At 44.2% G+C, this 143,967-nt stretch overlaps 3 protein-coding genes across 3 annotated transcripts; 1 reads left to right on the top strand and 2 right to left on the bottom strand.

The window, feature by feature from the left end:
- Window positions 1–13,126: 13,126 nt before the first annotated feature.
- Window positions 13,127–22,196, bottom strand: LOC309360204 (ciliary microtubule inner protein 2B-like). The gene is made up of 5 exons (XM_081894851.1): window positions 21,497–22,196; window positions 18,932–19,131; window positions 16,510–16,682; window positions 15,693–15,888; window positions 13,127–13,427 (listed from the first exon to the last, which is right to left on the bottom strand). Exons 1-5 carry the CDS (start codon window positions 21,526–21,528, stop codon window positions 13,330–13,332), a joined length of 699 nt encoding a protein of 232 aa, XP_081750977.1. The 5' UTR covers window positions 21,529–22,196; the 3' UTR covers window positions 13,127–13,329.
- Window positions 22,197–26,908: 4,712 nt separating this feature from the next.
- Window positions 26,909–98,104, top strand: DGKQ (diacylglycerol kinase theta). The gene is made up of 23 exons (XM_081893926.1): window positions 26,909–27,296; window positions 40,351–40,430; window positions 46,614–46,713; window positions 48,733–48,818; window positions 49,081–49,206; window positions 51,944–52,097; window positions 59,215–59,283; window positions 66,517–66,617; window positions 68,650–68,873; window positions 69,386–69,476; window positions 72,473–72,527; window positions 72,816–72,877; window positions 74,689–74,839; window positions 77,034–77,072; window positions 79,321–79,436; window positions 83,185–83,336; window positions 85,367–85,515; window positions 85,807–85,988; window positions 86,218–86,318; window positions 87,840–87,986; window positions 90,186–90,297; window positions 91,356–91,508; window positions 93,077–98,104. Exons 1-23 carry the CDS (start codon window positions 26,969–26,971, stop codon window positions 93,173–93,175), a joined length of 2,877 nt encoding a protein of 958 aa, XP_081750052.1. The 5' UTR covers window positions 26,909–26,968; the 3' UTR covers window positions 93,176–98,104.
- Window positions 98,105–103,063: 4,959 nt separating this feature from the next.
- SLC49A3 (solute carrier family 49 member 3) lies at window positions 103,064–127,139 on the bottom strand. Its single transcript, XM_081894434.1, has 10 exons — window positions 126,717–127,139; window positions 114,663–114,821; window positions 113,135–113,354; window positions 111,953–112,029; window positions 111,713–111,850; window positions 110,693–110,809; window positions 108,746–108,898; window positions 108,462–108,619; window positions 105,653–105,765; window positions 103,064–103,742 (listed from the first exon to the last, which is right to left on the bottom strand). Exons 1-10 carry the CDS (start codon window positions 126,882–126,884, stop codon window positions 103,588–103,590), a joined length of 1,458 nt encoding a protein of 485 aa, XP_081750560.1. The 5' UTR covers window positions 126,885–127,139; the 3' UTR covers window positions 103,064–103,587.
- Window positions 127,140–143,967: the final 16,828 nt, after the last annotated feature.

Below are 143,967 nucleotides of genomic sequence, written 5' to 3'. Positions count from 1 at the left end.
GACTTAGCTGCTTCTGGCGAACCAGAGCAGCACACGTTTACCTTCCCGCCGGAGCGGTACCTATTTATCTACTTGCACTTAGACGTGCTTTCTAACTGCTAGGTTGGCAGGAGCAGGGACCGAGAAACGGGAGCTCACCCCGTCATGGGGATTCGAACCGCCGATCTTCTGATCGGCAAGTCCTAGGCTCTGTGGTTTAACCCACAGTGCCACCCATGTCCCATCTGAAATAGTACAGGAGAACAATCCTGAAGCCATTTTGACTCTTCCAGTAACCTCAAATATTATCTGCAGTGAGAAAGGAAATGGGGAAGCCTGCCCATTGTCTCTTTGCTCCCAAATCCTGCCTTCAGGGCGTATTTGTGTATGAACAGGGTGAGCCTGTGAACTGGATTCAGGAACTAAGTATTTAGCATCTCAAAAGGAATGGCCAGGCAGTCCAGGTAAAGCAATCGGTGACCATTACCAGTATCCTGCCAAACAGGATTTCTGTTTAGACTGCCCCCTTCAGTGATGTATGTGCGATGTTTTGGAGGGTGGTCTTGAGCTACTTTTGCATTTCAAAAGTCTATACAGTGGTACCTCGGGATGCAAACGGGATTCGTTCTGGAGCCCCATTCGCATCCTGAATGGAACGTAAGGCGCGTCTGCGCGGGTCACGTTTTGCCGCTTTCGTGCAAGCGTGTGACATCATTTTGAGCGTCTGCATTGTGTGAGCGGCGAAACCCGGAAGTAACGCGCTCTGTTACTTCCGGGTTGCTGCGGAGTCCAACCCGGAAGTGCTCAACCTGAAGCACAATCAACCTGAGGTATGACTGTATAAGGGCTTGCACACCATTGTTCGGTGTTCCCCTCCTGACTCCAGCATGTGGTTGTGAGCATCCTGTTGCAACAGTATAATAAAGATAATGCTTACTAGCTGCTTTTCTTCTCAGTATTCTCTGGTTGGCTTCTGTTATTTTCTCCTTCCAATAGGAACCTACTTAAGGACTCTATACAGGCTCTTGGATACCCCATCTGGGAAAAGGAGCAGTTTTTTCCTTATAACAGTATCCACGGCACATCTATCTCACAAGCGGCTGACATATGGTTGATTCTGTTTGAGGTCCTACATGCAGGCGCTTAAACTGCTGCGCTCCATTTGCGCTAGTGTTGAAATCTAACCCACGTGATCCCTGTCTCCCTGGGTGGTAGGAAGAGACAATACCACACTGGGTGCCTCAGTCATACCAAACCAGAAAGAATCTTCATGGAAACTGCCAGATGTTCTGATCCAAAGATACCAGATAACTCTTGCTGGTTCCTATGTGTACAGTACTTCCGTGGTTTTGGAAATAAGCAGCGAACTCTTGGATACACAGACTTAAGATGGCCTTGATACCTAGGTTGGGAGATTAGGGCATGACCCTACCCCTGGATTTTTAAGTATTTTAAAAATAGGAATGTGAATCTGAAGCTATTAGAAGCCTGTAATTGTCAGATTCAAGGTGTCTTGGGAAACCTGAAAATATTTTCATCTAAGTTCATACTAGAATTGAAAGCTCAGCGTGAAGCCTTCATAAGCTTCATTTTTCTGAGGTTAAATAGAAACTGTAATTTTACTCCCCTTGCATTGCACTGACTGTCTTTCGGGAACAACACTTGTTCCTATGTTAACGCAGCTGCTTGTTTTAGTTAGGTAAGAGGCTTCAACCAACAAAGACAGAATTCTTCATAGTATAGTCTCATATCCAGCAGGGAAAAACCTTTCTTTTGCATCTATCAATATTTTATATTTTTTTCTCGGTTTTTTCCCTTGCCAAATATATTTAGAAATATCTTTTTGCCATATGTTGAAACAATCTGTCTTGCCAATCACTGTCAATCACCATTCAGAGAGCCTTCTGTTGAAAAGACCGGATCCCTGACTACAATTCATGCAAGGGATCTAGAACAGCAATGCTACACACACTTCCTAAGGCATAAACCCCAGTAAATACAGTCAGACTTAACTTCCAAGCAAACACTCCTAGGATTATGCTGCAAAATGAACTTGCATTTAGAAACAAGACTTTTGTATCTTGATTATTGTCAGGGAACTGCCATCTAAAGCGCCGGGGGCGCAAAGGCTCACTGAGGTTGAGAGAGGAGTAGCAGCGGAAGAGGGAACCAGTAGAGGGCGAGCAAGAACTCCAAGGGAAAGTGAGTCGGAGGGATGGCTCAGAGACGCTTCCAGCGAAAACAGTGGGGAGGTCTCAGGACCTCCTATAGGGACACCCACACCTCGCCGGAAACTGTCACGCCGAGAGGCCAGACGACGTGTTTCCGTTAAAGAGCTTTTATGTTGGAAACGATTCCGAAAGCAGCCACTTTCGGATTCTACTAGTGATTGACGCAGCCATGCTGGAGGGGCTCCGTCACAGGCAGAGGTTTGAAAACCTGATCAAACTCTGAGGGACTTGCATTTTACGCACAAGCAGCTCATCGTCCCATCACAGCAATCCGAAAGTCACCGAAAGCCAGCTTGTGCAGGGAGAAGCATCATGAGCAACCCAGCCGGAACCGGAGGAGCAGGAGCAGCTGGAGGGGGTCCAAGCCTGGAAGAAAGGTACAGGGCGTTGGAGATCCAGTTGGCGCTGCAAACGGCGAGGCTTGAGGAGAGGAGGGCTCAGGATGCAGAAAAGGGAAAGGAGAAAACCACCCCGCTCGCCAGAAAGGTGCCAGGATTGGTGCAGAAATTCGGGGGGGATCCCAGGAACTATCATGCCTTTAGAACAGAGATGCAATACGCTCTAAACTTGCAGTTTGATGACTTCCCCGACGAGGAATCGCGAGTGGCTTTTGTGATTGGCCATCTCGAATCCGGGGCGAAGGATTGGGTTAGACCCCTGATGGCAGCGAATAATGAGATCCTAAAGGACACGAGGAAGTTTTTTCGTGCCATGGACCTGATGTTTTCCAGCGATATTGAGCAGGGGGTGGTGCGAAGGCAGTTAATGGCTTGCCAGCAAGGAAGCAGATCTGTCCGTGAGTACTGGACTGAGTTTACTATGCTGATTCATAAATTGGGGTGGGACCTATCGGCGGAGCCCATCCAAATGCTTTTCGAAGAGGGGCTTTCTTCAACCGTCAAAGATGAGCTTTCCCGGGGGCCCAGGGCGGAGTCTATGGATCAGTTAACCAAATCTGCGCTGTGCATAGGAGCGCGCCAGGAGGCGAGGGCTTTGGAAAAGCGGGAAGGGAAAGGAGACCGTTGGAGGGAGTTCCGCATTCCAGACATTCCAGAGCCACCTTTCCCGCCGGCAGAGCCGATGGAAGTTGGAACAGCGCGGGCGCGCGCAGTTTCAAATCCCAGTGAAGGGCGGAAGAAGGAGGGAAAGAGCGCCAAGAGATGTTATCTCTGCCAACAGCCAGGGCACTTTGCCAGAGTCTGCCCACAAAGAAAGGAATGGCAAGGGATGGCAGGAGCTGTTGGGGGAAAGGAAGAGGAAGGCAAGGAGCAAGTAAAAGCCAACGCCTGGCTGCCACCGTCGGGGCACAGCAGCCAGGCCAAAGAGCAGTGAAAGTGCCCATGCCGGAACCTCCCAGACCCGCTTTAGTGATAGAGGTGTTACTAGAACTGCCAAACGGACACCCACTAAAGATCAAGGCGCTTTTGGATTCAGGCAGCTCCTGTAATTTCATGAGTAAGGAGTTTGCAGCTGAGCACCAGATACAGACCATCCCTTTAAGTAACCCCTTGCAGGTGACTACGATTGACGGCAGAGAGCTGTTGGGGGGAGAAGTTAGCCAACAGACTGTCCCGATGATAATGAGGGTGGCAAGGCACACCGAACAGATAGCGTTTAATGTGGCCATCCTGGGAGGAGCGCCCATCATTTTGGGGATGAGCTGGCTGGCGCTACACGATCCGCTAGTGGGCTGGCATCAGAGGGTGGTCTCCTTTGGGTCAGCGCATTGCCTAGAACACTGCAAGGAGGGGAAGGTTTCGGGAGGAGACAGAGTCACCCTAGCCGGGATGAAAGTAATGGACAAAGGGAAGGTGCCCCCGCAATACGCAGATCTGAGCAACGTATTCAGCGAAAGGGAAGCAGACAAACTGCCACCGCATAGACCCTTTGACTGTCAAATCAACCTACTCCCTGGGGCCCAACTCCCAGTAGGCAAGCTGTACGCCATGTCAGACAGGGAGATGCAGGAGCTGAGGGAGTTCATTGACAAAAACCTGAAGCGAGGTTTCATCAGAGAGTCCCGAGCGGTGGGGGGCAGCCCAGTGTTTTTTGTGGACAAAAAGAACACAGACAAACCGAGACTGGTGTGTGACTTTAGGGCCCTCAATGCAGTGTCGGAGCCCCTGGCTTTCCCTATGCCCCGAATTGATGACATTTTGACCAGAGTAAGGAAGGGAAAGATTTTTACAAAGCTGGACCTGCGGGGGGCGTACAATCTGATACGCATAAGGAAGGGAGATGAATGGAAGACCACCATGTTTACCCCTTTGGGAGCCTTTGAATACCTCGTTATGCCCTTCGGTCTACAAGGGGGCTCCGCGTGTTTTCAAGCTTTTATAAACCACGTTCTGGGACCTTTGCTCTACAAGAATTGTGTGGCCTTTTTAGACGACGTGTTGGTGTATTCGGAAGATGAGGAACAGCATGTGAGGGACGTTCGAGAAGTGTTGGGCAGGCTGCAAGCCAACCAGCTGTGGGTGAAACTGGAGAAGTGCCAGTTTCATACCAAGGAGGTGGAATTCCTGGGGTACCGCTTGTCAGACAAGGGATTGGCCATGGATCCAGGCAAGGTCCAAGCGGTACTGGAATGGAAGACACCGAAGACCAAGAAGGACGTGCAAAGATTCTTGGGGTTTGGGAACTTTTATCGGAAGTTCATCAAGAACTTTGCCCACTTGACGGCGCCCATCACCGACTGCCTCAGCAGCAAGAAGAAATTTGTTTGGACGGTAGAGGCGGATCGAGCCTTTGAAGAACTGAAAAGGGCTTTCGCCTCGGAAGAACAACTTCTGCATGTGGATTTACGAAAACCCATGAGAGTGGAAACCGATGCATCCGACCGGGCGGTAGGGGCGGTCCTTCTTCAACCGGGGAGGAGTGCGTCGGAGTGGAGACCGTGTGCCTTCTTCTCGCGGAAGCTGAATAAATCCGAGAGGAATTACACGGTGTATGACAGGGAACTACTTGCCATTCACGAAGCATTCCGGAGGTGGAGACATTTATTAATTGGGGCACAACACAAGGTGCAAGTGTGCACCGACCACAAGAATTTAGAGTATTGGAGAACAGCTCGAGTGCTCAACCAACGACAAGTGAGATGGGCACAGGAATTCTCCAAATTCAACTTTGAAATTTGTTATGTGCCAGGCCCAGAAAACGTCAGGGCGGACGCGCTCTCACGCAAACCAGAGTATTGGGAAGGGGAGGGGGTGATCGAAGAGAGACATGTCATCCCTGAGGACCGCTGGGTGTGTGGGGCGGCGCTGGTGGGGCAACGAGAACTGGTAGAGGAAACGGAAAATGATGAATATGCCCAGGATAAGCTCAGAGGTCTCAGGGGGGAGGGCGAGAGCCCCGGAGGTTTTGAGGAAAGAAATGGGGCATTGTATTACAAAGGGGCACTGTATATACCCGAAGGTGAATTGAGGGGGAGAGTACTCAAGCAGTTGCATGATAGCCCCACGGCGGGACATTTTGGACAACACAAGACCATGTGGTTGGTTACCAGGGAATTTTGGTGGCCTAAGGTGAGGGAAGATGTAAAGGAGTATGTAAGAGGGTGTGACCAATGTCAGCGAGCCAAAGGGGAAAGAAGGGCGCCGGCAGGGTTATTAGAACCATTACCCACACCAGAACGGCCTTGGGAAGCGATATCAATAGATTTTATGACGGATCTGCCAAAGTCCAAGGGGAAAACAGCCATCATGGTAGTAGTAGACCTGTTAACTAAGATGTGCCACTTTGTAGCATGCTCACATGCAGTCACAGCGGAAGAAACAGCGAAGTTGTTTGTAGAACACATCTTTAGGTTGCACGGGGCTCCCTTGAGGGTGATCTCAGATCGCGGCAAACAATTTACTTCCAGGTTCTGGAGGAAGCTCATGAGCTTGCTGCACATGGAAGTCAATTTTTCAACTGCCCGGCACCCTGAAACCAACGGGCAGGCGGAAAGAGCAAATGGCATTCTTCAACAATATCTGAGGTGTTATGTCAATGACAGAGAGAACGATTGGGTCGAAAAGTTGGCGTTGGCAGAATTTGCCTACAATAATGCGGAGAATGTGTCCACAGGGATGAGTCCCTTTTTGGCTAATTACGGGTGTCACCCCAGGGCATTTCCAGGGGAAGGAGGGGAGAGATGGAGCGTCCCAGCGGCTGAACATTTTGTAGAAGAGATGGAAGCGATCCATCAACAGCTCCAGCTCAACTTAGAAAGGGCTAAGGCACAATATAAGAAGCAGGCAGACAAGAACAGAAGGGAAGGTGAAACCATAAGGGTGGGGGATCAAGTGTGGTTGTCAACCCAAGGGTTGCCGTTCAAAGGGGGTTGTAAGAAATTGAGGCCCAGAAGATTGGGACCCTTTGAGGTCATTCAGCAGGTCAACCCGGTAGCTTTCAAACTCCGATTACCCAACCACATGAAATTGCACCCAGTGTTCCACAGGTCGTTACTGTCACCATACAGGGGGGGACGTGAAGGGGAGTACGTCAGGGGACCAGCCTTGGAAGAGAGGGAACGCCGCAACCATGTAGCGGAAATCCTCGATTCCAGGTGGAAGGGAAATCAGGTGGAGTATTTGGTGGCGTGGGAAGGGGAACCGGAGTCAGAAAACACCTAAGTGCAGAGGAAGTCAATGACGAGGTTTTAACAGAAACGTTCCACCAAAGGTTCCCGAGGAAACCTCAGCTGATAGCAAGGTTTAGGAGGGAGTATTTCGGCACCACCGATGAGGAAGAGGAAATGGAAGGGTTCGCGGAGTTGGAAGAGGGAGTGGACTCCGATGACGAAGATTACCGAGAGAGTAGGAACAGCAACAAGTGGAGGGAAGTGTTCGCGACGTCGGAAGACGAAGGAGGTTCTTTCAGGGGTTTTACCTCCTCACCGCCAGTAGGGGAGGAGACGGGAGGGGGTGAAGGGGGCCCTGGAGGGGAGGTGGATGTCAGGGAACTGCCATCTAAAGCGCCGGGGGCGCAAAGGCTCACTGAGGTTGAGAGAGGAGTAGCAGCGGAAGAGGGAACCAGTAGAGGGAGAGCAAGAACTCCAAGGGAAAGTGAGTCGGAGGGATGGCTCAGAGACGCTTCCAGCGAAAACAGTGGGGAGGTCTCAGGACCTCCTATAGGGACACCCACACCTCGCCGGAAACTGTCACGCCGAGAGGCCAGACGACGTGTTTCCGTTAAAGAGCTTTTATGTTGGAAACGATTCCGAAAGCAGCCACTTTCGGATTCTACTAGTGATTGACGCAGCCATGCTGGAGGGGCTCCGTCACAGGCAGAGGTTTGAAAACCTGATCAAACTCTGAGGGACTTGCATTTTACGCACAAGCAGCTCATCGTCCCATCACAATTATGTACCGTGATTATGGCAATGAGTTGACATGAATAGGGCTACTCTGTGCTGGTAGCTTTTTGTGCTTGGTTGTTTTTAAGATTGAAATTATTTTTAAAACAGCTGCCTTGTAGACTTCTTAAATGTGGTTGGGATTGTAAATGGTGTTTTTTTATTTAAATTAAGCATTATAAATGGAATAACATTTTGGAAAGCAAGATTTTATTAACTCTGCAGTTACTTAAATAAAAAGCTACGCTAGCAAAATTGTATCCCTGTGTTCATTTCACTTAATACAATGAGGAATATGAGAGAAGACAACCCCTTTGGCTACTCTTCACAATGTGTGGGGATCATTATAGTTCAACAGCTGTACTACTGATTGCTCAACCAGAAGATTGGGCTAACAGGCTTAAATACTGTATGCAGTGACACTTGGTAAGTCCATTTTATTGTACTTGATATTCTGTTTTGTTAGCGGTTTGCACTTGTCTTTGCCAGGGCAGATGAAATACATTTTTATCAAGCGTGTTGATAGAATAGAAAATAATGTGGCCAACAGTGCAATCCTACTCTTATTAAATGGGCTTACTTCCAGATGACCGGGCATCAATTAAAGCCTAAACTAATAAATAGGGTTACAACACTAACAGTGCAATTAGAAATCAGTTCCAATGTGTCTAGGGGGCTTTCTGTGAACAGCACAATTTGTTTGTAAGCTCCACTGGACCCAGTAAAAATCTAAGTACCGTAAATATGCATAGGCTTCTGTGGTCAATCAAATGGAACAACAATATTTATTACGGCCATAGGCCCATACAAGTAAAAACAACACATAAATAACATAAATATATTTCACTACAAAGGGGTGTGGGGTCCTGCTAAATCAGGAAGCACTTTCAAACATTTTTTTCAAGGTTTGGACTGCCAGAGAAACTGCAGGCGGCAGGAGTGACCCATCTGCGCATCGCATTAAAATAATAATGTATTTTTACCCCATCCATCTGGCTGGGTCTCCCCAGCCACTGTGGGCGGCTCCCAACAAAATATTAAAAACACAATAAAACATCAAACATAAAAAACTTCCCTAAGCAGGGCTACCTTCAGATATCTTCTAAAAGTCATATAGTTGTTTATTTCTTTGACATCTGGTGGGAGGGCATTCCACAGGGTGGGCAGCAGGACTGTTCATGTACACAACGATGGCTGCAAGAATGCTTCTAGCCCAGAGGTGGAAAGAAGGAGAAATACCGACCAGAGAAGAATGGCAGACTAAGTTAATGGAGGATGCGGAGATGGCAAAACTGACGGGAAAGATCAAAAACCAGGAAGATCAAGTATTTTTTAAAGACTGGACTAAATTTTTAACATATTTAAAAGACCACTGTAAACAGTTAAAATCACTGGAAACTTGTAATGTGAAAAGATCTTTGGGTAGTATGAAAATATAACAGATAAGATGCTGAAAAAGATAAAATAATTTATTTTCATTGAAAATGGAACCCAGGGAGGGAGGGAAGGTCCAAAGGTTCGAAAGAACCTTTTTATTTTAATGTTTTGAAATGGTTAAAGTTAAAAATGTATAAAATTATGTAAAATCTCTCTCGCTATACGTATATACCGTATTTTTCACCCTATAGGACACACTTTTTCCCCTCCAAAAATGAAGGGGAAATATGTGTGCGTCCTATGGGGCGAATGCAGGCTTTCGCTGAAGCCTGGAGAGCGAGAGGGGTCGGTGCGCACCGACCCCTCTTGCTCTCCAGGCTTCAGGAAGCTATCCCCCCAGCCCGGCAAGCTCCCAGAGTGATGCCGAAGGTGCGCGCACCTTCGCCAGCGCTCTCGGACCCCTTCTGGGTGCTGGGGTCGGGGAAAGCTCGGGCTTCCCCTGCCCCAGCCCCGCGCCTGGGGGGGGGAATAAATCCCCCCCCTTTATTTCCCCCCCCCCCAAAAAAATCTAGGTGCGTCCTATGGGCCGGTGCATCCTATAGGGCGAAAAATACGGTATATAAAATCCATTACTTACTTGCACAACACTTTTTTTGGGGGGGGGGGAGAATAGACTTTGCAGCAGCAAGGTGAGCACCTTGGCCTAGCAGAGACCAGCTACAGCAGTGGTTGGCTTTAGAGAAATCCTGAATTATTTTTTTTTTTAAAGAAATGGATATGGAATAGTCTCCCCACCCCATCCCCAAATATTTCACCCAATAGTTACCTTTACCTTTAAAAAGTTAGGCAGATGGGTGAGAAGGTGAGGATCCACTACAGCAGGTTTTACATTGGCGCACAGATATGGGTGAAATCTAATCTACATAATTAAAAGCTGCAAGTGGATTTTTAAAACTAGGATTCTATGGAAGCAAATACAAGAGTGCTCTGCCAATAGAGATCTGCAGGCTCCTTTGGTATCAACTTTTAAGCATATGCCAAAATCTTTTCTATTCCTCCAGACAATTAATGCATCCTTTGACTATGGTTCATTGACATCGGTTTAAACTTTTTAATGGATTTTATGGTACAGTTTTATGTTTTATTGCTGTAAATAATTTTAATGCATTTTTACTGATACAGCGGGATATAAATATATTTATAAATAAATGAGTGTTTCCACAAACAGGGAGAGGGATCGTAGTCCTTGAAGCACGCAAGGTAGAAAACACAGTAAGTACCCATAGTTAGAGTGCATGAGTTCACTTCAAGTTTAATAGTCCACAGACAATGCACCCAGAAAAAACCAAGCATTTGGTTCCACTCAATGGGTGTGCATGCGCTAAAAAATACAGAATGGCTCACTGACAATGCAGGTTTTCATTTAAATAGATTTTTATTAAATTTTCTTTTACAAACTAATCAACACAATCCTGTTCTCAAATTTCCAGTTTTTGTACTTCCCCCAGCCCCTCCACCAATCATCCATATTTTCTATTCATTATGCATTTTCTAAGTCTTATATTGCCAGTTAGAACTATCCTTTCGTCTCCGTTTCTTTTTACAATACATCTTTAACAATCACAAAGGCTCTTTAAAACTGACTAACGTTGTCTGTGCATCACATATATTTTTCAGATAATCCGTAAACTTTCCCCAGTCCTCGATGAACTTGTGATCCTTTTGATATCTAATTTTCCCAGTCATTTGTCCAATTCTGCGTAATCCGTAAGTTTCATTCTCCACTCTTCAAGTGTCGGTAATTCCTCTTGTTTCCATTTTTGGGCCATTAATATTCTTGCCACTGTTACTGCATATTGAAAGAGTTTATAGTCTCTTCTATTGATCTCTCTTCCTGTTATTCCTAACAAAAAGGCTTCTGGTTTCTTTGCAAATAAATATTTAAACATCTTTTTCAACTCATTGTATATCATTTCCCAGAAACCCTTAACCTTCTTACATTCCCACCACATATGAAAGAATGATCCTTCTTTTTCTTTACATTTCCAGCACTTATTACATGTTTTGTACATTTTTGCTAACTTAGCTCATGTAATGTACCATCTATATACCATTTTCATGATAGACAATGCAGGTTTTCATTGTTAAAATGTTTAAACAGCATTTGAATAACCAGTACCCTGTAGTAATTCTGTAAAAAGTTACTTAATGGGGTTGTGAAGGTTGTGTAATAGAAGCTTTGCAAGACTCCGTTACATAAGGTTTTGTATCCATGACTGTGGAAGTCAGAAACCACTAAAGAATTTCCTGTGAAGGGGACAATGATCAGAGGACAAACTGATCATTTAATCTCTATGATAAAGTTACAAGATTTGTATAGTATGTCTTCTAATTCTTCACTAGCATATGCAATTTGCGTAAGCTGCTTTCTGAAATAGCGGAGCGCGGCACATTGAAGCAAATGAATGTAAATGCTTTCTTATAGTTTGGGTCAAATTATGTTCTCAAGTAATTAGCACAGCTTCCTGAATTCTGTAAGATGATCCTAAATATGCAGTTGTCTTTATTTTCCCCCCTTTCACCAGAACAAGGAAGTGTTTGGAGAAATGCAGTCAATAAAATGACTGTTGATAAATGTGAATGGGCTATTAAGAAACAGTATCTGACGAAATGTGTATTACACATGAAAGCTCATACCTTGAAAGCTTATATTTAGTTGCTCTTTAAAGTGCCACTGGAATTATTAAAAAATATTTTTTCATCTTTCATCTTGTTATTTATTATGATAATAAACATGGAGAGAGTATCTGTTATTCTCTGAATTTTCTTTTTTCCATAATCTTGCAGCAAGAAATTCAGTGTAAAAATATGATTAGGAGAATTATATACGTTGCTAGGTACTTCGGGATCAAAAAGTGTTGGAAAATACGTTTTAAAACTGGGATTAAGACATGGATTTGAGTGTCCCAAATGTTAACTATGTAACAGGGGGAAATATACATTTGTGCCAAATCACCCCAATAAGGCTCCCCTATATCACATACTCAGCCCAACAAGAATCCACCAACAGCATACAAATCAATATGGCTAACCTGATACAAAAACACCCACTCACCCCACTCACACATGAAAACAAAGTTCACCACAGCCAACCACAAACAAACAACCACACCCGAGGCCAACCCCAACCTCTCTCACCACCAAAGGAACATAAGCGAATAGCAAAGAGAACCTGCACAAGTGACGTTGACACAAAACCCCACACATACCTTAAGTAAAATAGAAGCATTGCCACCCGACCACCTCTTTCCCCCTTTTCTTCCTAAAGTAACACCAATGTCTCAACAAATGAAACTGATCCGTAGAAAGTGAAACTTGAAAAAAGAGACATTGCACACAGTGGCGTAGCGTGGGGGGTGCAGGGGGGGCCGGCCGCACTGGGCGCAACATCTGGGGGTTAGGGTTAGGGGGCGCAAATCCACGGGTTAGGGGGCACAAATTACTTGCCTTGCCCCGGGTGCTGACAACCCACGCTACGCCACTGATTGCACATACTTCTGTAAACCAATAAATCTTTAATAAAAAATGTGTTGAAGAAGCAGCAGCATCCTTTTCTGTCGTAAAGTAATGGTGATTTGTCATTTTCTTCCAATGGGGCACTGCAATTAGTTTTAATTATAGTTTCTTCAAACAAGCTGAGATCATATCCACGGTTTGAAACCGACTTTGGGGCAAACCATATTCATGATGAACCACAGTGTGTCCCGGTTTAGGCATAAACTGCAGTTAGTTGTAAATGGACACAAATGCTTCTGCTGTCCTGTCTGTGCATGTACGGGAAGTAGTAGTACAGTGGTACCTCGGGTTAAGAACTTAATTTGTTCTGGAAGTCCATTCTTAACCTGAAACTGTACTTAACCTGAAGCTCCACTTTAGCTAATGGGGCCTCCTGCTGCTGCCGCACCGCCGGAGCACGATTTGTGTTCTCATCCTGAAGCAAAGTTCTTAATCTGAAGCACTATTTCTGGGTTAGTGGAGTCTGTAACATGAAGCGTCTGTATCCTGAAGCGTATGTAACCCGAGGTACCACTGTATATGCAGAAGTATGCAGCTTGTTTGCAGAAAGCGAAACCATAGTTCACCAATGTGTCTTAATGCAGTCTGCATGAGAGAGCAAGATAGAAAGCTCCTCTTGCAAGGAGTACAAAAATTATAAAAAGGAGGGTTTGTTTTCTGTGGGTGAGGGAAGATTGTGAAAATAGTTTCAGCTTAGCCTTTGTAGAAACTATCTTATGCGTATACTTACAAAGGAAAGGGAGACTTTAATATCTTTCAGATGACAACGCATATATTTGAACTGATGGCAATTTATGGCATGCAATTTGATTAGGCATGCCCTGCTTACATATGAGAAGTCCATACAAAAGGCCGCCTCTTTCCTGCTTCCAGAGAGTGTCTGGTGCTCATTCCCCAGGTCTTTCCAAATGAGAACTTGTGACCTGTTTTGGAAGAAGCAGAAGGATTCACTGTTTATTTTCCTATTTTGTATAACTTGTGACTAATATTCAGGCATGCAAGGGAACATTAATGAGCTTTTAGTTACTAACTAGCCAATTACTTTAATACACTGCCTTTTGGCTAAAGCAGTTGAGGCACTTGCATTTTGTAATAACGGTTTACAATCTAAGAGACATGATACAAAAGGAAAAAGAAATATGGAGGGAAGAGGAAGAGTCTGTCTAATTGTTCTAAAGTCCTGCACACTTGAGTTGTGATCAGCCTATGGCAGTGAAACCTCAACAATGTGTGTTTACTTTTGCTGGCTCTACGCTGTACCTGGCAAACTTTCTTCTGTGTTCCAAAGAACCTCCTACTAGATGAGTTGCTAGAAATAGATCTGAAGAGGTAAGAGGTTTAGGCAATTTTACATGGTTGTACCGCCTCTACTTCTTTGATCTTAAGAAAGGTACCATACTTCCTGCTCAAGATATGTGTTTAGAGTGCTAGGAAAAGAGAAAAAGGCTTCAAAGGTATGCTTCTCTTTTTCTAAAGGCTGAACCTATTGACCTTCATGTAGCATCATAGAATTGTAGAGTTGGATAAGGACCACAAGGGTCATCAAGTCCAGACCCCTGCAATGCAGGAATCTTTTGCCCAACGTGAGGTTCAAACCCAGGACCTTGAGATTAGGAGTCTCATGGTCAACCAAGTGAGCTGTCTCAGGAGCATCCCTCCCCTACTTCATGGCTGAATGGGGATTTGAACCTTGGCTGCCCAGCCCAGGTTCTAGTCCAGTACTCTAACCACTGCACCACACGACCTCTACCCACCTCTTCAAGCCACCCAAAGTGTTTACTCGTTGGTGGCAAAAGTGACTGTTTTAACTTGGGTTTATATCACTCGAAGCTCTTAAGATGCAGCTGGTTGAGAGAGACAGAGGCTGTCCTCTGCTTCACAGAACATCCTCTGTGGTTGAGAGAGAGGCCTCGTATTTCCTTTCCTCTAAAGTGTCGGCCATTGAGTCGCGTCTGCAATCCAGGTATGAGCTTTGATAAACAGGGAGCTAAATCTGTTTCCTAACTGCACAGCTAACGTTTTCATAAAGTAAGCCAGACTAAACCATGCCTTGTTGAAGCATTTTTCTCTACTCCAGAATGTCTTTCTTCATGTCTCCTCCGCCTCCCCTCCCCTGGTTGTGTATATTTCTCTCTCTTTTTTAAATATAAACCTACAGGAGGAACATGATGATTTCAATTAGTATTGTACTGTACTATGTCACTTTCAGTGCTTTTAAAATAAGGTAGGAAGATTGGTCTACACCAGATATTTGATATCAGCTGGGGAAAGTTAAAATTACCAGTTCAGAGTCTCAGATACTTCCCACTTAAGAGGGCACTTTAAGATTTTATCTTGACTATATTTTGCCCCAGAGACAATTAGATTCTTGCTATGGTTCTTCCATTTAAAAAAAGATCACTACCACCTTTTCCACATATGCCCACTTCAGGCATAACACCAAATCATGGTTTGGCATTACAGGAACAAGCCTGGAATGAGCCTCAGTTTTATAGCAGATTCACAATCCTGCTTTGCAGAACAAGTGCAAACTTGCTAGCTGCTTCAAACACAGCAGCAAACTGTGTTTTGCTGAAGACCCAGAAGGGAAAGAAATGGCACATATGATGAGAGGAGGAGGGGTCATGCAATCTTATGGCTAGTTCCAGTCACATGAAACTATGGTACTTATGTCAAAACCAAACTTATATTTTAAAAGTTATAGCTTCTCCAGCAGTAGAAGAGGAGCAGTAGCCAGGACAACTGTAAAACAGGTACAACTTTGGCCACCATCTCTGATCTTCTCTAGGTGCTTAAGCAAACGACTTTGGAAGCTGGTCATGAAAATCCTTCATTATTGAAGTTCTTTGCTTCTGTGGGTGACCCAGCACAGGGACAGGGTCAAGACAGCCTCCATACAGACTGTCTCGATTTTCATTTGTGAATTTGCCCTTTACCCTCTTTGCAAAATGCAATTCGCTAAGGATTGGATCTGCATATGCCCAGGCAATGTTTCCACTTTACCTAATAGCTTATAACTGGGAGATTAAAGGGGCAGATGAAATGACCTAGATATACTTTATTTCCGGTTTTGCTTTTAATCTTCTCTAGAGAAATAGATTAAGGGTGTTTTTCCTTTTCTTTTAATGTGGATGGATTAACGCAAATGGAACCACAAATTTAGGCTAGGGGCGGGTGGGGAAACATACCTGGGATGTAGCCAGTGTAGGATGGAGGGAGACCCCTATCAGCTCTGTATATTGGCTTTCCGATACTTTTTTGAATAGCATCTCTCTTCTTGGGAGTTTGTTCACCCTCTGCTTTTTGAACTCTGACTGACTCCGTAATGGTGGTACCCAATATTTTCTCGTCAGAGGGCCAACCAGGTGTTGCAGAAGAAGAAATCTGTCATGACAGAAATAATTCAGAGTAAAATTATGACACACTGGCCTTCTCTCCTCCAGCTCTAACATCTTCAGTTGTCCAAAAGTCTTAAGGTATTCTGCTCAATCTCTCTTGCCGCCCCTTTTGCCTGGACCCCCTCCAGAACATGTGACATCATCTCTCCCCCCCCCCCCGCCAGCCTTCAAATCCTTCCTCGCTTCCCTTATTTTTCATGAAGACTTTCCTGGGTTTTGACAAACCACAGTTTCATGTCACATCTGAACTGGCAAAACAATGGTTTGGTCTTACACTGTAAACTGAGAAGGGAAGCCAGAATCAAACACTGGTTCCTAATCCTGATTTGAAGGGCTCATGTAAACTTTAATTTGCCAGATCAGATGTAGCCCTGAACTATGGTTTGCCCAAGCCCAGGAAGTTATTAGTGCAGGAGAAGAGAGGGAGATGTCACAACTTGATAACTTGTTTGCATAATGCCAAAGAATGGTTTAGTGTGTATCTAGATTGAGGCATTGACTTAAATCAGAGGAGCCCTGAAATCCTAGATGCATATCATCAAAACCAAATAGCACTGATACTTTCTGGAGTATGTGAAAGTCATAGTAGTGCCTGAAACCTACATACCATAACTGTCTTGTCTCCTGGCTTTGTTAGGGTGGGTTGTCTTGTCTTGTTTGGTGATTTTAAGTCTGCCTTTGCTCTTTCAATTGTCTGAACAGCTGAAGCAGTTGAAGGATCACAGTCATACAGAAGTCTTCGTGTAAAGAGATGGTGATTGGTATTCATTGGTGGGTATTCTGGGACACGGAGGGAAGTTTGCAACAGTTACCGGGATAAAAGCTGAACATGCATTTGAAATCAGGAAGGGATTGCTTTAATCCTAGATAATAAGGCTTAATGTTGGAATTTTATTCTTGGTTGTCATCTTCAGACAGACAATTCAGCGGGTTGGCATCCTCTTACTTCCTATTTCATTTTCCTTATAACGATTCTCTGTCTCTCATGCACTTCCCTATTAATGTCAGGTGGCTTTGCACTATTGTTGGAAATGTGTGTTGCATACGGTTAGAACTGGGGATATTATGGTAATTTTCATGCTCTCTTTATTCAAAGGGAAAGTGGAATTGAACCACAGTATGATTTTCCCTTCATGAAATGGGGGGAAATAACCGTTTAAAACTTATTTATTGTAGATTTCCACAGGGTACATGGCATGGCTGCCCAAAGATATCCTTCAAATGAATTATGTGAATTCAAAGAATAAAAAATTACATATCTAGACCCAGTTCAGGTGTAATGCATGTGATCTGATAATCTTTCTGGAGTTTGTTAAACCAAGGCTTCCTATTATGTAAAAAAATGGGAAACTGTGCTTTAAGCTCTGACCGTAAACCAGGATTGCAGAACTTGGTTTGATCCTGGAGTGCAAACTACCATTGCAGTCAGAGCGTAAACCACAGTTTTGATGTAACAAGAAATGGTATATTAACAAACTCTGAAAATGTTGCATTAAGATGAATGAGGGAATATGGAAGAGGAAGCCTGCCCACATGACTCTTAAGTTTGGAAAAACCTTGGTTTATCAGGTGAAAGATAATGTCTTGGTTTTCATTCTCCCTCTCCCCCCCCCCCCACACTTTCTCCTTAGATTCTTCCTGATATCCCATCAGAAGCACTTTCAAGGTACAGTGGTACCGTGGGTTACATACGCTTCAGGTTACAGACGCTTCAGGTTACAGACTCCGCTAACCCAGAAATAGTACCTCAGGTTAAGAACTTTGCTTCAGGATAAGAACAGAAATCGCGCGGCGGTGGCAGCGGGAGGCCCCATTAGCTAAGGTGGTACCTCAGGTTAAGAACAGTTTCAGGTTAAGGATGGACCTCCAGAACAAATTAAGTTCTTAACCCGAGGTACCACTGTAAAATAACCTGTGCAGATGTCTAACTTGCTACCAAAATAGATAGCATATTTGGATACTGATTATGCAGAGAAGAAGAAGAAGGGTTTGGATTTGATATCCCGCTTTATCACTACCTGAAGGAGTCTCAATGTAGCTAATATCCTCCTTTCCCTTCCTCACCGACAACAAACACTCTGTGAGCTGAGTGACGCTGAGAGACTTCAGAGAAGTGTGACTGGCCCAAGGTCACCCAGCAGCTGCGTGTGGAGGAGCGGAGACATGAACCTGGTTCCCCAGATTATGAGTCTACCGCTCTTAACCACTACACCACACTGGCTCTCAGAGAGGTAAAACAGAAGAAAAGCGGCAATCGATTTCAACATTTGATGGTGCTTGATAGTTGATGTACTATGTAATTTCGTATTTGATTTCGTTTGACAGAAGAAAGGTTCCCTCCTCATGCAATAAATACATAGCATCAACAATCCTACATGTTGTGAGTGGCACAGGAGAGAACTCCACACAGTTCCACCCCCTCAGGGATGACACCAGGGGTGGTCCGCCTCCCTTCCTCCACCCCTTATTACATTTGCAGTAAAGGTAAAGGGTAAAGGGACCCCTGACCATTAGGTCCAGTCGTGGCCAATTCTGGGGTTGCGGCGCTCATCTTGCTTTATTGGCCGAGGGAGCCGGCGTACAGCTTCCGGGTCATGTGGCCAGCAGGACTAAGCCGCTTCTGGTGAACCAGAGCAGCGCACGAAAATGCTGTTTACCTTCCCGCCGGAGTGGTACCTATCTATCTACTTGCACTTTGACGTGCTTTCGAACTGCTAGGTGGGCAGGAGCTGGGACCAAGCAACAGGAGCTCACCCCGTCGCGGGGATTTGAACCGCCGACCTTCTGATCAGCAAGTCCTACCACCCTTAAAAAGCAGGATCCATGGAGGATAAGGCTATGTTTTACGTCTTTATGCTTCTGAATTCTAGTTGCAGGGAATCATAAGATGCTGGACCACGTGGACCATTGGTCTGACCCAACACTGTTCTTCTCATGTTCTTAGGAATTATTGATGCTGGGGCAGGGGGTATTCTTCATTATAATTTTCTGAAATGTATTGAATCATATCTTAAGGACAGTTGTCATACCATATGCAGTATTTCTGCCCTCTGCCCACTGAGTATGATGACGACCACATGGCTGTCTGAGAAGATTTCTGTGCTCAGGTGTGTCAGCAGCAGTGTGGCTTAACCGCAGCAACTTTGCCTGACGGGCAAGCAGCTTTCTGGTGGCATTGCCGTAAGTTTCCCCAATAATGCTTTCAAGATTTGGAATGAAACCTGTATATCTGGAAGAAGAAAAAGAAGACGATAAGGCTCAGTAGTGAACTTTTCATATGCTGTGTCGGAACGCTGTGCACCATTAAGTTTATCCTCAACAGAGAACTACAGGTAGCCGTGTTGGTCTGCCATATTCAAAACAAAAAAAATTCTTCCAGTAGCACCTTAAAGACCAACTAAGTTAGTTCTTGGTATGAGCTTTCGTGTGCATGCACACTTCTTCAGATACGCTCATACCAAGCTCATACCAAGAACTATCTTAGTTGGTCTTTAAGGTGCTACTGGAAGAATTTTTTTTGTTTTGACTATGGCAGACCAACACGGCTACCTATCTGTAAAGAGAACTACAGGAATAATCTTAAATTAGCAGAGGAAAATATCATTGTGAATTATATACCCAACACATGGAATCTAACAAAGGGGCAATATGAATGGACTCCCCGTGCCCTTACTACGGCAAAAAGACAGGTATTGGAGAAGTGGACAAATAAAAATGCAGCTCTCTTTAATGATGGAAGATATGCAAAACTCGCTGCACATGAACAAGTTGAGTACAAATGTAAGCTTGCCGTGGACAAATTTAACAATATTTGGAATTCATTTTTATAAATGCTGTATTAGATTGAGGTCTGGTTAACTACAATAACATTCTTTTCTTTTCTTTGGTAATGTATACATTATTTTGGTTGTGTTTTGTTTTCTGCACGGGTACTATTTGTTTTTTCTTCATCTTTTTGTGCACTTGCAATTATTGTACTTTTTATTTTTCAATAAAGGATGTGTGCATAATCTCTCTCTCTCTCTCTCTCATACACACACACACACACACACACACACACACACACACAGAGGCAACTACAGCTAACAAAGTCCCCCTGACCAGCAGGCCAGTACGATGCTCCTGTTTGTCTTTCATATTTTTTTCCTGTTCAGTGTATCTTTAGAGAAAAGGGGAATGGGAATCAGTTTCCCTCCCAGTCTCACTGTATTCCAACCTCTTTTGGCCCCAGTCAGTGACCAGGGATGATGGGCCTTGTAGGGTTAGGACTGAATAGGGTCCTTCAAGACTCGCTTGGATTCTCCCTAGGCCTCACCTCCATCCTAGACCCCACCCCGGCTCCCTCTGCCCCATCTGGATTACCAATGGAAACACGACCCTGGGAAACCACCTGGTACCCCTAGAGTCTTGCTAAAGCTTGGCAGAGATTGGGGGTGGCGTGCAAGCGTTGCAACAACATTAAACAAACAGCTGTGTTGAAAACATGGTAGCATGTCCCTACTGAGGTAGGTGTCATCTTCTGCCCACATGGAATAACTTGAGGGCCTCTTGTTTTGTTCATGGTATGGGAATTGCTAGGACGCGGGTAGTGCTGTGGGTTAAACCACAGAGTCTAGGACTTGCTGATCAGAAGGTCAGCAGTTTGAATCCCCGCGACGGGGTGAGCTCCTGTTGCTCAGTCCCTGCTCCTGCCAACCTAGCAATTCGAAAGCACGTCAAAGTGCAAGTAGATAAATCGGTACCGCTCTGGCGGGAAGGTAAATGGTGTTTCTGTGCGCTGCTCTGGTTCGCCAGAAGCGGCTTAGTCATGCTTAGTCAATCCCAGAGTCAGCCACGACTGGACCTAATGGTCAGGGGTCCCTTTACCTTTACCTATGGGAATTGCTGTAGTGTAGTTCCTTGCTGACTTTACTCAAGGGTCCTTGAGAATCCTTGGACCACACAGGATGCTCCTCCCTGCAGTCAGCGTCGCCTCTTGGGAAAACCGGCAGAGAAAGGAACCGGTGTGGGCTTTTCAAGTTATCCAAGCAGTCCAGGAAGGAGCTACAATGCAGTTTACCCCAATAAAGCGAGTGCGATGTGCAAAGAAACTGCAGGAGCCTCGTGTATCCTCTCACAAGTCCTCAAAGCAAAGGGTGATTCATGCAGAATACCATTAGCCATGACGTCCCTGTGCTCACCACGCTAGCCAGGTATAATATCCTAAGGAGCAAGGTGAAGAATTTTGCCAACTTCCTGCTCCTGATCAGAAATTTGGAGAGGGAAGCAGTAAACAACTTCTTACTACATGCCACAACGGTGAGTGATAATCAGCTTATCAGTACGCGAGGTGCACCCCATTTAATTAAACAATTTTCAGTAGTTCCCCCCCCAAAGTCTGGTTGAAGAGTAGTGACAGCTGAAAAAAAATAATTACTAATGTTCCCTGTTTTTGGATCTGTTTGCATGTTTCCCTCCAGCTCCGATTTATCTTCACTCAAGATTTAATCGGCTTTCAGTAGAAACTGACAGGCTATCAATAGCCCCATGGATTGGGAAGAAATATTTTCTTTGCAAATTGCTGGCGTTCTAAAAGTTCAGTTTTAAGCCCTTACCCTGGTATGTAGAAAGAATTGTACGAAAGCATTATTTCTGCTGATCCAAGGAAGGTTTTAAGTATCTGAGATTAGAAGACTGGCAGGCAGCAATTGTTCCTTCACTTCAAGCGCAGCCCAGAAATGAAAAATGTCAAGCATATCTTAGGCTCCCTTCGCTTGTGTAATAGCAACGCTTGGGCACCTAAGTTTTGTCACTATAGCTACTCAACTCAGCTGGGGCTAGAGTAAATAAAACGTGGAAAATGTAACACTGCCAGCCTGCACATTATGTTGGCAGCAAAGTACGTCGCTTGATTTTCCAAAACAAACGTGGGGTTTTAAACTAGCGCATGAATGTACCCATTCAAACCATGACTTAAAAACACATGGGGTGAAACCAATGTTAGTAATACTCAGAGTAGACCCATTGAAATCAATGGAGTTAAGGGGTCTACTGTTTATAACTTTGGACATCACCTATATAAATGTAGTCATTCCCAACAGTGCATCTAGTAAGTATAATACATGTATGAGTGGTTAAGTATTTGCTTCAATGACCCTAGGATCAGTTTGGGGTGGGGGCTGGGGCTGGGGCTGGAAAAAGGTAGCCTTCTGTGAAAAGATTCTTATGAGTTTGTGGGTGCACAACACCCTAAATTTGTGAGTCCAGTAGCTGTTAGAATTTCATCAAGCCCCCTGAAGCCCTGGATCCAGCAAGGGTTAACACCCCAGAGGACAGGATCACACTTCAAAACGACCTTGACAAATTAGAGAACTGGGCCAAAACAAACAAGATGAATTTTAACAGGGAGAAATGTAAAGTATTGCACTTGGGCAAAAAAAAATGAGAGGCACAAATACAAGATGGGTGACACCTGGCTTGAGAGCAGTACATGTGAAAAGGATCTAGGAGTCTTGGTTGACCACAAACTTGACATGAGCCAACAGTGTGACGCGGCAGCTAAAAAAGCCAATGCAATTCCGGGCTGCATCAATAGGAGTATAGCATCTAGATCAAGGGAAGTAATCGTGCCACTGTATTCTGCTCTGGTCAGACCTCACCTGGAGTACTGTGTCCAGTTCTGGGCACCACAGTTCAAGAAGGACACGGACAAACTGGAACGTGTCCAGAGGAGGGCAACCCAAATGGTCAAAGGCCTGGAAACGATGCCTTATGAGGAACGGCTAAGGGAGCTGGGCATGTTTAGCCTGGAGAAGAGGAGGTTAAGGGGTGATATGATAGCCATGTTCAAATATATAAAAGGATGTCACATAGAGGAGGGAGAAAGGTTGTTTTCTGCTGCTCCAAAGAAGCGGACACAGAGCAATGGTTCCAAACTACAAGAAAGAAGATTCCACCTAAACATTAGGAAGAACTTCCTGACAGTAAGAGCTATTCAACAGTGGAATTTGCTGCCAAGGAGTGTGGTGGAGTCTCCTTCTTTGGAGGTCTTTAAGCAGAGGCTTGACAACCATATGTCAGGAGTGCTCTGATGGTGTTTCCTGCTTGGCAGGGGGTTGGACTCAATGGCCCTTGTGGTCTCTTCCAACTCTATGATTCTATGATAATCCAGGCCAGTCTACTGATGAGGTAATTGCCTGGGAGATGAGCCATGAAGAAAACAAAAGGAAGATAATGGGCCATTAAGAAAACTATGGAGAGGGGCTGTGGGGCAGACAGCAAGTGGGTGGGGCCCCTCCTCCAGCCCTTGGTTAGCGAAAGGAGAAAGGTAGTCTTTAGAGTTGACCTAGGAAAAAAGGTTGCAATCTGTTAAAGGTGACAAGCTGGAGAGATGGTCAGAGCATGGTGTCTGATCCCAAACTGATCCCAAACCTCCCACCGCCTTGTGGGATATCTGATCCCAAACCTCCCACTGCTTTGTGGGAGACGCCAAACCTATTGCTTTCCTTTCCTTTGGACCCCATCAGTGAGGCTGAGAGCGGGGTCTTGTCTGGGCAGCCCAGGACCTCCATCCACACTGCCCAGGCTTGCACCCCAGGGAGGTCACTTCGGTGCTGCCAACACAGTGGTTTGACTTCACCCCCCAGAGGTGTCTCTCAAGGCAGACGGATGCCAACTAACTAATAGAATTATACATTTTTCGTATTGGATCAGATTATTCTAAGGTGTGTGTACTGCACCTTTTGTTGCTGCAAACCGCCTTGTGTATAGCAAAGTAGAAATGGCGGTATACAAATTAAAAGTGAAATTGAAGAAAATGAAAAGACCACGAGCGTCATCCAGCCTGAGGCAGGAATCTTTTTGCCCAGTGTGGGGCTCGGACCCAAGATCCTGAGATCGGGAGTCTCATACTTAACCAAGAGAGCTATTTATTTAATTGCTTTTAAAAAATTGTCATCTCCCCCCCCCCCCCAAAGGGAATGTTTTTAAGGTGTTCTCATTTTTACCCGTCAGCCGCCTTTAGTCCCTGTCAGGAGGGAAATGTGGGGTATAAATAATTACATAATAATAATAATAATCCCCCGAAGGCCTTGTATGCTGCTGCGGGTCTTTATACCTGAGGAAAGCCTCCATGAGGGGCAACCAAGGTTTCCTTTTGTGGTGGCGGAGTAGAGCGCTCTAACCAAGACCCCCCAAGCGCCCCTATTTTCCAGGGACAGTCCTAGATTTAGAGAATCCATGCTTTTTTCTGATTTGATCCCGCTTTTCCTTAGGATGAACCTATTTTCATCAGAGAAATGTTGGTGGCTTTGGCGTTATCCCACCCCCTGAAAGCCATCTGAAGGCAGCCATGCATAGGGAAGGTTTTTTTTTAACGATTAATGCTTTATTATGTTTTTATATATGTTGGAAGTCTCCCTGAGTAGCTAGGAACAACACAGTCAGATGGGTGGGTGGGGGTATAAATAGTAAAATTATTATTTTTATAGGACATCCGTGTTTTAATCGGGAAAGTGTTGGAGGGTATGCAGGGCCGGATTTAGGTTTGATGAGGCCCTAAGCTACTGAAAGTAAGGAGCCCTTTATATGTCCAGCTGTCAATAACAAATTATTGCTTTTTTGTGCTGAGTATATGCTATATGCATGTAGAATGTAGGCACCCTATATATAGAAATGAGCAAACCAGTGATATTTTAGGGAGCAGACTAGCAGGCGGGGCCCAGTGGCGTAGCGTGGGGGGTTCATGGGGGACCGGCCGCACCGGGCGCAACATCTGGGGGTTAGGGTTAGGGGGCGCAAATCCACGGGTTAGGGGGTGCAAATTACTTGCCTTGCCCCGGGTGCTGACAACCCACGCTACGCCACTGGCGGGGCCCATTACTTACATCATAGAAGCCTACACAACACAAAACACTGTTGCTGTATGTAGGTTTCATTTTATTTGTTTTTTATCTTATATTTTGGAAATGTACATCGAGGTTTTTTTCCTTTAATTTTTTTTCGGGCTCCCAAGAGTGCGGCCCTAAGCTATAGCTTTCTTAGCTTATACGGAAATACGGCACTGATGGAGCCAGGCTGCTTTGGCTGCCACTGACTGTGTTTTGCAGGGAGTTGGACTAGATGATCCTAAGGGTCTACAACTCCCACCCAAGAAGAGGGGCAGACAAAACTGATGAACGATGTCGAGATGGCAAAGCTTACAGGCAGAATTAGAAACCAAGAAGAGGACCTCTTTAATAAAGAATGGGGGAAGTTTATAATTTATTTGAAAAGCTATTGCAAAGAGTTACATAAAATTGGTAGGATTGACAGAAAACCTGTAGTAAAAATTTGAACTATGGATGGACAAATGATTTATAAAAATAGAGTTATGAAAGGGACGCAGAGGGGGAAATCACTACATTAAGATGCTGCGCTGGCTGGAGGGGATGCTAAGCAGCACGTTGGGGCTGCCGTCGTCTTGGAGCGAGGAGTTCCATCGGCCCTTCCTCGCCCGAGAGAGAAAGAGAGAGGCGATAGAAGAATGGCAGATGAAGACGATGGATTTTTCGGAGCTAGCCGACCTAACTGGAAGAGTCCGTGACCAGAAGGAGGAGGAGTATCAGGAAGAGTGGATTAAATTTAATGATTACTTAAATATGTTAAATTGACTGAAACCAGCTTGCAGATACTTAATTGGCTCAGGATTTTATTTATGTTAAGTGTCGAATTAATAAGTTTAATTTCATAATGTGAAGATCTAAGGGTGTTAATGTTCCCCCCCCCCAATTTTTTTATTAGTTTTCACAATATTATAAACAAACAGACAAACACACAAGACAAACAAACATAAACCATAGCCTTATTGAAAATCACACTTACTAACTTTGTTAAGTGACGTCCTTGCTTCCCCTTGGTTAAATTTCATTGCATGTCCTTTTAACGGTTTTCCAAGTCCCAATTGTTATGAAATTTGACTTAAACATTAACATCCTAAGGATGTTAGCAGACCTAAGGATGTTAACGTTTAGGTTAAATTTTATAAGAGCTGTGATTTGGAAAACCGTTAAAAGGACATGCAATGAAATTCAACCAAGGGGAAGCGAGGAAGTCACTTAACAATGTTAAGAAGTGTAATTTCCGACCAGGGAGAAGAGTCGGTGGAAGAAGATTGGAAGAAATTTAAAGACTATTTACAGAAACATTGCAAGATTAATGAATGTTAGAATGATGTTGGAATGATTTTATGTGATTCTAGCAGAAATGTTACAAAGATTTAGGAAAAATAGACTGTAAATTGGTGAAAGGAGAGAAAGTAAAGTCATACTAATTTTAAGATAAATTTACAGGACAAAAATTTGAAAGGAGGGAAAGGATTTGCTGAAATGGAAAATTGTCTCAGGATACAAAAAAGGGAGGTGTGAGGAGGTCAGGGAAATAAATTAATGAAAGATCAGTGATGGGGAAGATTTGTTGTATTTTTTATGGATTTTTCTTTTTTTGCTTGATGGATTTCAATTCTCTGTTTTATGTTCTTTTTGATTTTTCCTTTCTTCTTTGTATTTCATCTTTTCTTGTTTAAAATGGTTTTTTTTTTGTTGTATTTCCAAAAACTTTAATAAATATTTTACTTTTTTTAAAAAAAGTGTAATTTCCAATAAGGCTATGGTTTATGTTGGTTTGTCTTATGTGTTTGTTTATAATGCTGTGAAAACCAATTTAAAAAAATTGAAGAGAGAGAGAGAGAAAGAGGGAGAGAGGGAGGGAGGGAGAGGGACTCTCGCCCACGCCGCCCGCCAGCCCGCCATGAGGCGGTTGCGGTGCCGCGGCGGCCGCTGAAGCGCCGCCCTTCTGCGTCCCTCCCCATCCCTCCTCTTCCTCCTCCCTCAGGCCGCCTCCTCAGCCGCCACTGCCGCCTCCGGCTTCCCCTGGCAGCGCGGCGGAAGTCTCGCAAGAGAGGGGCTGCCTGCCCGCCCGCCGCCACCCGTCTCCTCACGACGCGCCCCTGAGGGGAAAAGGGAGAGACGGGGACGCGGCAAACCCGTGAGCGCGCTCTCCTCTTGAGGCGGAGGACCCCCAGCCGCTGCTTCCCTCAGAGCCGGGCGAGCATGGCAGACGGAGCTCACGCCCCGCTCGGCGGCGGCAGCCGGGGCTCCAGCCCCTCCGCCAGCCCCCTCATAGGCAGAGGGGGAAAGAGCCGCTCGCTACCCACCACCACCTCGTCGTCGTCGTCGTCTTCGTCGTCCTCCGCCTCTTCGCTGCACCAGCAACGGCGGACGCCGCCCGCGTCGCCCAAGCAGCAGCAGCAGCATCAACAAGCGGCGTCTCGTGGGAACGCGCCCGGGCATTGCTTCAAGAGGGTGACCCTCACCAAGCCCACCTTCTGCCACTACTGCACCGACTTCATCTGGGGGCTGGCCGGGTACCTGTGCGAAGGTAAAGGAGGGCTCGGGGGGGGGGAGGGAGGGAGAGGGGAAGCGGGAGCGCGCGCGCGCGCGTGCCTGTGGGAGGGAGACTCCTGCAAATCGATCGATCGATCAATTGATTAATTTGTATACCGCTCTCCAGACGAAAGCCTCAGGGCGGTTCGCAGCATACAGATACCACACACACACACAAAATACATAATAAAAAACAAGAACGCGAATCTCCTCACGACCCCTAGTGGGGGAATTACCTATAGAAGAATTGCGTGAGACCCTGAATTAATCAATTTGTTTCTTGGTATGCCGCCCGCCACCCAAAGATTTCAGGTGGTTCAGAACATATGAATACTATGTACACGTATGCATGGAATAGATGATAAAAACAAGAATAATCTCCTCACGACCCGTATCAAGGAAATTATCCATAGAAGAATCATAGAATTGTTGGAAGGGACCTTAAGGGTCATCTAGGCCAACCCCCTGCAATGCAGGAATCTTTCGCCCAATGTGATGCTCGAAGCCGGGACCCTGAGATTAAAAGTCTCCTGCTCTGCCGCATGAGCTGATGTGGTTATGTGTGTATGTGTGAGACCCTGGATTGATTGATTGATTGATTGATCTATCTATCTATCTATCTAGTTAGTTATTTTGTATGCTGCTCTCCACTCGAAGATCTCAGGGCGGTTCACAACATACAAATGCAACAAACACACACACACACACACACGATAGATAATAAAAGCAAGAACGTTAATCTCACAACTGATGGGGGTGTTATCACTAGGAGAAATGTGGTTTTGGGTGGGTGTATGTGTGTGTTAATAGGGACGCAGGTGGCGCTGTGGGTTAAAGCCTCAGCGCCTAGGACTTGCCGATCGAAAGGTCGGCGGTTCGAATCCCTGCGGCGGGGTGCGCTCCCGCTGCTCGGTCCCAGCGCCTGCCAACCTAGCAGTTCGAAAGCACCTCCGGGTGCAAGTAGATAAATAGGGACCGCTTACCAGCGGGAAGGTAAACGGCGTTTCCGTGTGCGGCTCTGGCTCGCCAGATGCAGCTTTGTCACGCTGGCCACGTGACCCGGAAGTGTCTCCGGACAGCGCTGGCCCCTGGCCTCTTAAGTGAGATGGGCGCACAACCCCAGAGTCTGTCAAGACTGGCCCGTACGGGCAGGGGTACCTTTACCTTTACCTTTATGTGTGTGTTAGGGACAGATTTCATTTTTCTTCCTATTTTGGGTGCGTGACAGCCTGTCCTCAAGAGAAAGGGTTAGGCAACAGACACACACACTCTATTTACAAGAGCTCCTGTGCCTGCAAGCAGGCAGAAATGCAGCTGGTGAAGCTTTCTCAGTCACTTGATCTCCATACCAGCAGCAGATGCAAAGGACTTCCTTTTGTAGGTTTGCCAACATTTCCCTTCCTGGTGCTTCTTGTTTTGTCTTAAACCAGCCTCTCAGTGTGGGGTCCCCCCCCGGCAATGAAACCGCTAGCACATTTGCAGGGCCCGGTGTGGTTTCAGATTGAATGGGGGACTGCATGTTCAGATTCCTGCATTGCAGGGGGGTGGTACTAGATGACCCTTAGACCCCCCCCTTCCAACTCTACGATTCTGATTCATCTCTGTGTTGGGAAAAGCTTTTCCTGTTGCAGCAGCAAATGCAAATCACTTTCCCTTGTAAGATTGCCAAGGTGGGGCTTCTGTTACTTAAATAGTTGCCTAACAGGTTGGTATCATTCGGGTGAAGCTGTTAGTGCCATTTAGGTGCCGGTAAAAAACTTACTGGGTTGCCATAGAGCCAGATGCCAGGGACTTTCCCTTGTAGAGGTGGCTATGTGTATGTATATGTTCCTGACAAGATTTCTTTGTCTTGGCATCTTGAGGTCTATCAGATGAAGCTTTCCTCATCACTTCTTTTTGCCCTGGGAAAAACCTCCCTGCACTACAGCTATAAGGGAATTCCCTCTTAATAGGTTGCCAGTACTGTACTTGCAGGTCCCGTTATCCGAGCACTCGTTATATGAAAATTCACTTATCCAAACACAAGGAATTAGTACCCAAACCTTGCTATACACACCACTGATTCAGATATCCAAACAGGCAGACCTGTGTGTAGCCGTTTCACCAGAAACCATGGTGGGAGGATGGGAAAGATTGGACAAATAAGAGAGCATTTTGCCCTTCCTTGTTTGCCTTTTGCAAGGTTTCAGAGGATTTCTCTGGGTTTTTCATCGTTTGGGGGCAAAATTCTGTGGTTGGGAAAGCATTAGAAATTTCCCCATAGGAATAAATGGAAATCGTCAACGTCTTGTGCAAAAAAAAACAAAACAATTTCCTGAGAATACATTGTGTTTGGGTAGTGAGACCTGTGTACATTTGTCTCCTGAAATGCTGTCTGGCAGTTAGAAACTTAGCAGCTGAGTCCTTTATCATAGTTTACTCTCTGTTGCCAGAAACGAACTAGTCACATCATCTCAGAGAAAGTCATTCCGTGGAAGCTGGTTGTGTTAGATTTAATTACTCAAGAAACTCTGTCACCCACAGGTAGATTAGAATGCATAGGCTAGCAAACTGGTGCAACGTTTATGGTTTTCTGTGACTGGCTTACTCTTACTGTGGGACTTACTCTCTTTTTGAGGGGTCAGAGATGAACAGATGCTTACAAGGGGTGTAAATGTTAAACCCCTTCTGTGTGCACTTGAGTCTTTTGGGACTGTCAGGGTCTTGGCCCTTCCATGCTGATGGGCTGCTATTGGTGGGCTGAAGAGTTGTTCCTTAGTGTCCCTTGTTTTCTGTGGTAAAATTGCCTCCTGTTCATGGCCTGCTATTCTTCCATCTTGGAGGTTGGTAGGTCAACTTATGCAAATGGTATTGGTTTCACTAAAGGAGAAGAGAGAAGGGGGAATAGGGTTGTGTGCCCCCCTCTGCTGCGCATGTTAGCCATGCCATGCATTTGATGCACATGGCAAGAGGTTCTGTGCATATACTGATGTACACTCATAAAGCTCCTTCATATGAATGGGGATCTTGGACCAGTCAGGATCACCTTTGCATGGGAAAACTCTGTGCAGATGCCAGTATGCCTGTAGAGGCCGCTTCATATATGCATAGGAAGGGCGCCCAGTGTTAGAAACTTGGATATATAAGGTAATTGCCAAATGGCACCTTAAACCCAGGTTACAGTTGCCAAAATGGACTTTCTCTGTGCCTTTTTGGCCACAACTCCACTGGCCAGGGCATGACACTTCTGTTGTTTGTCTTTCTCTATCTTGCCTTCCACCAGAAACCAACATTTTATAGTTGAAATAAATACTGAACAACCTGAAGGTTATTCTGAACAAAGAACTTAATTATCCTTTTTTCAGAACTTGGATTATTTTCACTGTGGCATGCATTCCGTCCTGTCTAGATTATTCTTTCCTTCTGAAACAAGGTTTTGACATCCTTGTTAGTTTCAGGTAAAGATCCTTTTTCTTCCATCCAGCTGTTAGAGCCTGTTCGATATGATACTTTGCTACTTGGTCTTTATTGAGGTGGGAGCCAGTTTACTGGGAGTAAGATCTCCCCAGATAATTTGGTTTTTTTCTCCATACAGTAGCCATGATAAAAAGGGGAAGGATCATCTGGCTTTGACACTTGCCTCTCTTACCTACCTTGTATCCTGAGTGTAAAGCAAGTTATTGGATGCATTGAGCCTATTTGAAGTTTTATGCTATGCATAATTTCTGAGTCTGCAGGGCTGTTTCCTCCCCTTTCCTTTGGAGGAAGCAGCTGTTGTCCCTGTTTGTTCTTGATGCATTCGGGTCTAAACATCTTGACATGCCACACTGATCTGTTCTAACTTGCTAAGATGCAGACATCATAAGATGGCCTTGAGCACAAAGGTCGCATACAGAAGGGTGACATACTTTATTTAAAGATTTAGAGTGGCACTATGATTAAGCATTGCTCATATCCATATTACATAAAAAAGAGGGTGTGAGCTAGGTATGGAACCCAGGGAATGAGTCATATACTATATAGCTAGGTATACCGTAATTGAGCAATGCAGTAGTGTGTGTGTGTTTATGCACCAACCAGGAGTTCTTTTGCATCAACTAATTTGGAAGACGTTTAAACCAAGAACACTGAAGTGCCTAATTTGCGTGTGAGAAGAGAGAGACTCTTATGCGAACTCACTTACAGAAGATTACACAAAAATGTTTATCATAAATAACAAAGGAAAGTCTTGCTGTAAAGGTGATACGTTATTGCTTGCCTTAATCATTACTTCAATGCAAAGCAGTAATATACTTATCATGAACATGTTCAGTAGATCTTTCCTTCCTTGTTTTCTAGTCCCTTCTTTAGCTGATAAACATTGAAATATTGACCCATAGATTAGGGACATGGGTGGCGCTGTGGTCTAAACCTCTGAGCCTAGGGCTTGTCGATCAAAAGGTCGGCGGTTTGAATCACCGCGACTGGGTGAGCTCCCGTTGTTCGGTCCCTGCTCCTGCCAACCTAGCAGTTTGAAAGCACGTCAAAGTGCAAGTAGATAAATAGGTACCACTCTGGCGGGAAGGTAAATGGCGTTTCCATGCCCTGCACTGATTCGCCAGAAGCGGCTTAATCATGCTGGCCACATGACCCGGAAGCTGTACGCCGGCTCCCTTGGCCAATAAAGTAAGATGAGTGCTGCAACCCCAGAGTCGTCCGCGACTGGACCTAATGGTCAGGGGTCCCTTTACCTTTTTACTAATATTAGTCTCTTTTGTAAAGAACATCATACTTCTCATGGCCTTTTACACAGCTTTTTCGCTTTCATCCCTGGTCCCATTTTAGTCAATAATCCAATTTCTGTCTCTTTCATAAGACTGTACTTCTTTCCTTCATTCACACCTTGATAAATTACATTCATTATGAATGGTCCTTGGCTAGAGGAAAAGTCATCATAAAATGTCTGCTCAGTGTGGTTATGCTCTGAATGTTTTAAACAATGGATATAAAGTATTTGAGGTGAACATTTGCAGTTAAGAAATAGCAATGTTGACTGCATAATTGCACTTTTGAGTTCATCTACAAGCTAAAGCTTTGTGGGATTTTTGACTCAGAGCAAATTAAAACAAAGTTTAGGCATACAATTTGTTTTAAAGTACTTTGAAAATGTTCAGAAATGCTTTTTCAGGACTGCTACTGAAATGGGCTACATTATAACCTAATTTTAATCTTTTTTACATTTCTGAAATCTTTATCCGTAAGTTAGAAAAAATAAACAAGATTAATTACTATTTCTCATTAAAAAGAGTTCTGAAGCAAATGGCAATACAAACAGCTTGGTTGGACTTGTATGCTTCCATCTCTAAGTCTGTGCCATCAATTTTCTTCAGTATTTACAATGACTCACCATTAGATCTGGTCATATATAATGTTTTTCATCTAGCCATGGCTAGGAGATATGGATATTTCATTTTGATGACTGTAACCTTGGTTTAAGATGCCATTTGGCAACTAGCTTATATATCTGAGCTTCTAACACTGATAGATTAGTTTTCTTTTTGACTTGGATCCCTCCACCTTTTGAAGTTGCTCTGTACAAATTAATTTCCCCAGCATGTCCCCCCCCCCATTTATTTTAGTTACGCTTGATTCCATTATTGCTTGAACCTGCCATAGACCGTCTTTCACTGATCCGTTGAAAGTTGATTCACTTAACTAGCAGTAAAGAAAGTGATGATTCAACCATGAACTCATAAGCGATATCCAATGTGATAATCGAGAATTTTGACACCTTTGTGAAAATACTGCTAAAATTCCTGTGCTGTTAGATAGTTAGGTTTGAGCATAATCCCATTATTTATCACACATACAATATTTGTGAAGAGTGCCCAGTTCTCTCTTGATCTGGTCCTCATCCCTGAGTTCTGAGTTCAAAGGTTGCTTGTTGAAAAGAGGACTGCAATTCCAGGAAATGATCTTAATACTTTCTCTTGATTACCAAAACTGATCAACTATGTTTTTGGGAGCTTCATGCCAAAGAATTTCTTAAGGAGAGCCGACAGTTTCTGTAGGAACCAGAAAAAGAAATTTGAGAGAAGTCTAGGGCCAGTAACATGCAAAAGTTTTCAATTTGGATATAGGTCCTATGATCACTGTTAATACATTTTATCACTTAAGGGAGAGATTTTCAATTAGTGTGCTGTGGCACCCTGGGGTGCCTTGAATGATGGTCAGGGATGCCACAGGCAATGCTGACCACTGTCCCTCTTTCCTTCCCTCCCTCCTCTTACGCCCTCTTGCATTTCTACCTCCCAAAGGCTTGCACAGCTGTTTATTGCAGCAGCCCTGGCTATCAGCCCCACAGGTGAATGATGCCTCTGGGAGACACCTCTCTTTGGGGCAGGGTGGGGGAGCTCAGAGACCAGGAGAGGCAGCAGCAGTTGCCCAGAGGACTCCCAAGGAGAGGGGAGAGGAGAGGAAGCTGAGGGAACACTCCACAAGGAAGGGTGTTTGAAAAAGGTTGAGAGGCTGACAGCTCTGCAGGCAATGGGTGACATAACTGGGCTCCTGCCACAGAAAGAATATAGTCAGTCAAGGGAGCCGTGGACTCAAAAAGGTTGAAAACCTCTGACTTAAGGTATCCAGCGAGAGTTTTTATATACTTCATGTAATGCTTCTGTTTCAATACCATGACTTGCTTTGTGAGGCAAACATGGTTATAAAGGCCTTAATTTTCTAGGGAGATCTCCCCCTGCCCCACAGTGCTGGCTGCTGTTTCGAAAAAAGAGAGCAAAACTTGTAGATTTTATAAAAGTTAGCAGTCATCTGAGTGCATTTTCTGGAAACCTAAGTAAATTTTGGGTTGTGGCAATCCCATTGGCAAATAATAACCCAGACTGAAGTTGAAGAGGGAAATGAGATCACTTAAACGTCTTTGGCTGTAACTTCTTTCTTCATTCAGTTGCAGCACTGCCACAGTGAGTAAGATTTCTGCTTCAATTAGTCAGTTGTTTCAGGCTCCTGGATATTGGACTATGGATATTGGACTATTAGGTTTCCCTCCATGCATAAGCCTGAGGACCTGGTGTTAGTTCCACTGTGCTAGAATTGTATTTGATTTTCTTGGCCCTTGTGGTTCAGATTCTGCACAGCCTCCTGATAGCTTGTTTATCTTTTCCACAGCTTTGATTCCATTTCTAACTGGGGCTTCCTGGTGAAAAGTATGGGCCTCCCCCGTATACCACAGGTCCTCTGGCAGGTATCAACAGTGGCCTATAACTGCTAAGCAACATACCAGGGCACAGTTATGCATCACTAAATTGACTGGGGCAGTACAGTTCCTGCCCATGGACCAAATCCATCCAAATGGGAAGATGGACTACACTCAGAGTGAAGCCTGCTTGTGCCATTAAATCTTGTAGCAGTTGTTACTTTCCACGCAGGCTAAGTTTTCCCCTCCCCGGAAGCATACACCCAATGTTGATTGAATGAACATTAGGTTAGAAATAGCTATTTTTACTTCTGGTTTTCTAAGAAACACAGCTATAAAAGGTCTTTGCCACACAGTCAACCCACAATTTAGAAGTCAATAGTGAGCTTTGTTTTGATGTCTATATGTCCCTATGGCAAATTAGATAGGCAGTTTCTGTGCATATTTCTGTCAAGCTTTACCTGGTGATTGCTTTATTGTGTATTTTTGAGGTGTACTTTTCCATTTAGCAGCTAATTTTTACCTAATAGTTACGTTTGCTTCAGGTTGTACGTTTTCAGGTTGCGTCCCAAGGCAACCTGGAAGTACCAGAAAGGGTTACTTCCAGGGTTTGCCGATCACGCATGCGCAGACGCACAAAATGACGTCATACGCATGGGCAGAAACAGCGAATCACAACCAGCGCACGCGCAGGCGCGGGTTGCGTTCTGCTCATGTTGCGAACGGACCTCCGGAACGGTACCTGCTAATCTACTTGTACTTTGACATGCTTTCGGGTGAAGGCGTCTTCTTCTATTTGGTCCTGTGTCAGTTTCAGTTTATTGGTTAGTTTTTCTAATAAAGCTGTTTCCCATACTATTTGATACCACTGATCCATGCTTACTCCTGACATGTCTCTCCAGTGTCTGGCTATGATGTTTCTGGCTTCTGAGAGTAGGTGGGTTATGAGCTCTTTATGATGTGAGTGGGCATTATTATCTTGGAAGATGTTTAGTAGGGCCAGCTCTGGGGTGACTTCTAATACTTGCTTAGTTATTTTGCATATTTCTTGTATTATTGTTGTCCAGAATAGTTGGATTTTGGGGCATTCCCACCACATGTGGAGGTATGTGCCTGTGGAGGTGCATCCTCTCCAGCATTTTGGTGAGGTTCCTGGGCGTATTAGCGCTAGTTTCCTTGGTGTTAGGTACCACCTGTAAGTGAGTTTCAGAGTGAGTTCTTTCCTTTTCACTGATACGGATTTAAAGGGAGGTTTAGACCACATTCTGGTCCACTGAGTGGAGTTAATCTCATAGCCTATCTCGTTCTCCCATTCTTAGGAGCTTTGTGGGATTTCGGAGTAGTATTTTGTATATTGCGGATACCATCCCCTTGCCGTGTCCCGTTGTTGTTAGAAGGAAGTTTTCGAACGTTGTCCGGGGCCTAGTTGCCGCTGATTTTACTACTGAATCCTACCCAGTCTTGTTGTGTTTCCAAGTAGTCCAGCCATTCTTCCTCTGTCTTACCATTCTGAGCACAGTGTCATGCTGTTGTCTCTGCCAGCCTTTAGCAGCTACTTGCCTGTTGGAGCCCATGAATGTCCCTCATAGGGATGTGCAGGCTGCCAACTGCTTGGGGACAGTTGCTACTTATCCCAGGAGAATTGCCAAGTGCCACATTCTAGGGCTCCCCTCCCTCCTTGTGTTGTTTTTTTTAATACTACAAGCACTGAAGATATTATCTCAACCCAGGATGCATGTCTCACCTGGGACGAAGTGCACACGCACACACATACACATACATGGTTAGGTTCATAATTAATCGCAGACTGGTTTTGCCTATCTTGATGACCTTGATAACTAACTCAAGTTCGAATGATACGGTTTTCTGAGCTGCTTGTTCCTGCTTAAGAAGCAGTTTGGGTTTACCGGATACTCTTTTCTCACATGCACTTAATCTGAGAAACTGGAACAAAGTATTCAGTTCTGGAAGTTTGCCTGTAGAAGCAATTTCATCCTTGATTCAAAAGACAGAAGAGGTTGTGATAACAAGTGGAGCAGAAGACATCAATTACTTGTAACCAGACCGAGAGAATCAATATCTTGTAACTAATGGAAGGCACGACCTTTTATGATGTGGAACTTGGAAGTCTTGAAGGGGGGAAAAACATTTCAACTGCCTATCCATCCAGAAGCCGAATTTATTTCCAGGACTACTACTAAATTATTTCAAAACCTTTCATAACAAGAAAACCCACCAGCCATACATGATGATACATCGGGTTTGAGAAACTAACTAATTGGGGCTGTTTGCTTGAGTCTGCAATAGCTCAACACTTCTACAATTTGTACAATTTTCTATCTTATATGTAAAAGGAGCAGTTGATTGACATGAAGGAAAGGTAGATACTAGCTTTGCTTTCCAATGGCTGAATATCAGTATGCAATTTTCTGTTGAGCAAGTTCATTAGCTGCCTGTGGTTTCTCTGGGAAATTAGGCATGGCCTTAAATTAGATTAAATTCTGAACTCTTCCTTATAATATGCTTTTCGGGGGAAACCCCTGTTACGTTATTATGGGTATTAGACCCCTAACATTATTTACTGTGAGCCCAGTATTTTACCTATGCATCTCTTGTGTTTTCTTCTCCAGGGCTTCCTAATAATTCAGTGAGGAATTTAGGTTGCATTGTGAGGGTGCAATGTTCTGCAGTTGCTTTTGTCTTTAAGACTATAGTTTTGGAATGTGATACCAACGAATCTCTCCCCGCCCCCCCCCCCGGTTAAACTGGACCAATTTAAAAATCTATTATAGTTTTTGTTTACACCTAGGATAATAAAAGTTTTACGCTGTTTAAAAATGGTAGAGGGTTTAAAAAAAGTTTAGGGACTTTTTTCTATTTCTTTTCTTCTTTTGCTTATGAAAGAAAAGAATTGCTGAAATGTGTCATTTTTCTATATGTGAGATGTTTTGCCTCCTCAGTTGTCAGCCACTGAATAAAAGGCCCTGTCCATGGAAGTCGATGAAAATATGAACAACTTTAGCAGGGCCTTGGCTAATAATGATCACACTAATGAGGAAGTTGTTTCAAAAAATATTTTATATGGTATTGCAAAGCAAATATATCATCTGGATGTCATACCATATTTACCAACATGTTTCCTAGAAAGGATTTGTTTATTCATAATTCAGACAAAAATACTCTTTTCTATTAAATATTTACAGAATCATTTTTTTGAAAGCATGTTGTGAAATAGACAGATATTGGCCACAAAACTTTTATTGTGTAGGCAATCTAGTAGATAATAATAATAATACTTTATTGTTGTCAAGTAATAGCCCTTGTTATGAAGTTAAATTTAATATAAACTGGTATAGCACAGAAATGAGCAAAAACAAGTTTTAAACTCTCACTTTCCCAGTTTCTTGTATTACAGTCGAAGGAGCTCAAATTGTCATCAACTATATAGCACTTAATAGGATCCACTCTTTGCATATTAATTTAGGTTCTGATTGAGAACTCTAATCAGCAGGACTTAAAACAGCTATGATAGATAAAGCAACGACTTAGATGATTCAGCCTAAACGCTACAAACAATAAAGGCTTCTGCTTCTGCATCCAGTAGCTGATAGCTTCAAGGTCATCTGCGCTCAGCTGCAGCATCTGCTGAAGAGGACAATGGAAAGAAATAGAAGCAATTACCCTTCAAACAAAATGAGTAGCACATGATCAAAAGATGGCAAATCCCACAGAGCCCTTTTAAAATGGCAGCTAAATTTTCAGCATCTGAAGAGCAGCCATTGTCTCCTTGAAAATTGGTGCTGCCTGTCAAAGTGTGTGAGTAAGTTTGAAAGCCTAAGCATACTCATGAGGAAGTCAAGTCTTAATGAGTTCAGTTGGACTTAAATAAACATGTTTGGAATTACAAGACAACATAAAAAATGTGGAATTGCCTTGCCAGTGATGCCACATAGGAAGAAGTCAAAGCGAATAAGAATTGGGTTCAAACTACTGTAGTATGTTGATCACAAGATTTACATGTGACAGTAGATGTAACAGGATGTGGAATTCAAGCACTGATAGAGCATAATGACAAGGTGTGACCAAGGATGTTCTTTTTTCACAGCTGCCATGTGTTGGGTTGATGTTTTTATTGCGCTATCCGCTAAAACCCCAATATGTCTTTCCTAGCTAGTCACTGCTAGTTCAGACATCAGCTTGCATGCAACAACAGGATTTTTTGCCCTTATGTGCCTCTTTTTACACTTGCTTTCATTGACCTGCCTTTGCTATTTAGTTGTTTAGTCCAGTGTTTCCCAACCTTTTTTGGGCAAAGGCACACTTGTTTCATGAAAAAAATCTCGAGGCACACCACCATTACAGCCCCGTGACGTCAGCGCGCAGCGTCATGCCGGGAGGGACGCACGAAAGTGTAAGTTTCAATTTTTTCCCCTCCCCCTTGCCTTCCTTCTGTGCCAACCGCCAAAAAGCCAAGAAAAAAGCCAAGACTTTAGGGCAGCAGGTCGACACGGAAGAAGCTCCTACCTAAGGACAGGTGCGACGGCCGTGTCCTCTTCTGCCACACTTGGCAGCCCTGCCTCACGGTCATGACTCCCACCCTGATTTCTCCCCGCAGGTCGTGCGGCACAGGCAGCCCAATGTGTCCAGCCCAGACACAAGCCCCGCTTCCCCACTCTAGATCCTGAATGCGACCAAGTGCTCTGGACTCCCGAGCAGGGTGGGAAAGAGGACTCGCATCTGGTAGCCTCCGGGCTCCTCGCCTGCTCGAGGGATGGCATTGCAGGCAAGCTGCCGGCCGTCGCCATCGCCGCCCCCTCATGCGAGTGGACCTGCCCGGAGTGGTGGGCCGGGGAAGGCTCGCTCTCTGTGGGGATGTGGCCCGCACGCGCGGCCCCGCTTCCTCCTGCCCAGGGCTGAGCTCCTTACCCGCGATCTCGGTCTCGCGCACGCGGATCCCACTTATTCCGAAGCTCGCGCCACTAGCCGGGGCTCTCACACCGTGCCAGGGCGAGGCGGCGCGGCCCACTGACGTCATCGCGGCTCGCCGCCGCCCTCGACTTCCCTGTTCCCTCCCCTCCCTCGGGTCGCCGTGGTTACCGAGGACTGCAAGCTGCTCGGGCGAGCGTGGGGCATTAAGTGGGAGAAGGAAAATTAAAATTAAAACTCGCCTGAAGGCCGCCTCTCTGGATATCTTTCGAATTTTTTAATTTTTCCCGCGGCACACTAGGCAATGTCTCGCGGCACACTAGTGTGCCGCGGAACACCGGTTGGGAAACACTGGTTTAGTCACCCAATCTGGAGAAACTGATTTGGAGCTCTTTGCAGTTTGCTTGAATTTTCACTTTTCTGAATAATTTATATAGCAGAATTCAGTGCTTCAGACTGCTTTAGATACTTTATCTCTGTATGGTAGGCAATTTTTGTCCCCATCTTTCAGATAGGAAAAATGCAAATTCCATGCTGCAGATGATTAAGAAATGATTTGAAAATAAAACTTCAGAAAGCATAGTACCCTTACAGAATCTGAAAAAGGAGAGCTTAGTTCTGGAAAAGAGGTAGAAGAACATAACCAAAATAACCAGGGGCCTGGGACTATGGGGAAATTCTACAACATTTGGGTTTGTTTGTTTTTGGGCAAGTACGGAGGGACATGACAGGTTTATAAAAAAATTGTGGTGGTATGGAGAAAAGGGATAGGAAGAAATTTCTCTCATAATACTAGAAGTTGGGGTCATCTAATGAAACTTAACAGCAGTTTCAGGACAGAAAAAAGCAAGGACTCCTTTACACAATACAACATTGAATCCGGGATTAATGGTATAATTGGAATTTTAATGGTTTTTTAAATGACCAATTAACACACATCCTTTATTTTCTACAGTTTGCAATTTTATGTCTCATGAGAAGTGCCTGAAGCATGTGAAGATGCCATGCTCTTGTGTTGCTCCAAGTCTTGTAAGGGTAAGTTGCCCCAAGTATCTACGTCTCCTGCTTAACTCTTGAGTTTCTTTCTCCTTCCCTTTCGTCTGCCTTTATGCTGAAAACCATTTGATGTTATATGCTTTTTGGTGTGTCATGAAATGCTTCTGTAGGAGAAATACAAGTAAACAAAATAACGAATTGTCCCTAAACAAAGGTGTAGGTTAACATTTCAGTATACTAATTCTATTAACAACTAGAAGAGGTAATGAAATGCCTAGCAGTATTTATTCTGTCCCAAAGATCTGGAAAATTTGCAGCATTAAAATATCAATTAGCAGAACTGAAATAAGGCAATATAATACAGTGTGTGACAACACGTGGTCAATCTTGTGCAAGGATAATAAATGGAAACTCCTATCTTGCAAGAGTTTGGGACATTTTAAAATAGATCTTCAAAATTGTATTCAGTATTTCAGTCTGGCCTGAACTTTTCACTGTTACTTTCGAAAATAAGAATTATTGCTACTATTGTTTACTGAAACACAAACTGGAGATATCTGAAGCCTTTTGTTCTGTTCATAGAAATATAATCGAAGCAAATGCAGTTATGATAGTATCTACATGTAGGAGGCTAAATAGGGTGCAGATGGAATTGTACAACTTGTGAAGAACAGTTCTTTTTAGTTTAGAGATTTTATAATATCTTCTAGACCAGGGGTAGCCAACTCTCAAGAGACTGTGATCTACTTTCAGAATTAAAAACTGGCAGTGATCTACCCCCTTTTTGGTGTTCAGCTCAAAGTTGTTGAGGTTTTTTTGGGTTCAGCTCAAAGTTGTTCAGCTATTTTTAAGGGAGGAGGAAAATCCCATTTTTTGGGGGGGGTTCAGCTCACAGTTGAGCTTTTTTGGGAGGAGTTCCATGGGGGGGGGGTTAAAGGCAAGGGACAAAGGGGTAAAATCACTCACAAGAAGATCGCTATGGCTCAAAACAGCAACACAGAGAAAGCTCCATCTTCCCTTCCAGAGATCAGACAACAATGGAAGGCGGGGCAGGAGTCATTTTTAGCAACGCTAAGGAAAGGGAGCCAGAGATTGGCCGCAATCTACCAGAACCTCGTGGGGATCTACCAGTAGATCGCAATCGACCTGTTGGACATCCCTGTTCTAGACATATGAAGGTCTTCGTGATCATTGGCCATGCAAAAGACCAGGTGTTCAGAGCCAAATGATGGAGAGTTGTCAGGGTGACATAATAGCTCCTACCACCCCTTTTGAAAATACCCTAGAATCAAGTGGACCCTGATTTCCTGATATGCATATATACCTTTCAAGGTGAATACATGTCTACATTCTGGAACACAATGAAAAGGAGAAGGAACAGACATTTTCTTATTGGGCATTACTTTGATAACAGCTCCTCCAGGCAGAGGGGTGGGAAAAGGAGAGGACGTGGAATTGCATGTTTCTGCACTCTGTCTGTATGCAAATAGCTGCACTTTTAAGTTTAGATTTAGTATGTCATCCATAATATTGGTTCAAAGTCATCGCCAGCGATGATTTCATTTTTTATTATGTCAGTTTTGTTATGATTCTTGTTGATTTTGAAAAAGTTGAGGTCAGGAGAATACCCTTGAATTTATGTTGCCTCTCTAGCATGATACTTACTTTTTAAGCTTAAAACTATAGCAAGCATAAGTGACATGGTTGCAGTGGAGTTTCCTTCATTTGCTACTGCCGAGAATGCTTTTTGATTTCTGTGCTTTATCCTCAGATGCCTTTCCCTTCAAGCTAACATAAGCAACCCCCTCTTGCATGTGACTTTTAAGTCTTCAGCATTAAAAGGTGTCATGAAATGTTCAACTGCTTCTCTTAATTACAGGCTGCCTGATGGGCTTCGAAGATAATATTCTGCTGTCCAAAAGCAGCCATATGGGACAGCTGTATTGTGTGTTGGTTACATGAAGCAAATATTCACTTTGGCTCTTAGCTTAAAAACATAACAGAAGGCTTAATGCTAGTTTATTCTATGTATGGGAAGCTTCTATTTTTGTCCCCTACCCTTCTTGCTGGTTATACAAAGTGGCTATTTGTGGAAAGTTCTAATATATGAAGGGTGTTAAAGATTTCTTCCTGCTGGATTCTTAGAGCATGCAAATGTTATAAACCAGGAATTGCATTTTGAATACTTAAGGGTAAAGGGAATCTGGCTAAGAGTCAGCTTCGTCTGAATTTTTTCGTTTGATGCTAAGCAAAATGGGGATTATCCCGGACATAATGAAAATGTCACTTTAAAGCAGGACATGGAATTCAAGGTCAAGCAAAGGCTCACAAACTAAGAAGCATGCCATGAGTCAGATAAGTTCATGTGTCAACAATGTTCAAAGAGAAATTATGGCATTTGCGTACTATGACAAATCTTTGTTGCTTGGACTTGGTTATAAGCTGGATGGAGTCCAAAATATATCAAACATTTTTTGTGAGCAGCCTGTATTGTCTAGTACTGTACCTATTTTAGTTTAAACAAATGCATGTATAGTTCTCTTCAGGAAATTATTTTTGAGTTCTGGTTGAACTCTAAAGCCTCTCACTGCTTTATGTGTCGTTTCATTTGGTCCTGATAAAAGTCTTTTGCTACTATTGCTTTGACCTGCATGCAGTCTTGTTCAGTACTTCTTCCTTGCATCTTTTCCGTTATGCGTTGGCTAAAGATCTTTTGTTGTCTTGTTAATTTAGGATTTATTTATTTGCTTGCTTGCTTTGCTTACAGCATTTATAGTTAAGCAAATCACCTTGTGCATGAGCTGTGCTTTTGGAGGGGGAAGCTAGTGAGGTTTTTTGCCCTGGGTGAAGCCTCCAGAGGAGTGATTGAGGCTCCTAGCCTGTGTGTGTATGGGTACGCAAATGTGCATGGGGGTGTGCCAAACTGGGTCTTTGACACAGGTGAAATAAAGCCTAGTTTCGCCCCTGGCACATGCAGCCCTTGATCTTCCTCTAGCAGGACATAGAACATAGGAAGCCACTTATAAGAATTGTGCTATATTTTAGGTTGAATTTGATTCTTCTGCTGCCTCCTGTAGGTGGCAACAGGGTGTGTATGTGTGTGTGTGTACACACACACACACACACACACACACACACACACACGGAGCTTGGTTTGTGCCCCAAACCAGAATTGAATTATATCAAGACCATATCTTGATAAGTGTTTTTCATCATGTGTTTATCTGTTCTAATTGCCTCCAGTTTGGCCCTTGCTGAGCGAATTGTTTACTGTGTAAACAGTCAAATGCAATCCTCTTTTCAAGCTAGATTTGCATAGCTACTGCTGCTGACTTCAATGAATTTACTTTCTTGTGTTGATATTGGAGAAAAGTCGCTGCCTTGAAAGTGCTTAATCTCAAAAATGAAGGATGTCAGGTTTCTGGAAATTATTTCTACTAACCAGGATGTAGTTAGCTAAAACCCCAGATTGCGGGTGTTGTGTGGAATTGTAATGATATCCTGTGGTTTATGGCTTTTGGGGGTTGCAAGCTGTTCAGTTGCTTCTGCTTCATTCTCCGCTGGTGCAAGCAGGAACAGCAAACCAAACTTGTTTCGTCCGAAGGCAGGGCTGTGATTCCCGCTGCCCCCCCCTCGACAAACCACAGTCAAGAAGCCATTGTTGGTTCTTGGCTCGCTGCTTGTGGTTTTGTTTTAGGGAAATAAACCATGACCCTGGGTTTGGCCATAGCAGTAAGCCTTGAAACCTTGGCTCGATTCTCCCACTTGCACCTGGGATGAGGGCAGCCTGATTTGGTATGCTGTGTAATACATTGGAACTAGTATGACGTCTCATATATGAATGAGGTCATTCTGTAGTTGCTGAAAAGGGTTCTGTGCATGCTCACAGGCATCTTTGTCAATATTTCGCATGTTCCAGGATTCTGAATAATTTTTATGCTGGTGAGTCCCGGCTCCAATTCAGCCGTGCATTGAACATAGCTTTTCAAAGGTAACAATTTACCATCTCCCTGGTGACTTTTGTTCCAGGCTGAGTGCCTTTTCAGCTGTCTTTGGTTTGGTATATTGTTTTCCTTTTGCAGTTGTGTGTGTCATTGTTCTAATCCTATCAGTGTAATGAAGTCTTGCACAGCAAAGGGAAACCTCTACCAAAAACTCGAAACAGGAAGTTTCAGCTGAAGATAGCTGAAAATAGAACAAGCATCCTTGTGCCACAAATAACTCTTAATGGTACTATTATCTAGAGCTAAACTACATGTTTGTTTTTTATTTGTTCGTATTCTCTCTGTCTCTCTCTCTCTCTTGGAAAAAAAATGCAGTTTCCCTTTGCTGCTGCAGTATTGCATGTTGATTAGATAATGTGTTCAGTATAATAACGGCACTTAGATGGCTTTAAAAGCATTTATAGAATCAGATTGCTATGCTGTGTTTTGCTAATTGATTTTAATGGCTCATATCAAGATCATATTCTAGAAAGGGCTTTCAATAATAAATGAGAAGCAAAAATTATACAGCTTTGTCAGGGTGTCTTGTGACATCACCACATAGAATTAATGTAGCTAAATTGTCTATGGTGACTACTGTATTTAGAACAGGAATAACTGAGACTCTGTGTGGTGAGGACAGTATAATTAGTTTCTGTTTCCTTAGTCTCCTCTGTGGGGACGGGGAAGGGGAAGATGGGATTGTAGAGAGTAATTAAAATTGCATCTTTCCACCCACTTTCAGAAGCAGAAAATATATGCGCATGGCGGTTCCTTGGTGAATATCCGCTTTAAGCCCTAGACTGACATGGAGGCAAAGGAAGTGACTATTTCCTTTTGATTGTTAGAAACCAGTCAGTAGAAATTGCGTCATTTGATACGTAAAGAAGGGAGAACATTCCTTTTGCAATCTTTGTGTAACAGAGAAACTTTTTATGCCTGGGTCACTGGGTAAGAAGTGGCTGGCACTACATCATCCTTTATTCATCATCACTGTCATTTTATTTGCATGCCACCTTTCCAAAGTGAAAGCCTTGCTCAAGGTAGTTTACAACATGAAAAGATTTACCGTATTTTTCGTCCCATAGGGCGCACCGGCCCAAAGGACGCACCTAGTTTTTTTGGGGGGGGGAATAAAGGAATTCTTTTCCCCTTTATTTCCCCCCCAAAACCAGGTCGGGGAATCCAAACGAGGTCGGGGAACAGCAGGATGGCAGCGCTCCGCCTCCCCGCTGTCCCCCAAGCTTGTGGGCTGCAGGCTGCTGCCTGCAAGCCTTGCGAGCCTGTGGGAACTCCCACGGGCTTGCAAGGCTTGCGGATAACTTCCTGAAGCCTGGAGAGCAAGAGGGGTTGGTGCGCACCGACCCCTCTCGCTCTCCAGGCTTCAGCGAAAGCCTGCATTCACCCCATAGGACGCACACATATTTCCCCTTCATTTTTGGAGGGGAAAAAGTGCGTCCTATAGGGAAAAAAATATGGTACATTACAAAAGCAGAACACATCAAAAAGTACACAACCTTTCCACACAAGTCATAGGGTCATTAGATCTAAAAATAAAGATACAAAAAATTAATATCAATAACAGCAGCAACGCCCCCCCCAACAGAACTTCTAAACAATACCCCAGCCCAAGACTCAGTTCAGCAGGCTCAGCTTTTGTAGCTGGAGTCAGTCAGGGCCCCTTCCCTCCCAGGCCAGGTGGAACAAGGCCTGCAAGACAGGGAGCAACTCTTCCAGAACTCGTAGTTAAGATTGATCCTTGTCATTGGAACACTGGCTTTCTTTCTAGCTTTGCAGCATTTTCTCCTGTGATTTATTTTTGTTTTTTCCTTGTGTAATTTTGCACCTATATATATTTGCCTTTCTGGGATGCAGATCGCTATACCATGATGATGTGAGTACCTAATTGATTGTCCTGTGTCCCTCCTAGGGATGTGGTTGGAAATGTTCTAATGGGATCTCCTTACTGAAGTGTGATTAAGAAATTGTATAAATACACTTAATCTTTAAAATTGCTTGATTGGACTGCTGCTGACTCAATATTCTCACGGGAGAGGTTAAAAAAGAAAAAAGATTCTCACAGAGGGCCTTGGTTTCTGATTGGGCATAAACTGAATACACATAAATTAACAGTCACCCAAGTTGCTCAGTGTTTTTAGTTGCCTATATACAGTTATGCTGCACCTGTAGATCTTAAGGGCACAGTATACAGTTAAAGCACACTTTGTTTTCTGTGCAGGTTCCAGTTGCACATTGTTTAGGACCTCCAGGACATTACAAGAGAAAGTTCTGTGCCGTGTGCAGAAAGCTTTTGGAGTCTCCAGCATTTCGCTGTGAAGGTAAGGCTGAACTGTAATGGATCATGGTGTTGTCAGCTTATTCTAATTGGTATCTTAACTGTCTGCCACCCTGGCACAAGCACAATATTTTTAAGGCACTTCCTAGAATGATAAATGAGGACTTACTAGGAAGTGTGAGGGATTGTAGAGAGTGTGGGGAGGAAGCCTGTTGATAAGCTGCATTTCTCTCTTTTCCCAGCAGAGTTACTACCCTTGAAAAATGTGCTCTCATAGCATTTACCAGTTGTTGATGTTGTATGAGAAATGGCGATTTCGTAGGTTAATCTCAATGTACAAATCTAATGTGATTTCATACAAAACAGCCTTCTATTGAGAGAGTTGTTCCATCTAACCTAATATCTGTCTGTTTCAATTGATGGTGGGCCTCCAAGGTCTTGGGCAGAGTTCTAGCAAGGGCAAAAATTAGAGACAGGCCAGCTCCCCATGTCCAGGAGATCACCTGAGGGAAAGGCCATTGACACATAAAACAAACTAGATAGATGAGCCATCAGCAAGGCTGAGACTTGCCATTCAGGCAAATGTGCGAAGTCCCTCACAGATGTCTCTGTTAGTTAGAAGATGGAAGGCTTTTATCTGTTACAAAAATCTCAATAAAAAGTGCTTTAAAGAAAAAACTACTCTGTATTTGAAACTATAGCATGTTCTCCTTCCCAAAGGGACAGAGATATTTCCCAGGTTTGATTCATTAGTTACTGTGCTTTTTAGGGGGGTAGTGCTAAACATGGGGTTTGTGCTCCAGAATGATTCAAAACAATTGCAGAAATATGACATTGCTTGGAATCCATTGGACAATATGGGATTTTGAGTGCTGTTAACTAGTGACATTAATTAGGAACCCAGGTTTTAGTATCAGTTCCTCATTTTGAGAGTGGGATTTGTGGTGCCAAAGGGGTTCAAACTATTGCAAAATTTTGGCACCAGTTTGGAATGGATCCCAAATTTTGGGGTTCCTATTTAATAAGATTTTTAAGATCCTTTAACTGGTAATTCTAGGGACTGGAGCTGTGATCTTTTGCATGCAAAGCACTGAGGGCCTATGCAGACATGACATTATTCATGAAATTAGAAACTGAGTGGCTCTTGGTTGTTTGTAACATGTAAATAGCAAGCATGCATACCTCTGCTCCAGGTCAAGTCCCCGTTGGTCTTCAGAGTAGTGTCTTAATGCTTTGGCCCCATTGTGGTTCTGGCCCACATTGGGCCTCTGTACTTGTTACTTTAGGGACGTGGGTGGTGCTGTGGGTTAAACCACAGAATCTAGGACTTGCTGATCAGAAGGTTGGTGGTTCAAATCCCCACGACGGGGTGAGCTCCCGTTGCTTGGTCCCTGCTCCTGCCAACCTAGCAGGTCGAAAGTACGTCAAAGTGCAAGTAGATAAATAAGGTACTGCTCCGGCGGGAAGGTAAACGACGTTTCCGTGCACTGCTCTGGTTTGCCAGAAGCGGCTTAGTCATTCTGGCCACATGACGCAGAAGCTGTACGCCGGCTCCCTCGGCCAATAAAGCGAGATGAGCACCGCAACCCCAGAGTTTGCCATGACTGGACCTAATGGTCAGGGGTCCCTTTACCTTTACCTGTTACATTAAAGCCACCCAGCTGGATGGATTTAAATAAACTTAGGCAATTTCATGGAGGATAAAGGCTACCAAGGTCTGCTAGCCACAGTTGCTGTGCTTTGCCTCCACAGCCACAGGCACTGTGCTTCTGAATACCAATTGCTGGTACCTGCAGGAGTGGAGACTCCTTTTTTTGCTCAGGTCCTGCTTGTGATTGCATCTGGTTGGTGCTTGTAAGAAGAGGATGTTTGACTAGCTGTGGCATTGGCTGATCCAGTAGGTTCTTATGGTTCTGCTAATCGTGTACATGATGTTGCATCTTTACTATAATAACGATGAAATATATTTTTAAAGTAAAGTAGGAGATTAAAAATAGAGATAAAAGCAACAGTAAAGCAAACAAGAGGCAATTTCCTCCCCTTTCCCTCTGTTTACTCCTAGTTTGTGAGCTGCACGTACATACGGATTGTGCCCCATTTGCTTGTAGTGACTGTCGCCAGTGCCATCAAGATGGCAGTCAGGATCATGTAAGTACAAAAGTTTTTGTTTAAACAACAGAGGAAAGAAATCTGTTAGGAAAGCTTTGCTTCCAAGGGCCTATCGCAAAGTTGAACTTGCTTCGAAGACTCTGTCGTTAAATGTTTGTTTTGGTTGATTTTTCTGGACTCACTGAAAGGTTAGATATTCAGATTTCGAGTGCAGCTAATTCAACTGCTTCACCAAGATTTTAAAGCAATTTTAAAAGTTGCAGTACATTTTTTAAATAATTGATTTATTTAATTTCTGTAGGATACATACCATCATCACTGGAGGGAGGGAAATCTTTCTTCAGGTGCACGTTGTAAGGTCTGCAGGAAAACGTGTGGCTCTTCCGAGGTGCTCTCGGGTATGAGATGTGAATGGTGTGGCATTCTGGTACGTAAACAAGATTTATTTGTTTTTTCCATACCCTGGCATGTGAACTGGCCAGAATCCTCAAGACAACTTAAAAGAAAGAAGCAGTGAAAGGTAGTTTAGCTGGAAGTCCATTACAGTATATTATATATGATAAAACAGAATGTTAATCTATTCTCTGTTTTAATTAAAGATGGTTGTTTTTAAACAATCTCATATGTGAAGGGTCCCTGTTCTCCAGAATGGACGAAAGGTGTGGTATAAAAACATCAGATAAGTAAATAAACAGAATAACAAAATAAATGAAATGTCCATAATACAGTGCATGTAGTCTGGAAAAATATCATGATAACTGTCATTACAATCCATAAGTGGTCACTATGTAAACATTTTTTAGAAAACCCATCTGGTTGGGTTTCTACTATCTCAAGAACTATCTAACAGGACAGTAAGTGTACTCTGGACATTGCAAGTAAAATAACTCAGAAGATGTAAACTGCCTTTCTTTACTCTTCAAATACATTTTGTTTGTTTCTGAATGGCAGCATTAAATTAAGAATGTACACTACTGTGGAAATTTCCTTTTAGGTGTAACAGTATGTGGAATTATTTCCGTAGCAACATGCTCGGCTTTAGACTACCCTTCCTTTGTGTTTGTGATTTGGTTTATATTTTAAACATCATATGAACATAGTTGTTTTCTACTGAAGCATATCATGCCCCTCTAGCCCAGCACGTCCTCTGACTTGGCTGTACATGCCCCAGTGCTTCAGACAAAAGGTCTTTTTCAGTCTTATTGCCTGACATCTTTTTAACTGGAAATGCCAGGGAGTGCACTCTGGACCTTCTGCATGCATAGGATGTGTACTGCTACTCAGTTGAAGAAGGAGGGTTTGGATTTGATATCCCGCTTTATCACTACCCTAAGGAGTCTCAAGGGACGCGGGTGGTGCTGTGGGTTAAACAACAGAATCTAGGACTTGCTGATCAGAAGGTTGGCGGTTCGAATCCCCACGACGGGGTGAGCTCCCGTTGCTCGGTCCCTGCTCCTGCCAACCTAGCAGTTAGAAAGCACATCAAAGTGCAAGTAGATAAATAGGTACCGCTCCAGTGGGAAGGTAAACGGCGGTTCCATGTGCTGCTCTGGTTCGCCAGAAGCGGCTTAGTCATGCTGGCCACATGACCCAGAAGCTGTATGCCGGCTCCCTCGACCAATAAAGCAAGATGAGCGTCGCAACCCCAGAGTCAGCCACGACTGGACCTAATGGTCAGGGGTCCTTTTACCTTTTACCTTTAAGGAGTCTCAAAGCGGCTAACAATCTCCTTTCCCTTCCTCCCCCACGACAAACACTCTGTGAGGTGCTAAGAGGGCTAAGAGACTTCAGAGAAGTGTGACTAGCCCAAGATCACTCAGCAGCTGCATGTGGAGGAGCAGAGACGCGAACCCGGTTCACCAGATTACGAGTCTACTGCTCTTAACCACCGCACCACACTGGCTCATTTGTCTCTCTTTGATATTGAAACCACATATGTCCATCTAAAATACTTGTATTGAGCTAGGCTTAAGGCCAAGCAGTATGTGACAGTGGCAGACCTGTCTCTTCTTAAAGTCTGGGTCTGCCTCAATCTTACGTAACACAGGGAGTGGGTCTTACTGTGTGTGTGCTCCAAATCTGCAATTTTCCTCTGCAGCAGACTGGGACCCACGTCCCAGCATTTTCTCTCAGCTGGGATCACTTCCAGTGATGGGGCACTGGGAGACAACTTGAGGGCAGGGAGTGCAGTGAGGCTTCAGCATCCCCCCCATCCTGCTCTAAAAATTTGACCTTGGTGATCCCAAACTTGCGTTAGGTTTGTGAGTATTTGTTTTGCTTATTCTTGCAAAGCCAGAAATCATCAAGGTGAAAAGGTATTAGGCACTGAATCTGAATACATCTAAACTTGTGTTTTATTGTGCTTTGGCAATCAGTAATAGTGCTGCCAGTGTACCAGTGTGTTATATTTGCTACTCATTAAACTCCACAGGTTACAGAACTATCTGTTTAACCAGGTTTTTATATATATAAAGAATATGGTTAATGAATCTCTATAGGGAGGAGAGAGGCTGTGATCATTGTACTTTGTGTTCAGTTGTACTTTGTATTTCATTTCATTTTATTTGTAAACTAGCCAGGAGGGAAAACTAAATGAAGATAGTTTTTTCAAAACAACAACAAACAAAAAAAACTAGAAGAACTGAGGCAATAAGCTTTTACTTATCTGTAAAATGGACTGTTCCCCAATATGAAATGGCTCCCTGATTAATTTTACAGGAAATTGCTGATCCACGCTCACATTTTCTGTGTGACCAAGCCTCTTCCATTCATTGAACTTCTGAGCACATAGAATATGAATATTTGAGCTCACATGGGATTAACTTTGCTTACTGATATTTAAGATCTGTCTTCTGTGACTAAGGGGATATAAAATAACACATAATTTTAAAGTGTTCATAATTATTTACCATATGATAGGGGATCTGAAAGAAGTACTAACTTTGTCAAAGGTTGCAACTTTTTGGGGGGTGCCCTTTATCTCTGACACACACACACACACACACACACACTGCCAGCCACAAACTATGGGTATAGATTATAGAATCATAGAACTGTAGAGTTGGAAGATTGGGTGGGAAACAGCTGTCTAGGCTCAAAATTTACAGCTCTGAAATAGAAATTAGACATGACTTTACAAGAACCTGATGCTGTGTTTTCCATAGGCTCATGCTGCTTGCTCTGTGATTGTACCTCCAGAATGTACATTTGGAAGACTAAGAAACATGATTCTTCCTCCAAACTGTGTGCACTTATGTTCTCGCAACTTCAGTAAAATGCACTGTTTTCGGATATCGGAAAGCTTACAGACAGAAGCAGGTAAAGTTCTGACTGCGTAATATTAATCCATTGGTTTATTTAACAATTTAGTGATTACTTTTTGTTTTTATTAAAAGCCAAAATGCACAATTGTCAAAGGGGTATCCTTGTTAAAAGGAGAAACTTATGAGAACAGGGGTAGGAAACAAGCCCCTAAGCCTCATTCAGGTGGTTGTTCTGGGCCAGAAAGTGTTTCTGAGAGCTAAAGTCTTTGTGAGTCAGATTTGGGTTGAATATCATGTGCTGTCCAGTTGCTTACGTAGACTGCCACCCTATGAACACTTACCTAGGAATACGTTTAATTGAACACAACAGGGCTTTCTTCTGAGCAGGCATGCATTGTGCTTTAAGAAGTCTTAGACATACTTGTTAGGAATTTACCATTTTAGGCTGCTATCTGCTAAACCAAAAATCTCTTGCTTCTTATTTTTTAAAAAGCATGCTTGTTAGTTTCTTTACATCCCCGTCCCCCAATCAAATTACCTTTATTCAGGATTTTTCTTAGCTTAAAGTAGGAGCGTGCCTGGTTTAAAATATCAATACTTTTTCTCATTTTGAAAATGTATTTGCTGTAGAAAATAAGTAGGGGATGAATAGCTTTAAGCAAGGTGTGTATTTTACAACCTGTTTGGGAACTGTCAGCCTGTGGACCCATATTGACCTGCCAGGGAGTCCAAGTTGGCTCATGACATCATTTCCCCCAAGTCATGCCCTACCTACCCATCACCTGGCATCACTCATAATGTCATCTGATGAGTGGGAGGACTAGGCCAAATCCTGCTGTACCTGTGCTCTCCTGTTCCCTGCAGGGAACAAAGGTGCACAGCCAAAGCAGCAAATTTTAACCCCCTCCCCACTCATTAACTCAACCTCCATTTTAGAAACAAATTTCTGTACACCAGGAGGCAGCAAACTTTTTCAGCCGTGGGCCAGTCCACTGCCCCTCAGACCATGTGTGTGTGTGGGGGGGGGGCGGAATGAACGAATTCCTATGCCCCATAAATAACCCAGAGATGCATTTTAAATAAAAGCACACATTCTACTCATGTAAAAACACCAGGCAGGCCCCACAAACAACCCGAGATGCATTTTAAATAAAAGGACACATTCTGCTCATGTAAAAACACCAGGCAGGCCCCACAAACAACCTGAGATGCATTTTAAATAAAAGGACACATTCTGCTCATGTAAAAACACCAGGCAGGCCCCACAAACAACCCGAGATGCATTTTAAATAAAAGCACACATTCTACTCATGTAAAAACACCAGGCAGGCCCCACAAACAACCCGAGATGCATTTTAAATAAAAGGACACATTCTGCTCATGTAAAAATACACTGATTCCCGGACCATCCACAGGCCAGATTTAGAAGGCAATTGGGCCGGATCCGGCCTCCGGGCCTTAGTTTGCATACCCATACTGTACATAGTGTGTTAAAGTCCTGATTTTGGGACTTCAAAGCACGTTGCACCTTGGCTGCACCCATCTGTCAAATTTGGCCCACAAGGCCATTCTTGATGAAGACTCAATGGCCCGTGGAGTCAAAAGATTCCTCACTTTTCTTGTACAAAGTAAATGAGTTTTGATTCATGGCTGAATTTGAGGGGATTGGTTCCTTTTGCAGTGTGTGGGGAAGGTTTGCTTGCTTTTTATATGCAACAAACAACGGAACACAAGAAACAACGGAACACAAGAAAGGGGCATATTTTAGTGCGTACATTTTCTTCATATTTTTGTCTTTGTGTTTACCCAGGTACAGGTAAATGTTCTGATACTGTACTAGAAAAAAACACTTAAGAATGATGGCAAACCTTCATGTAAAACATCAAACTAATTTTATGTAGCACTGAGGCAGTAAATAGCATGTATAAATGTGTTTCCTTTGCCTTGGCTGTACTGAAAATACTTTGTTCTGTTTCTACCATAATATTTTACTGCCACCTAGAGTACATCCTACATATATTTTTCCCCTCAGGTTCTCAAGAATATATTCATATTTCCCTATTTTCCCACAAGGCTAGGACTGTAACTATAATTGGCAGTGCAGATAGGTCTATCTGTTGCCTAATAAGCCATAATAGCTAAATGGAACCTCCATCTTCAGTGTTGAGCAGGATTTGGCCTTCGTCTTCATATTCTGTGTATAAACTTCCAGAGCGATATGCTTGGCTGCTATTTGAAACTACTGGATGAACCTTGGACAGTCCAACAACTTGATTCTTATGTTCTTAAATTCTTCTGTTGCCTTGCATATCCTGCATGCTAGGTCCTTTACAATCCATTATAAATGTGCTGCTTTAGTAAAGCACATTTTAAATCTCGCAACACTTCACGTGTCCTGGAGATAGGTAGGTTTCAGAGCCTTTGGAGAAGGTAATTCGTCAGGTTGTCATTAAACGTGAATGTCAGTGGTCATGAATAAACTTGCTCAAATGGTTGCAAAGATTTATTTTAAGCACACATGAAAGATGGGCAAATGTATTTTAACGTAACTAATGGTTTCAACCCCGAGTCTTAGCTTAGGGTCTGTGAAGTGCTACCTCCCTCCTAAATATGATTTAGGCTACAATTCTGAATGCAGCTACTAGGCAGTAAGTCCCATTGACCTCGGTGAGACTTCTAAGAAAACCTTTTTAGGATTACACTGTTAATGTTACTGTTTGGTTTTTAAGATCCCTGGTTCACATTAGCTGCGCTTAAGGTCAGTGCTGACATTTCCCTTGAGAACAGTGATGGGAGGAAGGAGCTTGCATTCTTGTCACTGGCCTCCAAGTGCTAATCTCTTGTATGTTTGTATTTTACAAAAAAATTATCTAAGGCACAAATTGACCAAACAATGTGTACCCTTTGCTAAAAATGTTAGCTTGGAATTTTTAGTTTGCAAATTCACGGTGTTTCTTTTCAAACCTGTTTGCTTATGTATGAAGCTACCTTTCAAATCTTTGGATAAATATTTATTGTTTTCTGGATAATTTTAAAGCTAACAAAAGCAACTTGGCCAGACCTTTCCCATCAAACAAAAATAGCTTATTGTTTGTGCTTATTCATTAGGTTGCATTATGTAGCTTGAAAAGTGAATAAACCCGTTTCATTTAGATATGTAAACAAGGTGGGGAAGTTATAGGACCTTTGCACATATTAAGTATGAATAAAGACACTATATTTAACACTGTACACTCATCTAGAAAATGACTCCCTCTATAAAAATTAAAAAGACCTAATTGTCTGTCCTTCAAAAATATGAAGAGTGGAAATTGCTTGAAGTACTGTATTGAATTTGCTGGAATAGTTGAGTTCTGCTTTGCTGGTGGTTACAGGAATACACCTAAAGCTGTTATGTACAGGCAATCCTCATTTTGCTCGAGGGTTATGTTCTGTCCTGCTCCACCCAGTTGTGCCTTTTGGGTGACATTTTGGGGTCATTTCTGGAGTTGGCGTCATGCATATGTGCACAATTGCCCATCAGTTGGACGCGCGTAAATCGGTTGTTGCCTGTAGCGATCGTTCTCCACCAGAAATGCTAATGGTATTTTTTGGCAATTTTTGAAAAGTGGCTTCTGGATCAAGTCAGTGCATGTAAAATCTCTCTCTGTGAGTGGACATTGCATCATGTTTCTATAAGCACGTAGGCTGGTGTAGCTGTGATGCTACAGATTAGCCTTTTTCTTTCTTTCGGCATATTCTTTTAAACTTGTTTGTGTGTCTGTTCTTTTTTGTCATGTTTTATCATGCCCTTAGATTTTCCGTGCTCAGGCATGGCTTGACAGAACAAGCAACAAAAGCAACTGCTTTGGACTGCAGTAGTTTTTTGAGAGGCACTAATGAAACATATTGTGGCTGGAAAACTGTGTATAATACCAAGGGTGCAAGCCCGGGCTGCCATAGATTTTGAGACACACCCCTCAGGATATATAGGGCAGTTGTCTGGGGCCATAAATTGTATTGGGATTGCTATGGCAGTGTGTCTCTTAGGAAATTAGTAGATGTTGAAGTAAGATAGCTGTGTTGTAAAGAGATTATGTTGGGAAAGGAGTAATCTGCCATTCTTTTCAGATCAACATAGCATGCTGCATAGCTTACAGTCACTACTTTCCTTTTGGTGTACATAAGAGCTGTTGCACACATTGCACAGCAGCAAGATCAGGTTGGCTGTCAAGTGTATACTTATCAGGGAGCCAGAACCCTCCCTGACTCTGATAAGTGTGCCAGCACAATGCACATATCTTCAAAGACCTGTTTTCAGATCCTCTTTTTGGAATAGGCCTTAAACTAATGTGTGAAAAGGCCCTTAGGAAAGAGCATAGGAGTCCCTTCGACCTCCCCCCATAAAATATTTGAGGGGGCCTGGGCACCCAAAGTTGATGGGCATTGCCATTCAAATGGTGTGTGTGCCCCATGTCATGTGATCAGTTATGTGGGGGCGGGGCTTACCTACCCACCCCCAGTATTTTATTCAAGTTGGCACCTCTGGGAAAGTGCAGTAATGGAAAATCTTTTGATGGACAGGCCAGGAAACTAGTGGAAGAATTGGCTTTGCATTTCTTAGCTAAGTGATAAACATCATTTTTAAACAAGAGAAATATCTCTAAGCTGCAAGCAGAATCTGTATCTATTAATTATGCCATGGCTGATCTGTCAAGACTTATGACCAAGTATGGCCTGCATTACTTGATTTACAGAAATTAGGCAAGAGGTCTTCTCTATCCATTCAGGATGGCAATTTGACTTGTTTTTAAAAGGTAAAAGGTAAAGGTACCCCTGCCCGTACGGGCCAGTCTTGACAGACTCTGGGGTTGTGCGCCCATCTCACTTAAGAGGCCAGGGGCCAGCGCTGTCCGGAGACACTTCCGGGTCACGTGGCCAGCGTGACATCGCTGCTCTGGTGAGCCAGAGCCGCACACGGAAACGCCGTTTACCTTCCCGCTGGTAAGCGGTCCCTATTTATCTACTTGCACCCAGAGGTGCTTTCGAACTGCTAGGTTGGCAGGCGCTGGGACCGAGCAGCGGGAGCGCACCCCGCCGCAGGGATTCGAACCGCCGACCTTTCGATCGGCAAGTCCTAGGCGCTGAGGCTTTAACCCACAGCGCCACCTGCGTCCCCTCCCACAAATACCTTTTCCCCTTAGCTAAAAACTTCCTTATCAGAATTTGAGAAAGAAATACCAAAGAAGTCCTCTCATCGATAAAGCACTTGTTCCTTGTGTCTTGGTGCAAGTTATTTTTATTACTTTTATTTTTTGCCTTAAGGAATAATTTACAAACCTATAATTATGGCTCTTCTAAGACTTCATGCTAGATAATGCTTCAAATGTTACTATCCTCAGCTATGAAAGATGACTTTATTCCATTGTCATTCCGTGTCACTCTTTCTCTTTGACCTTCAGTTTGGAGAGTCTTATTTTGAAGTAATGCCCTAGTTGTCCTTCAGTTTATTTGCTATGAATGGGGAATTACATTTTGCACTTATTTAACTTTCTTCTTGTTGAATAATCCATATGCAGCAGTTCAACAAACCTGGAAGTATCAATAATAAAAATGCAGAAGAAGAGTTTGGATTTGATATCCCGCTTTATCACTACCCTAAGGAGTCTCAAAGTGGCTAACAATCTCCTTTCCCTTCCTCCCCGACTTTGTGGTGGGGGGGACAGGGAAATTGAGCCGTTTTATTCTGATGCCAGTCTAGAGAATGAAACAGAGGATGCTTCTACCCATGGTAACAAAATCAGAATCCAAGCCGAAGAAAGTAGTAAAATATATTTGCCATTGGTTTGGGTATATTGGTATATGGATTACCATTGGTATTGGGACGTGGGTGGCACTGTGGTCTAAACCACAGAGCCTAGGGCTTGCCAATCAGAAGGTCGGCGGTTCGAATCCCCACAACGGGGCGAGCTCCCGTTATTCGGTCCCAGCTCCTGCCCACCTAGTAGTTTGAAAGCACATCAAGTGCAAGTAGATAAATAGGTACCGCTCCGGCGGGAAGGTAAACGGTGTTTCCATGCGCTGCTCTGGTTTGCCAGAAGCAACTTAGTCATGCTGGCCACATGACCTGGAAGCTGTCTGCGGACAAACGCCGGCTCCCTCGGCTTATAGAGCGAGATGAGTGCCGCAACCCCAGAGTCGTCCGCGACTGGACCTAACGGTCAGGGGTACCTTTACCTTTACCATTGGTATTCTGGGATGATTTATCCTCTACTTTTGTCTCTTAAAAAAAGCATTTGCAGGTTAGATCTTTTTCTGACCTGCATTAAGAAAGTGATAACGGCAGTTATTTAACAAACATTACATTTTCACAGAGAAAAGTGAAGGTGATTTAAATTCTTTAAATGGAGGCAAGCTAAGCACACACACTCTTCATTTCCTACCTTTCCTCTAAGGAGCTAAAGGTGGCGAACGTGGCTCTCACATAATAATAATAATAATAATAATAATAATAATAATAATAATATTTATACCCCGTCCATTTGGCCACTCCATTTGATCCCAGCCACTCTGGGCGGTTCCCAACATCATCATCATCATAATGTGACAAAGCATCAAACATTAAAACTACCCTAAACAGGGCTGCCTTCAGATGTCTTCTAAAAGTCAGATAGTTGCTTATTTCCTTGACATCTGATGGGAGGACGTTTCACAGGGTGGGCGTGACTATCAAGAAGGCCCTCTCACTTCTCACAGGGAGGGAACTGCCAGAAGGCCCTCGGAGCTGGACCTCAGTGTCTGGGCTGAGCGGTGGGGGTGGAGACGCTCCTTTTATCCTCACAACAATCGTGTGAGGTACGTCAGGCTTAAAGACTGTGGCTTGCCCTAGATCAGCAAGTGAACTTCATGACTGAGTGGGAATTTGAAACCTTGCTTTTCCAGGGCTCATAAAAGTACATATGTCAGCTTCATAAAAACATAAAAACAAGAATTCCATGCGGCTTTCCAGTATACGGCTGTAGAGAATGTATATTTATTTATCATGGGCATGCTTGCATGTCTATGTGTTTCAGTAATGTGAGTACTATAATAGGAAAATCTGATAGTATTGTTTTCATCGCAACATTTTATTTTAAAGGATGAACACCTTGTTTTTAAAGGCAAACCTTTAAAGGAGACTTTTCTTTTCACAGATGACGACGACGATGTTGACAGTTCAACACAATTATCACTAAAAGAGTCCCAGGTTTCCACAGACTCAAGTAAGTAGCATTTGTTACTAAGCAGAGAGTATCTGTTTGCAGCAAGATTTGTGCTAGGAGCATATGATGCCTTTTGTTGGTGTACAAAACATGGTACAGTCCAATTTTCAAGGAGTTGGCAGTAAAATGCAGCCAGGCATAAGCAGCTGCTTGCAGATCCACTTAGTCATCTCCTACTGTCATAACTGAGAACACATATGTACAGTGCTAGTTTGTAAGCCTTCTTGTGCATTTTCTTTAACAGAAAGACAGAATAAACTTTATATTTAATAAATAATAATTCAGTAATCTAATTCGTTTTGCCCTTTCTCCTCGAAATGATCAAAAGAGTGGCTTATTATTTTGTTAGCTTGTTTTCTTTGTTGTTGTTTAGTCGTGTCCAACTCTTCGTGACCCCATGGACCAGAACACGCCAGGCACTCCTGTCTTCCACTGCCTCCCGCAGTTTGATCAGATTCATGTTTGTAGCTTCGAGAACACTGTCCCACCATCTCGTCCTCTGTCGTCCCCTTCTTCTTGTGCCCTCAATCTTTCCCAACATCAGGGTCTTTTCCAAGGAGTCTTCTCTTCTCATGAGGTGGCCAAAGTATTGGAGCCTCAGCTTCAGGATCTGTCCTTCCAGTGGGCATTCAGGGCTGATTTCCTTCAGAATGGAGAGGTTTGATCTTCTTGCAGTCCATGGGACTCTCAAGAGTCTCCTCCAACACCATAATTCAAAAGCATCAATTCTTCGGCGATCAGCCTTCTTTATGGTCCAGCTCTCACTTCCATACATCACTACTGGGAAAACCATGGCTTTACCTATACGGGCCTTTGTTAGCAAGGTGATGTCTCTGCTTTTTAAGACGCTGTCTAGGTTTGCCATCGCCTTTCTCCCAAGGAGCAGGCGTCTTTTAATTTCGTGACTGCTGTCACCGTCTTCAGTCATCATGGAGCCCAAGAAAAGTAAAATCTCTCCCTGCCTCCATTTCTTCCCCTTCTATTTGCCAGGAAGTGATGGGCCCAGTGGCCATGATCTTCGGTTTTTTTGCTGTTGAGCTTCAGACTGTGATGGGACGATGAGCTGCTTGTGCGTAAAATGCAAGTCCCTCAGAGTTTGATCAGGTTTTCAAACCTCTGCCTGTGACGGAGCCCCTCCAGCATGGCTGCGTCAATCACTAGTAGAATCCGAAAGTGGCTGCTTTCGGAAACGTTTCCAACATAAAAGCTCCTTAACGGAAACACGTCGTCTGGCCTCTCGGCGTGACAGTTTCCGTCGAGGTGTGGGTGTCCCTATAGGAGGTCCTGAGACCTCCCCACTGGTTTCGCTTGAAGCGTCTCTGAGCCATCCCTCCGACTCACTTTCCCTTGGAGTTCTTGCTCGCCCTCTACTGGTTCCCTCTTCCGCTGCTACTGCTCTCTCAACCTCAGGGAGCCTTTGCACCTGCGGCGCTTTAGATGTCAGTTCCCTGACATCCACCTCCCCTCCAGGGCCCCCTTCACCCCCTCCCGTCTCCTCTCCTACTGGCGGTGAGGAGGTAAAACCCCTGAAAGAACCTCCCTCATCTTCCGACGTCGCGAACACTTCCTTCCACTTGTTGCTGTTCCTACTCTCTAGGTACTCTTCGTCATCAGAGTCCACTCCATCTTCCAACTCCGACTCCGCGAACCCTTCCATTTCCTCTTCCTCATCGGTGGTGCCGAAATACTCCCTCCTAAACCTTGCTATAGGCTGAGGTTTCCTCGGGAACCTTTGGTGGAACGTTTCTGTTAAAACCTCGTCATTGACTTCCTCTGCACTTACCCAGGTGTTTTCTGACTCCGGTTCCCCTTCCCACGCCACCAAATACTCCACCTGATTACCCTTCCACCTGGAATCGAGGATTTCCGCTACATGGTTGCGGCGTTCCCTCTCTTCCAAGGCTGGTCCCCTGACGTGCTCCCCTTCACGTCCCCCCCTGTATGGTGACAGTAACGACCTGTGGAACACTGGGTGCAATTTCATGTGGTTGGGTAATCGGAGTTTGAAAGCTACCGGGTTGACCTGCTGAATCACCTCAAAGGGTCCCAATCTTCTGGGCCTCAGTTTCTTACAACCCCCTTTGAACGGCAACCCTTGGGTTGACAACCACACTTGATCCCCCACCCTTATGGTTTCACCTTCCCTTCTGTTCTTGTCTGCCTGCTTCTTATATTGTGCCTTGGCCCTTTCTAAGTTGAGCTGGAGCTGCTGATGGATGGCTTCCATCTCTTCTACAAAATGTTCAGCCGCTGGAACGCTCCATCTCTCCCCTCCTTCCCCTGGAAATGCCCTGGGGTGACACCCGTAATTAGCCAAAAAGGGACTCATCCCTGTGGACACATTCTCCGCATTATTGTAGGCAAATTCTGCCAACGCCAACTTTTCGACCCAATCGTTCTCTCTGTCATTGACATAACACCTAAGATATTGTTGAAGAATGCCATTTGCCCTTTCCGCCTGCCCGTTGGTTTCAGGGTGCCGGGCAGTTGAAAAATTAACTTCCACGTGTAGCAAGCTCATGAGCTTCCTCCAGAACCTGGAAGTAAATTGTTTGCCTCGATCTGAGATCACCCTCGAGGGAGCCCCGTGCAACCTAAAGATATGTTCCACAAACAACTTCGCCGTTTCTTCCGCTGTGACTGCATGTGAGCATGCTACAAAATGGCACATCTTAGTTAACAGGTCTACTACTACCATGATGGCTGTTTTCCCCTTGGACCTTGGCAGATCCGTCATAAAATCTATTGATATCGCTTCCCAAGGCCGTTCTGGTGTGGGTAAAGGTTCTAATAACCCTGCCGGCGCCCTTCTTTCCCCTTTGGCTCGCTGACATTGGTCACACCCTCTTACATACTCCCTTACATCTTCCCTCACCTTAGGCCACCAAAATTCCCTGGTAACCAACCACATGGTTTTGTGTTGCCCAAAATGTCCCGCCGTGGGGCTATCATGCAACTGCTTGAGTACTCTCCCCCTCAATTCACCTTCGGGTATATACAGTGCCCCTTTGTAATACAATGCCCCATTTCTTTCCTCCAAAACCTCCGGGGCTCTCGCCCTCCCCCCTGAGACCTCTGAGCTTATCCTGGGCATATTCATCATTTTCCGTTTCCTCCACCAGTTCCCGTTGCCCCACCAGCGCCGCCCCACACACCCAGCGGTCCTCCGGGATGACATGTCTCTCTTCGATCACCTCCTCCCCTTCCCAATATTCTGGTTTGCGTGAGAGCGCATCCGCCCTGACGTTTTCTGGGCCTGGCACATAACAAATCTCAAAGTTAAATTTGGAGAATTCCTGTGCCCATCTCACTTGTCGTTGGTTGAGCACTCGAGCTGTTCTCCAATACTCTAAATTTTTGTGGTCGGTGCACACTTGCACCTTGTGTTGTGCCCCAATTAATAAATGTCTCCACCTCCGGAATGCTTCGTGAATGGCAAGTAGTTCCCTGTCATACACCGTGTAATTCCTCTCGGACTTATTCAGTTTCCGCGAGAAGAATGCACACGGTCTCCACTCCGACGCACTCCTCCCCGGTTGAAGAAGGACCGCCCCTATAGCCCGGTCGGATGCATCTGTTTCCACTCTCATGGGTTTTTGTAAATCCACATGCAGAAGTTGTTCTTCCGAGGCGAAAGCCCTTTTCAGTTCTTCAAAGGCTCGATCCGCCTCCACCGTCCAAACAAATTTCTTCTTGCTGCTGAGGCAGTCGGTGATGGGCGCCGTCAAGTGGGCAAAGTTCTTGATGAACTTCCGATAAAAGTTCCCAAACCCCAAGAATCTTTGCACGTCCTTCTTGGTCTTCGGTGTCTTCCATTCCAGTACCGCTTGAACCTTGCCTGGATCCATGGCCAATCCCTTGTCTGACAAGCGGTACCCCAGGAATTCCACCTCCTTGGTATGAAACTGGCACTTCTCCAGTTTCACCCACAGCTGGTTGGCTTGCAGCCTGCCCAACACTTCTCGAACGTCCCTCACATGCTGTTCCTCATCTTCCGAATACACCAACACGTCGTCTAAAAAGGCCACACAGTTCTTGTAGAGCAAAGGTCCCAGAACGTGGTTTATAAAAGCTTGAAAACAGGCGGAGCCCCCTTGTAGACCGAAGGGCATAACGAGGTATTCAAAGGCTCCCAAAGGGGTAAACATGGTGGTCTTCCATTCATCTCCCTTCCTTATGCGTATCAGATTGTACGCCCCCCGCAGGTCCAGTTTTGTAAAAATCTTTCCCTTCCTTACTCTGGTCAAAATGTCGTCAATTCGGGGCATAGGGAAAGCCAGGGGCTCCGACACTGCATTGAGGGCCCTGAAGTCACACACCAGTCTCGGTTTGTCTGTGTTCTTTTTGTCCACAAAAAACACTGGGCTGCCCCCCACCGCTCGGGACTCTCTGATGAAACCTCGCTTCAAGTTTTTGTCAATGAACTCCCTCAGCTCCTGCATCTCCCTGTCTGACATGGCGTACAGCTTGCCTACTGGGAGTTGGGCCCCTGGGAGTAGGTTGATTTGACAGTCAAAGGGTCTATGCGGTGGCAGTTTGTCTGCTTCCCTTTCGCTGAATACGTTGCTCAGATCTGCGTATTGCGGGGGCACCTTCCCTTTGCCCATCACTTCCATCCCCGCTAGGGTGACTCTGTCTCCTCCCGAGACCTTCCCCTCCTTGCAGTGTTCTAGGCAATGCGCTGACCCAAAGGAGACCACCCTCTGATGCCAGCCCACTAGCGGATCGTGTAGCGCCAGCCAGCTCATCCCCAAAATGATGGGCGCTCCTCCCAGGATGGCCACATTAAACGCTATCTGTTCGGTGTGCCTTGCCACTCTCATTATCATCGGGACAGTCTGTTGGCTAACTTCTCCCCCCAACAGCTCTCTGCCGTCAATCGTAGTCACCTGCAAGGGGTTACTTAAAGGGATGGTCTGTATCTGGTGCTCAGCTGCAAACTCCTTACTCATGAAATTACAGGAGCTGCCTGAATCCAAAAGCGCCTTGACCTTTAGTGGGTGTCCGTTTGGCAGTTCTAGTAACACCTCTATCACTAAAGCAGGTCTGGGGGGTTCTGGCATGGGCACTTTCATTGCTCTTTGGCCTGGCTGCTGTGCCCCGACGGTGGCAGCCAGGCGTTGGCTTTTACTTGCTCCTTGCTTTCCTCTTCCTTTCCCCCAACAGCTCCTGCCATCCCTTGCCATTCCTTTCTTTGTGGGCAGACTCTGGCAAAGTGCCCTGGCTGTTGGCAGAGATAACATCTCTTGGCGCTCTTTCCCTCCTTCTTCCGCCCTTCACTGGGATTTGAAACTGCGCGCGCCCGCGCTGTTCCAACTTCCATCGGCTCTGCCGGCGGGAAAGATGGCTCTGGAATGTCTGGAATGCGGAACTCCCTCCAACGGTCTCCTTTCCCTTCCCGCCTTTCCAAAGCCCTCGCCTCCTGGCGCGCTCCTATGGCCAGCGCAGATTTGGTTAATTGGTCCATAGACTCCGCCCTGGGCCCCCGGGAAAGCTCATCTTTGACGGTTGAAGAAAGCCCCTCTTCGAAAAGCATTTGGATGGGCTCCGCCGATAGGTCCCACCCCAATTTATGAATCAGCATAGTAAATTCAGTCCAGTACTCACGGACAGATCTGCTTCCTTGCTGGCAAGCCATTAACTGCCTTCGCACCACCCCCTGCTCAATATCGCTGGAAAACATCAGGTCCATGGCACGAAAAAACTTCCTCGTGTCCTTTAAGATCTCATTATTCGCTGCCATCAGGGGTCTAACCCAATCTTTCGCCCCGGATTCGAGATGGCCAATCACATACGCCACTCGCGATTCCTCGTCGGGGAAGTCATCAAACTGCCAGTTTAGAGCGTATTGCATCTCTGTTCTAAAGGCATGATAGTTCCTGGGATCCCCCCCGAATTTCTGCACCAATCCTGGTACCTTTCTGGCGAGCGGGGTGGTTTTCTCCTTTCCCTTTTCTGCATCCTGAGCCCTCCTCTCCTCAAGCCTCGCCGTTTGCAGCGCCAACTGGATCTCCAACGCTCTGTACCTTTCTTCCAGGCTTGGACCCCCTCCAGCTGCTCCTGCACCCCCGGTTCCGGCTGGGTTGCTCATGATGCTTCTCTCTGCACAAGCTGGCTTTCGGTGACTTTCGGATTGCTGTGATGGGACGATGAGCTGCTTGTGCGTAAAATGCAAGTCCCTCAGAGTTTGATCAGGTTTTCAAACCTCTGCCTGTGACGGAGCCCCTCCAGCATGGCTGCGTCAATCACTAGTAGAATCCGAAAGTGGCTGCTTTCGGAAACGTTTCCAACATAAAAGCTCCTTAACGGAAACACGTCGTCTGGCCTCTCGGCGTGACAGTTTCCGTCGAGGTGTGGGTGTCCCTATAGGAGGTCCTGAGACCTCCCCACTGGTTTCGCTTGAAGCGTCTCTGAGCCATCCCTCCGACTCACTTTCCCTTGGAGTTCTTGCTCGCCCTCTACTGGTTCCCTCTTCCGCTGCTACTGCTCTCTCAACCTCAGGGAGCCTTTGCACCTGCGGCGCTTTAGATGTCAGTTCCCTGACACAGACCATATTTTGCACTCTCCTCTTTCACCCTCATTAAAAGGTTCTTTAATTCCTCCTCACTTTCTGCCATCAAGGTTGTGTCATCTGCATATCTGAGGTTGTTGATATTTCTTCCGGCGATCTTAATTCTGGCTTGGGATTCACCCAGTCCAGCCTTTCGCATGATGAATTCTGCATATAAGTTAAATAAGCAGGGAGACAATATACAGCCTTGCCATACTCCTTTCCCAATTTTGAACCAATGAGTTGTTCCATATCCAGTTCTAACTGTAGCTTCTTGTCCCGCATTGTTTTCTTTAATACATCCTATTTTATGGCCAGGATGACTCCACAAAGCGGCTGGCAATAAAAATCAATAGAAATATGTCATATAATTAGGGATGCATTCTGCCACCTGTATTTTTCATCTTATCTGGCACGTTATTTATTTAATTTTTATTCCATCCCATTTGTCAACCGCGTCTTATGAGACACCTTGAAGCGATTTAACAACGAACAGTAATAATTTAGATTCAGAATAATTTAGATTTAGAATAATTTAGAAATTTCGTTACACTGATGGAAGCAATGTAAATACAATAGATTTCCAATGCAGCTGAAAGTTAAAACTCCCTGCAAATTGTCTCAGTGGTCTGGATGCAGTACACTACTTTGTATTAAATGCTAAAATACCATTTTCCTTTTAGGTAAACAGATCTTGAAAATATACGACGGGAACGATGCAGTAAAACGCAATCAGTTTCGGCTTATTACAGTCCCAAGGATTACAAAAAATGAAGAAGTTGTGGTAAGAGTGTCCATTGCCTGCTTTCTAAAATTGTATGGATTCTCAAATAGAAAAACTGAAAAATGTTAACTGTGTTTATATATGAGGTTGATCATTTAATCTTAGCTTTATTATTAAATATTTTCTTTCAAAATAATAAGCAGTTTGTCATAATGTTAAATACTTAGGTATTTGTAGTTCAGGTGGCATCTGATACAGCGGCTATGTAGTCTAAACCACTAAGCTTCTTTGACTTGCCAATTTGGAAGGTCAGCAGTTCGAAACCATGCAATGGGGTGAGCTCCTGTTACTCTGTCCCAGCTTCTGCCAACCTAGCAGTTTGAAAGCATACCAGCGTAAGTAGATGTGGCGGGAAAGCAAAGAGCGTTTCTGTGCGCTCTGGCTTCTGTTACGGTGTTCCGTTGCTCCAAAAGTGGTTTAGTTAGTCATGCTGGGAACATGACTCGGAAAGCTGTTTGTGGAACACTGGGTCCCTTGGCCTGAAAAGCGAAATGAGTGCCGCAACCCCATAGTCACCTTTGACTGGATTTAACTGTCCAGGTGTCCTTTCCCCTTTTTTTACCTTGTTAATAAGAACCTGTTAATTCAAGAACCTGTGCAGGATCACATCTTTTCTTCTGGGAGCCTCTACCCTTTCTCTTGACTAACAATAGTTAGAGCTTCTTCTTTCTGGGGTACATATACTATCTTTTACTACCTCTTTCAAACCTACTATCTTATGCATAATAGTACTACTTACTATTGTGAGTTTTGATTCCCACCCCCACGTTTGGGGGTCAGCAACTGCTCCCAAACCAAATCCTTCCCACTGTGGAGTTCCATCAGCTACCCAGTTGCTAACGTGGAAATAAAGCAGATTAGAAAAAGTGACATGTGGTAAGCAATATTGACATAAGGCCACGTGTCCCTTCGACCTTTGCCTATCGTACTATGCCTGTCTTGAAAGGCCTGCACTGGTTGCCATTTGCTACCAAGCTCAATATAAGGAGTTAACATTGACAAATAGAACACTAAATAACTTAGACCTCAAATAGCCAAAGAAGCGCCGCCTCCCACATTGACCTGCCCAACTGCTGAAGTCAGCAGTCGAGACCCTTTTGGTAGTGCCACCATCCTTTGTGCCTCAAGGAGTGGTGGTGCATGAGAGATCCTTCTCTGTGATGGCGCCCAGGTTGTGGAATGACTTTCCCTCTAAGGTGTGTCTTGTGTCAGCAGTGTATGCTTTCTGACAATTGACAGTTGGTCAAGACGTACATCGTTACCCAGGTCTTGAATTGGGTAGCTATCTTGCCTCTCTTTGTATTGCTATGCACTGCTGTCCTGCTTTTTGTTGTTTTGGTGGTTTTTATTTCAAGATTTTAAAGGTACTTACTTTTATGTTTGGGACATGGGTGGCACTGTGGGTTAAACCACAGAGCCTAGGACTTGCCAATCAGAAGGTCGGCGGTTCGAATCCCGGCAACAGGATGAGCTCCCGTTGCTCGGTCCCTGCTCCTGCCAACCTAGCAGTTTGAAAGCACGGCAAAGTGCAAGTAGATAAATAAGTACTGCTCCGGCGGGAAGGTAAACGGCATTTCCGTGCACTGCTCTGGTTCGCCATGCTGGCCACATGACCCAGAAGCTGTACGCCGGCTCCTTCGGCCAATAAAGCGAGATGAGCGCCGCAACACCAGAGTTGGTCACAACTGGACCTAATGGTCAGGGGTCCCTTTACCTTTACCTTACTTTAATGGTATTTTTTTTTAATCCTGGGACTATATGGTAAAAGGGAAGCTGTGAACATAAATAATAAAATGACATATTAGGGGAACAATTCTTCAGCTGGCCACTTTAGGAAGTGGGTTGAAGGAGTCCGCCACTCCTCACTGTTGCCAAAATTGTTCCACAAGAAAATATAATTGCTGACCAGGGCTCTAATAGGTTATATTTTCATGTACATGATGGTTGCTGCTTCTCTCCATTCAAGAATATTCATATCATCTCAAAATGCTCAGCTACTTACTTTGTGTTTGTGTGTTTTGTGGTGTTTTAGGAGGCTGCACTGAGGTCATATTACATCAACGATGATCCACAAGATTATGAGCTTCAGACATTCACTCAACAGGCCTTGTTTTGTGATGACATCATTAATAGGAATGATACCACAGAAGAGACCCAGCCAGGGTCTGTATTCCGAGAAGCCGTTCCTGAAGCTTGGATCATTAGAGCCAAACCGAGAGATAATGAAGTTGTAAAAATTTACCCTGGATGGCTGAAGTAAGTGATACTTCCTTTACTAAGGTCCATATTTATGGTACAGTGTCATAAATAAGAGGAGTGATGTGTAGAATGCATTTTAATAAATCTATGTTAAGGAAATAAGAGGTTATTTTGTTGGTTTTGATATATTGAACCCCCTTCTGTTTATAAATCAAAGTAGCTTCCAGAATGATTGAAGCACATCCATACAGCTATCACTTTCCTCCTATAGAGAATGTAGGCTCTGTGAGGTGGTAGTTTGTTTGTTTTTTCAAGAAAAAAAAATCTCTGTAAGGTTTGTCTACAAATCAAAAAGTATTAATATAACTTGAAAATTTGAATCTCTAAACTTCAGAATGAACTTGATAGCAACATTTATTTGATCGGTTTTATGGACAGAAGAGTCATGGCCATTCAGCATAATGAGTAATCCTATTTTTGTGGCTGTTAAACATGCTGGCAAAGCAGTATTTCCCTGCTGATGTTCCTTTCACCCAACCCACCTTCTGTAAATTATTTTGCCTCTCTAGGATTGGAATGGCCTGTGTCTCAATACGAGTAAATAAAGAAAGCACTACCCAGATGGTTATTAAAGAAGTTCTCCCGTTACTTGGACACCAGGTAAGCAATATCAAATGGATTGTTTCATTTTCAGTTTCCCCTCTGCGTTGACTATATGATTCAAATAAAGAGTACCACAGATAAACAAACAACACAGTAAAAATTGCAAGGGAGTTCCATTGAGCAGAGACTAGACAGTTTCAAGTATTTATTTAAAACATTTATAACCTGTTCTTCATTCACACAGTTGCAGAGTGAAGACCAATATTCATGTTATTTTATTTATTTCATAATATTTATACACTGCTTGATTGTAAAATTAACACCTCAAAGCAGTTTGCAAAAAGATAAAACAATAAAATCAAGAGAATTTTACAGTACTTGAAAATGTACAAAGGATAAAATACTAAAACAGGTTCAGATATAGTAAATTAATACAGTGGTACCTCGGGTTAAGAACTTAATTTGTTCTGGAGGTCCGTTCTTAACCTGAAACTGTTCTTAACCTGAAGCACCACTTTAGCTAATGGGGCCTCCTGTTGCCACTGCGCCACCACTTAACAATTTCTGTTCTCATCCTGAAGCAAAGTTCTTAACCTGAGGTAATATTTCTGGGTTAGCGGAGTCTGTAACCGGAAGCGCATGTAACCCGAGCTACCACTGTATTGCATTTAAATTCAGCTTTAAAACAGACAGTGTATTAATAGTATAACTAAATTAGTCTGGTGAGGGATGCTACTTTAGTCAAAAGCTTGGGGGGGGGGAGCTGACCAAAGTAATTATTTTATGCAAGGTCCTCTCCTGTTAGTTAGCTTATTGGTCATTAAACTATATGCAAGAAGCCCCAGCTTTTCTCCAACATGAGTAATGTTTTAATATTCTGGCAACACTCCAGTGAGTGATGTAGTTTGTGCTTCAGAATTAATTGAACCCTTCAATTTGCTCTACAATGTGGGGTGGATTGCGTCAAATCAACAAGGAAAACAAATAACGACTTAAATCAAGTTTATTGTTGATACTGTCTATGTTTTTCTTTAAAATGCTGCAATTTTTTTCACTAAACCATGTTTATTTACAGCTACAATATTATTTATGTGGTTGTTTCATTATTAGTACAACTAGAGCTTGCATCTATTTGTTCCACTGTATGTTTTGCACACTCGTTTTTATCTGTAGGGGAAATGTCTTTGAGGTAATCCCCTATAGGGTCTTCCTTTGACAATCTGTGAGGTATGGAGGAGTTGATCGTCTTTTTCTCTCCAGCATTGCTCTTTTCTGTTTCACTCTGCTATGGCCTTCTTCCAGCCTCACAAAAAGAAAGTAGGAAACAAAAATGAAATGCCCATGAATGATAAATGGAAGCAAGGTCTGCTAGTTATTGGATTTATTTTCATTGCATTTGTATTTGAGAGTGGATTGGATTGGTTCTTTTTTAATTCAAAGTAACTGGCAGAGGCATTCATTCAGTTTACAGATTAATTTGTAAGGTTTACATCCAAATTATTTAACATAAACATTTAAGATAACTTCAGGGGGTTTTTATTTTGAAAGAATTTATTTTTATCCACTGTTACACAGTGTGGATTTTTAGTATCCTGGTTCTCACCTTACTTTAAACCATAGTTTAAAAGGAATGTGTGCTGTGTTTCAGAGTGCCAGGGAAGAACTGGAACAGGGGATAGCTTCCAATTACATGTGTGGCAGGACTCGTGGTTTGTTTGTCTTTTAGCAAACCATGATCTTAAGCCAAGAACTAACTTCTTTCTTAGGAAATGGACAAACCACACTACTTTGCACATTATGGAAGTCAGCCCTTCTTTGTTTTCTCCCTGACATTCTGAAAACGAGGTGGAAGAGGGGGGCAAGGTGCAATCTTTTGAGCAGTGTGTACCAACATGCTGCTCATTCACATTAAACCCAGGGTTGAACCTTTCTGGGCTGGCAGGCAAAATTGTTTTCTCCCTCACCCCTGGCAGCCACCCATCCACCCGACGTCACAGTGACATCAGGTGACCTTCATTGCCTCTATGGGTCTTTGGGAGCCCTTATCGAGGTGCATTTTTTTTGTAGTGCTTTGAGTGGTGCCTCTGAAGACCTTGCCATAAGCTGGTTGGTGATGGTTGGAAAGCACTACGCAGTGAGAAGGGCTTCTGAAGACACCTGCAGATGCTCCTCTCAATTAACCACTCTCGGTTCCAACCTGATAATTGGCACCTGCCCAGATTTTAACTTGTCTGAATGAATTTTAAGATGTATTATAATTAATTGATGTCTGTTTTTATGCATATCGTGTTGTTTTTATGATGTTAGCCGCTCTGAGCCCAGCCTCAGCTGGGAAGGGCGGGATACAAATAAAGAATTATTATTATTATTATTATTATTGCTGCAGTGGATGCTCGGGTTGCGATCGTGATCCGTGCGGGAGGCACGTTCGCAACCTGCAGCGTTCGCAACCCACAGCGCCGTGTCTGTGCATGCATGGGTCGCGATTCGGCGCTTCTGCACATGAGCAAAGCATGATTTAGTGCTTCTGCGCGTGCGTGAGCACCGAAACCTGGAAGTAACCTATTCCGCTACTTCCGGGTTTGGCGCAGTGCACAACCCAAAAACTCACAACCTGAAGCGTCTGTAACCCGAGGTATGACTGTATTATTATCATCAAAGTGCAGTGCCTGCATAACCCTTTTGGCCAAGCTCAGTCTTACAAGCCCCACACTTGCAGGGCAGGTAGGCATGGCTTCACCAAAACCACCTAATGGGCCAAATGCAGAGGCACTTGATGGGCCCAGTTAAGTCTGTGGGCTGGAGGTTCCTCATTCCTCCTGCATTAAACCATCGCTTAATTTGAAAACTGTTGTTTAATGTGACAGGTAAACCAGGCTAATGGCTTAAGGTGAGACAAAACCACACCACAAAAGGAAGAAGAGAGGTCTAAATCACGGCTTGAGTCATATTTCTTCATCTTTAATACTACCTAAAAACAAAAACAAAACCTTAAGAGTCTTAAAGTTAAAAGATTGTAACTTACTAGAAATCTTGATGAATTTTTTTGGCAGTTGGAAAGCTTTCAGAACTTCAAACTGGTGGAGGTACTCATGGGCTCTAAGCAAGGTAAGTCACAGATAGTTCTCATTATTACAGGATGTCACTGCAGTTTTAATGCCTGCACTTGTTATCAGAATCCTGAATGTTAAGTTTCAGCTTCAAGAGGCTGGAGATTTGGGGTTTTGTTTTTTTAATGGTCATTTCTGGCGTTTTCACTTTCTACTTGGAAGGTTAAATTTAACTGAATAAATTAGTGTCCTGATTGGCAGTGCTTAGCGTGCTAATGAATTGCACATTTAAAATAAATAAATAAAAAAGAACCACATATGAATTGATTTTTTTCTTCCCCCTTAGTTCAGCGAATGGTTCTGGATGATCATGAATTGATTCTCAGCAGATTCCAAGACATAAGAAAGGTAAACAAAGAAAGAGATGCCTACAGTACCACTCTCCCATATTTCTTTATTGAATTAATGTTTTCATTTTTACATCATTACTGGACTTTATATTTAAACCAAGAAGAAATTGATACAAAAAGTTGCTAGCTCTTGCCAGCTACTTCTATTAGCTGCACATACCACTTTGAAATGCACCTAGTATCTCTTCAGTTCTGATTTGTGCATTCTGCTTCCTGGTGAGGCATCACATAGAAAAAGGCATCCCAGCTGTTGTAGTAACTACAATTCCTGAAGCAGCCAAAAAGCAGCTGTACCTCAAGACCTCCCGTTAGCATTCGCCTCATCCCATTCTTTGGACAAGCAGAGAGCCACTGATGCTCACGATTCCTTGCTCATTATTTCAGTCCCCTGTTCGTCTATTTCCCAGCTGAATTCCTTTTGTTTCCATGTAAAAACAACTTTGTGGGTCTTTCTATAGCTTACCCATTTTTGAATGTTGAGACCTGCTTTGTACCATCCCATCCCATGTCCCTCCAACCTCTTTGAGGGTTTTAAAAAATTGAAGCAAGTATCTTCTGGCTGAGCAAAGCTTGAAAATGTGTGGGCAGAATATGTCAGAAGGCAGGGGAGGTAAAGTGGTTTTTCAGGGTCCAGCTTCTTCAGAGAACTCACCCCAACCTCAGCAAAAATGGCCAGGAAGAATTAGACATACAGTACCTGCTTAATAGGGACACGGGTGGCGCTGTGGGTTAAACCACAGAGCCTAGGACTTGCCGATCAGAAGGTCAGCGGTTCGAATCCCCGCGACGGGATGAGCTCCCGTTGCTCAGTCCCTGCTCCTGCCAACCTAGCAGTTCGAAAGCACGTCAAAGTGCAAGTAGATAAATAGGTACTGCTCCGGCGGAAAAGTAAATGGCGTTTCCGTGCACTGCTCTGGTTCGCCAGAAGCGGCTTAGTTATGCTGGCCACATGACCCGGAAGCTATACGCCGGCTCCCTCGGCCAATAAAGCGAGATGAGCGCTGTAACCCCAGAGTCGGCCACAACTGGACCTAATGGTCAGGGGTCCCTTTACCTTTACCTGCATAATGCAAAGGTGGTGTGGGAAGGTGAGAACCCTTAAAATAAATATACATACACACACACACACACACAGTGGTGATGAAAGATATAGCCAGGGAGTTCTGGGGACCTTTTAGGAATAGGTTTCCACAGGGTTAAAGCCTCCCTGTGGGCTGGCTGCTTTTTTGAGCATTATCAGAATATTCAGAAACAGAGAGGGAGTAGTTGATGCGTATTCCAAGGTCATTGGGTTAGGACTCTTCACAAATTCCTATCTTTCCCTCTTGTTTCGTAGATTCTTGTTCCCTTCACTAGCTACCCCAAATTCCATTCTCATCTTAACTCCTTCCACTGCACATTCATCTTGACATATTCCAAATTACCTGGGGGAACTGCATATTTCGAGAAGGGTACTAAACATTACAGTATGCGTGTTTACTTGCGCCATGTATTTTGGTCATGGAATTCAGAGTTTTGTGACACGTAATCTAGAATTATTTGAGAGGTTGCTCATAACTCTGGCATTTTGATTGCCCTGCATTTAACCAGTACTCCTCAACCTTTTGCTAACATGTAGCACAAAATGAGAACAATTGCACAAGTCCAAACAAAAAGGAAGTTCTCTTACGCAGGCAGGCTTAGTGGAGTGGTCTGGTAACTGTTTTGGGTAGTTGGAGGCAAGAGTTTCTGCTTATTGGAATCTTAACCTTCTCTCTGTATGCCTTGTATTTGTAATGTGAGTTCTCAGCTGTCTTTTCCCTTTTACAGACTTCACTACGTCAGATGAATCAAACAAGATTTTACATTGTAGAAAACAATATATCAGCTACGCGGGTACATTTGTTTGTTGGTGGTCTGCCACCTCATCTCTCTACTGATGAATACACAAACATCCTCAGAGATGAATTAAGCCTCAAAAGTAAGTCGCATACCGAAACAGTTTCTGTTTTCATCTCTGGCTGCTTTCAGATGATCAAATGGCTAAATGAACTGACATATGAACAACCCTCACACATCCGCTTACATCTGCTTTGCCCCTACTTCACATGAGTGAGCCCACTGCTAACCATTGTTTCTCATTATGTCAGAGCTAGGAAACTATGGTTAGTAGCTTCCAAATAAGCCAAGCCATGAAGCCATGGGAGGAATTATCACGCTCTTCCCATGGTTTCATCAGCGTAAGCATTTCAGCCTGTCCAACAGAATGATCTCCCCTCTCCTCCCCCTGGGTTGCTCTTCTGGGGGTTTTGCAGAACCTCCCAAGCTGATTTGGAGGGGTTGCATGGAGGAAAGTCCAGTTGTGCTAGTGGAACTTTTTGCACTGGCTTCCACTCACACAGCTACTGATTTGACTCTGGACCCAGGGTTTAAAGATAGCTTACTTTTACTGGCATGTGTGGAAACTCTCAGGGCAGTTCACAATTCAGATATCTTAGGAAACTATTAGTTAACTGAAGCTTTCTGGCTTGTTTCTCTACTCACACAAAGGGAGGAGCAAAGCAGCTGTGTGTAGGTACCTGAAGTTCATATCTTGCTTTATTAAGATAATATTTAATTATCTGGGCGTGTCCATTGTCAAATAAAAATCTATTTTAAATTTTGAAACACACTAAAAGGCACTCTGTCATTATCAGTCTTGTTTTTTGAACCTTTGGTGCATTATTTTATTGGTGCCATGTCTTAGAAGTGGTAAAGCAGAGGCCAGTATTTAATAAAATGTCTCATACATAGATTGTCACCTGTTCTTCCCCACAGTTATTTTTGCGACCTTTTATATTTGTTCTTTCTCTGAAACAATACTCATTGGGGTTTTTAAAAAATGTTATTTCTATTACTTTATATGAAAACCTGATTGGTTTTGAGCACACTTCATTTGTAAGCCATTTTGAAGTATTTGGACGTTTAAAAGTTTTAGTTATATATTTATTTGTTGACATCCAAGGATATCATACACAATCTTAAATACATGTACAAAGAAAACGTAAAACTAATAATAATAATGATGATAACCTTAAATAATTATGCTGTTAAATATTGATTTAAACTTGTACTTATACGTGCTCTTTTCTTATACTTTCTAACCAAACAAAAATAAACCAAAGTAAAATCCAATAAGCTAAACTATGTCAAAATAGACTTCCCGTCATTTCCTGATGTAATTTACATTTACAACATTGAATGTACTTATACTTAATACCTCACTCTTAATCTATTTGCTAATACTTTCTTACAACATATTGTACCATTTTTCCTTATTTAATAATGCTTAATTTACACAAGGGTCATTCAAACGCTGCCATAGATTTTATGTTGTTATTATATTTTTGTAGGTATTTCTTGAACATATCCCATTTTTGCGTGAATGATTTCCCCTTAATATATTTCCCCTTAATATATTTGTCAATTGAGGATTAAGTTTTAAATGAATAAGGTGAAATAAAATTTTATGTGGGCTTAAACAGATTGCGTAAAAGAGCCAGAAGCCAGCGAACTCTACTGGATTGTTTATATCCAGCTTGGCTGGGCTTCTGGCAAAGAGGGGGGATGTGGGGGAAAGTGAAGATATGTGGGTCTGTTGCCTAGCTATTGGACATTGTGTGATGCTCAGTGCTATACAGTGACTACATGTGTCTCCTGACCACTTCATCACTTTTCAAAAATTGACCACAGAAGGAGCGAAGGTTCTCCACAGAAGCTCCATTGCACGCACAGAGCTATGCTTGCATCCCTTTGGAATCCCACCCATGCAGTGTTTGCGACAACAATTTAAATTAGGATTAATAGGCATCTTAAATATGATTTGTGTTTATTACTCAAGCTAATATATTCCATTAGCAGGATTTGGAACCAGCTTTGTTCTGCTGTGAAACAGTTGGTCCTGTTTATTGTCCTGAAGCCTTTAGCTTTAAACCCATGGGCAATTTGTGTTTAAAATTCATGCATCTTCAAATAAACAAGACTGATCTCACAGAATGTGTGTAAAATGGGACAGCATTAAATTTTAAAATTTATTTCGGTAACCTATAGTTTGTTTCCACCCCGGTGGAGGGGGTGTGGATAGACATTTTAATGTTACACATAGAAAATAAGTTTTGCTTTTTCTACTTTTTCAGCAAATCTGGTTTCTCTGAGCCACGTATATTCATCTCAAGGTAAGACTATAGTATTTTATCTTGAGTTTAACAGCTGTGTAAAAAGTGTTTGGTTATAAAGTGCACCTTTGGGTCTGTTCAAATGTTTTGCATCTCTCACTCTTCATATTGTGAGATTGGGAGAGGTCTTTTGGCATGTCTGCTTCCTCCGAATCCCTTCAATACATTTAGTAATCTAGTGATTTTTATATTCAGGCATAAGAGGCGCATAAAAGGTAAAGGGGACCCCTGACAATTAGAGCCAGTCGTGGCCGACTCTGGGGTTGCGGCACTCATCTCCCTTTACTGGCTGAGGGAGCCGGCGTACAGCTTCCAGGTCATGTGGCCAGCATGACTAAACCAGAGCAGCACACGGAAACGCCATATACCTTCCCGCCAGAGCGGTACCTGTTTATCTACTTGCACTTTGACGTGCTTTCGAACTGCTAGGTTGGCAGGAGCAGGGACTGAGCAACGGGAGCTCACCCTGTCGCAGGGATTTGAACCGCCGACCTTCTGATCGGCAAGTCCTAGGCTCTGTGGTTTAGACCACAGCACCACCCGCGTCCCTTATAAGAGGCGCATGGTGGGACCTTATTGTCCAAGTGTTTACTTCTTTTTGTGGTGGGCTGCCGGGAGGAAGCATGCAGGTCTGAGGCTTGCTTCTGAACTCAGCATATGTAGAGTACCAAATCAACCCCATGTTTCTTCAAGGATTGGGAGAGAAACAACCTGCATTTCCTGCTCATTCAGAGCACCAGTAGGTGCCTGTTTTGACCACTTCTCTATCACAGTTTTCACTGGGACCAGGCAAGAAATTTATCCATGAAAAAAGCAGTACTCTCCTGGATAATGTTTACTGTTACATTCAAATGTATAGTTTGTTCTTGCCACGGGTTGGAATGATTATGGTGGCAGCTGTACAACTGAATAATCCCTGCTCCAGTTTTACTGCAAGCTACCAACATATTGCCTAGAGGTCGAGGATGTTTGGGAAGCACTCCATGACTAGAAACCAGGGCCACATTCCTGCCCAAGCCTTGAGAAGGCTTTTCTTTCACAGGTGCATGCATTTTTCTCCTGAACATGTAAGAGTTTTGTGCTGGAACAAAATGTGCATCCCATTTACAAAGGCTATGAACATGCTACCTGGAAATATGTCAGAATGTACATGAAGATGCAATTGCACTATAACAAAGACCAAAAACACCAGCCTGGAAAAACTGGGAACAAATGTATATGTTGAAAGGTTCTGTGTTGCATACCTTCCTATGATTCCCATTTAAATCATACCATGCTTCTTGCGTAATTCCACTTTACCATCAACACAGTCTACTCATCTCACTTTCTCCTGTAACGTGCAAAGATACTTACTCATGCTGTAACATAAATGTCACTATCTCCGCAAGCCAATGATGTGGCGCATGGGGAACAAGCAATATGAGCAAGAGTGCCTTCTGAGGATTTTGTCTTGGAGCCCTGTTTCATGTTTCCCTTGAGCAGATTTGAAATCCCCCTCCTTTTCTTGACAACCTTTTGAAAAACATAGCAATTTGTAGCACAGCTGTCCTCTCTGACGGAAGAGTGCACTGTTCAAGATGCTAAGTACTTATTGTCCCCTCTTATGTTTAGCTTAGATTCTGGCCCTATTTGAGCTCTTAGATATTGATTTGCAGCTCTTCTGACTTTAACTGCTCATGGTCAGATGGCAAATTGATCTGGAAGGTGGTGTGCTAAGCACTAAAATGTCAAAGAGTGTTCTGTCTACGTAGGAATAGGGGACATTGACTTATACCAAGTCGGAGCGCTGGTTCATCAGTCTCAGTGGTCTCATCAGCTGGTTCATCAGTCTTCAGTGACTGGCAGTGACTCTTTAGGTCTTTAGGGGTCTCTCCCCAACCTACCTGGAGGTGCTGGGAATTGAACAGGAGACCCTCTGATGCAAAACATGTGGTTTACCACTGAGCCATGACCCTTTCCCATAGAAACTCCATTTGGAGAAACAGACCCTCTGTTGGGTAGAGAAGGTACCATCAAAAAAGGTGTATCATAGCTGTGCTCATGTTGTCAAAGAATAACCTCAGTCACCCAGAGGCACCAACCTGACCAGGTTTAAGCCTCTAATTTTTGTGAGCTGAGTTGCGTTCAGTGCACTCAGTCTTCATTGGATATACTCTTTAGTGACACAATAAAGATATTGCATCATATCACTATGTGCATTTATGTTTGTATAGCCTTTAAAAATTATTCTTGAATTAATTTGTTCTAGGTGCTGTTGTACTAGAAATTTCATGTTTTGCTGAAGCCGAAAGACTCTATATGCTAGCTAAAGACACCACTGTTAATGACAAGCCACTAACTGCAGTTGTCATCCCTGAAGTTCTGGTAAGAACAATTGGCTTCCAAGTTCTATAAGAAATTAACTGATGCTCAAATGATAAATATAGCATGTTTCATGTGCAAAGCAGAGATTGGATCTGTCATGTGTGATCCAGTTGAGATTTCTGCATTTCAGTGGGTTGGACTAGGTGGTTCCTTCCAATTCTACAATTCCATAATTCTGTGATTCTATGAACTCCACATGAAAATAAATTAAATCCAGCCCTACTTTGCTTGGCCATTTTACTCCGGCTACGGAGGGGATGGGAGCAATTAACAAATAAGGGAATGGAGCAAAGTTTACTGCCAACAAAGGAATGTGTGGTTATAAACAAAGAACAGTCATGTTTGATTTTGTCCTTAAAATAATGAGCTATTTTTGTTCTACCTAAAAGAAAAACAGCTTTAACATTTATAATCTTGAAGGATAGTTAAAATGTGACTTAAATAACAAAGCTGTCTGTATGTTGAGAGCATAATGATGGATTAATTTACTCCACTTTAAGGTACCCTTTAAAAAATGAGTCCATATCTACTTGGCTCTCTTGAAGCCTGTTGTGTGAGCTCATAAGTAATTTCTAAACTACTTTGCCAAGTTTAAGTTTCTTGAAATATGAGAATGCATAGTGGCCTCTTAAGCAAGCATTTGCTTTAGTATGGGAGCCTCTTCCCTGTGGTGAGATTTACATGCCATTCAGCAAGGTATATGTGTGTGAAAGTAGCAGGTACATGAACAAGACCAACAGCTTAGGTCTTTCTCTCCAGACTGATTTATTCACTACCTAACCTGTTGGTTGCATTATTTTTGCAGTGCCAGATTGTGCTATTGCTGGTGCTTGCATCTGGGGCCAGAACAGGCCGTTTGTTTTTTTCTTATGAAGTGTAGGGAAAATGGCATTCTAAATATAGGCTTTGAAGATTGCCTGATGAATAATGGGCGTAGTTGCATATATCTTTGATTTATAATGAAGCTTTTGGAAAGCCTCCACTCTCACTTGAAGATAAACGGCGAGAGCGACAGTTCTTGCTGTTTTTCCATCACCGTTGCAGAGGCCCCTGTGCATATTATTTTAATGCAGAAATTGGATTAACATAAATAAGAGTCAGGTTACACCAGCATTCACCAACTTGTTCAGGCCAGTGGGCATGTTCGGAATTTTTAGAAAGTAACAAAATGACTGATGTTGAGGTGGGGCATAACGCATATTGGGCGCCTTGGGAGCATATAGGACAGGCTGAACCTGTGCAAACAGGAACTGCACAGGAAGAGCAAATAATATGCATTATGATTTTTAACGGGGGTATTGACTGAAATTGTTTGCAGGCATCATAGGAAGTACCGTGCTGGTAAACCCTACTCTTCATCTCAGCAGCTTTGCCTTTGAGATGACTGAAGTCTCCCCCATCTACAGGCCAAGAAAATTTAAGATCACACACGGGAACAGAGGAGCTACTGGTTGATTTTCTCTGTTTATCCCTGCATGGCTCTCATTTTCTCCGGGAATTGTGAGAGCGAAGAGCAGGGAAAACTGCTGCAGGAAGAGAGATGCAAAGATAAACAGGAGTGGCTTCTTATATTGAGCTTTTCCTTCGTGGAAAGTAAAGCATGAAAGTCACTCACACACGTAATGCTAAGCTATAGTTTAGTAATACTAGAAGAAACTGCAGTGAGCTTTGGTCTTGCACTCCTGCCCCCTTTCTTCAGCAGCATGGCCATGAGGAGGACTTAAAAAGCTCTTTCTTCCATTTTAGATTGCTGTCATCTGGACCCAGAGTGTGGCTAATCTTAGCTAGGGTTAATGGAAACAAGCTAACTTCAAACCATACTGTATGGTCCTGATTTAATTAACCATAGTTAAGACAAACCATGGTTTGTGATTTGAACAACATGCTCAACTGCTGTTAACCAAAAGTGATTTAGGAAGCACTAATGTTTATGTAATCATAGTAGTTTCACATTTGTTTCACTCCACATACAATCACTAGGAAGTTGAGGCCCATTGTAATCATGCCAAGTATTCTAATATTCTAAAGGGAAGAGCTATTCTAGTGCATATAGAATATAGAAGCAGAATAGTATTCCTATCTGAACTAGCTAGTTAAAAATGCTACAGTCTTTTAGACTCTGGGGTTCTTTTTCAGGTGTATGTGTGTAAATTTAAACCAACAATTAAGTAACAATGAAGTAAGTACCAATGGCTAAGGATAAACAGTGGTTTATGATTGGCCAGCAGACCATAATTTGAAACTATGGTCTGGAGGGGGTTAGGAAATCATGAATTGTGCTAACCGTGGTTTACATGTGATATCTGAATTTACCAACCTGTAGTTAGCACTGTTGCTCTGCCTCTGGTGACCTGTGCATCTTAAGTATTGAACAAATGGAAGACCAAAGCAGAGAACCTGTTCTAAAACATAGTTTGCCAGTGTGGCCAGCAGCTCAGCATTTTTTCAGTTCCAAAATGTGGTTAGTGCGAACCATGGTGTGATGCCTGATACATCTCATGATGTATCCTTGCCATTGTTGATCTGTAGGCACAAACAGATCTGGGTTTGGTTATGTTAGGTCATTCATTCTATGCAGAATAAATCTCTCTCTGTAGCTGCCAGCTCTTATTTGCCTAAGCTAACAAAAGTTGCTTTCTTCCATTGCTAGTATGATTACCAGTTGCCTACAGAGATAGAAGCAAGCTGTCCATGTGTTTTAGCAGCTGCCTGAAACAATCAGTACCTTATCCTCAATTCCGATTATAAATTGAGGATTGTTGCAATCTTGCCTCTGTCATGAACTCAGAGTGGCACCGCATTTTATGTAAGAAAACATTATTGGTGTGGGTAGGCTAAGTCTTGTTTGGAGCAAGTGGGTGCAGTAGGAACAGCACATACATATCTTTTTAAACAAGTTGTGTACACCTGCCGAAGCCCCAGCCCCATGATTCATCCCAGGGATATATTTAAAGAAGCAAACATGTTGATTCTACTTCAAACAGAAAACATGATGGTTGCTGTGACAGTTGAAGTATGGAGCTGCCCTCTTACTGGGCGCTGTTAGATATGCCACCACCTGATTATCTTACAAGATCTTCATAGTTTGCAAGTTAGTTGTAAGCTGCAATAATGTTTATGAACCACCTCAGACATAATAAATGAGCTGTATAGCTGTTGCTTGTTAATGTGTTTGTGGGATGCTCTCCCCAGGGAGGCTTGCCTGGCGCCTTGATGACATATCTTCAGGCACCAAGCAAAAACAGTCCTCTTCTATAGCCTTTTAAACTGGAGGAGTATTGTTTGGTTTTTATTGTGTTATGTATTTTTGTGCTTTTATACTGTAAACCGCTCTGTGGTCCTCAGATGAAAAGCAGTATATACATCTAATAAATAAACGTGTAGAAGTGCTAAATTATAGTTCACCACCTGTGTACATATTACTTCCAAAAAGTACAGAATTTGCATGATTTATATTGTAGGAAATGGTTTAGTTCCTCATTTAGCCTTAAGTGCCGAGCTCCTGCATTGCTTGCATGTACAAAAAAGAGGGGCAAAAACACCCCTGTAATTCTTAAAATTGTTTCTTTTTAATGCTGCAGTGAAAAAACCTAAAACTGAGAATGAGGTAAAGTAGATAGTGCCCTGAGCCTCTTAGAAGCCCATGTTTTATGTTTTCCTTTTTTAGACTTCATTGGGTATTTTTGGAATGGTGTCTGTTTGAGCACATGTGCAGCGTTGTTTAACCACTGCTTTCCCCCTCTTCTAGCAAACCAACCTTCCTCAGAACTGCTGCCCATTGCTTGTATTTGTGAATCCAAAGAGTGGAGGACTTAAAGGCCGGGCTTTGCTCTACAGTTTTAGAAAACTGTTAAATCCTCATCAAGTCTTTGAACTAACGAATGGAGGACCACTGCCTGGGTAATTATTAGGTTTTGCCCAATTCAGATATCTCTGTTAATGTATTATTATTATTATTATTATTATTATTATTAGCAAATGGTACTTTAATGGTATGTTGGGCTCCTTGCTTTCATTCTTCCACTTTCTAGTCTTGAAAGAAAATTATACAGTTCAGCTGCTGAAACTAAGCTGCTTGATGTCTGAAATAAGGATGGAGCTATGTAGAGGCATTGGCTGGCTTCATGGTTTCCGCCCCCACATAGTGATTTTTGATAGTGCACACACACATCATGATTTGTGATATATTGCCAGGTCAAAAATTGCGAAACCGACATCACAATATGGACTTCACACCGATTTTGGATGATATATCGCCCAGCCCTAGAGGAGATGCCTTATGAGGAATGGCTAAGGGAGCTGGGCATGTTTAGCCTGGAGAAGAGGAGGTTAAAGGGTGATATGATAGCCATGTTCAAATATATAAAAGGATGTCACATAGAAGAGGAAGAAAGGTTGTTTTCTGTTGCTCCAGAGAAGCGGACACGGAGCAATGGTTCCAAACTACAAGAAAGAAGATTCCACCTAAACATTAGGAAGAACTTCCTGACAGTAAGAGCTGTTCGACCGTGGAATTTGCTGCCAAGGAGTGTGGTGGAGTCTCCTTCTTTGGAGGTCTTTAAGCAGAGGCTTGACAACCATATGTCAGGAGTGCTCTGATGGTGTTTCCTGCTTGGCAGGGAGTTGAACTTGATGGCCCTTGTGGTCTCTTCCAACTCTATGATTCTATGAGAGGAAGAGAAAGTCTAATTTAGCTCCTGCTAGTGCAACTGTCCAACCCATGGTTCATTTTTACTTAAAACTGTGTTCTCACAATGTCGTCATAAAGGCATACTTGCTTTCAACATTGGCCAGCAAACAAACACAAGGGTTGGGTTTTGAGAAACTGTTTAAGGTGCTTCCAAGGTCTTAGCAGCTGCCTAGTGGGATTTGTTAGGGGTTTCGTTTTTTCTTTGAACATAGCTGCTATGCTGCATCATAAATAATTTCTGAAACCCCATGCTTTAGTAGTGGTGTAGAGCTCCTGTTTGCAGATTGCCAATCCAAAGCCTCATGGATGTGCAGGACTTCTTGTCCAGGTCTTTGGACCCCAGCCATCCGTTTCAAAAGCTTTGCATTGTGGAAACTGGGCACAGCTGCAGTGTGAGTAGTAGTACAGCTGAGGATGATCACTGTCAATGCCAAAAGACTCAGTGGCATTGGGGATGTATTACCCTCGTGTCAAATAATAAACCTTTTCACCATTTCCAACAGCTTTTACTGTCAGCTAACAGAACTGTAGGGGTGGGCTTAATAAATAGCATTTCTATTTTTACATCTGGCATTTGGCAGCAGTTAAACAAATGCAACAGAAGCTCATTTGTTTGTACAGTGATGTCCCAAGTGTGAACTGGGAGTGAAAACTGCAAAGTCTAATGATCTTTCTTGTCTTTTATTGAAAATTAGAGTGAACTGTTATTATCTGACTTAAAGAGTCAATCTAGTTTCCTTTTGCTGTTTGCTACATCTTTCAGTCTTAAGGTAGCAGTGGCCCCTTTTATTATTTCTATAGGATTATTTATATTTTAGTATGATGAAAGCCTCCTTGGGGAGCTAACCTTCCAAGTGTTGAAATAAATAAGTGTGTATAATGCTTTTTTATTTTTTAAAAAATGAATTAAAATTGCTACCAGTGGTTCTTTGTTGTACTAGTAGTTGGGGTCTTTTTCACTCTCTCTTTTTAACATTAGGCTAGCTAGGCATATTTCATATGCATTTGGAAACCACTTGGTAAGTCCCATAATAATCTGGAGATAAACCTGTGGTCCTGCATTTGAAGAACTGCACAACTTGTTGGAAGGGAACTTTGGATCACATGAAACACATATTTTTGAGACTTAGGCTACAACCTCATATCCACTAAATAATTAGAGACCTGAATGTGGGTTTGAATTTAAGAGCATTCCTGCAAATATGTTGTGCTCACTTGTGTTTTGCTTTTTATATTGAAGGTTTCACACATTCTCTCAAATTCCATGTTTCCGAATACTGGTGTGTGGTGGTGATGGCACTGTTGGTTGGGTTCTTGGCGCCTTGGAAGAGATCAGACACAAGCTTGCCTGTTCAGAGCCGTCTGTGGCTATTTTACCTTTAGGAACAGGTGAGTTTGAAACTGGATTTCAGGAACAGCAACGCGAAATTGTTATTTGAACTCATGACTTCACAGGGTTCCCTCCTCCCCTGAAAATATTCTGGTTTGCTGTTCTGGCGAGCAGGATATTTGTTAATGATGAGGTCAAGTGCAACAAAAAGTTTAAAGCATTGTAAATTTGCAAATTACATTAAAAGAAAAATGTGGCACAGAAGTAGGTAGTAGCCATGATCTGTTTTGGAGTGAGGGCTTTTGCTTTCATATAGGTTGTTAACAAAAACTTGTCCTTTTTAAAAACAGGTAATGACTTGGGGAGGGTGCTCCGCTGGGGTGCTGGATATAGTGGCGAAGATCCATACTCCATTCTGATATCTGTAGATGAAGCTGATGATGTGCTTATGGATCGCTGGACCATCCTTTTAGATGCCCAAGAGGCTATTGAAAGCGCAGAAAACGGCGTGTTAGAGCCTGAGCCTCCTAAGGTATTTTTCTCATGTTTATTTTGTTACGACCCCGCCCCTGTTACACCCCCTTTTCTGGCTGCTTCTGGGTTGCCATGATGTGTGTGTGTGTTGTTGGGTGTCAGTGGATGTGCGTGAATCGGCCGTTGCCTCTAGTTGAAGGGGTTGTGATGTGAATGTTCCATTCTCTTGGTTGGAAATTAAAAAATCTGGACTAGGTTGTAAAATTTTACTTTTTCTGTTTTATTAGATTGTGCAAATGAACAATTACTGTGGCCTTGGAATTGATGCAGAGCTGAGCCTAGGTTTTCATCATGCCAGGGAAGAGGAGCCAGACAAATTCAATAGCAGGTATGTGGACCCTGTTCTTGTGCAAATGGATAAAACCTTCTCATTCGTATTCACAGAGAAAAACATGGATCCTTATTTCTTTGACACTGCCTAAGATTATTTTGTTCTTGCTGTAACATTTTTGGCCTCTATATATAATCCCTATATATAGATATACATATATTTACTTTTAAATATATATATTTACTTTCCCCTGGGGTATCAGGTACATCAATAAATGGACATTAGCTTGGAATTGTCCCATTGTGTAGGCAAAGCCTTATTTGCACTTGCATCAATATGAAACAGGTGGGTGTGGGAGCACTTTTTTGTGGCTTCCTGCCACACCCTCTCTGTGAATTGGAACCATGTAGGCAGGATCTGTAATGTGGTTTTCCCTATCTGATTTAAAACACTAGCAAGATATATTTACATGACTGTTCTGAAGAGCTTCTTTCTTTCACAACTGCAAACCATAATTAATTGGCCTCAGCTTAACGCATCACTGCAAAATCTGTGTGTTTTAAGATGAATTAGAATGTTGTGGACTTGCCTGGAAGTTCGGACCACAGTTTAGGGTGTTCTGACTATTCAGTATTCCTTAATGATCAGAAGCCAAGTTGCCAGTTACATCCTTTGTTAGGGAATTTATGGGTATATGGCCTTGAAAGGCTAAGAATCTCCTTAGGAAGCATTCCTCTCATCATCCCCACTAAGGATAAATAATGGGAAACTAGGTTTGGGTGTGTACAGGAACAAAGAAACTAGTTTGAGTGAGTTTTAGAGGGGGGCAAGGGAGAGATGGATGAACTGGGAGCTGAAGAAAGGTAGGCACTATTTGGGGTTCTGGAGATCTGACGGGGCAGTGGAATTGTTTGTCAGAGTGATACAAGGTGTACCTCCACCTATGCTTAAATTGTAGATTTGTACGTAAGCACAAATATTACATAAACACCCTTAGTCTTCAGTGGTCTCTTCCTACAAGGATATTATTTACTAGTCCAAAGTGTAGAATGCATAGCAATATGTGTAGTGAACATTACTGAAGGATGCATGTTTCTTTCAAAGTTTTGTTTCTCTGAGTTTAAGCCACACTGAAGTCAGTTTAGCCTTGCATTCTTTTTTTAAACAGCCCTATGCACAAATACTATGGAATAAGCTATTTTCAACATAGCTCCCTAGTAAATATTCATAGCATCAAACTTTTTTTCAATTTACTGATTAGATTTCTGGACGTTTGTTTTGATATTTCCATTTAAGGGTGTATTTAGCCAGGTTATGCTATGAAACAGCAGGCTACCAGGGAAGATCAGTAGGTTTGTTTTGAATTGTCCCATTCTTGGGAGCTGTAGTATGTAGTTGTACATGTTGTTCAACCTTTTTTTTAAAGAAGTGTAGCTTGTGTTTTAGTTATATTCTGCACCTGAGTATTTTCTTACTCCCTGAATACATTTTCATCTTCAGTTTTTTATCAGCAAGGAAAGCAAAATGATGCAATATGAAGCGTTCTGTTTGTGTTGAATAAAGGCTTTCTTTTTCTAGGTTTCACAACAAGGGTGTCTATGTAAAAGTTGGATTGCAGAAAATGAGCCACACAAGAAATCTTCATAAAGAAATAAAGCTTCAAGTGGACCAGCATGAAGTTGAGCTTCCAAATATTGAAGGCCTTATTTTCATTAATATTCCCAGGTAGAAACCATACATATGTCTGTGCATGCGGTTTTGTCAGAGTTCTTGTCTTTTGGAGGAAAAGAATCCTGCTTTTATGGTTGCACCCTGTTCTGCATTTTAATAGCCAAAATCTCTTCAATAGGATTCCTCCATTTAGCTTCAGCTTCACTGACGCTGAAAGTATATCAAAGTTGGTCAGGTGTCAGCAAGAACTGTTTGCAGAGTTGAAATACATTGATTTGAAGAGAGGCAACTATTTTGATAAAGTGTAGCCCATTTCAGAAATGTGTAAAGACACACTCACCTTAACACAGAGAATCTGGGCTGCTCTGTTCATTCTCCCTCCTGCCTTTGTCCATTCAGCTTGCGATGGTTTGAAGAGCTGCCTTATATTGAGTCATACCATTGATCCTCCTAACTCAGTAATCATTTGTTCCAGTTGGCAACAGCTTTTCATTGTTTTCCAAATTCTTTCCCTCCTCCCTTCAAACTAGAGATGCCAGCAGCCTCCCAAGTGCAAAACATGGGCTACATCAGTATGTTCTTATTCCTTTAAATATAGAGTTACAACACAAATGAATTGAACAAAACCAGTTCTACTAATGTTCTTGATGAAATAGACCCAGACAAACCTTAGATAAATCAGCATCTGTTCAAAGGGTTGTCAGATGCAAATGCATAATAATTTTTTAAGGAGAATTGGAAGAAAGTTTTGAGGAGGATTTTTTTTAAAAAAAAAATCTATACATTTTCTTTATATAAGGAATGTTTGTTTTCTTTCTAATGTTCCTCAGTAAATTAAAAGATAAAGTATTATGGGCCTGGTATTCTGACTCAACCTAAACTGCAAGTCTAGTTTCTTACACAGTCATATTCCCCTCCAAATAAACTGTATAACGATAGCACATCTCTTAAGGTCCCTATATCATGTCTAGATAGTATATGCCTCTAACTGGGAAATCTCCATTCTAGCTAAGCAGCTCGATAGACTAGCTGATACATTGCTTGCTGGTGGAGTTAGGGTTCATCAGGATATCCGTTCTCTTCTTATTTCTATATCTTCATGCCAAAGCCTTTAAAGTGTTCCTAGATTAGCGTAAAGTGTTTGTAGTTAGTCTAAGGTTAAAGGCTCACCTCCACTTCGTTTAGTAACTTGTGCTGTCTTCTGAAGTATCCTAAAGTGCCCTCTGCTGGCCATTAAGTCAAAAGCACAGAGTCTGCCCGAAGGTTGGTGACTTTCCTGATAATCAGAGTGCGTTGTAGATCTCTGGTCCCAATGGCGATATGAAAATCTCTCTGGACAAATCGTTACTCCTTGACAAAAGGGCTATGCTCACAGCTGGTTATGGTTCCTTTAACCCCGTGCTTAACAAAGTTGTAGTTTGAGCACAACTCCAGCTTTATCTGCCACTACCAAAAGTAAAATACATACTTGAGAGGACATATTTGCATTTTACGCAGCCGAATGAGTACTATGCCTGTCACATCTTTTGCCTCCTGGTGGTCAAATTGCAACCATTCTGTTTCAGTGTGTTAAGGGTTTTAGCATCACAGAACTAAAAAGCATCACATGAGTGTTTTATGTTGATGTTGACAAGCAATGAGAAGCCTACCTCGGAGGTGGGTTGGGGGCACAAGTATGGCTTCTGAAGGAAAAATAAGTTTAGTGCATATATTAATGATTAATTGAATGGGTATGGACTCTTTTTGCTCCCCCGCCTTAGAGGTTCAAAGTGGTACCTTCCAGATGTTATTGGACTGCAGCGCCCATCATCCCAGACCACTGGTCCTTCTAGCTGGGGTGGATGGAGCAACATCTGGATGGCACCATGTTGCTTAAGGAGATTCCCATCCCCAGCTCCATTCATTTCAGTGGGTGCATCTCCTTTCCTGCACCCTCTCTCCAGCTTTTTAATGCTATGGGTCAGGGCAGCTCACAGGGTCACTTAAGAAGCACAAGTGACTCTTTGCACTTCTGGACAGTAGAGGACATGGGCCTCATACTTCTGCAGTCATTGCTTCTGTAAGAAGTATGAACTATAAGCATGAAGGTTGCTGGTTTGGGAAGATATTCATGTAATTATTTTATGTTATGTTATTTTATGTTACGTTATAAAATAATTCTCCGTAGGAGGATATTATGCTGCACTGATTAAAGAACAAGGTACTTGCTTTTGAAAAAATTGTTACTTACCAGTTATTTTGTATTTTGTCCAGCTGGGGTTCTGGTGCCGATCTTTGGGGGTCTGATAACGATAATCGGTTTGAAAAACCAAGAATTGACGATGGCTTACTAGAAGTAGTTGGTGTCACTGGAGTTGTTCACATGGTAAGTCCTAGTGTTAAACGTCATTGCATTCGGCTAAATCAAACAGAACCATTAGTACCTTATGTCTAAAAATATTTTCCTTTGACTCATAAAGGCAATGTGATGCCAATCGTAACAATATTTTCACCCCATTTGACTTGACATGGGATGCCTTAAGTCATAAATGAAATTTATATTGATATCTAAATGAGAGGTTGTAAAAATAAACTGTAAAAAAAAGGTAAAGGTACCCCTGCCCGTACGGGCCAGTCTTGACAGACTCTGGGGTTGTGCGCCCATCTCACTTAAGAGGCCAGGGGCCAGCGCTGTCCGGAGACACTTCCGGGTCACGTGGCCAGCGTGACATCGCTGCTCTGGCGAGCCAGAGCCGCACACGGAAACGCCGTTTACCTTCCCGCTAGTAAGCGGTCCCTATTTATCTACTTGCACCCGGGGATGCTTTCGAACTGCTAGGTTGGCAGGCGCTAGGACCGAGCTGCGGGAGCGCACCCCACCGCAGGGATTCGAACCGCCGACCTTTCGATCGGCAAGTCCTAGGCGCTGAGGCTTTAACCCACAGCGCCACCTGCGTCCCAAAAAATAAACTGTATTGGTGACCAAAGTACAGTGCAACCTTGGTTCTCAAACGTAATCCTTTCCAGAAGTCCGTTCGACTCCTGAAATGTTTGAAAACCAAGGCATGGCTTCTGATTGGCGCAGGCGCCCTGGAAGCAGCAGCCAACAGCCGCATCAGATGTTTGGCTTCCAGAAAACATTCAAAACCTGGAACACTTACTTCCGGGTTTTCGGCATTCGGGAGCCGATTTGTTCATCAACTAAGCCGTTTGAGAACCAAGGTTCCACTGTATTCTCTTACCATCTCCCCCCCCCCCCCATAAATACATTCTCTGGTCACAATTCTGGGAATGTTTCATGTGAAGAAAGATTTCCAGAATTGTAAATATCTAGTACACTCGTGCTATAAGTTTGATCAATACTTTATCTTGTAAAACAAGTTTGTGGTTTCTCTTTACATTGATGTTTGATCTTGAAAGGACCGTTCTGATTGTTCTTCATAGGGTCAGGTCCAGGGGGGTCTACGTTCAGGCATCCGAATAGCCCAGGGCTCCTACTTCCGGTTGACACTTCTGAAGCCAATCCCAGTACAAGTTGACGGAGAGCCCTGGATCCAGCCACCAGGCCAGATCATTATTTCTACAGCAGGACCAAAGGTATTGATAAACATTTTGTGTTGGGAATGTTATAGAGATATGGCATTAAAATGCATACACCCTATACCTATAGACCAGGGCAGCCCAACTTTTCATACCAAGTGGGCCACACACTGCCTTGCCAAGTGGGGAGTGAGGGAGGCTAATATTTGTGTGTCCCTCCTCCCCAGCCTTTGCACTGCCTTCCCAAAGCTGGCTAAGCAAGGTGCCGGGCTTTAAGGAGGAGGAGCAAGACTTTAGCAGGGTCCTACAGCCCTCCTGGGATACGGGTGGTGCTGTGGGTTAAACCACAGAACCTAGGTCTTGCCGATCACAAGCTCGGCGGTTCAAATCCCCGCAGCGGGGTGAGCTCCCGTTGCTCGGTCCCTGCTCCTGCCAACCTAGCAGTTCGAAAGCACATCAAAGTGCAAGTAGATAAATAGGTACCACTCCAGCGGGAAGGTAAACAGCATTTCCGTGCACTGCTCTGATTCGCCAGAAGCGGGTTAGTCCTGCTGGCCACATGACCCGGAAGCTGTACGCCGGCTCCCTTGGCCAATAAAGCAGGATGAGCGCCGCAACCCCAGAGTCGGCCACGACTGGACCTAAGGGTCAGGGGTCCCTTTACCTTACAGCCCTCCCACCTCCTTCACAAAGCTGGGAAAATACTAACTAGGCTTTGGGAAGGAGACGCGGACTCTAGGACCCTGTCACAACCTTCACACTTCCTTTCTAAAGCCCAGTGCCTCACTTAGTCGGCTTTTGGAAGGTGGCACGAGGGTTGGGTCTGTTTGTGTCAAATGTTGCTGCACTTGGGTCATGCATTGGACCACCCTACTATGGACCATAAATATTCAGAACAATCTTTCAGATCATTCCGGCTCAGACATAATCCATGTTGGCTTCTTAAGCTGCATGAGCTTTGTGCCTGCAGCCCCACTCTCCCTCCCTACCTTCTTGGCATGCTGTGACGGAAGTCTTCCTGGCTTAATTTACCATGGTTTCCCTTTACATCTGAACCAGAATCGGAACAAACCAGGATCCAAAACTAATTTCAGGCATGGTTTTAAATTGTGGTTTCTTCCTATTCTGGCCATTACAATTTTCCATTAAGTTAATTTACCCGGGAAGTTTTTCTCGTTAGCCTGCCAGAAAGGGCTAACTGGTGCAAGCATAATGCTCTTGCACATTTCAGCTTGTAGAATTGATGTTGCATCCAAAATGGGCAATGTCTAAGGTAGGGTTGGCTAACCCACAGCCCAGATCCAGTCCCCAAGGTGCACTGCGTTATCTCTTGAGAAAGATGGATGGATTAAAAATAAGTAACATCTGTGCTATGGGGGTGTTTTCTTAGCATGTACACTCTGAAATGTTGAAAGAGTCCATGTCAATTAAACGCCCACCTTTAAATCTCAACTCTAGTCTACCCTAGCAGCCTTTTGTTATGTATTTTACGAATACCTGTAGATGGAAAAGAAGAAAATGGGGTGTAAAGTTGCTTCTTGACATTAAGAAAAAATTCTTTTGAATAAGGATGGATTTCAAGAAAGGTTGTGTTGTGGTGATTGTTTTTAACATATTTATTATAGGTTCATATGCTAAAGAAATCGAAACAGAAACAGAAAAAATCAGGAAATTTAAAGGACTCAAGATCTGAGAGCATGATGGTCAATGAAGTGGGACGCTGATGGAAAATGATATCCACAGAACAATGCAGCACACCTGCTATAGATGAGATGGATCTGCCTGGTGTAAAACTGTATTTGTACAGTTCCAAGTTAAGAATTGGTTGCACAAGAGCCTGTTGTAATTATATTTCCATGTTTGTTGTACAGTGCCTATCCTGTAGCCGACATGAGATTTAGTTTATGCATCTCATGTTGGTCGGAGAAGTTTGCATTAGGTAGCCTTTCCATAAACCATTAACCAGTTTTTGCTTCCTGCCCGTAGCCAATAGAGCAGAGATCCCATTATGCCGTACTCCTTATATACTACGTTTTCCTCGCCTTATTCTCCCTGGGAATCACTTATTTTTATAAAATAAGTTTTTAACCCTTAAAAAAACACCCCAAACCTACTTAAAAAGTTTTAAAGCTACCCCGTCGTTCCCCAAGAGGGAAACATGGTGAAGGGATAAAATTGTCACTTTTGAGATGTTGCTGATTATTTGTGCAATAATGCTTTAAGTAGGATTGGGAGCAAATGGATATCATTCCAGTGGCACAATCCCATCTTCCGCTGCACTAGGTGTGCTGCGACCATGCCAAGGTTCACTACAACGTTCCTGGCAGATTCCAGTTAAGGCAGGCTCTTCCAAACTGCATATAAAAGAGATCCAGCGGCTCCTTTCCAAGTCTGCAAAGCACAAATTACCCAACACTCCCTTGATTGGAAAGATGCACTCAGCAGAGAGCTGGCAGGCTTGGCTGAATGTAATGGGGGTCGCCTCCCGCATGCATAGCTCCGTATGGATTGTGCCTCGAATATTTAGCTACTTTTTTATTTGCCTGCATGAACACTTCCACACTACTCAATGTCTGTGTCTACATGTAATGGTAAGCAATGTCTTATCATCCAGACCAGGGATTGTGGTTCTCAGTTTCAAAGCTAGCCAGCTGCAAACCATGATTCTGCTTGTTATATGAACCAGTTTTGTTTTAAGCCACAATCCCTTGTCCAGAAAGGCAAGACTGGCTGACATTCAGGAAAAGGAAAACTAAACTCTGGTGAAGTTCTTCTTCTGATGGCTTAATGTGTGAACATGGCCAGTGAACCCTAAAAACCTAATATAATTTTATCTATTTTTATACTGCACAATCTTTTCCTATACACTACAAGCTTCTGGTTTTCTCCATTTCTCTCTCTCTCTCTCTCTCTCTCTCTCTCTCTCTCTCTCTCTCTCTCTCTCTCTCTGTTTGTGTGTGTGTGTGTTTTTCTTTTTTATAGTTCAGGTCCCTATATTGAGATTTTTCTTACTTCATTCCCTAAATTCTAATTTCATTCCCTAAATTATTATTCTAATTTCATTCCCTAAATTATTTTAACATACAAAGAGACTATGAATGGCAAACCAATAATCAGTAAATATGGCACAATTTAGTAAACAAATCAGCATTCATTTATGTTAAGTATTGATACACTAAGTTGAAAGAAATATGCCTTAGTTTCTTCTCTATTGATGAACTGGTCTACATGTTTGTTTGTCTTTAAAGTGTGTCTAATGTGACTAGATCTAGATGTGGCTGTACTGATTGTGCAGATAAAAATGCTACATAGAAAGGTCCTTGCTTATAACTAGGGAATCATTTCCTGCTCTATAAATATATTGACCATACAAGGAAAAGTTAATGCAGACTCTGTTCAGACATAAGGCTAAGCTATGGTTTGTGGTTATGTGAACGAGCTGCATCAAGTCTCAGACTTGCACTCTCCCCCCACTTCCTTCTCCAGTATTATCATGAGGAGATTAGAAGCTTCTACTTCAGTTTTGATTAATTGTAACTTGTTGTTATATCTGAACCTGGACAAACTATGGTTTATGAGTTACGAAGCTGGCATGTTTCAGTAAACCGTAGTTGAAACTGACCACCATTTAGAGCTTAGGCATGATGTGAAACTAGTTAATCAAAAATGGAAGTAAAGGCTTCTGAGCTTCTCACAACTATGCTACACTTCATTCCTGTAATGATAAAACCATCATTTATAATTTCAGGGATCAGCCACTGCATGGATACGAGGAGATAAATCATAGTTTTTCATTGTGTCCAAATGAAGATAGTATCTTTCTATGGATGCTAATCGCAGAAGGAAGATTAAGCAAGATAGCTGGTGACTTTACCATTGTTTCTGATAATACCAATACAAGCTGTATTTAATTATGGAGAGAATATCATTACTCCTGAATGCAGAAGCAGTACCCTCAAACAGGGTCAAAATCCTATAGATGCAACACTGCATCTTTCAGATGCTTTTGCAACAAATAAGCTTAGGCTGCCTTTGTCCATCTGGAAGCATCCTGAGAGGGCTGTGGTAGCCGCAGTACTGCACTCGTCATCTATTCTAATACCCCATTTCGTATGTAGTTAGTGAGAACATATCAAGCTTTTATGCACAACTATGGCATGCACAGCATCAGAAAAGCAGGGAAGGGGAGCAACTCCTTTCCCGCTCCACCAGGCATTCATGCCTGGGACACTTTGCAACCTAAAGGAACTGCAAGTTGCTCTGGTTTGCAGCAGGTATTCCCATGAGCAGCTGTCTCATTGCATGCGTAATTGCTGCAGAACAACTCTTCCTACACAACAGGAATGTCTGCTGGAGCACTGTCATTTTGACGCGGCAGTCACCGCTGCAAGAGTCTCCTGGGGAAAGGGTGGCGTCGGGACTGAACCCACTCAGTGAGGCTCCACGCATTGCCAGTGCTTTATCTGCACAAAGCTTCCAGTGTTGCTTGTGGGTCCATTTCTGATTTGCACTATGTTTACACAAAGGCTCTCTTCATGCACTGTGCGCCACACAGCAAAAACAAAACAAAACACTGTGGCTTCTTTGTTACATGTATTTGTCTTCCAGATTGTTAGAGCACGTTGCAGTTTAAACGTACTTCCACACCAACCAGAGTTTAGCTGGGGAATGCTGCATATTTTGTAGACCTTCTTGTAACGTTGGCAGGTGCTTCCTTTGCAAAAACTCTGAGCTTTGATACACAGATGAATGTGAATAGACATTTAAGACCTTTTCATCTTGCTCGATCCTTCTAGGTATAAAATATTGTGCAGGTAGAAAAGAAGTATTCAAGGGGGCTCATTTTTCTTGAATGGCAACTGCCCCCATGAAATACTACTTTTTAAACGAAAGGGAGTTTCATTTCGGATGATGCAGTTTGTCCTATGGCTGGGAAGGGACCATCAAATTTCACTGAATATGCTCAAAGCCTTGAGCTATCTCACAGTACCTCTTCGGTTATCAAGCTCTGTATTTAGTTATTTATAGTTTCTCCCTGAAAGCATAAACTGTTCTTACCTTGGTTTATCATATTGTTGATTTTCACTGCTCGTTAGTGAAATAGCACAGTGCAATATGCTATTTATGAAGAGTGTATGTTTTCCCAAATAAATCCCTGATATAAATGGCGGTAGCATGCTATGAATTTGTTGGCAGAAAGTAGCTGCAGCAAGTGACTGGTTCTTGTCATGCACAAATATTGTGCAATTTAGTACTGGTTTGCACAGCTGCTTTGCTAGAGTAAAGTTGTGCACTACGAGAAATACATCTCAAGCACAAAGTCTAAGTCCAACCCAAGAGAGATTACTTTGAAGTCAAGTGGCAGCTTGTTTTGTCTTTGGTCCAACTCAACCCTTCATATGTGAACTATGTGCCCCAGAACAAGCTAAAGTTGGCACACCAAGCAGTGCATCTGGTTTTTGTGTTTGGGAACTAGAACTTGTTGTTTGCATTTCAGTTTCTCCACTTCATGTGAACTAAGGAACAATGTCTCGTTAGGGGTCTGGGGGAGATGTATTGTGAGACAGCTCATCAGGCACAGCAAAGAGTGCTCTCCCCAGAATGTAATCTTATCCACTGCATTTTTACTGCATTCTTCACATATATTTAATCCAAGTGACATGTCATCCTAATAATATTGTGATTGAGTACGTTCACAGGACTATTTCAGCAATAGTTTGTCTGTAAGCCTTTCTCTATTTGTAGACCATGGCTTTTTGGAGGTTTTTTTAAGGTAATGGACAGGGATCCAAAGATTAATGATGTTTTTCTAACCACAGCCCATGGAAAATTAATTTTGAAACCAGGGAGATATTTAGGGTCTTTTTGGAGATGGAATGGATTTCCTGCCAGTTTCTATCATTTCTCAAACCATTGAAGCTTCCAGTTGTGATGGTGTGGTTTGTCATGGGGACCAATTTTTCCTAATAGTAGGCTGCATCACTATTATTTTCATGCCTGTTTCTCACCTGGTTCTGGTGTGGTGCAGATGTACCTTTAGCTCCCTGCAAAGCATGGGTTGCAGAAACTTGCAGTCCCTCCCTCTTCCTTGCATTAACTATGGCTTTGCATAACCGTGGTTTGTGATGGTGCACAGTAAACCCAGAGGTAATCCTGGTTTGCAAGCACACTTCAGCTTCTAGTCTACAAGGGAACCATGGCTGGTTTGACACAAATGTAAGGCAACCAAAGTGAACTTCCCAGGAAGGCAGTGGAGGAAGGGGGGGAGAGTTTTGAGGAGAGAGCACATGCTTCTGATTTGCGAACCATGGTTTGCATGAAACTAGCATTTAATCTGTATTGGAGTCAGTATTGTGGCTAATTAACGCATTGTTTTTGTATGTGATGCACAAGTCCACACTCAGGTGTGCAGAGATGTGGAGTTTCTGAAATCGATGTATGTGTGTGTACCATTATATGCATTATGAAGTAAATGCATGGTCCAACTTTCCAGGACAAAAACCCCCTATCACCACTAGCGCACCTTTTCTCACAAAGCGCTCATCTTCATGTCCAAGCTTAGGTCAGCATTGACAAAAATGTAGTGCTGTAATCTGTCTTCAGGCAGGGATCTTTGAAATCAACTGCATTATTGATTTCAGCCAATACTCTTTTTTAAAAAAAAAAAACAGGACCTGCATCCATTGTTTACATGCTACCTTTGTTTTGCACTTGTAATTGTAAGAGAAATTGCATTATATTTGGCATAGCTTAATACAAAGCCCTTTTTGTACAAGTGCATTTTAGGATTGAGGTTGTGTCTGAAGTACACCACAGGAAATTCAGTTTTGTAATTCCAGTATATTCATTTATGCCTATTTAACTACCCGCTCCCTCCCTCCCCCACACCTCCTGTTGCCCACTCAGAGATTCAGGAGAGGAATATAGCAGGCTACTAATAAATTAACTGAAAGTTCACTTTTAAGCTGAGATATAAACTGTGTGTTAAAGATTTGTAAAGTAAAACCCTAAACAGACATTCTGTCCGACGGACAGTGTTAGCTTTCAGTGCTTGCATTGGGACCAATGCACACACAGCTCAATGTGTATTGGACTGTAGCACATTGTGCTCTCCAATTTTGTGGTATACAGATCTTGTAGCTTGGGTGTATGCAGATGGAGCTCTGTCTTTTTGCAAATGTGACATTGGGGCAGCACACTGGATCTACTGTGCATTGGATCAAATGTGTACAAAGATCCTTTCTCTTCCTGAGCTGAGCAGAACTTAAGTCATTCCCAAACCTCTTATGTAAATTTAGCCCTGTTCGGTTCCATGGGAACAAATTACTGTGATGATTCTGTCTGCCCTTTATCTGCAGCCACACTGAGCTGAAGCGCTACATCCCATAATCATGTTATGTTAAAGATCCATAGCCAGATATTCTGATAGTTGTGTAAGATTCAGAGCAGCTAGTCTCCCCCAAATTGGGTCTGCGTGGCGCTAGAGAAGGTAGAGTTATATTATTGCTTGCAATGTTTCCTCACTTGAAATTTGTCCCAAAGCTGCTATGGGTCATGTTGGAGGAAAAGCCTTTCGATGCTCCCCCATGGGAGCTTTGGGAGGTGATTATGAGTGAGGAAACAAAATAGGGATTTAAAAACAACCCAGCCTCATTGCTTAGATCCAGTTCTCGATCACATGCAAAGCCTTTGTCTGTCTGTCTGTCTGTCTGTCTGTATTAAGTTAGGGAGGTCTTCCAACAAAATGTGTAGCTGAAATCCATGTACTTCAGACTGACTAGGTTGTGAATTGGGTTATACTGGAACAGGTGCTGCATTTGTTAAGGTTTTAACTTCCTATAGTTCTGCGTTGAATGTAAAGTGAATCTTTGCATTGCTTACAGTAGCATAATTTAATGCAGTTAGGTTAGCAAATTTAATGTTTACAAGATGGTGACTGTTGATTGTAAGCTTCCATACGATGCACTGCTTCCACTGGAAGGCTTGTCAGTCTACTTGCTTATGACGGTTAATGGTATTAATTGCCTTTCTTGACGCAACCTCTTAAGTAGAACCCTTCAAAAGCTGTGGGCGGTTTTTTGTTTAAAAAAAAATTCTTTTGAAGACCAGGGTGAGAAAAGTTTGTGTTGACACAAATATTGAATTAGAATATTTTTAAGAAGGTTTATATTTTCTGAAGATAATTTATAAGGAAGGTTTTCTATGCAATTATAGTAGCGTTGATGTAAATGATAATTCAGATATTCATTCTGTAAACAACTAAGAACCTATTTTCAGGGTTCTGCCCCTTCCCATCAGACTTAATAAAAAGTATGTTTATAGGTCCCTTTAATGCTGCATTTTCTTGTAACATTTCAGTACATGCCAAACTTCATACACAAATATGGCTTCCAAGCAGGGAATTTTAATTTCCCATGTACATGCAATTGTATATGACAAGCACACATGCATATTTCCCTGTGTAAAACACGCATGATTGGATACCCTAATCTGGGACAGTTGAGGTCCAGAGACATACTAAAATACATGTGTGTCGATCACAGTGATTGCATGTGCTAACTGTGTGCATTATTTCCTATATGGAAAGTGAAATTTAGTTTGTATTCAGCAGGGAATGCTTTGTGCAGTGTCATGAGGTGGATTGCATGAATCATTTTATGTAGCTCATGCTTGGTCCTTCTTGCATATCTACAGTTGAGAGAACTTGGAACAGCTGCTTAGCTTTAAATTTCCATATATGTCTGTATTGAGCTGTGCTCATTCTTCTCAGTCAGTGATTTTCAAACTGGCCCAGCCTGGTAAAAGTTTCAGAGTTGTATCGTACAAATAATGAATGTGCCCTAGAACACCCCATACAGAACTGCACTGCACAATTAGTTGTGGCGGGCAAGCTGTCTTTCAGGGGAGCTTGTTCACCATTGTGTATTATCTCACTAAAGAGAATCTCTGATCAGCTTGCAAGGAATCTTAGCTTTAACCTCCACAGCACAGTTTGAAGACCACTGCTGTGAGTATAATGTGCAAATTCTTCGTGTTTGGTCACCTCTTGATGATACTGTTTCTTTAATTTTCCAATAATTTGTTTAAACCAGATTGTTCTGATGTGGCCTTGTTAGAATTTATTCACTTTCTACCAATTCTGGCCAAATCTATACAAAGAAAGGACAGGCACAATTTTGTGCTTTTGGAGCCCATGACTGCTCTGTTTCCCGAAATAGCAACAGTATAATGTGTTAGAAATGAGCTAAGAGAAACTTAATTTGGCAAATGTTAAATGCAAAAATTAGTATCTGTTGTAAGTCGTTCTGCTCATTTCTTTGTAACTAAAGGAAGATGTCTAGATACATTCTTGCTCTTGTTCAATAAAAGCTAAATAGGAACTATAATCTAGTGGAACTGCAAACTTCAGGCCACAGCTACACTACAAATACAGCAATTTTATTCCAGTGCGGTCGGGTATTAGAAATCTAAATATATTCTGTGCACATATGTTCAGTGCTGTGGCTCATCTTGAACTGTAAAACATTTACTCATTTTGGTAGTAGATGCAGTGGTTCTCATACTCTGGAGTTACCCCCTTTTCCTCTTTGGTGATGGGGGGAAAGTTGCAGGGAGGTATTAGGCCCAGCTGTGGAAAAGCCAGACACATTTTGTCTTGGCAGCAGAGACTCTGCTTTGCAGCCACCCAAACTACCTTTGCTAACCCTGCAAGTTGTAGATAAGAGATCCTCTGGCCACTGAGCTTCCCTCCTTCCTCCTATGGAAGACCTGGAGGTTCCGTGTTGTAGGACTTCTCTAATGCTGGCATTGAATTAATGGCTCAGTCCACAGATCCCACAGGGTGCTGAATACATGCCCTGATGTGTGAGAGGTTGTGTGTGCTCACCAGCCAAAGAGATGGCTTTGAAAGTGCAGTAAGCTTAGAAGTGGGCCTGGGTTTTAAAAAATCAATTTGAGAAACACTGTGTGAGGAAGTTTGAGACCCATTTAAATAAGCTGAGCAAAGTTTAGTAGTGAATAGCTTTAAAAGCACCCCTGATTATGCCACAATGCAAAATTTACCACCTGCAATAGTTTGCCTATTGTGTAGTTTTTGCTCTTTGCAATCTGTGTGCTTAATAATTCGCTCAAGAGTAATTGTAAAATTATAACCGTTAGGTGAACCGTTTCCACATTGTGTGCCTAAACAGAAGCTAGAAATGCACATCATATTTGTTTACTTGTTCTTCTGTCTTAAGCAGGGTTTTTATTGTGTACTAGTTTCTAGAGGTCTGCCTTGTAAACCCCTTCTTCTTGCCTTTGAATGATCAGTCCTGACACGCAATGACTGTAAAAGAATTATTTATATGGTGTGCTCTTTCTTTTTTTTATTTAAATATCAGTTTGTCTTCAGAGTATATACTATATTCGTAGAGAGATTCTGTGTATATTTTTGCTACGTATTTGTGTTTGGTTTCATTTTGATTGTATGTATATTTTTGCACTGATTTGAAATTCTGTATCGATTGCTTTGTGAGTATTGACCATCTGATTAGAATTTGTCTGTGACAAATATAACTGCTAATTTTTGTTGAGCCCTGAATAAACTGGCCCTGTTGTGTTTTGTGGCAACAAGAAGGCTTGTGCACGCCTTGGGGCACTTGGAGTGTGTAAGAAACTGTTCCAGCTTGGTCCACAAATAACTAGCATCGCTACGTGTAAGCAGGTGAATGTGTCTTTTCCCTATGGTGTAATAACTTGATAACATCGGTTTATTTGCCAGGTTGTCTGTAAGGGAGACTTTGCACACCTCTCACACCCATTCTGTACCCCCCTGTGCTGGTCCTGGGGGCTACCGAGAGGCGAGGTCTGAGTCCAGTTCGAGGTCGATGGTGCGGTATGGAGGCTGTCCGTCAAAGCTGAAGCTGGGTCCAAGGCGGGGAGTTGGGTGGGGTCAGGAACTCTGGCAGAAGAGAAGGACAGAGTGCAGGCAGGAACAGGCTAGCAACAACGTTGCTCCTGCAACCTGGGACTGGCGCTGGCTGGCTTTTATCTGCCCCGAGGCATAGGGTGGTACCGGTCCATAGGTGACTCGCCTCTCCTGGCCTGGAGGCGAGCACTCCTCCTGCGGGAACTTAGTTCCCTCCGCCTCTCTGCCCTGAGCCTCTGCAGCTCAGGAGAGGCTGGAGGGTTACTGGACCCAGAGGCAACCTCAGCTTCCCCTGACGGGGCTGAGAGTGGAGCACCTGCAGGCAATGGGTCCTCCATCACCTCTGGAGCCAGAGCAGACTCAGCTGGTGCCTGCACCTGAGGATCCAGCACAGGTGAGGACCCTTCAGGCTCAAGCCCCAGCCCCGGCTCAGCTGGTTCTGGAGGTGGGGATTCCTGTGCAGGCTGGGATTCCTCAGGTTCAGCTCTGAGTCCGAATCCCAGGCCATCACCCCCCCCCCAAAAAATCAACACTACAAAGTTACTAAGCATATTCAGCCTTCATAGGGTGGGGGTCCCTCCTTGCATTTCCCCCCCCCTAAAGATTTTGCATCCTTTTGCAAATTTCTCCAGAGTCTGCTGGTACTTTCTTCTTGCGCACGGTTGATGTTTTCTTCGTTATATAAGCAATGCCACTCACATCCTCACCGTAAGAAACACAATTTATTTAATTTAAACATTTATAGATCACTTTTCAAACAAAGTTTCATCAAAAGGAAATATGCTGTTGCCCAACAATGGGAGATGCTGAAAATGAAGAGTTGCAGAACATTTGCATTCCCTCCTTTTTTCACAGAATTCAGGTTGGTATAAATATGCATATTCCATTGAATTGCCCTTGGAGTGTAACACACTGGAAGAATCAAAATAGCCACTCTTAGTGAGTCTCAGACACTTACACATTTCAGCACCATCACTAAGGATTAAATTGTCTTTTAATGGGGGTAGACTCTTCTTGCATTCTGTCTTGAAAAAGACACCCTCCAACTACTGCAGGGAATTTGGGCTGTACTTGTGAGAAGTCTCCTGTTAAGATAACCATCATCTTTTGCTCCAGTCAGTTCCCAAAGACTTATAACTTACTGTGCAACTGTGGCACTTGGGGTCTCAAAAGTCTTAAACTTTTCTCAAGGCACTTGGGTTAGTCCAGATTTCAACTAGAAGCAGTTCATTTTTCTGCCGTTACTGCAACATCCTCTTCTGATTTGTTGACTGAGAAGTCGTGAGATACTTCTGCAAAGATCCTCTTGTAATTAGTGTGAAAGGCAGCCACAAAGAAACATGCAGCCAGGCTGCAGATTCCAGCCATCATTAGCGTTGAAGCTGTGATGAGAAAGAGAGGACATTTCTACAGATGTATTGAGAATGAAACCCAGCAGCTTAAAAATATATGAGATCAGTTTAGGAACACCAGCTGCAATCCTGAGCCTACTTACCTGGGAGTAACTGCTAGGATTGCACAGTAAGGTAGGTCAACATCAGTAACTATAGACCAGCTACCCAAACTTATTCGTTAATTTCCGTTCATATTGAAAATTCAATCTTAAATCTACTAGAATGTAAAGGTAAAGGTACCCCTGCCCGTACGGGCCAGTCTTGACAGACTCTGGGGTTGTGCGCCCATCTCACTTAAGGGGCCAGGGGCCAGCGCTGTCCGGAGACACTTCCGGGTCACGTGGCCAGCGTGACATCGCTGCTCTGGCGAGCCAGAGCCGCACACGGAAACGCCGTTTACCTTCCCGCTGGTAAGCGGTCCCTATTTATCTACTTGCACCCGGAGGTGCTTTCGAACTGCTAGGTTGGCAGGCGCTGGGACCGAGCAGCGGGAGCGCACCCCGCAGCAGGGATTCGAACCGCCGACCTTTCGATCGGCAAGTCCTAGGCGCTGAGGCTTTAACCCACAGCGCCACCTGCGTCCCAAAATCCTCTAAGATGCTGAGGTATCTTTGGATTTGATATCCCGCTTTATCACTACCCGAAGGAGTCTCAAAGCGGCTAACATTCTCCTTTCCCTTCCTCCCCCACAACAAACACTCTGTGAGGTGAGTGGGGCTGAGAGACTTCAAGAAGTGTGACTGGCCCAAGGTCACCCAGCAGCTGCATGTGGAGGAGCGGAGACGCGAACCTGGTTCCCCAGATTACGAGACTACCGCTCTTAACCACTACACCACACTGGCTCTAGCCAACTAAAATCAGCCGTTATGCACTTTGAAGAAAATGTATAACTGAGTAGAAAAACAATGGCATAATAAATAAACTATAGCAAAGATGTAAAGGTTTTTAAAAAAAGGAAAGATAAAGGACCCCCGGATGATCTAAGTCCAGTCAAATTCAACTATGGGGCATGGCACTCATCTCTGCTTTCAGGCCGAGGGAGGCGGCGTTTGTCCACGGGCAGCTTTTCCGGGCCCTGAGCCAGAGTGCATGGAAACACCATTTAGCTTCTCGCCGCAGCGGTGTCTATTTATCTACTTGCAGTGGTATGCTTTTGAACTGCTGGGTTGGCAGGAGCTGGGACAGAGCAACGGGAGCTCACTCGCATCACGGGGATTCAAACCGCCAACCTTCCAATCGGCAAGCCCAAGAGGCTCCGTGGTTCAGACCACAGCGCCACCTGCGTCCCTAGATGTTATGGAGAATGCACTCTCACAGCATTGTGAGACAAAATCCCTGTTGCTGTTATGCAGAGACGAAAAGAGAGGAGGGCCTCAAAATACATAAAAGACCTTAAGAGCAACTAAAATAACTGCATCTCAAAAATCACAAGAAAATCACACAGTGTAAACCCAGGGTGGGGAACCCCTTTCGGTCTGAGACCTTGTTGACAATCTGGTGGGTGAGCGGCAAACTCTCCTTGCCATCTGGGCAGGAAAGAGGTTATCAGAGTTCAAGGTCACACCTTTGTCAGTCAAAAGCAAGTATAGTGAAGCAAGGCTGCTGAGGTATGTGTCCAGGGGCGAGTCTTGAGGGCCGGATAGAGAGGCCCTTGGCTGGAGGTTCATCCAGCCTAAGAAGCTGGGGGACTCCTTGTTTGCAGAACCTCAGTACCCAAACCAAGGCAGGGAAGGGAAGGGAGGAGGTCAGGGAAAGAGACCTCTACTGCCATTGCTGTGTCTCAACCAACTGCCCCCCTTGCAGCTGATATTCACACCTGAAGGAAACCGCCACAGGTGTGTGTGTGTGAGAGAGGATATATTTATAATACGTGAAATAAATACGTAACAAAAACTTACTTGACCAGTCCAGTGCTTTGCCGATGGCTGAGGTGCAAGTAGAAAATGGAGCATCTTTCTTTTCCACAGCTAGGCTTTGCAGCAAAAGCATGAGCACAACACCTAGAAGTTGGCTGTGGAAACAAAAACAGTCCATCATGCAGGTCTCCTTTTCATGGTTATGTGTCACACACACACACACACACACACACACACACACACATACCCATGTCCAAGACTGGCTCTTTTTTATGTGCACGGGGGAGGGGGAGAATATATTGTCTGTAACAGTCAAGATTCACTTTTATGTCTAGAGCAGACATTTTGGGTGGTACTCCGTGCTAGTCCTGCGCAGACTAGACCCGCTGAAGGGAATGGGCGTGACTTAGAATCATAGGGTGGTAGTGTTGGGAGGCTCCCACGGGTCATCTAGTCCAACCCCCTGCCATGCAGGAATAAAGGGAAGGAGCACCGCAAGAGAGGAGCTCAAAACCATTCCCGCTTCTTTGAGAGAAGGGGCAACACCAGAGGATTCAAGAATGTTCCACTTCGATGTTCTGTTTCTGCAGTCTGAAAAGCCTTGAAATGATTAGAAGCTTAAACTTTGTTTCGAGCGGCTGATTCCCCCATGTATGGAGAGCTCTGTTGTTGTTTTTTTTAAAAAAAATAGTTAAATAATTTCAGTGGCTCTAGTGAGGATTTGGGTGAATTGCCACCCTCTGTGTAGAGTGGTATCTCAGTTTTCGAATGTCATCCATTCCAGAAGTGAATTACAGAAGACCAAATTCTGAAACATTTGAAAACTGAAGCATGCATTTCAGGAAGCATTTAAGTCCGGAAAACTCAAAATGGAAGCCACATGGCATGTTCGGCTTCCAAAAAGCTTCCCAAAACCAAAGCAGTTACTTCCTGGTTTTCGGCATTCGAAAGCCGAAACGTTCAACTTGCGACACGATCAAAAACCGAGGTGCCAGTATACTTTGAGTAGATGCCCCATCCAGTCTCGGTAGGAGATATGCCAGCCAGCTAGATACAACCGTACTATGGCGATTCTCCTCCCCATCCGGCGTCCTCTACTATTTCTGAGTCCAGTGATGGCCCTACAGGAAAGCTGTCTGAAGCTTTCCCTCACTTCACATCCTGTACTTGCCATGTGGTTCCCCTTGCCCATATATGGGTAATTGCATCACAGGAAACGCCGCTGCAAACTTGCCAGCCATGCAAAGGAACAGGTGCTGAGGACGTTTGGAAATCGGCTAGCTCTGAAGGAGCCATTGCTAATTCAGCCTCCTGCGGAAAGGGAGCTTTCCCAGCCGCCTTCCCAACTGCTACCTAACCAGTCCGTTTTCTTGAAACTGGCATTACTTGAATGAGGTTGTGTGTTGCAGCGTTATCTGTGCGTTGAAACCATTGGAAGCCCAGCATCCTGTTGATATAGCCCTGCCGCTCTGGAAAAGGTGTCTCAATGGCACAGAATCGCCAATACCTCCATGCGCATGAAGCCCCTCTCACAATAAGCCCATAGAGCATAGAATCATGGAGGTGGAGGGAAACCTGGAGGAAACAATGCACTAGGCACGATTTGCAATGCAGGAGGCAACCACAGCATCCCTGAAAGATGGCTATCTGGCCTCTGCAGCGAAGGTGAGTCTCTCACCTCCCAAGGCAGCCAGTTCCACTGTTAGAACGTTTCTCCTTAATGTTTAGCCAGAACCGGTCTTGCAATTTCCACCCACTGGTTCTGGTCCTGCCCTCTGGAGCAACAGAGATGGAGTCTGTTCCACCTTCGGCCTGAAAAGACCTTCAGAGATCTGAAGACTGTGGCCACGTCTTCCCTGACTTGGAAGTAATTAGTGATGTTCAGGGTCGGGGAACCTTTTGCAGAACGGGGACCAAATTGTCATCTGGGCAGCCACCTGGGGGAGCACATGTCAGAGGCAAGAGTAGGTGGAACAAGGAATTGTACCGTTGGCTAATTTCTACACACACACATCCTTTATTCAGGCAACCAAGAGTATTATGAGAGTTCAGAGGCACATTTCAGCCAGGCATAAACCCTCAAACATAGGACTGAAGAGAGTGTGATGTCATGGAATGGCTGGATGCAGACGAGCGGTGGGAGACCCCAACTGGGGAACCCCCAGGGGAAGAAGGTTCAGAGCCAGGGGAGTGGTGGTGCAATGACAACGAGCAGTCAGAGGGAGCAGACTGGGAGAAGGTGGTGTCGGAAGCTGAAGAGGCAACAGGGTTTAGTGAGCAGGAAGAGGCTGTGGCAGAGAGCAATTCAGAATCAGAGGCAGGAGAGGAGTGGGGCCAGGAGACACGAGATGAGGCAGGCTGCTGAAGAAGCCAGGGAGCCTCCCCCTCCTGCTCCAGCCAGCTCCCTCCCCCTGGTCTCCCAGTACATGGAGAGGAATGAAGAGGGTGGAGCAAAGAGAGACAAGAAGGCAGAGCTTAGGAAGCAGGGGAGGAGCCTTAGAGAGTGGTGGGAAGGCGGAGCTGCCTCATTGGGGCAAGACTACTGGGGAAGAGTTGCTGTGACCACTAGGCCTGTGCTGTTTTGGTTTCTGTAAATAAAGAGTTCACTGACACTGGGTCTTTTATTGCTGACTTGCCCAATTCCAGCTCCTGGCATGGGGAGAATCCCATGGGCCACACAAGAGACACCTGGACAGCTGCAACTGACGCCTGGGTCTGAGTTTTCCCTTCCCTGCTCCAGTTCTTCTTTAACCTTGGCCTGGCAAGCTTTTGGAAAGAATCTGTATATTAACACTACAACTACGCAGCGCATAGTACAGAAGAAATCGGGTGTCCTGATTCTGCTACTTACCTGATCACAAAAATCAGCCCTGACGAGGATCCTTCCCCCACGGGATAAGAACATTCGACCGCTAGTTCCATAGCGACAGGATAGATAGCAAATCCAAAGTACCCGAAGAGTGAGCTGATGGTTGCCAAAGCATAGGTCTGGTTTCTCAGCTGAGACACCTGCATGAAGAGAGTCTAAATTGAGTACCGACAAGGCTGCAGAGCCGACTTTCAGCAATTCAGCTCTGTCGCGGGGTGCGCCCCCAATAATGTCAATTTAAGAGACCTAGCGTTAATGGCATTTACCACTGCAAATCCAATGCTAGCCAGCGCAGCTAGACAGAGAAAGACCTTGGTAGCTTCTGTGAATTTCTTTGTCCGGTCAACGTACAGCCCGAGGCAGAAGGCCCCGATGAGTCCGGATACAATGAACAAGGCGCCGCTCAGACCTGCAAAGAACTGTAAATGAGGGATTGATTAGATGATACGGCAGACTCCAGCGAAGAGCAAACCCATTGAAACCAGGGAGTGGAGTTGGAGAAAGTAGATCCACAACTGCAAGGACTTCCACAACTATGCAAGGACTTCCACTCCCATCCTGCTCCTCCCCCCAAACATTCTCCAGAACGTTGAGGAGCCCCAAAAGCACATAGAGGAGATGCACATAGTGGAGAGGAGAAGGCAAGGAAAAGCCATCGCGCAGCCAAAAGACCTTGCACTAGCAGATCCACTTTGTTGGGAGACCCATAGCAGTGCCCATAGATTTCAATGAGCCTACTTTGATGGCAATTTAGTTGGCGTCAACCCAATAATTACGGCTCCTAAGAATAAGGTGCAGCATGTTTCCCTCGCCCCACCCTGTCTCCCTTCACTGGAAAGCAATCAAGAGTCTTCTGATCTGGTTGTTAATTATATCGTACCAGACAAGATGGCGCTACACAAGGTCTCTGTAATGAAGGGATCCAAATTGCTTCATTTTAAAGCACAGAAAATAAAGCTACATTTTTTATTTGCTTGATATTTGTCCAACTAACATTAGTTTTAGTTGTCTTTTTTCAAAGAAGCTGAATTACCAATATTTGTAATGATAGCATACTGAAGGCTAGAAATGAAGGCAATCCCCCCCCGAACTCACAGTACCAGGCAGATCCTGTATTTATTTGAACCAAAGGATCTCCCCGGATCACTTATTACATTTTGTCCATTTACTTAGTACTTTTGTCCATTTACTGTATTTATTTTTCCCAATTTGAACTAGAAAATGGTGATTTTCTTGAGTCAAAATGAGAGTACCCCTAAGCATGTTTTGTTTTTTGTTTTTTTTAAAAAAAATGGGTGAAAGATTCCTGCATTGCAGGGGGTTGGACTAGATGAACCCGGGGTCCCTTCCAACTCTACAAAGCTGTGATTCTGTGAACCCAATGTTCACTCCCTGGCATCTCCAGGAATGCCTGGGAATGTCCTCTGCCTGAAACCTGAACAGCAGTTACCAGTTAGTGTGCAGACAATGCAGAGCTAATCTGGCTTGGTCTAAGGCACAGTCTTCTATTCCTATTGTGGAAGGACTACAGTTCAGTGGGACAGCATCTACTTAACATGCAGGAGGGCTAAGGGAGCTGGGCCTGTTTAGCCTGGAGAAGAGGAGGTTAAGGGGCGATATGATAGCCATGTTCAAATATATAAAAGGATGTCACATAGAGGAGGGAGAAAGGTTGTTTTCTGCTGCTCCAGAGAAGCGGACACAGAGCAATGGATCCAAACTACAAGAAAGAAGATTCCCACCTAAACATTAGGAAGAACTTCCTGACAGTAAGAGCTGTTCGACAGCGGAATTTGCTGCCAAGGAGTGTGGTGGAGTCTCCTTCTTTGGAGGTCTTTAAGCAGAGGCTTGACAACCATATGTCAGGAGTGCTCTGATGGTGTTTCCTGCTTGGCAGGGGGTTGGACTCGATGGCCCTTGTGGTCTCTTCCAACTCTATGATTCTTTGATTCTAGGAGGTTCCAGGTTCAATGGCTGGAGTATCCAGGTAGGGGAGGCAGCGCTGGTGAAAACCTCCCTGCAGAGTTTCACAAAAAAAGCCCCACCCCGGCCGCCACGGTCTCTGCACATCTCCCCGCTTCTCCCTGTGATAGGTGGAAGCTGAATTCCTGCAGTCCCCTCCCAGATTGTCTTCTCGATCTCCCGTCTCCACCTGCCCGCCCGTGAGCTCGCAAGACAACAAAAAGCCACAGATGAAATCTGGAGCGACTTACATTTGAATATCCATTGACACACAGGATCTGTTCCAACAGAGCACTGAAGCAGGTGAATATTGCTATCCCTGTCGCGAAGGAAAGGGCCAGGATGATGTAAGATGTATTTCGCAGGAGCTAAAAACGGAAGACAAGGCAGATTGTTCACCAGCAAGCTGGTATACACATTTATACAGAGTCTGCTAAAACTTGCAACTTGTTTTCCAGTGTAACTGGAAACCTTAGGCTGCTGGAAACCTTAGACTTTTGTCAAACTAGAGATACGTACAGAAAGTTTGGGATAGAGCATGGGTAGGCAAACTAAGGCCCGGGGGCCGGATCCGGCCGAATTGCCTTCTAAATCTGGCCCGTAGACTGTCCGGGAATCAGTGTGTTTTTACATGAGTAGAATGTGTCCTTTTATTTAAAATGCGTCTCTGGGTTATTTGTGGGGCATAGGAATTCGTTGATTCCCCACAAAAATATAGTCTGGTCCCCCACAAGGTCTGAGGGACAGTGGATCGGCCCCCTGCTGATGGATGGGGGGGCATAGGCATAGCCAGGATTTTTGTTAGGGGGGGGCAGAACCTCAGCTTTGTACAGTCATACCTCGGGTTGAATATGCTTCGGGATGAGAGCGTTCAAGTTGCGCTCTGCGACAACCCGGAAGTAACGGAGCGCATGCGCAGACGCTCAAACTGACATCACGAGCATGCACAGAAGCACCAAAACGTGACCTGCACACGCGCAGGTGCGCAAACACAGACCACGTTTGCTTCTAGATGCGAACAGGGCTCCGGAACGGATCCTGTTCGCATTTAGAGGTACCACTGTATTGATTTTTACTTATTTGGAGGACAGCTGCCCCCTTGGCTACGCCCATGAAAGCAAACAAGGTCGGAAGTGGGCCATGGTCAGAAAAAGACTGGGAAACACTGATCTAATATGACACAACAGTTTCTTTCTTTCTGTCCTTTAGAGACACGTAGCATTCGTTGTACCTTTATCTGAGTTAATAATTCTGCTTTGCTTGCAACATACCATCTTCAAGCCCTTGAAGAATGATGGCGAATTGGACTGGCTAGCGCTTGCTGATGGTGGGGTTGGTGGTACCTTGTCACGAACGCCCAATGTGGCTAAGGCACAGGCGAAGACAGCAGGCCCTGCGTACACTCCAAGCTGTAGAAAGGAGGAGGAGGAGGAGGAGGAAAAATGGCTTAACTCATCTGCCAAGGATATGTAAGCAGTGCAGAATACTAAAATTGATTAGCTTTCATTTACCATTAAAGAGATATCTTTTCCTCCCTGTACAAGCGCAGGTGACAGCAAGTTAGCGATGAGAATGCCCAAGGGATTGGCTAAATGGAAATTAAAGAGAGAGAGAAATATGTGACTTCTCCCTCTGAAGCAGATGAAATATAATGCCGAGCATTTAAAAAGCAAGCCAGCTGACTGGAAAGCAAAAGGAGAGGCCACACGCCTGTACAGGATTAGAACTCAGGACCTGCTTTGGAACCCCTTTCGTTGGGGGGCTTCTCAGATGTGTGATTTGAGGGCTGCTCCTTCAAAGATACCCCTACGGTGATACCAGGTATTTTGGGCCCTCGTCTTCAAGACCCCTTAAAGACACTAATAATTCGCAGGTGAAGACGTTTCCGAACTGTACCACTTCAGATAGCACGTGGGGGAATGACTTTCCATAGAAAAAAAATCCATTCACACAGAAAACTAGGATGATGGGGGAAGAATTCTAGCCCAGCTTCCTTCCTGACATGCGAATTTTCTATGTGGAAGATACAGTCAAACCTCATCTCCCGAACGGCTCCTTTTTGGAACGTTTTGGCCCCTGAATGCCGAAAACCCAGAAATAAATGCTCCAGTTTTTGAACGTTTTTTGGAAGCCAAATGTCCAACGCGGCTTCCGCTTGAGTGCAGGAAGCTCTTGCAGCCAATCAGAAGCTGCGCCTCGGTTGTAGAACATTTCGGAAGCCGAATGGGCTTCTGGAACGGATTATGTTCAACAACCGAGGTTTGACTGTATTGCTTTCTCCTTTTTTGAATGGTTCCACGCAGTCTCATGTTTCCAGACTGACTGCTATTCCTGTCAAGGAGGTCCCAGTCCTCTGAGGGAGCAGGTGAGGAGCTGGGGGAGGGGCACTTCTGAATCCATTACTGTTGATTTGAAGTTCAAGTGGTCATGTTGCCACAGAGCACCTTCCATCAGCTTCAGCCGGAGGGCCAGCTCTGCCACAGTCTGGGCAAGGACAGCCTAACTTCGGTTGTCTACGCCATGGTAACCTGTGGGTTGGACTACTGCAGTACATTATATGTGGGGCTGCCTTTGGAGACATTTCAGAAACTGCAGCTGGTGCAGAATTTGGTGGCGAGACTGACTATCAGGGCAGTGTGGTCTGAGCATATAACACTGATTCTGGCTCGACCTGCCCTGGCCCAGTTACTTACACATGGAGGCAATCATATTGGCTGTGGCCCTTTGGTGTTCTGGGAACCATAAGGCTGCCAGTTTGGTGGGTGAAAAAATGATGAGCGGCTGGGCCATGCCGCAGAGACACTGTCCCACAAGCAGGTACACAAAGTTGAGGGAGCCCAGATCCAGGAAATCGAGGATGCTGAAAATCCGAATTACACTTCCCATCATGTTCAGCCAGGCGCAGAGTATCACCTGCAGTGAAAGAAACCATGTCACCAACACTGATTTCAAGCAGACATCCATGAGAACAGAATAAATTTCAACAATTGAAATTCCAGGGCTACCATATTTTTCGGTCTATAAGACGCACATTTTCCCCTCCAAAAATTAAGGGGAAATGTGTGTGCGTCCTATGGAGCGAATGCAGGCTCCTTGGCTTCAGCGATAGTAACATGAAGCCTCCAAAGCGCAGAGGGAGTGCTCCCTCCACGCTCTGGAGGCTTTGTGTTGCTTTCGCTCAAGCCTGGAGAGCGAGAGGGGTCAATGCGCACCAACCCCTCTCGCTCTCCAGGCTTCAGGGATAGCTGCCTGAAGCCTCCGGAGCGCAGTGGGAACTCGCACTGCGCTCCGGAGGCTTCGGGTTGCTATCGCTGAAGCCAAGGAGACTTCGGGTTCCTTTTGCTGAAGCCAGGAGAGCAAGACTCTCCTGGCTCCAGCAGAGAGGGAGAGCTGCGCAGAGCCCCTTCAGCCAAGCGGGAGGAGAAATGGAAGGGGCTCCATTTCTCCTGCCGCTTCGCTGAAGGGGCGCTGAGCAGAGAGGGGGAGAATTTTTTTTACTTGTTCTCCCCCTCTAAAACAAGGTGCGTCCTATGGTCGGGTGCATCCTATAGAGCGAAAAATACGGTATTTCATTTCCCTACATTTCTTTTCCAACAGGCAGATGGCTATAAGGCTGGCAGTGCGTTGAGAGGGAGGGTAGTAGCACAGCGGCTGAAAGACCTGAATTGTGTACCTGGGCATCCTTCAGTTCAAACTTCATCCAGTTCACTAGCTGGCCTTTGGGAAAGTGCTAGAGGGCTTTGTACCAATGATCCCCAGATGGTGGAGATGTCGGGAACAATCCTGACTCCTAGGTACCTTTACTTAGTCACAAGTGGTTGAAAGTCAGGTACGGAACATACCTGGCACCTGGTTAATCTTGAACACTGGCCAGAAGCCGTGGGAGTGGGAACAGAGAGAAAATCCACCTTTGTGCAACTAGCTAGTTTCTACACAGACGCAAAGTCCTCTCTGCCTGGGCTAGCAAAAGGCACTATCGGAGTACAAGGGCACATTCCAGCCAGGCAAAAACACTCGAGGGAAGGTGAGACGTAGGGCTCAGATCGGTGGTGTATGTATGAATGAAGAAAGAAAGAAAGAAAGAAAGAAAGAAAGAAAGAAAGAAAGAAAGAAAGAAAGAAAGAAAGAAAGAAAGAAGCCCCTGAGCAGGGGCGAGCAGAAGCCTGTTGACCATTTGTGATCTTCTAACTGAGCTTCGCACCAGTCTCCATTTCAACTTACGGCACATTTCAGCCCGACGGTGTCCAGAATCCATATTGCTATGAGCCCGACTGGAACGGATATCACGAGGTACACGAGGGACAGCCAGTTGACCATATCCATGGAGGTGTGAAACCGTTCTGCTGTTTTATCAGCCACTGGAGCAAACGTCAACCATAGCTGCAGATGGAGGGGGGAAGTGGTTATAGCGTAACGACACAAAACCTGCAGGTAGTTATGTTTGGGGCACCATCTGTGAGTAGCACTGTCTAGACACAATCAGCTAGCTCATGGGTAGGCAAACTAAGGCCCGGGGGCCGGATCCGGCCCAATCGCCTTCTAAATCCGGCCTGTGGACACTCTGGGAATCAGTGTGTTTTTACACGAGTAGAATGTGTCCTTTTATTTAAAATGTATCTCTGGGTTATTTGTAGGGCATAGGAATTTGTTCTCCCCCCCCCCCAAAGAAAAATATAGTCCGGTCCCCCACAAGGTCTGAAGGACAGTGGACCGGCCCCCTGCTGGAAAATGTTTGCTGACCCCTGAGGTAGAGAGACAGGAAGCCTGGATTGCGCAGGGCCAGGCAGGATTTCCTTTAAGATCTTACAGAGCGGGGCAATGTCGCCACATGTTGTTAGAGCTGAAGGTGACTTAAAGCATCCTGCTGAAGAACAAAAGACAAATCCAGGCAAACCATTTAGAACAATAAGCAGCTCAATGTTCCGAGTGGATTTGTACTTTAGCTGGGAAGGTTCCAGGCAATTAATGCAATCTCAAATTAGAGTTTGGCTGGGGCTCAGGAGACTGATGCAAGACATATCTCTAGGCAAAAGGCAAATTATTTATTTATATTGATCTATCTACCCATCCACCTGCATCCTGCTTTTCCATTTTTCTCGTGTGCCCTGCCATACGTGCATATTTCCACAGGCAGGTGTCACGTAAGTCCCACATGATGACTCAGAAAAAGGGAGAATGAAAATGGTTATGTCCTCCCCTCCCCCATGAAATTTAGTACACATTTATTCTAAGACATCTTTGATTTCTAGAAAAATCTGCAAACGGGGCATTTGGTCGTCTCTTCGCAAAAACGAGCAAGGAAACAAAGCATATGCTAATAGCAAAATCATTACCAAATTAGATGGTATCAGAACAAAAGCCTTTGACTCTGTCGACCACAGCAAACTCTGGCAAGTTCTTAAAGAAAGGGGAGTGCCTGATCACCTCATCTGTCTCCTGAGAAATCTCTATGTGGGACAAGAAGCTACAGTTAGAACTGGATATGGAACAACTGGTTGGTTCAAAATTGGGAAAGGAGTACAACAAGCCTATATTTTGTCTCCTTGCTTATTTAACTTATATGCAGAATTCATCATGCGAAAGGCTGGGCTGGATGAATCCCAAGCCGGAATTAAGATTGCTGGAAGAAATATCAACAACCTCAGATATGCAGATGACACAACCTTGATGGCAGAAAGTGAGGAGGAATTAAAGAACCTTTTAATGAGGGTGAAAGAGGAGAGCGCAAAATATGGTCTGAAGCTCAACATCAACAAAACGAAGAACATGGCCACTGGTCCCATCACCTCCTGGCAAATAGAAGGGGAAGAAATGGAGGCAGTGAGAGATTTTACTTTTCTTGGGCTCCATGATCACTGCAGATGGTTACAGCAGCCACGAAATTAAAAGACGCCTGCTTCTTGGGAGGAAAGCAATGACAAACCTAGACAGCATTTTAAAAAGCAGAGACATCACCTTACCAACAAAGGTTCGTATAGTTAAAGCTATGGTTTTCCCAGATGTATGGAAGTGAGAGCTGGACCATAAAGAAGGCTGATCGCCGAAGAATTGATGCTTTTGAATTATGGTGCTGGAGGAGACTCTTGAGAGTCCCATGGACTGCAAGAAGATCAAACGCATCCATTCTGAAGGAAATCAGCCCTGAGTGCTCACTGGAAGGACAGATTCTGAAGCTGAGGCTCCAGTACTTTGGCCACCTCATGAGAAGAGAAGACTCCCTGGAAAAGACCCTGATGTTGGGAAAGATGGAGGGCACAAGGAGAAGGGGATGGCAGAGGACGAGATGATTGGACAGTGTTCTCAAAGCTACCAGGATGAGTTTGACCAAACTGTGGGAGGCAGTGGAAGACAGGAGTGCCTGGCGTGCTCTGGTCCAGGGGGTCACCAAGAGGTGGACACGACTAAATGACTAAACAACAACAACAATCAGAACGTTCAGGAGAAACTGCAAGTTAGCGTAAGTACAGCAAAACCTTTTTTAAAAAAGCAGAAACAAAACCGTACGGAAGGCCAATGAACCTGCAAAACTTCCAAATGGGCACAGAATGCTGTTATTTGAGAGGCAAATTATTCTGGGGGTTCTCTTGACCCTCCAAGCCATTTGGGTGTGCAGGGGGGAAAACCCCATTCTGCTAGTGGGAGTCCTTAGTTGAAACCCACGCAGGGAGCTGAAGTATTTGGTATTTTGATTTATTTACTTTTTAATGCATTCGCAAACAGCCTAAGCATTTGCATTCCTAAGCACTGTACACAAAAACAACCCATACATAGAAGAAAACACTCTTGACTAGCGGATTTGGAATGAAGTATCTCAACAGTTGTTTTAAATTATTATTATTATTAATTGAATTTATATACCGCCCTATACCCAGAGGTCTCAGGGCGGTTCACAGAACGAAGAAATCACATACTTTCTTTTGACCCTAAGTGCTCAGAAAAATCTGTCAAAATCTTCAGTCATTTGAAAACTAGGAAGTTAAATTAAAAGAGTTAACATCAACCTTTTCTGTGGTAAACAAGTATATTTTGCAAAATTGCAAAGAACACCTGCAATGTTCCATTCAAGGTCAGCTTGCAGCCCTTCTTGAAGAGACACCCTCGCTTGTCAAATTGTCAAGAGCAAAGAACTCTGAACTGAAATTGCCTCAGGAAATGAAACTAATGAAGTCTTAACGCTATCAAAGAGGTTCTCCCACAAATTGACAGAGCCTGCCAAGCTAATTACAAGTGGAATATGGTAATCCCAGAGTGAAGGACGCAGAACTCAGGAGCAGGCAAGCAGGAAAGAATATGCAGAGCTGAAGATGCAGAAGATGCATCTCGGGTTAAGTACTTAATTCGTTCTGGAGGTCCCTTCTTAACCTGAAACTGTTCTTAACCTGAAGCACCACTTTAGCTAATGGGGCCTTCTGCTGCTGCCGTGCCGCCTGAGCCCGATTTCAGTTCTTATCCTGAAGCACTATTTCTGGGTTAGCTGAGTCTGTAACCTGAAGCGTCTGTAACCTGAAGCATATGTAACCCAAGGTACCACTGTATAGGAAAAAAGTCCTGAAACCATTTTGTCTCTCCCAAATTGATCTCAAATGTTTCTCTGCAAGGAGGGAGGAGATGAGAAAAACCTCCTCATTGTCTCTTTGCTCACAAATCCTGCCTCAAGGGCACATTTAAGATATGAATAGGGCGAGCCTGTGACCTGGACTCAGGAATTAAGTACAGTGATACCTCAGGTTACATACACTTCAGGTTACAGACTCCGCTAACCCAGAAATGGCACCTTGGGTTAAGAACTTTGCTTCAGGATGAGAACAGAAATCGTGCTCCAGCGGCGCGGCAGCAGCAGGAGGCCCCATTACCTAAAGTGGTGCTTCAGGTTAAGAACAGTTTCAGGTTAAGAACAGACCTCCAGAACGAATTAAGTACTTAACCTGAGGTACCACTGTATTTATCAACACAAAAGAATAGCCAGGGTAGCCAGGTAAAAACCCATCAACAGGTTTCATGTCAGACAGGATTCTGTTGTAGACCGCCCCTTGTGTGATGTATGTATGCTGTTTTGGGGGGTGGTCTTGGGCTCCAGGGTGGGCAATTTCAAAATGGCTATATAAGGGCTTGCGCACCATTGTTCAGGGTCCTTTCTGCCTCCAGCGTGTGGTTGTGAGCTCCCTGTTGCAACAGCTTTAATAAAGATCAGGCTTACTAGCTGCTTTGCTTCTCAATATTCTCTGGTTGGCCTCTGTTATTTTCTCCTACTGATAGAGAACCTACAAAAGGACTCTATATGGGCTCTTGGGTACCCCATAAGGGAAAAGGAGCAGTTTTTTTCCGTATAACACATTAATAAAAGAGTGCTCTTTCTCTTACATGCACACGCACACAAAAAGCAGCATGCAAAAACAACAGCCATCTTCTGTTATTAGAGTGGGAAAACTTTTATAGCCAGCGGGTCACACGCACTTCTGAGCAACCCATGCTAGGTGTGGGCAAGGCCAGAGACAAAAAAGGATGAGAGCGTTCAATTTTATTTTATTTTACCTTTGTGCAATAGGCCTGTTTCTACAGACACACACATGCTCCTCTCTAGCCTCTACCCAGGCAAACAATCAACATTATTGGAGTGCAAGGACACATTTCAGCCAGGAGAAAACTATCAAGGGCAGTGCAGAAAAGGGACTGTAAAAGCTGTGTCCAGGGTGTGTGATACCTGGGGAGAGTCCCTGAGGACCAGATTCAGACCTCTGGCCTGACATCCCTCATCCTTGTTCTAAGATGCTGGATCCAAACCACCGTTAAAGACCCACAAGCGTCTTGGTGGTTCTCCCTCCCAGTTTTGCACTCCTAGGAGCCCCTCCCCATGCTTTGTAGTGTGGGAGGGTTGTATCCTGGTTGATGCACTGACTGCCTTGTTCCGTTCTGTCTGAATTAGCCCAGATGTGTGGGAGAAAACCGGTGGCCTCAAGAGAGCTGGAAGAAGGCTCTGAACAGATGCCTGCAGTAGCTGTCAAAATGAGTAGCTGCTACAGGCACCCGTTCATTTTTGTCACCTCACTGATTTTAACAGAGTTGGCCCACACATCGAATTGAGGGTCATCAAGTGATGCACGTCAATGTGCAATATGGCCACTAGTCCACATCAATCCTGTTGTTTAGTGCATCTTGTATCGCTGGTTGTTTACAACATAACAGAAAGCAGATTAGTTTAACTGGAAACAAACCCGGACGACTCCTTTTGCTTACAGAAACTTTAGCCTTTTTCTGGGTCACAATGAAAACAAAGGAGAGGTTAAGTGTGGCGAATAAGTTAATTGTCCAATTAAGCAATTACGCCGTAAGTAAAGTAAGTAAAGAGTGTAACTAGAAGTCGTTGGTGTTCTCTTGGCCTCAATTTGTTAAAAAACAAACAAAAACCAAGCTAGTTGGAGAAGTAGACAGCTGGCATGAGGCTCTTCTTTTAAACCTATGGCTTACCGTATTTTTTGCTCTATAAGACTCACTTTTTCCCTCCTAAAAAGTAAGGGGAAATGTGTGTGCATCTTATGGAGCGAATGCAGGCTGCGCAGCTATCCCAGAAGCCAGAACAGCAAGAGGGATTGCTGCTTTCACTGCGCAGCGATCCCTCTTGCTGTTCTGGCTTCTGAGATTCAGAATATTTTTTTTCTTGTTTTCCTCCTCCAAAAACTAGGTGCGTCTTATGGTCTGGTGCACCTTCTAGAGCGAAAAATACGGTATATTGGTAATTCCTTGAGAATATTTTGTATTATTTTGAGTAAGCCACTTACTGTACAGTGGTACCTCGGGTTACAGACACTTCAGGTTACAGACACTTCAGGTTACACACTCCGCTAACCCAGAAATAGTACCTCAGGTTAAGAACTTTGCTTCAGGATGAGAATAGAAATCATGCTTTGGCGGTGCGGCGGCAGCAGGAGGCCCCATTAGCTAAAGTGGTGCTTCAGGTTAAGAACAGTTTCAGGTTAGGAACGGACCTCCAGAATGAATTAAGTTCTTAACCCGAGGTACCACTGTATATAATCTTGTTGCATACATAAATTACAAAAACAAAGAGAAAATGGCTCTTTGCATCTCCACCTGAGATAGAATGAGGATCTTTCCTTCTGAATATATATTATCTTTAACAAACCTAGTGTTTTTATTTTCCAGACTCATGAGTCTCTCTGTGTGATTACTTCCAGGGGTAAAGTGTGCTCCTCCAGCAGTGAATCAGTGGCTGAAATGCCTTCCTCTCTCCCTGGACCCAGAGGTCATCCTGCTCACTGCTTTGCAGTCTTCTGGGCTATAATGTGTCCTGGAACACTTAAAAAAAACCACACTTCTTACTTTCCTGGAAGGAGGTCAGAGAGTGGCATAGAAACTTGCCTCCTGCACCAAAGGCAACTTTTTCCTTCCTTGCTCTGCCCACTTCAGACTCCACTTTAAATAATACTGATGGAAAAGACTGTCTCTTCCTTTTGAGCGCTGCCTTGCATGGTGTCTGGTTTGCGTCCACCTGGGGTGCGTCCCTGGCACCCAGCTTCTGATCTGTCGGGTCTCTAATGTCAGCAAGGCCTGGCTGGCAGATGGTAGCATCTCTGCTGCTGGAAAATGTGCAGGTAATAAAATAAAATAAAATATTTTTATTGTTGCCCCAGCCACTTTGGGTGGAGCCAGTGTGGTGTAGTGGTTAAGAGTGGTAGTCTCGTAATCTGGGGAACCGGGTTCACGTCTCCGCTCCTCCACATGCAGCTGCTGGGTGACCTTGGGCCAGTCACACTTCTTTGAAGTCTCTCAGCCCCACTCACCTCACAGAGTGTTTGTTGTGGGGGAGGAAGGGAAAGGAGAATGTTAGCCGCTTTGAGACTCCTTAAAGGGAGTGAAAGGCAGGATATCAAATCCAAACTCCTCTTCTTCTTCTTCTTCTTCTTCCAGCATATACAAAAACATAATAAAACTTCCCTATACAGGGCTGCCTTCAGATGGCTTCAAAGGTTGTACAGTTACTTATCTTTTTAACTTTGTTGTCAGTGTTGCGGGACACAGAATCAAGACAAAGAGATTTGTTGTAGTGGCAAGTTCCTGAGTTTGTTGGTCTAACAAGCAACTGTGGCCTTTTTCAACCTGGGCAAGCCTTTCCGCCCATGGTATGTGAGAAGACAAAGTCATATTTCCAAGATTAACAGCAGAGATCGCTTTGATGGGACGCCGAGCAGGTCTGAGCTGGCATTGCCAGGACCAGCAATGTTCCTTTCCCTGCAGATTCTGTGTGGTGAGGCAGTGACTCGGGGATGAGAACTTCAAGCCTCTGAAGGCCTTAGCTTGACATATGCTTGCTGCTCCTGTCTCTGACTATCACCCAAGAGAGTCCAAGCCCATTCATCCTGGTCAGTGGCTCCACAATTTGGGTTTCTTCAGTAGAAAATGGATCACCTCGTTCAAGAATCTCTCTCTCTATATATATAAATTTTAACATATCATTTTGGACAATTATAAAACATACTTTTATATCATATATATATATATATATATATATATATATATATATATATATATATGCTTTCGTAGATTTTCATGGGTACAGGAATGCAGGTTTTGGTGTCCTCGGGTGTCTTCCCGTGTAAAAGTTGGGGTGTCTAGGCGACGTTTCGACGAGGTCTCACTCGTCATCTTCAGGCTGGTGCTTTCGGCTTCTTGTTACTGGAACAGAGCAGGATCTCAGTGTTTGAGTTCCTATAAATACTGTTGAGGGGGTGTGGTGTATAGCCTCCAATGTTCTGGGCAGAGAGGAAGTTCCCAGGCTAGTGTGCCTTTTCTTCTTTTGTTCCTTAATTACTTGAGGGATATCTTGAGTGATTTCTTGAGTGATATCCTGAGTACCACTTAGGTGGGTCATTAGGTGTGGATTAGTTGCTAAAGTCTTTGTGTCTTGACCTCTTGAACTTTGTGAAGAGTTTTTCTGAGAAGATGGCTGTACTGCACTTAGTTGTGCTCTGGCTTGGCTTCGTGTATAGGGGCGAGCTGTGGTTTTGTGGCCTGTGTCAGCCAGATCTGTGTAGGGATTGCAGGGGGGTGCAGCATCCGGAGGTGCCACCATGGTTTGGCTACTGGATGGTGTCTGTAATTTATCTGTGGAGAGGGTCTGGGTTTGGGTCTGGTGTGGTTGATTGGTGATGGCGTTCTGTGTGCCTCTGGATCTGGTGTCAGTTTTTGTGGGGAGGGCTAATTTCCATATATATATATATACTTCTGCCAATCACATCTGAAAATTTTCCAATCTTTTCCACTTAATTTACATTTATTACTTTCACTATTACAGTGGTACCTTGGGTTACATACACTTCAGGTTACATACGCTTTAGGTTACAGACTCCGCTAACCCAGAAATAGTACCTCGGCTTAAGAACTTTGCTTCAAGATGAGAACAGAAATCACGGGGCGGCTGCGCGGCAGCAGTGGAGGCCCCATTAACTAAAGTGGTGCTTCAGGTTAAGAACAGTTTCAGGTTACGTACGGACCTCTGGAATGAATTAAGTACGTAACCAGAGGCACCACTGTACTTTTAAATATCATAACTAATGTCTCTCTATCTTCTTTGCAATATTTCATATATTCCTCCTTACCAAACTTGTAGTCCTACTAGTGTAATTTGTTGATTACAGTTGCTCTTCAAATAGTTCGCATATTTATTCCAATCTTCTGTGAATCTCTGGTCCCGCAGGTTTCGAATCCTTCCTGTCATCTTATCCAGTTCGTTCAAGAATCTCTTATGTTCTGGTGGGGCCACTTCCATGTTTGAAGAAACATCTGAACGTCTTTACTGGATCAGCCCCAAGGTCCGTCGTATTTGGATCGCTCGCCTCCACATTGGCCTCCCCATGTTTTTCTAACATACATATGAAGGAAATGAATGGCAAGGGTGTGAGCCTGATACTTCCCATAAAAATCTTGTGGCAGGGAGTTCCACGGATTAATTACTCTTTGCAGAAATAGGTACTACCTTTTCTTGGTCCTGGATCTGACAACCAGATTCCTTACGTGTCTCCATGTTCCAGTTTAATGAGAGGGGAAAACATAACCCGCTCATTGCACCAAGATAACTAGTTGCTGGGCTTCCACTCCCATCTGCACTGAACATTAGCCATGCTGCCTCAGCTCTCAACCAAAAAGCTCCAAACCTTTTTGCCTTTTGTCCTAAGAAAGGGGCCTTTCAACCCCTGGAACAGTCATAAAATGACCCCCATCTCAAATATTGTCGCTCTGCAACTGGAGCCAATGTTTTCGTTGGACCATCTGGCTAAGCAATATGTTTCCCACAGCAGCAGAGACCTTATTGAAGTCATTTCCTCCCCAAACCTGAACATTCCAAGCTCTGAAAGGTGCTGCAGCAAAGGAATTCACCACTTGCACCTTCTGAATTCTGATTCACACGCATTTTGCTCCTTGGCGCTCCAATAAATCAACGAACGAATGAAGCAAAGACACACCTTTTAATTTAGTCCCTGCTGACTCTGTCTAAAGGCAAATGGGACAAATTTGCAAATTGAGAGGAGTCAGAGCTTGAGCTCCTCTCGGGGCATTGGTGTAAGGGAGGAAGCAGCACTCTGCACATGTTCAGAGGCTCTGGATTGTTAACCTTTGGATTACACTTCTACCGAAACAGATTCCCACGAGAGGTGGTGGACTCTTCTCCCTTGGAGGCTACTAAGCAAAGATTGGGTGGTCATCTGTCAGGTATGATCTAGCTGAGATTCCTGCATTGCAGAGGGTTGGACTAGATGAACCTTGGTGTCCCTTCCAACTATGAAAGTTTATGATTCTCTGGTTCGGTCAGAGGCTACAGCCTAGGAATGGTTAACTCAGGATTTAAAATACGTCATGCACCTTAGAACATCCGGTCCCCAGAGCTTTGAGAAGACTGGGAGGTCCCAGGCACACAATCCATTCAAGGCAATCTTTTAACACTTTAATAGTCATTGCTTCCCCCAAGGAATCCTGGGAAGTGTAGTTTGACAAAGGTGCTGGGAACTGTAAAGGTAAAGGGACCCCTGACCATTAGGTCCAGTCGTGCTCATCTCGCTTTATTGGCCGAGGGATCCGGCGTACAGCTTCTGGGTCATGTGGCCAGCAGGACTAAGCCGCTTCTGGCGAACCAGAGCAGCACATGGAAAAGCCGTTTACCTTCCCGCCGGAGTGGTACCTATTTATCTACTTGCACTTTGACGTGCTTTCGAACTGCTAGGTTGGCAGGAGCAGGGACTGAGCAGCGGGAGCTCACCCTGTCGCTGGGATTTGAACCGCGGCTATGTCGTTTAACCCACAGAGCCACCCGCGTCTCGCTGCTGAGAACTGTAGCTCTGTGCTATCTTAAGAACCCTCAGCACCTTCAACAAACTACAGTTCCCAGGATTATTTGGGGGAAGCCACAACTGCATAATGTAAGACTAACAAATGGTCTGGGAGTAATGGGAGTTGTAGCCAAACAACATCTGGGAACCCGAGGTGGAGAAAGGCTGGATTTGAGCATTGTACCACGGAAACCCGCATTAAAATCCCTACCAGGCCAGGTAATAAAAGCATTTGGGGAAATGATATGTAATGAGATGAAAAAAAAATGTTTAAATTAACTTATATATATATATATATATAAAACAGAGGCTTTTTTATTAGGAATTGTAGGTGCTGATATTCCAAGGGAGCAGAAGAGACTTTTTATGCATGCAGCACAGATGCTATTAGCCCAGAGATGGAAAGCAGATAAAGTCCCTACCAGAGAAGACTGTCAAATTAAATTGTTGGACTATGCAGAAATGGCAAAACTGACCGGAAAGCTCAGGAACCAAGAAGACCAAAACTTTAACAAAGAATGGGGGAAATTTATAATTTATCTTGGAGACCACTGTAAACTGATGAAAACATTAGCAGGACTGCAATAACTCTTGTAAGGTAGCAAGTACAATGGAAACAATGGAGTTATATTCAATATAGAATATTGGGAAAGATGCAGTAGAAAAGGTTTAATAATAGGACCCATGAAGGGGAAGGTGGGAAGTCCAGAGATTCGGAGGAATCTGTAAATGTGGATATGTATGGTTGTACTGTTATAACTTTATATTTGCAAAATCAAATAAAAAATATTTCCAAAAATAAAAATCCCTAACAGGCCGGTCCCTCTCCTCTATCTCTCCAATCCTAATCTACCTCGCAGGGGTGTTGTGCGGATCATGCATAGCTCAGCTGGATAGAGCATGGTGCTGATAACACGAAAGTTGCAGGTTGGATCCCGGTATGGGACAGCTGGAGCATAAAGAAGGCTGATCACTGAAGAATTGATGCTTTTGAATTATGGTGTGGAGGAGACTCTTGAGAGTCCCATGGACTGCAAGAAGATCAAACCTCTCCATTCTGAAGGAAATCAGCCCTGAGTGCTCAAGGGAAGGACAGATTCTGAAGCTGAGGCTCCAATACTTTGGCCACCTCATGAGAAGAGAAGACTCCCTGGAAAAGACCCTGATGTTGGGAAAGATGGAGGGCACAAGGAGAAGGGGACGACAGAGGACGAGATGGTGGGACAGTGTTCTCGAAGCTACCAGCATGAGTCTGACCAAACTGGGGAGGCAGTGGAAGACAGGAGTGCCTGGCGTCCTCTGGTCCAGGGGGTCACGAAGAGGCGGACACGACTCAGTGGCGTAGCATGGGTTGTCAGCACCCGGGGCAAGGTAAGTAATTTGCGCCCCCTAACCCTAACCCCCAGATGTTGCGCCCGGTGCTGCCGGGCCCCCTGCATCCCCCACGCTACGCCACTGACACGACTAAACAACAACAAATGGGACAGCTACATATTCCTGCACTGCAGGGGGTTGGACTAGATGATCCTCCGGGTCCCTTTCCAACTCTAAAAAAAAGAATTCCGTGATTCTAAGCCATAACATGGGGCGGCGAGACTTTCTGCCCGGCGCCTCGGAAGCCAGAAAGGCAACGATTTAAAACGCAAGCTTCCAGTGACAGGCGCTTTGACTCATCCGTCAGGCTTGCTAACAACCCAGAACATCTGGCCGCGCCGCCACCTCTCCGCTTCGGAAGCAACCTCCAGCCACTTCGAAGGCATTTTTTAAACTTTGGGGTGGCCAGATCGTTCAAATTTCCCTCTCGGCTCCCGAAATCCCTGCAGCACCAAGCCGGGCCAATCGAAGGGGGGAAAGCGGCTGGCCAAAGGAATCCCGTGCGCAATCTGGGAAGTTGGAGACGAGCATAAAGAAAAGACAACCGCGCGCGCTCTTTACGCACCATGGCATTGGAGCAATTGAGCAGGCAGACTACGCCCAGCAGCAGCCATCGCCGCTTGTAGACCTTGTACGACTCGGCGACGATCTTCTCCGAAGAAGTCCCGGGCAGGAGGCTCCCTAGCCGGTTGTTGTTGCTGCTGTTGTGGCTGCTGGCGCTCTCCGCATCCATGTTGCGCGCTGCCTGCGCTGGCTGGTTTGTTGGCGCCGCGCTCGGGGCGCGCTGCTTTTCCGGGCGAGAGTGGCTACGACGCCCCCGCTCCCCTCCTGCCCGGAGGAGCCTGGGGTGCGCCTTGGATCTGCCGGGCCCGGGGAGGCAGTTGCCACATCGCCGGCGAGCGGGGCTTGAAAAGCCGGTTCCTCGCGGGCGCCGCGCCCCTAGCCTTGCCGCCGCTGCCCCAGACACTAGTCTGGCACGGAGCGGAGCTGGTTTTCCCTTCCCCTTCTCTCTGCCGGCAGAAAGAAGCCGCCCACTTGCCGGCTTGTTCCGAGGCACTCCCCGAGCGCCCTGCAAGGTCCTAGCGCCTGTTTCTCGGATTCTTTTGCATTTTTGCATTAATTTATCGTTTTTATTTGATTTTGCAAATGTTTAGGGAAGCTTTTAATGTTTAACTGACCACTGTATTTTAATACTTTGTTGGAAGCTGCCCAGGGTGGCTGGGGAAACCCAGACAGATGGGCGGTGTTAAGTTGTGAGCGAACATATTAGACGACACAGCGATTTTCCAAAGCAGCTCTTTATTTGTAAGCTGGAACAGAACTGAACTGAGGAGCTCAGTCAGCCTGCTTATATAGAGCTCCACTAGAATGCAACAGTAACCATTTTCTGTAACTAGCCAATCACTGAACGTCACTTTCAATCCTTCATTTGCATACAAACTATCCAATCACTGGGCATCACTTTCAATCCTTCATTTGCATAACTATCTACAGTATCCCTCTGCTGGCCCAGGGTGAGAACTGCAGTACATAACAGGCGGGGTATAAATATATATATTTTTTAAATGGTCATGTATATCACTTTACTTACTTGAAAATGTAAGTCAGGAGCTCTGCAGGTGGTGGTGGTGTTGTTTTGGAGGGGGGCTTCCTGTCCATGGGCATAGCCAGAATTTTTGTTAGGGGGGGCAAGCTTTTGTTGGGGGGGAGAACCTAAGATTTGTATTGATTGGGGGGCAGCTGCCCCCTCCTCCTTTGGCGATGCCCATGTTCCTGCCAACCCTTGCCAAGGGGACCTCTTGGCTTCTGCCTCAAAGTAGGTTCATTAACTGTGAAGCCCAAATTTGGCACCCCCTCCAAACCTGTGCCAAAGTTTTGTAGGTGTTTTTGCAGTATTTGGGGCGGGGGGAGCCCCAAAATGTCAGCTTTTTGCTGCAAAATAACCTCAAAACTTTTGGCACAGGGGGGATCCCAATTTTCGGAGTTCGTAGTGAATGAAGTTCTTCAAAATCCAGTCCTGGCGGTGCCCCTGATATATTCTCCCTAGGTCCCCATGCCTTTAACAAACTGCTAAAAACCAGTGTGGAATCCTGACTACAGAGATACAACAACCATGCCATACATTACTCTTACAATATACAGTTGCGGCTTCCCGCAATGAATCCTGGGAGCTGGTTTTTTCAGGGTGCTGAGAGTTGTCAAGATCGCCCAGAGCTACAGTTCCCAGCACTGAAGCCATGACTGTTAAAGTGTCATAGGTAAAGGTAAAGGGACCCCTGACCATTAGGTCCAGTCGTGGCCGACTCTGGGGTTGCGGCGCTCATCTCGCTTTGCTGGCCAAGGGAGCCGGCGTACAGCTTCCGGGTCATGTGGCCAGCATGGCTAAGCCACTTCTGGTGAACCAGAGCCGTGCACGGAAACGCCATTTACCTTCCCACCGGAGCGGTACCTATTTATCTACTTGCACTTTGATGTGCTTTCGAACTGCTAGGTTGGCAGGAGCAGGGACCGAGCAACGGGAGCTCACCCCGTCGCGGGGATTCGAACCGCCGACCTTCTGATCAGCAAGTCCTAGGCTTTGTGGTTTAACCCACAGTGCCACCCACGTCCCATAAATGTGCCTTAAATGTTTGGTGTGCATGTGACCTTCCTGTGTTTCTCAAACTTCGGTTGCCTGCTGATGTTGGACTACAACTCCCATCATCCTTAGCTAGCAGGACCAGTGGTGAGGGATGATGGGAACTGTAGTCCAAAAACAGCTGGAGACACAAGTTTGAGAAACACTGCTAGACTGAGATTGGGAGGGACTTCCTCCTGCTCAGCTCACTGTGTTGACCTGTCCTCCCTGTCCCGCTTCACCAACATCTCCAGGTTTCTGCGTGGATAACAATGGTGGAGCTCCATATATTGTGCCTTGGAAGAAAGATGAGCTGCAAACGAGATAAAATAACTGCTTATGTGACAGGCTATCCATTCAACAGGTGCAGAGAAAGCAGAAGTATCACCGGTTGGATTTCTGCCAGATGTGCAGCTGCTAACAAGCCCATGAGAAGGGGGAGATGGCAACTTACTGCAGAGCTGTGGGAACCTGGTCTTGATACATTACACCTGCCATGGGGCGGGTGGGAATTCCTGGAGTGACAAATGCCCCTCTCCCCAATGTCTAAACCTGTCAACTCTCCATGGGGGTCAGAGCTCCCACATCCCCACCCCCATGTTTTAAAGCTTTCTTTGACCTGTTCCTGTGAGTTAAGAACTTCCCACACAGAACAAATACTCTTGTTTTCCTTCGGGGGTTTTATAGACAAGAAGGTATGGGAATGCAGGACTTTGAACCTTAAGCCGTGAGTCAGCAGAGTCAGGTGAGAGTCCAATTTTAAATGTGTTTGTGGGAAAGGGCTTGTTCTTATTTTTACTATGCATTTTGTGGTTTTTATATTGTAATTTTATGTTGTGAACTGCCCTGAGATTTCCAGATGAAGGGCAGTATAGAAATTTAATTATTGATGATGATAATGATAATAATGATGATGATAATAATAATAATAATAATAATAATAATAATAATAATATACAGTATGAGGGGAGAGCATGGCCAAATAGCACCACCCCACCTGCAGCTTGACAGGGAATAAGGCAGTGTGATTGTGTGTGTGTGTGTAGTAATAATTAATAATAATATAGTGATACCTCGGTTTAAGAACAGCCCTGTTTACGAACGATTTGGTTTATGAACTCCGCAAAACCAGAAGTAGTGTCCCGGTTTGTGAAGTTTATCTCAGTCTAGGAACGGAATCTGAATAGTGGAAGGGCAGGAGGCCTCATTAGGGAAAGTGCACCTTGGTTTAAGAACAGTTTTTGGTTTAAGAATGGGCTTCCGGAACGGATTAAGTTCGTAAACCGAGGTACCACTGTAATGTGGTACAGTCTGCTTCCAGTTCTCCTGTGACTCTACCACGACATTCTCTGAATGCTACCTGTAAAGGTCAGGGCCTTCTCCTTTGCTCATTAGAGGGGTGAGGAACACATGACACTTCAGATACAGTGGTACCTTGGGTTACAGACACTTAAGGTTACAGATGCTTCAGGTTACAGATGCCACTAACCCAGAAATAGTACCTCAGGTTAAGAACTTTGCTTCAGGATGAGAACAGAAATTGCACGGCGGCAGCAGGAGGCCCCATTAGCTAAAGTGATACCTCAGGTTAAGAATGATTTCAGCTTAAGAACGGACCTCCAGAATGAATTAAGTTCTTAACACGCAGTGGCGTAGCGTGGGGGGTGCAGGGGGCCTGGCCACACCAGGCGCAACATCTGGGGGTTAGGGTTAGGGGGCGCAAATTACTTGCCTTGTCCCGGGTGCTGACAACCCACGCTACGCCACTGTTAACACGAGGTGCCACTGTATTGGACCACCACTCCTCTCATCCCTCACAAGGTGCTGCAACAGGAGAGGCCCTGTGTGGGATCATCCCAGACATAAGAAAACTTGTCCTAAGTTGACTGCAGGGTTTTGTATCACAGACATACCCCTTCCCACAGACGCATGCCACTCACCAGGCTGAGCGAGGAGCGCGGCAGCCTTGCTTGCTGTGACATGAAGGAGGGGAAAACTAAAAGCGCTCACATGGCCCATGACTCAGTCTCCATCTTACACACACCCACAGCTGAGCAAGCAGCTGCAATTTGTGGCAACAGATCGGGAAAAAAGCCAGACTGAATTGTGCTACTGGGCAGCGGAGGATGATGTCAATGCTGAGATGCAGTTCCAAAGGATCTCCCACTCCAATGTCATGTTTCAAACTGGGAGTCCGAGGCCCGATCTGCCATTCCGGGAATCCCCCATCTTGATCCAATATGAGGCATTTTTTGTAACAGGTTTGGAATTGCCCAAGAAAGATGCGAAATTATTTTTGTATGCCGCAACTGCTGCTCGAATTTTATTGGCTAAGAATTGGAAAATACAAGAAGTACCAACAGTGGAAGACTGGCAGATGAAGATGATGGACTTTTCAGAGCTGGCCGACCTGACTGGAAGTGTCCGCGACCAGAAGGAGGAGGACTACCAGGAAGAATGGACGAAATTTAAAGACTATTTAGTTAAATATGTTAAGTTAAATTAATTGGAGATGCTTGCAAATAATAGATAGGCTTAGGATTTAAATAGGTAATGTGACGAATTAATATGTTTAATGCTGAATTGGAAAGAAAGAAAGATGTTAAGTGATTAAGTTAATTTTATAAGAATATTGGTTTTGGAAAACCGTTAAAATGATATACACTGAAATTCAACCAGGGGGATACGAGGAAGTCACTTAACAATGTTACTAAGTTTGGTTTAAATACGGTAGAGATTTATGTTTGTTTGTTTATTTGTTTGTTTTTGGTTTTTTTTGGAAAATAAAATTATATTTTGAAAAACACACAATATGAGGCATTTTTGATGCCGCATCACTTGCAAGTTATGGCTGAAGCTGTAGCATTCCAGCATGTCTATGGATCTGCCGGTTGACTGAACACTCATTGCAACCGCCTTTCTGTTGACATTATGAAGCGATATGCATTTTTAACTTAGGTCACACAGCCAACTAAGCACACTGGTGCCTATTTGCAATTTCTGTGGAGCAAGAAATTTCTGTGGAGCTTAAGCACATCTCTTGAATCATATCCATAGGACTTACAACAATCTTGTCAGGTGGTGCCAGTCCTTTAAAAAATAAAAATCCATTGTTTTCTATATGTTGGAAGCTGCCCAGAGTGGCTGGGGCAGCCCAGTCAGATGAGCGGGGTATAAATAATAAAATTGTTGTTGTTGTTATGGAATAAGGTAAAGGTAAAGGGACCCCTGACCATTAGGTCCAGTCGCAGACGACTCTGGGGTTGCGGCATTCATCTCGCTTTATTGGCCGAGGGAGCTGGTGTACAGCTTCCGGGTCATGTGGCCAGCAGGACTAAGCCGCTTCTGGTGAACCAGAGCAGCGCACGGAAACGCCGTTTACCTTCCCGCTGGAGCGGTACCTATTTATCTACTTGCACTTTGACGTGCTTTCAAACTGCTAGGTTGGCAGGAGCTGGGACCGAGCAATGGGAGCTCACCCCGTCGCGGGGATTCAAACTACCAACCTTCTGATCAGCAAATCCTAGGCTCTGTGGTTTAACCCACAGCACCACCTGCATCCCTGTTATGGAATAGGACATCTCTATTTTCATTGGAGAAACGTTGGAGGGCATTTGGATGCTGTGAAGGAAGAAGAAGAAGAAGAAGAAGAAGAAGAAGAAGAAGAAGAAGAAGAAGAAGAAGAAGAAGAAGAAGAGGAGGAGGAGGAGGAGGAGGAGGAGGAGGAGGAGGAGTTTGGATTTGATACCCCGCCTTTCACTCCCCTTCAGGAGTCTCAAAGCGGCTAACAATCTCCTTTCCCTTCCTCCCCCACAACAAACACCCTGTGAGGTGAGTGAGGCTGAGAGACTTCAGAGAAGTGTGACTGGCCCAAGGTCACCCAGCAGCTGCATGTGGAGGAGTGGAGACGCAAACCCGGTTCCCCAGATTACGAGTCTATCGCTCTTAACCACTACACCACACTGATGGAATTCAGAGGATGGACTCTTTGTGAACTGTGGTGGAAGCTATCATCTTTAAATTGCTTCAGCCTTGGCTACAAATGGATCAGAGCAAGGCATATTTAAACTATGGATCTCGCTGCCATAGAAGACAGTGTTCACCACCCATTTGGATGGCGTTAAAATACGATGTGCGGGGAAGACTCTTTAAATATATATTGGCATTCACACTTAGCGGGGAAACCTACACATTGCAATTCGTTTTTCTGCACCTAGATACATAGGCCAGATCTTTTTTTTTTTTGTATTAAATTTTATTGATAATATGTGCCAAATCCATGTTTCCAACAGCTTTCAACAGAAATGAGCCAACCTAAATCAAAATGAGGAAGCAAAACAAGAATCAAGTTAAAAGTAGAAGCAAAGAGCTATGGTATAGCTGATTAATTCATTACCCTTTCCTATTTCTTCTGCATTTCAGCCTGAACAATTTTATAAAAACGTACACAGCTTGCCGTTCCTTAATATCTTGGGATGATTCAACAGATTGTGCTTGATTGCTGTCTGTGCCAGGACTTGCAATGGTGATGCAGGAAAGTTCTCTCATGATGTTAAGAGCTGTGATGGTCCTCCTTCATCCTTGCCAATCGAGATGTTACAGAATGCCGACACTGAGACATTCTCCGTTTCCATTCCTCCCCCCAACTGTACAACACAGGGAAATTTCATCTTGGAAAAACTTGGCATCTAAGAGTGAAGCACCTGCAACTTCCAAATAATCCATTGATTTTCCATTCTAGCCAGGATGTGGACTGGTTCTAGAGAGAGTTGCAGTGGGACCAACGGCTTTCATTTGTGCCCACCTGACCCCATTCAATTAGAGATTTCTTCTTCTAGATCAGGCGTAGGCAAACTCAGCCCTCCAGATGTTTTGGGACTACAACTCCCATCATCCCTGACCACTGGTCCTGTTAGCTAGGGATGATGGGAATTGTAGTCCCAGAACATCTGGAGGGCCGAGTTTGCCTCTGCCTGTTCTAGATCCAACGCCAGAATGCAATAGCTTCTTTCTCTCTTTTTCTGCAGGTTAATTATGAAGCCCTGCCCGTCATTTCTGTCAACCAGCAGAGGGAGCTCTCAGTTATTCTGACTGCAGGAGAGTTTTGGCAGAATTGAAGATCAGAGTACTATTTTAAAGCACCAGGGAATTGCTGGTTACTGTCCACCTCTTGACCCCTTTAATCATCCGGCTGTTATATCTTATAGATGGGGCTCAAAGGTGGTAACTATTTTAATCACCTCCGCGAGAAAGGCTTGTAGAAGAATCTCAACCTAATGAGGTGAGTTAATGGGAGGGTGGGAGAGGGTGGCGTTGGGAAAGGTAATAATACATTTCACAGGGACGTCCCTTTTATGCAAAGACTGGCTCTGGTGGATTGAGCGGACGAGACCAAGAGAGGGTCCAACGGTCAAGAAGGCGGTTTCTGCACATGCTGTAGAGCGGCGGTTCTCAACCTGTGGGTCCCCAGATGTTGTTGGACTACAACTCCCATCATCCCTGAGCTCTGGCCTTGCAAGCTAGGGGTGATGGGAGTTGTAGTCCAACAACATCTGGGGACCCACAAGTTGAGAACCGCTGCTGTAGAGGGAGGTGAGGGGCAGAGGGGGCTCGTCAACCTGGGAAGGTAGCCCATCTAAGAGAAGGAAAACTCTGATCCTAAACCTCAGCTGCTTTGTGGGGTATCTTCAGAAGAAAAGGCTCAGGAGTAAACCCTACACAAATCCAGAGTGGAGTCCCTAAGGCGGTTGGATGGAGCCTTGTACGCCTCCTTTCAGCAACTCCTGCAGCCAAACTGGTGCCAAAAGTACTGCTCTGTTTTCCTTTGGACCCCATCAGTTAGGCCAGGGGTAGGCAACCTAAGGTCCATGGGCCGGATGCGGCTCAATTGCCTTCTCAATCCAGCCCATGGACTGTCTGGGAATCAGCATGTTTTTACATGAGTAGAATGTGTCCTTTTATTTAAAAAGCACCTCTAGGTTATTTGTGGGGCCTGCCTGGTGTTTTTACATGAGTAGAATGTGTGCTTTTATTTAAAAGCACCACATAACACTGGTCCTGAGAGATCTGCATTGGCTCCCAGTACGTTTCCGAGCACAATTCAAAGTGTTGGTGCTGACCTTTAAAGCCCTAAACAGCCTCGGTCCTGTATACCTAAAGGAGCATCTCCACCCCCATCGTTCAGCCCAGACACTGAGGTCCAGCTCCGAGGGCCTTCTGGCGGTTCCCTCATTGCGAGAAGCCAAGTTACAGGGAACCAGACAGAGGGCCTTCTCGGTAGTGGCGCCTGCCCTGTGGAAACGCCCTCCCTTCAGTTGTGAAGGAAATAAGCAGCTATCTTCTTTTTAAAAGACATCGGAAGGCAACCCTGTTTAGTTTTTAATATTTAATGCTGTATTGTTTTTAACACTTGATTGGAAGCCGCCCAGAGTGGCTGGGGAAACTCAGCCAGATGGGCGGGGTATAAATTATTATTATTATTATTATTATTATTATTATTAATCTCTGGGCTATTTGTGGGGCATAGGAATTCGTTCATTCCCCCCCCCAAAAAATATAGTCCTGCCCACCACATGGTCTGAGGGACGGTAGACCAGCCCACGGCTGAAAAAGGCTGCTGACCCCTAAGTTAGGCTGAGAGGGGGGTCTTGTCATTTGGGCAACCCAGGACCCCCATATGCTGTCTTTAATGTGATGCATCTGATGGATTTAATGCAAATTTAACGCAAATTAATTTCCCAAATTTAATACAAATTTAAGAAAGAGGGATTCTGCTGTAATAAATTTGTTAGTATCTATGGTGCCATGGTAACACTTGGTGGTTTGTTGCACCAGTTTAAACCCTCTGGAAACTGCTAAATCGCTTAAAATATGAGATGATGAACCCAGGCATAGATGATTGTGGTTCTGAACCCCCACTACCTCGCAGCTATACCCCTCCCTCTCTTTTTCCCCCCTTTCTTTTCCTTCTCCTCCTGCGATGAGGCTACATTTTAATATTTTAATGTTCCATTATTTTAATGTTGTATTTTATTTTTGTTTTTAAGTTGTAAACATTCATCTTGTTTTTATTATTGCTTGTAAGCCGCTCTGAGCCCGGCCTTGGCTGGGGAGGGTGGGGTATAAATAAAAAATTATTATTATTATTATTATTATTATTATTATTATTCATGAGGAAGGCTTCAGGATCAAACCCTGAGGAACAATCCATACCCTCTGCCTCATAGGAAATCTTTAGGAGAAGAAAAGGCTCGGGAGAAAACCCTACACAAATCTGGAGCAGAGTCCTTAAGACATAGCTGTCAACTTTTCCCTTTCTTGCGAGGAATCCTATTCGGAATAAGGGGATTTCCCTAAAAAAAGGGAACAGTTGACAGCTATGTCCTAAGATGGCACTTTGTACGCCTCCCTCTGACAACTCCTGCAGCCGGACTAGTGTCAAAATTATTGCTCTGCTTTCCTTTGCATCCCAGGACCTCCATACACGCTGCCCAAACTTACATAGCAGAGGCAGATCTGAGCGTTTCTCGGACTCGGAGCCCAACCTGAAAGCAGCGCTGGGATCTCTCGAATCCCCCTAAAGAGAAGGATGAAAGAAGGCATTACTTCTGCACTGGCCATCAGAATGCTTCCCCTGCCTTAATCTTCCCGAAGGCAACACGCTTCTCTGGCAACCTATAAAGGGCTGCTGATTAACACCTCTTAATGACATTTAACACATTTACGGTCTTTCATCTGTAAATCTCAAGGCCATTTAACAGAGATAAGCACAGTTATCCTTTCATGAGGTCAGCTGCTCTCAATTGCTTGTCACCCTGAAGCCTGCAACTCTAGAGACTCATTGCAAGTTGTTAAACCTCCGGCTTGGGATCTTAAGAGCCAGTTATGGTTGGGGGAATCGGTGTTTCCTGTGGCTCCGTCCACAAGGCGTCACTCCCTGTGGAACGCCCTCCCTCCGTCAGATGTCCCGGAGACACAGCTATGCAACTTTTAGAAGACATCTGAAAACTTGTACAGTGGTACCTCAGGTTACAGATATTTCAAGTTACAGACGCTTCAGGTTACAGACTCCGCTAACCCAGAAATAGTACCTCGGGGGAAGAACTTTGCTTCAGGATGAGAACAGAAATCGCACAGCGACAGCGGGAGGCCCCATTAGCTAAAGTGGTGCTTCAGGTTAAGAACAGTTTCAGGTTAAGAATTGACCTCTGGAACAAATTAAGTTCTTAACCCGAGGTACCACTGTACTTTACATGTGCATTATGCTGGTCAGAGGCAAAGCAATTAGGGCTGGGGGTGGGGGAACACACACCTAAAAACTGCAACAGACCAGTCATCCATATCATAAGAGCTCCCCCCCCCCCCGTGTGATGTATTTTTAGACTGCCAGCCTGAGGGCACAGACTGTCTTAGAAACTACGGTATATTTGCAAACTGCTTTGAGAACCTTTGATGATGGGAGGGCAGGCCTTAAAGCTATGAATGAATTAGCACACAGTATATAATTTGAGTTGGCAGGTAGCCACAAGAGAAAGGGTCTGTTTGGTGGTGACTCCTCTAGTAATGGAATGCACTCCCCACAGAGGCTTACCTATGATGCCTTATGGCATTTTTGACATTACATATTTTCTCAGGCTTTTCAAATTAAGTTCTTAACCTGAGGTACCACTGTATCAAGATGCTTTAAATCACAGATTCTTAGAACTGTAGATCTGGAAGGGACCACAAGGGCCTTGTAGTCCAACCCCCTGCAATGCAATAATCTTTTGCCCAACCTTTTGCTCGAACCCACCGCTCTGAGATTAAGAGTCTCATGCTCTACCCACTGAGCTATCTCAGGTTCAATCAGCTGCATGTTTGATGTTTTATTAGGTTTTTATATGTGTTGGAAGCTACCAGAGGGACTGAGGCAATCCTGCCAGATGGACGGGGTATAAATATTATTATTATTATTATTATTATTATTATTATTATTATTATTATTACAGTGGTACCTCGGGTTAAGTACTTAATTCGTTCCGGAGGTCCATTCTTAACCTGAAACTGTTCTGAACCTGAAGCACCACTTTAGCTAATGGGGCCTCCTGCTGCCTCCGCGCAACTAGAGCACGATTTCTGTTCTCATCCTGAAGCAAAGTTCTTAACCCGAGGTAATATTTCTGGGTTAGCAGAGTCTGTAACCTGAAGCGTCTGTAACCCGAGGTACCACTGTATTAGCCTTCTGACAGAGGATGTGGCAGATGCTGGTGTTTTGGTCGCATCAGCAGCCTTTGTTCCCGTCCATTAAGGGTAAATAGGACCCCTGACCATTAGGTCCAGTCATGACCAACTCTGGGGTTGCGACGCTCATCTCGCTTTATTGGCCGAGGGAGCCGGAGTACAGCTTCCGGGTCATGTGGTCAGCATGACTAAGCCGCTTCTGGTGAACCAGAGCAGCGCACGGAAACGCTGTTTACCTTCCCACTGCAGTGGTACCTATTTATCTACTTGCACTTTGACGTGCTTTTGAACTGCTAGATTGGCAGGAGCAGGGACCAGACAATGGGAGCTCACCCCGTCGCGGGGATTCGAACCACCGACCTTCTGATCGGCAAGCCCAAGGCTCAGTAGTTTAGACCACAGCGCCACCCTCCTTCAACTCAGCAGGGATGGGGACACAGGAACAGCTGTAGCTGTTTTCCCAGCCAAAGCTGGTGAAAGGCATTCCTGGCTCTTGAGGCTATTGTCTTGAAATGATATTTTATCACTTTATTGCTTTCTAATTAAAAAAAAAGCCTGCATTCTGCAACCTGGCTACCACTGGAAATCCTTCCTCCTTAATCTAGGACCTTAATCCAGGGAGAGAAAAATCCCAAAGTCCCCCATTCTGCAAAATGTGCAGCTTGACTCGTTCCCAGCTGCCCGCAGCAAACCCTACTGCCTCAATCGCAGGCCGGTTCGATTTTGTGGACACGGCACTCTTGCAGCCTCCGTTCTGTCATATATGCATTTTGGCTTGGCTTGCTCTCTGCTGGTACTATGCCGACTGCTGTTAAGAGAAAGTTGGAAGAGCCAAGATGTAAAGCCCCATTTTCGGCAGCTGTTTGAAAACACCCAAGCCTACTTGTGCTCCCATTTCCCATTTCCATTCCCATTCCCACTCCCAAACAAGACCCAACAATACTTTGGCCCTGTCGAACCTGTTGCTCTTCAGTTTTGGACCACAAGGCCCATTAGCCCCCCAGCCAGAATGACCAAATACCGTATTTTTCGCTCTATAAGACGCACCAGACCACAATACGCACCTAGCATGGCAGAGCTAACCTGCCCCCCCCATATTTAACTCAAGTTGGCACCCTTGAACTGAGCCATGCTCTAACCAGCTGACATATGCAGGCACAAATATACCATTTTTTTGCTCTATAAGACTCACTTTTTCCCGCCTAAAAAGTAAGGGGAAATGTGTGTGCGTCTTATGGAGCAAATGCAGGCTGCGCAGCTATCCCAGAAGCCAGAACAGCAAGAGGGACTGCTGCTTTCACTGCGCAGCGATCCCTCTTGCTGTTCTGGCTTCTGAGATTCAGAATATTTTTTTTCTTGTTTTCCTCCTCCAAAAACTAGGTGTGTCTTGTGGTCTGGTGTGTCTTATAGAGCGAAAAATACGGTATATGCCACGGAGGGGGGACACACCATGATTTTAGAGATGCTTAGATGGGGCATGGCCAAAAAAAGGTTGGGAACCTTGGGAAATATTAGAAAAAGATGGAGACAATTGGAAATTGCAGAGTATGGAGAAAATGAGAGATAAAGTGCGAGATTGGCTACATTACGCTCAGATTAAGGAAGTTTTTAAACTTGACAAAAAGTTAGGATTCCAGGTGGAGAAATCAAAGTTGGAAACAGAATTGTTAGAGCCTAAGACTAAGGTACTTTCAAGATTGTACAACTTGTTGTTAAAATGGAACACACAAGATGAAACGGTAAAATCGGCCATGATTAAGTGGGCACAGGACATTGGGTACAATATCATGTTTGAGGACTGGGAAAGGTTGTGGACTACTGGTTTGAATTTCACTGCATGTAATGCTTTGAAAGAAAATGTAATGAAAATGATATATAGATGGTACATGACCCCAGTCAAACTTGCAAAAATATACCACTTGTCTGATAATAAGTGTTGGAAATGCAAGGAAAATGAAGGAACATTCTTTCACCTCTGGTGGACCTGCCCTAAAGTGAAGGCCTTCTGGGAAATGATATATAATGAACTGAAAAAGGTATTTAAGTATACCTTCTCTAAGAAACCAGAGGCCTTCCTTTTGGGTATTGTCGGCCAAGGGGTGGTAAAGAAGGATCGAACACTCTTTATGTACGCAACAACAGCAGCAAGGATACTTCTCGCGAAACACTGGAAAACTCAAGATTTACCCACACTGGAAGAATGGCAGATGCAACTGATGGACTATATGCAACTGGCTGAGATGACCGGCAGAATCCGAGATCTGGGAGAGGAGATGGTAGAAGAAGATTGGAAAAAATTTAAGATTTATTTGCAAAAACATTGTAAACTGTATGAATGTTAAGCAGGATGCTTGATTATAAACAATTTGGCACCATCAAAATAGATGAAGTAGAGTAGGAAGATAAGTTAAAATGTAAGAAAAAACAATTTTTTTTTTGGATAACTATTTGGCTAAATTTAACCGATAACCAGACAGTAAGGATGGAAGTAAGGTGATAATTTGCTGGATTAATTTTTTAATATGGAAGGTAGGGGCGGGAGATGTGAGGAGGTCACAAGAAGATGAGAAAATATGTTATGTTATAACTTTGTTTGTTTGTTACACTGTTACTTAAAAATTTTAATAAATATTTATATAAGAAAAAAAACCCAAAAAAGGTTGGGAACCAGTGATCTAGAACATTTTTGTCTCTCACTCTGTCCACAGCTGGCATGTGGCTTGAAAGATGATCTCTTAGGGAACGCAGTCCCCAAATGAAAAAAAGAGATAGGTTATTTTAGGCAACTGAAATTTTAAAACAATATTCAAACATGTGGCACTTAATTCTATGTAATGTAACGATAAGGTTAGGAGCTATGCTTGGCTCGAGAGCGACAGCTCCTCGCTCATGCTTCATTTCAAAGCACCGAAACTCGCCCCTCATTCTGAAGTGCCTTGCGCTAAACCATTTAACTTTCTGAATTTAATTTTGACATTATCTTTCAATTATATGATAAAGACATGCTCCAGAAGGGAATAAGAAAGGCAGGTAAATCGAAGAATGGCACTGGAGGTGGCGGCTGGCTTTGGGCCTGCGAGCTTATTGTGCTTAGAAATAAATATTCAACTCTATCCTGTGCTCGGCTGATGTGCAATAAATCACCAGCAAAGGTGCCGATACCTTACGGCAGTTCCGCCCAGTAGGAAGTTAATTCCCTGATCAGATTTCTCCCAGGTGACTCACCTAACAATGCATGCCAGGGAGCTGGAGGGATAATGAGCAACAGCTATTCTCCAAAGGGGAAAAAATTATTTAGAGCTGGCATCTCCAACAAGGTGCCCACAGGGGTCAGGGAACCTACAAAGTCTTACAAGGGACCAGCCATGCTCTCGGTGCCCCTCTGTGCCAAAATTTATGCAGATGTTTAAAGGAGCAGTCCCAGTGTCTCCAATCTAGCCAACCGCATTGTCGGCTGAGCCCTTCCCCCGTGAGCTGATTGGACGAGAGACTCTAGCAGCATTCTCATTGGACACCAGCCAGGGGTGCCAACGTGAATAAACTATGGCGGGAGGGGCAGGTAAGCCCCGCCCTGCATAATTGATCACATGACATGGTCACACACACTATTTGAATGACAATGTCCATAAATTGGGGGGTGGGGTGGGTCTGACTCCCTCAAACATTTTTTGGGGGGCTAAAGACTCCTAGGACACCAGCAGACACCAAGATGGGGAGAAAAAGGGAAGCGACTAAGAGTGATGGCTCCAACCTGGTGGAATGCTCTGTCCCATGAGACCAGGGCCCTGCAGGATTTAACTTCCTTCCGCAGGGCCTGTAAGACAGAGCTATTCCGCCTGGCTTTCAATTTGAACTTAGCCTGATCTTTTATTCCCCTTCCATCCCTCCCCCTCCCCTTTTTAGGAAGATTACCCGCTCTGGGATCCCACAGCTAATTCTCCCCTGGTCTCCTCGCTGGCCCAAGTAGGACTAATTTAGCCAGCTAGCCCTGGTGATCATCTAAGGTTTATTGGATGGATTTCCCCCCTAAATTGATTTTTGAATTCGGAATTTATTGTTATTCACATTTCATACTGTATTTTAAGCTGTTTTTTTGTTGCATCAATTAAGTGTTTTAAATTTGTTGTTAGCCGCCCTGCGCCCGGTTTTCTGAACCGGGAAGGGCAAGGAATAAATAAAAAAATATTATTATTATAAGAGAGAGGTGGTGCAAATCTGAGCAGCTATGAGGGGCGGAAGCAAGCAAGCTTGTTTTCTCCTGCTCTGGAGGATAGAACTGAAATCCAATGGATTCCAGTTACAAGAAGAGAAATTCCGACTGAACAGCAGCAAGAAGTTTCTGGCAGTAAGAGCTGTTCAGCAGTGGAATCGTCTGCCTCGGGAGGTTGTGGACTTTCCTTCCTTGGAGGTTTGTGAGCAGAGGTTGGATTTCCACCTGTCATGGATGTTTGGTTGAGATTCCTGCATTGCAGGGGGCTGGACTAGATGACCCTCCAGGTCCCTACCTGAATATAAAAGGTAAAGGGACCCCTGACCATTAGGTCTAGTCGTGACAGACTCCGGGGTTGCGGTGCTCATCTCGTTTTATTGGCCGAGGGAGCCGGCGTACAGCTTCCAGGCCACGTGGCCAGCATGACTAAGCCACTTCTGGTGAACCAGAGCAGTGCATGGAAACGCCTTTTACCTTCCCGCCAGAGTGGTACCTATTTATTTACTTGTACTTGGCATGCTTTCGAATTGCTAGATGGGCAGGTACCTGAGTATAGAGTTGCCTATTCCCCAGCACTCAAGGAGTGTTCTTATTGCCAGTAGTAGTGGTACGGTGCTATTCCTGCCTTTCGAAAGTATCTACCTAATTGATCAGATCTTCAAATAGTCAGGCTTGGGGAGCGTGCTGCAACTTTAGAGAAGACAATTGACTGACACTCTCTCTCTCTCTCTCTCTCTCTCTCTCTCTCTCTCTCTCTCTCTCGTAAGCCTCCAATTAAAGCCATTTTGGTCATTAGACCAAAGCGGTAACTCTTTACCAGCAAGGAAAGCTATGTCTGCATCAATCAGAAAGCCATCAATAGAAATGAACTGAAAGAAGCAAAAACTTCAGATGTTGACTAATGAAGGCGCCTGTAATGGATCCTTAATTGAAGAGTTCCCAGGCTCCTTACAAAATCTATTACCGTGACTTCTGGATTTTAGGCAAGCCTTACTACCTAGCTTGGTAGATAGATGCCTGCTTTATAAAATGCCAGCAGTCAAAAGGAGTCAGGCACTTTTCGTGACGAAGCGGCCATATAATCAGAAGAGTCCACTGGCGCCCTTGGTAAGGAACTGTATTGGCAATCCCACACTGAAAAAAATTCACTTTACCACAATAGTTGAATTAGAAATGACTACATTTTAGTGCTTGGAGCATCCAGAGTGAGGGGGAGGTGCGGCGAAAAACCCACACACCTTTGTGCCGCAGTGCGAGAAGGACAGGAAGCTTCTCGCTGTGATAGCAGCAGCACTTCACCACACAAATATACATCATACACCCCATAGTCTGACAGGTGACAGAAAGATGTTTCAGAAACACCAAAGCCCATCTGCCCAATGGAATTCAAGTGGCCAGGAGCAAATTGATGCTGCCAAGAGCTCACAGCTACCCGTATTTTTCGCTCTATAAGACGCACCAGACCATACGATGCATCGTTTTTGGAGGAGGAAAACAAGAGAAAAAAAATCTGAATCTCAGAAGCCAGAACAGCGAGAGGGATTGCTGCGCAGTGAAAGCAGCAATCCCTCTTGCTGTTCTGGCTTCTGGGATAGCTGTGCAGCCTGCATTCGCTCCATAAGACGCACACACATTCCCCCTTACTTTTTAGGAGGGGAAAAGTGAGTCTTATAGAGCAAAAAAAACAGGATATAAAATTTGGCACGCTTTGCAATTCCACAGAATGTACCATTCCTCTTTCAATCACAAACAGCCTTCTTACAAAGTTTA

Source organism: Podarcis melisellensis, assembly GCF_964234715.1.
Source record: "Podarcis melisellensis genome assembly, chromosome: 17".
NCBI classification, from domain to species: Eukaryota; Metazoa; Chordata; class Lepidosauria; order Squamata; family Lacertidae; genus Podarcis; species Podarcis melisellensis.
This window is presented reverse-complemented; position numbering and strand designations above follow the sequence as displayed.

Excerpts from the sequence above, each read along its gene's own strand:
- LOC309360204 (XM_081894851.1), bottom strand. The coding sequence starts at position 21,528 with ATGCTTTCGTACAATTCTTTCTACATACCAGG. Across the intron at positions 16,683-18,931 it reads GGGCAGAAATACTGCATATG|AATACCCACCAATGAATACC; the intron begins GTATGACAACTG and ends TCCGTGTCCCAG. Across the intron at positions 13,428-15,692 it reads CTACACTGGCTACATCCCAG|GTCACAAGTTCTCATTTGGA; the intron begins GTATGTTTCCCC and ends CTTCCAAAACAG.
- DGKQ (XM_081893926.1), top strand. The coding sequence starts at position 26,969 with ATGGCAGACGGAGCTCACGCCCCGCTCGGCGGCGGCAGCCGGGGCTCC. Across the intron at positions 69,477-72,472 it reads TCCCGTTACTTGGACACCAG|TTGGAAAGCTTTCAGAACTT; the intron begins GTAAGCAATATC and ends TTTTTTTGGCAG. Across the intron at positions 72,878-74,688 it reads GATTCCAAGACATAAGAAAG|ACTTCACTACGTCAGATGAA; the intron begins GTAAACAAAGAA and ends TCCCTTTTACAG.
- SLC49A3 (XM_081894434.1), bottom strand. The coding sequence starts at position 126,884 with ATGGATGCGGAGAGCGCCAGCAGCCACAACAGCAGCAACAACAACCGG. Across the intron at positions 112,030-113,134 it reads CAATATGATTGCCTCCATGT|CCAATCCCTTGGGCATTCTC; the intron begins GTAAGTAACTGG and ends ATTTCCATTTAG. Across the intron at positions 111,851-111,952 it reads GAAAAGATATCTCTTTAATG|CTTGGAGTGTACGCAGGGCC; the intron begins GTAAATGAAAGC and ends TCCTTTCTACAG.